At 43.2% G+C, this 112,134-nt stretch overlaps 2 long non-coding RNA genes across 3 annotated transcripts; one reads left to right on the plus strand and one right to left on the minus strand.

Moving 5' to 3' along the window:
* Positions 1 to 12,317: 12,317 nt before the first annotated feature.
* On the minus strand, positions 12,318 to 22,640 carry LOC123585468. Its single transcript, XR_006706210.1, has 5 exons — positions 21,754 to 22,640; positions 21,025 to 21,060; positions 14,398 to 15,150; positions 12,813 to 13,069; positions 12,318 to 12,495 (listed from the first exon to the last, which is right to left on the minus strand). It is a non-coding gene; the product is annotated as an uncharacterized LOC123585468 (long non-coding RNA).
* A 17,270-nt stretch (positions 22,641 to 39,910) lies between these two features.
* On the plus strand, positions 39,911 to 104,924 carry LOC123585469. 2 transcript variants are annotated; one of them, XR_006706212.1, is made up of 4 exons: positions 39,911 to 40,170; positions 58,273 to 58,357; positions 99,574 to 99,750; positions 103,155 to 104,924. It is a non-coding gene; the product is annotated as an uncharacterized LOC123585469 (long non-coding RNA). The 2 variants fall into 2 exon arrangements; XR_006706211.1 differs by lacking the exon at positions 39,911 to 40,170 and adding an exon at positions 57,774 to 58,098.
* Positions 104,925 to 112,134: the final 7,210 nt, after the last annotated feature.

A 112,134-nucleotide genomic window follows, 5' to 3' on the forward strand; every position in this document is an offset into this window, starting at 1 on the left:
CCTATATATGGGTCTCCCAGAGCCATGAGCAAGGGGATTTGGGGTGGAGAGTGGATCTGACCCACTCAGCTGGTAATGGCGGAGCTGAGGTTTGAAACCGCGTCTGCCTACCCCAACCCCTATGTCACATTTGGTTGCCTCTGCCTTTATTTCATGATGCACCTGTGACAGTTTGACTGCAGTGGAAATCCTCTCGGGGCAGGGACTTTTTCTTACTGTGTTTATAATTGCTGCCATCCTGAGCACACACAGATATTCAGTAAGAGTTTGTTGACAGCATTAATGGGTGGAGGGGCAGGTTACAGATAAGCTTGAAACACATGAGGACAGTATGAGCAAACGGAGAGAAATGATAAACATTGCAGGAACTTAGTGTATAGGTATATATGTGAGACAGTGTAAACAAAGTTATGTATATCATCCCTCGACGAATCACACAAGCTTATTTGTGTAATGACTATAGCTGATAGGGATATGTGCTCAGGTCACCTCATAAAATCAGCACTCTTTCCAGTACCTCCCAAATGAGTATAACACGGTGAGATAACAGCATAATCATGGTTTATTCTCAGTCTCTGTCTCTGTCTGTCTGTATGTTTGTCTTTCTTTTTTTTCCTCCTGCCATTGACTCCTTGAAGAAATCAAGTTATCTGTCTTTTACGATGTCCCACATTCTGAATGTGTGTTTCTTTCCTTAGAGTTTTATGTAACTTGTTATTCTTTCTCATGCCCCTTTCCTATAAATGAGCCCTTGAGGATTGATTTGATTCAGATTCAGAATCAGATTTTTTTTTTGGTTTTTGGCAAGAATATTTCATGAGTGGCGCTTCATGTGTGTCTCATACTACAGCACATCAAGCTAGACACAAAGTCCGACTACTCCACCTTTCCTGCGGCTGAGATGAATTGGTGGATTCAGGTGATTTACACAGTTTTATCCTTATCAATGACTGGTATTGTAAAGTTAAGTATCAGCAACGTAGCAGGCACTAAGCTTGGCATCCCATGTATGTTATCTTATTGAACCCACACAAAAACTGCATAAAAAGGTCTCCTCGTGCTCATTTGTTAACGAAGCGAAACAGGCTCAGAGGTTAAGTGGGTTGCCTGAAGTCATACAACTAGTGAGTGACAGAGGCAGGGTATGGAGTAAGGTCTGATGGACTCTGGAGTCTATGTTCTGAACAATTAGGTGACATAATCTGTAGTTTTATTTCTTTTCAGTGCATTCTCACAGACTTGCTCCTAGAGATTTCGATTCTTGTCCCTTTAGGGGATGGTCTGTGTCAGAGTAATTTAGACTTTTAACGTTAGAGCCAGTGTTGGGCAAAGGGCCAAAGAGGGAGGCCACTTCGGTACCAACCAGTCCACAGGAGGGGGAAAGGAAAGATAACAGGTTATAGGGCAAGGTGCTTAGAACAGGTGGCATAGGCAGCGAAGTTCAGAAAAGCAATCTATTCAGATGCTTTTAATTTGCACTTTATAAAATCGCAATCCAAAAATAACTTAAGAAAAAAGGATCTTTGATTTAATCAGGTCACCAAACTATGGAAAGGCCAGAGATAGGCTGTCCTCAGGAATCTCCGGAGCCAAGTACTAGAGTTCCATTGAATGCTCTCTCCATCTCTCAGCTCAGCTTCTTCATGCATGCTGGTTTCCTGCCGTCAGGCTGGCTGTCTCCACACGGCAGTAAGCAAAGCTACAAGCAGCTTATCCTTACAGCTAACTGCATGAACAGAGAGGAAAGAGAACTTTCTCTTCTTAACTCTAGTGGAAAAAATTCCAGGGAAAAACTCTGATTGGCTGAGCTTGGACCAATCACTATGGCCAGGGAAGGGGAGCCCTACCATTGGGTGACTTGGATCACATGTCCCTTCTATGACCAGTAAGGCAGGTCCATTACTGTAAGAAAGGAATTAATCACACAGATAATGGCACTACGAGGGGGATTGTGAGCTGGATTGTCACTCCAGTCTCCATTTTCCTCCTTCCTTCTTTTCTTTTCTTTTTTCTTTTTTCTCTTTTTTATTCTCTATTCTCTTCTTTCTTTCTTTCTTTCTTTCTTTCTTTCTTTCTTTCTTTTCCTTTATTCCTTTCTTTCTTTTCCTTTCTTCCTTTCATCCTTTCTCTCTCTTTCAGGTGTAATCGACATATAACATTATATTAGTTTCAGGTGTATGACACGATGATTTGATATTCGTGTACAATGCAAAATGATCATCAATGTCTAGTTGTCATCTGTCCCCATTCAAAGCTAGAATTTTTTTCCTTGCGATAAGCTCATTTTCCATATATTCTTACTAAGAAACAAATGACAACAGATGATACTTAGAGGCAGGCTCTTTTGACTAAAAAGAACAAATGTAAGGGGGAGATAACGGAAGTTAATTAAATACCCACATGTACTACGTAATATTCCAAATGCTACATTGTAGCTCGTTTAATCTTAGGCAACACTACCAGAAACTCAGCATTCGATTCTCTCTCTTTCTCTTTTGTTTTTAAAGACTAAACTGAGGCTCACAGAAGTTAAGCGACTTGCCCAAGATCAAAGTTAGTAAATGTGAAGTCAAGATTTGAATCCAAGTTTTTATGATCCTAATGCCTATGCTCTTTCCTCTGGGTCAGACATCTTTCAGTGCCAGAGGGACTGAGGACAGAGGGATAATACTTAGCTACAGAAATTCTGCATGTAAAAGAGATGCTTCTTCCCCAAAATGAGTCAGGGCCCTGTTAATGTTATAGGTCATCTGGCCAAAGCAAAATCAAACTCATGGCAGATATGTCATAGAATAAAAACCATTTTTCATCACTTAAACCCAAATTGAGGGGCATTCTACAAAATATCTGATCCATATTCCTCAAAGCTGGTCAAGGTCATCAAAAACAAGGAAAGGCTGAGATGCTGTCACAGACCAGTGGAGATTAAAGAGGCATGGCAGCTAAATTCAATCCCGGATTGGGTCTTGGAACAGAAAAAGAAAAAGACATTAATGGAAAAATTGGTGAAATCCAAATAAAGTCTGGAGTTTCACTAAAAATAATGTACCCATGTCGGTTTCTTAGCTTTGACAAATATTACCGTGATAATGTAAGATGTTAATGATAGCGGACGCTGGCTGAAGGACATACAGGTGCTCTTCGCACTATCTTTACAGTTATTCTGTGAATTTAAAGTTATTCCAAAATTAAGTGTTTGTTAAAACAAAATTGTGTGTGTGTGTGTGTGTGTGTGTGTGTGTGTGTGTGTTCATTTTCCCCTGAGTAAACACAAGATCAATCGTAGAGCCTGGGGCAGACCTGTAGGTGGGGGGAGCTCCTGACACAAGGTGTTATAGACTGAATGTTGTATCCCCCCCCCCAGATCCATATGTTGAAGACTTATTCCTCAATGTGCTGGTATCTGGAGGTAGTGCTTTGGGGAGGTAATTAGGTTTAGACAAGGTCATGAGGATGAGGCCCCTGTGATGAGATTAGTGTCCCAATAAAAAGAGGAAGAGATCCAGAGCTCACTCGCCCTCCAGCATGTGAGGACACAGAGAAAAGGCAGCCATCTGCAAGCTAGGAAGAGAGCTCTCACTAAGAACCGAATCCACTGGCACCTTGATCTTGGACTTCACAGCCTCTGGACCTGTAAGAAATCAGTGTTTGTTGTTTAAACTACGCAGTCTGTGGTATGTTGTTATAGCAGCCCGGGAAAGACCAAGACAGAGGATGACATCCTTTGTTAAGGGTGGCAAGCTAAAGAAACGATACTTTAAAATGAAATTGCAGTAACATGGGGGAATTGGTAATGGTTAATTTTGACTCGTATCTCACATTCCACCCAGGCAAACTTTTCTTCTATGGTTGCTCGCAGTGCAGACTAGGATGTCGCTAAAGCTCACTTACTTCTGTGCCATGTTTGAGTCACCAATCCAGGGTTGGACCCCAAACGGTGTTGAAACATGTGCTGCCCCTATGGAAGTTGTGCCAGCACCCCCCCTTCCCCAGTGCTCCACATCTCAGCTTCTGTCCATGGCTTCATTAATTCTCCGGGTTTGCAAACAGCACAGACCAAAGAGAGACTTGCTAATTTCTAATGGTGCCTGATCTCAAATGTACCATTTGGATGGCTTACTAAAAATGAAGAATGTTCTCCCCATTAGAGTCTTTGCAGATGATAAAACTGCATGATCCACTGAGAATATTATGGCTCCTCATTCCTTCCAAAGGTGTCTCATTTTTCACATGTTTTCCTTAACCAGCTATAGGAGGTGGGTTAAAAAGAGAAAATAGTGTGGGTGACTTGGCTCTAATTGAGAAAAGAGTTAGGATTCTAAGCATGCATCCAGTTGACCCTCTTCTTTTCGGGGTAGGACAAAGGGTCTTGTGTAAAGTTTATAAATACACAGATTTCGGAGTTGAAAGTAGGGTGACTGACATTCCTGGTTTGTCCATGACGGAGGAGTTTCCAGGCATGTAAGACTTTCAGAGTGAAATTGGGACAGTTCCCGGCAAGCCGGGATGGTTGATCATCCAGATGGAAGGGACCATAAAGCAATCTTCTCAGACATAAGGCTCCAAAATATATTCTCTCCTCTGGGGGTTCTGACTAGATAAATATTCAAAGGGGTCTGTACATGGTAGATGTGTTGTCAGGAAGCAATAGGTGTCATTGACAGAGATAGATTTGGGCTGGTCATGGGGGTGGTAGGAAGCTAGTCTGGCAGAGTCACAGTCAGAACACCTGGGTGCAGGTACCAGCCCTATTGCAAAACAGCTGAGGAAACTTGTATACGTGATTCGTCTGTGCTACTCCAGCTTCTTCATCTGCAAAATGGGAATAGTGTTTAGTACCTCCCTCATATGTTTGCCTTGAGATTAAAATTCAATAACTCAGGTAAAGTTCTTAAAATTCTGCTTCGCATATACGACGTGCTAGCCAAACATCACCTTTTATTATTGCTGTTGATACCATTAGCAGTCTGGATTTTTATTCCTAGCTCTGCCGGTTACCAGTCACGTGGCCCTGGTGATCACAGCTTCCTCATCTGTAAATGGAGAAAATGACACCACCTGATGAGGGATCAGGTGGATTTAGTGATAAAGCAAATGCACAGTCCTCGTATAGATCGTGGAGGCTGCTTTCTCAGTTCCCGAGTGGTCCGAGGCTCACGTCTTCTTGTCTCATATTTAGCTCCGTTAGTGGAGTAGAGAGACAACAGGATTTGTAGACTGGGTCTTAGTCTTGGCTATGCCATGACTAAAGTGTTCATTTAGTGACTTTTCCTTAAAACAAACAAACAAACAAAATGCTCTGCTTTTCTTGAAAGCCTGGAAATTGGCTGTGGAGGCAGTTACCCAAAAAGAGTGTCAGTCATGCTTTGGTAGAGGGAATCATCATTGGAAGAAGCATGTAATCTCTGTAATTATTCATGCTATAACCCACATGTTACCTTTGTCCTCGTTCTTCAGGTCTCGTCCCTTTCCAGATATATCCACTCAGGCACAATCATGACTAAGCAGTGTCATACACTGATGATTCTTTTTTAAGGGACGGTGGAGTTGAGGCTGTAACTGTAACTATAACACAATTCACCACGATCTCCTTCTAGTTCTCCCTTGCCGTTTCCTTCTTCTCTCCTTTCTTTTTCCTTTTTCCTTCTTCATTGCCCCCATCTGCCCTTTCTCTGCCTTCTGTCTTGCCAGAACACTTCCTCATTCTTGATCCTCTCCATCTCTCAGCCCTCACAGTAGAGACTTCCCTGTGTTCCTCAAAGGTGGTTTTCTCTTGCACTTGGACCCATGGTGAGAGTGCATTTCCCAGGGTCCTTTGCAGTGAGGTGTAGCCATGTGACGGAGTTGATCCACTGACATATGAGTAAAAATGGGGAGCACCGCTTCCTGATGACCTGGCCGTAAAAACCTCGCACGGACGGTCCACCCTCTCTTCCCGGCACTACCGGCTCAGTGTTGAAATCCAGGGACTGTTGATGGTGTTGAAGCCTCCAGCAACCTGTCTACATGTGGGGCTGAACTACTTCTAACTCTGGTCTACACCTCTACCCCTTGCCATCACAATCATCTCTTGGGGGCTTACGTGAGTGAGAAAGTTCTTGTAAATGAAAATTAAACTTTATGTCTAAATAGCCCGAGAAGGCTCCTTTCCCACTGTTTCGGATCTTGTGCTTTTCCAAGTCACTCTCTTTCTCTTTTTGCCATTGGTCAATTTTATTAGGAAGTGGATATTACAGCAATATGAAAAGGGCTGTTACACAGGAAAAAAAGCCACAAAGGGCAAAATTCAATCTCTTGGAGGTTGCGGGGGGGGGGGGGGAGGGACAAAAATGGAAGGGACGACACTATTGCTTTGCTTTAGTGACACTTTATGAGCTAACCTCCCTGAGACCCGGGACCACAGCACTTTTGCTCTCTCTTTCATCTTTACTGCCTGGCACAGAGTAGGTGTTCATTAAAAATGTGTTCAGTGGGGGTGCCTGAGCGGCTCAGTCAGTTGAGTGTCTGATTCTTGATTTTAGCTCAGGTCATGAACCCAGGGTCATGGGATGGAGCCTCACATCTGGCTTTGTGCTGAGGGTGGAACCTGCTTAACATTCTCTCTTTCTCTCCCTCTCTCTCTCTCTCTCTGCCTCCTCCCCTTGTCATGTGTGCTCTCTTTCTCTCTAAAATTATTTAAAAATGTGTTCAGTTGATGTGCATGTATGGCCTCAGATCCTCTAGGTAACTGCTGGAAGAACATTTCTCTTCTTCTTTTCTTTTTTTTAAAGTTTTATTTAAATTCCATTTAGTTAACATACAGTGTAATATTAGTTTCAGGTGTGCAATACAGGGATTCAACACTTCCATACATCACCCAGTGCTCATCACAAGTGCACTCCTTAATCCTCATCACCTATTTAACCCATCCTCTCACCCACCTCCTTCTTTCTTTTTTTAAATCGTTTTATTGTATTTCACTTTTTTCTTCATGGTTAAGTATACTCTTTAACCCCCATCCCCTATTTTCCCATCCCCTCACCCACCTCCGCTCTGGCAACCATCAATCTGTTCTCTATAGTTAAGAGTCTGTCTCTTCGTTTGTCTCTCTCTGTTTTGTTTTCCTTTGCTTGTTTGTTTTGTTTCTTAAATTCCATATATGAGTGAAATCATGTGGTATTTGTCCTTCTCTGACTGACTTATTTTGCTTGGGATTGTCTTCTCTAGCTCTGTCCATGTCCTTGCAAATGGCAAGATTTCATTCTGTTTTATGGCTGAATAATACTCCAGTATGTACATATGTATATATATACACACCACATCTTCTTTATCCATTTATCTATCAATGGGCACTTGAGCTACTTGAATAGCCTGGCTATTGTAAATAATGCTGCTATAAACATAGGGGTATATGTATCCCTTTGAATTAGTGTTTTCATATTTTTTGATCAGAGTAGTTTTATTTTTAATTTTTTGAGAAACCTCCATACGATTTCCCACAATGGCTGCACCAATCTGCATTCCTACTAACATTGCAAGAGGGTTCCTTTCTCTCCACATCCTCACCAACACCTGTTGTTTCTTGTGTGTGTGTGTGTGTGTGTGTGTGTGTGTGTGTGTGTGTGGTGTATGTGTGTGTATGTGGTGTGTGTGTGTGTGTGTGTGTGTGTGTGTGTGTGTAGCCATTCTGACAGGAGTAAAGTGACATCTCACCGTAGTTTTGATTTGTGTTTCCCTGATGAAGAGTGATGTTGAACATCTTTTCATGTGTCTGTTGGCCATCTGGATGTCTTCTTTGGAGGAATGTCTCTTCATGTCTTCTATTTTTTAATTGTATTATTTGTTTTTTAGGTATTGCATTGTATCTGTTCTTTATATATTTTGGATACTAACCCTTTATCAGATATATCATTTGCAAATATCTTCTCCCTCTCAATAGGTTACCTTTTAGTTTTGTTGATTGGTTCCTTCACTGCACAGAAACTTTTCATTTTGATATAGTCCCAAAGGTTTATTTTTGCTTTTATTTCTATTGATTCAGGAGACCTAGCTAGAAAAATGTTGCTACAGTTGATGTCAGAGAGATTACTGCCTGCACTCTTTTCAAGAATTTTTATGGTTTCAGGTCTCACATTTAGGGCTTTAATCTATTTTGAGTTTATTTTTGTGTATGGTGAAAAAAAGTGGTCCAGTTTCATTCTGTTGCATGTGGCCGTTCAGTTTTTCCAACACTATTTGTTGAATAGACTGTATTTTTCCCATTGTATATTCATTCCTCCTTTGTCAAAGTTAACTGACCATATAACTGTGGCTTATTTATGAGTCTCCTATTCTATTCTACATATCTATGTGTCCATTTTTATGCCAGCACCACACTGTTTTAAAAGCTACCACATTGTAATATAACTTGAACTCTGTAATGTATCTTGAAAACCTCCAGTTTTGTTTTTATTTTTCAAGATTGCTTTGGCTATATGAAGTCTTTCATGGTTCTGTACAATTTTTTTAGGATTGTTTATTCTAGTTCTGTGAAAAATGCTGTTGGTATTTTGACAGAGATTGAATTAAGTCTATCGATTGCTTTGGGTAGTATGGACATTTTAACAATATTTGTTCTTCTCCAAGTCTCTCTTTTCTTGATTATGTAGATCTCAGGCAGCTGTTTCCATGCTGGCACCCTCACAATCCATGCAGTGCTCAGCAAAGAAGCCTTCAATTACAAAGGAAGAGTACATTCAATAATATTTATTTTTGGTGATATACTACCTTACATTCAACATATAATCACAATACACTATGTTCTCTCCCATTCTCTAGAAATGAGATAGAGCAAGGAAAGTCAACAGCTGCCTTCAGTACCTCTTGGCCTAGTGCTAAAATGGATAACACAATATAGTTTGGAAGTCAGAGAGCCTTATGGAAGTCAAAGCAGGGATAACTAATTCAAAGTGGACCTGGGGTGCCTAGGTGACTCAGTCGGTTGGGTGTCTGCCTTTGACTCAGATCATGATCTCATGGTTTGTGAATTGAAGCCCCACATCGGGCTTTCTGCTGTCCACACAGAGCCCTCTTTGTAACCTCTGTGTCCCCCTCTCTCTGCCCCTCCCCTGCTTGCATCTCTCCCTCTCTCTCTCTCTCTCAAAAAAATTTTTTTAAAACAACACAAAACAAACACAAAAACAAAGTGGACCTAAGTCAGGCAAGTCTTCCTAAGGAAGGACCTGACTTGAATCTTAAAGAATGAGTAAGAACCAAGCAAAGGGTGAAGGAAGGGTGAGCTCACATGAGAATTATAAACAAGACGGCAGTGAGATGGCATGACTTCCCCCAGAAACTTCATTTTACATCAGGCCAGAATGAAAGGTATAGATGACTTGGGTTTGGATGATAAACCTGGAGATCCCAGCTGGGACAGGATCCTGAAGGACATCACAGTGAAGGTTAATGTGCATTTGACACCATCTGTTCTTGTCTCCTTATTAATATACCATGTCATGATTCCCCAGTCACCACATCGAGAATAATCCCTGTTCCCCATACATGGCTGCCCCTGTGTGCTAAGCACAGTCCCTGAGGTGGGAGAGATATCAGTGCAATGACCGAGCTTTTCCACAGTCACTCTGAAATGTCACTGTCTTGGGTGTTCTTAGGGTCGGCCTCACTCTGTGTGAATTTGCTGAGGAGCTTCCATGAAGAAAAAACCATGTGGCGTGGGAGAACGTGACACAGTACCTTAAAACTCTTCTTTGTGTGTGGGTCGTGAGCCTTTTCATCTTCAACCACAATATCATCACCGTTGCTGCATTTTGTCCTTTTTACTTATACAGCCCTTTACTGATGATAATGGTTTTATTTAAATTTGATCTTCCCTACTCTCCTCTACAATGTGCAAAATGGATACTGTGATCTCATCGTGTAGGCCTGAGGTTTAGAGAATTGAGATATTTTGCCTCTCATCATTTGTAGGTGGTTGAGCCAGGATCAGAATTTTGATTCAACAAGTGTTTTCTAAGGCTTCATCTCCTTAGGACCAACCATCACATCTCTTAAAATATTGGCACCTTAACAGTGCTTTAAATAGCCACTTAACCTCGATTTGAGATTTAACTTAAAATAGTGATTCAGCACATGAGCTTTGAAACAGAGGCTAACCTGGATTCAGAACCTGGTTCTCGGCATATTTGGATGAAACCTAACCCTAGCAGAGCAGCGGGTTCTTATGTGTAAGTGGGACTGTGAATAGTTTTCCTCATAGGGCTGTTGTGAGAGTCAGATGAGGCATTTAGCATACTGCCTGGCACACAGAATTGCTTAGTTTATGCTATTGTCTCTTGGTCCCTGGGTCTCTATTTGCAGTCATTATCTTTATCTTACATGAAATTTTAAGTGTATTCAAGTGTAGGCAGAATTGCACAGTGACCACCCCCATACCAAACACACAGCATCTACAGGGCTCAGCTCATGGCCAATTTGACCCCCGTCCCCATCTTCTTTTCCCCGTTATTACTTTGAAGGAGATGTCAAGCATCCTATCCTTTCATCTGTAAGTTATGCAACATGTACCCTTGAAAGATAAAGATTAAAAAGTAGTAATAACCATGGGGCACCTGGGTGGCTCAGTTGGTTAAGCATCCGACTCTTGATTTCGGCTCAGGTCACAATCTCACGGTTCGTGGGTTTGAGCCCTGCATGGAGCTCTGTGCTGACAGTGCAGAGCCTGCTTGGGATTCTCTCTGTTTTTCTCTCTCTCTGCCCCTCCCCTGCTCACACTTGCACTCTCTCTCTCTCACAATGAATACATAAACTTAAAAAAATAGTCATAACTACAGTACAATTATCACTTGGCCCTGAAAAACACAAAACCAAAGAAAACCAATAGTCGTAGCAGACTGAATAGTAACTCCCCAGAGATGTTCATGTCCTGATCCCTGAACCTGTGAATAAGTTATATGGCAGAGGAGAATTAAGGTTACATATGGGTTTACGATTGCTAATTGGCTGACCTTAAAATAGGGAGATTATCCTGGATTATCCAGGTGGGCCCAAGGAAATCGTAAGAGTCCTTAAAGGGAAGAGGAAAGCAGGGAGGGAGAACCCTAGAGATGGCAGCAGAGGAAGAACATAGTTTGTTTTTTTTTTTAATTTTTTTAATGTTTATTTATTTTTGAGAGACAGAGTGTGAGCAGGGGAGGGACAGAGAGAGAGGGAGACACAGAATCTGATGCAGGCTCCAGGCTCTGAGCTGTCAGCACAGAACCTGATGCGGGGCTTGAACTCACAAACTATGAGATCATGACCTGAGTCAAAGTTGGACACTTAACTGACTGAGCCACCCAGGCACCCCAAAAAGGACATAGTTTGGTACTGCTAGCCTTGAAGGTAGAGGAAGGGGGCCAAGGAATGGGGGTGACCTATAGAAGTTGGAACAGGTAAGGAAACAATTTTTCCCTCAAAGCCACTAGAAAGAATGAAACCTTTTATTAACTCAGTGAGACCCATTTCAGATTCCAGAACTATAAGATAATAACTTTGTGTGGTGTGAAAACCCCTAAATTTGTAGTAATTTGTTATAGGGCCGTAGGAAACGAATATAACAATAATTACTTAATATCATCAAATATTCAGTCAGTTTAGCTCAGTGTTTGAACTCATAGCTGAGAATTCTGGCCATTGTACTTCTCTGTTTGGACTAAATGTCTAAAATATTGCTCTCATAAAAATATTTCAGAAGGCTTTAAGTCTATTTTTGACCAGAGAATCCAAATGAAGTATGTTGCTTCTAAAATGAAAGATAATTCTTGATGAAGAATATTTTATTTTATGTTACTCATTTTTTTCATTCTTCTTCTACTATGAGTTATCTATTTTGCTAACCCTTGGGAGGGTAGATATACTATGACCCACTCTTTCTCCTTCAAGGCTGTGGCAGCAAGGATAGCACAGAGATTAAAAACATAACTTCTGGGACCATACTTTCTGGTTAATTTCCGTTCTGCCACCGGCCAGCTGCATGATCTAAAGCAAGTTAACTACTTTCTCTGGTCATCGGTTTCTTCATAGATAAAATGGGGTTAATAGTGGTACCTACGTCATAGGAATGCTATGAAAATCAAATGAGTTCATTGTTATGTGTGGAATCTGCAGAATGCTGCCTGAAACCTATTAAGCATTCCATAAATTTTTTTTGTTTATTATTATATTGTTCTTGAGTCAGACAGATCTTGTTCAAGTTCTGAATCCTTACCTTCAGGTCAACACAATGGGATTAATAATGAAAACTTACTATATTTAACAAAATTACTGAAATATTTAGTATATAGCTCATAGAACACAGTGAGTAGTAGATGCATGTGATAACCATTTTTATTGTTCATTTAGTTGCTCACTTTACCTAGGAAATTCCGGGCTCAGTGATGTTCTATGAAATATTTACTGAAGTAAGGAAAGAAAAGCCAGGCAGTGCTCTTGATTCTGTTAGTTTCTTCCAGGTTGGTCATCCACTTTTGCTACTGTGCTCTGGTGGGAGGAAGCAGAAGAACAAGTTTGGGAAGGGGTTCAAAATTATTACAAGCATCATAGAAACACCCTAAACTAACTCCCAGTGAGGTATCCCTTGTATAATCCCCTCCTCTGCAGTGTGGACAGGACCTGTGACTAGCTTCTAACCAACAGAATATGGCAAAGGATGTCAGTCCCTCGATTCAGTTACGCTATATGGCAGAGTATCCCTGCTGTCTAAGACGTAAGCATAGAAGCATTTTCTAGGAAACTTCTAAGTTAGCTGGAAAGTCATTATCTGCTCTTACTATGTCACAGTAATTTTCTGGCATTACCTGACTCTTCAGTGAAAAACTTCTAGCATCGTTGCAGTCTGCTGCATTTGACTGATGGGGCCGATCAGGAAGGGGGCCAGAAGAGACCAATTTCTCTATCCAATTTCATTCCAAGTTTTGGCACAAAATTTCTCTAGAGCGAGGATATCAGTCATAGCACAGAGACTCCCAACCCGTGGGGCTGTAGAGAAGCTCCAAGTACTAAGTAAAGTGGCACCAAGTCATACTCTCCACAATAGTAGAAATTAAAAGGCAGCCTGGAGAGAATAGGAAGGATTACTGAAGCACCTGCTTTTCAAAGCTTAATGACCACCCCAAAAAGACTGAGAACCTGCTTGAGAGACCAGGGAAACTGAGGCTGAGGTACCTCCTGTGTGATGTAGGTGCGTGCATGTGCACACACACACACACACACACAAACACACACCCCTCCATAATCATAGAAGCTTGAACAAATAATCCAAGATTTGCAGTCAGAAAATCTTTTATTTTTTTTAACGGCTTATTTATTTCTGAGGGAGAGAATACAAGCGGGGGAGGGACAGAGAGCGAGGTGGACAGAGGGTCTGAAGCAGGCTCCCAAATGACAGCAGCGAACCTGATGTGGGGCTCGAACTGATGAACCGCGAGATCATGACTGGAGCTGTATTCAGCTGTTCAACTGACTGAGCCACCCAGGAGCCCAGAAAATCTTTTTTTGTTTGTTTGTTTTTTGTTTTTGTTGTTTGTTTATTTTTCAGAGAGAGACAGAGAGATAGAGCTCAAGCAGGGGAGGGGCAAAGAGAGAGGGAGACACAGAATCTGAAGCAGGCTCCAGGCTCTGAGCTGTCAGCACAGGGCCCGACGCAGGGCTCGAACTCACGAACTGTGAGATCATGACCTGAGCCGAAGTTGGTTGCTTAACCAACTGAGCCACCCAGGCGCCCCCAGAAAATCTTTTATTTTCAGCATACGTGTAATTTTGTATTTTATCATTTACTAACAAGAATACGGAACAGGCACTATGAACTTTTGTTTGGGTCCTTGAAGATCTATAAAGACGCTCCTTAGGGTACATACACCTATCAACACTTGGAGATGCTCACCTTCCATGGCTGCCTGCCCTTCTCTGGCAATGGCAAAGGTACAGATTAAGACTCACTTCCTGCACGGCCAGCCATAGCTGATGTCAACCTGGCTCCCCCTGGTCTCTATAGATACTCAGACCTGCTGATACTCTGAGCAGGAGGAATCTTGGGAACACCCGGGTCGTCTCTACCATTGACAGCAGAGGTCACCAAGCCTCAGAAGAGTGAAGCCATGTATTCAAGGTCACACAACCACTCTGGTGCAGGGACAGGACCAGCAGCCAAAGCCTGGTCTTCTTTCCAGCTCTGCCCTATTGCTATTCTGCGTATGCTGGAAGAAGGAGGCAGTGGATGTTCAGGGAATGCAAAGTCATGCTAGTGTTTGGATTTTAAAATTTAATATTGCAATTTTAGCCTAAAATAAAACCAAATTAAAAAGGTACATCTGCTGCAAAAAAAAAAAAAAAAATTAAATAATGCACTTTGGGCGCTAATACACACAATTGTGAATAATTAACCTTGTAGATTTATTCCTAGTAGTAGGGCGGGCAAAGGCCCCAGGGGCAGGAAGGCAGCAGGGCTTTGTGGGACGTCTTTCCTCCTGGGCATTGCCCCCTCTTCCCTATTCCCTTCCTCAAAGCCATATAGTGGCCTCAAACTCTCCTGTGTTCTTAGGGGTACCCCTTCCCGCATCACAATTGACATTTCTTATGTTCACCAGGCGGCCAGCTGTATTCGTTTGCTAGGGCTACTGTAACCAAGTATCACAGCCTGGGTGGCTTAACCAACAGAAATTTCTTGTCTCATCTCCTGGAGGCTGGAAGTCCCAAATCAAGGTGTTGGTTGGGACGGCTGGTTCTTTCTGAGGGCTCTGAGGGAGGGCTCTGTTCCAGGCCTCTCCCCTTGGCTTGGTTGTCTTCATGTTCAATGGCATTCTCCCAGTATCTTCACCTGGTCACATCGTCTTCCGTCTGTACATGTCTGTGTCCAACTTTCCCCTTCTTAGAAGAAGCACAACAGTCATATTTGATTAGAGCCCACCAGAATGACCTTGCTTTATCTTGGTTGCCTCTGTAAACACCCGGTCTCCAAATCAAGTTATATTCTGAGGTACTGAGAGGTTAGGATTTCAACACGTGAATTTGAGCCAGGGATACGATTCAACCCTTAATGCCAACTGCACTGGTAGACCACGTGGCTGTGAGTTGGCCGGAAGATAGGACTTGTTTCTCCCGGCTCTGAGTTCCTTTCTCAGTCTCACCATCGTCTGCCTGAGAGAACATGAATAGGTCACTGCTTCTTTCTAAGCTTCTACTCCTGTGTTTTCAAATTAGACGAAGTCACACCTGCTTCTCAGAGCTGTGATGACAAATAGGATAGCATCCATAAAAAGTTCTAGGACAACACCTGATACATCAGACCCTTTCAGTACCTGTTTATGTTCCTACTTTTGTCCACACCAAGAAAATACCCATAGGTAAGTACTTACTCTGATCATTATTAAAGGAAACTGAGCAAAATACATCTACATATCTGCCCTTGGGAGCTTTCGTTCAAAGAGAACGTCATATATAAAAACAAACAAAACCAGTATATAAAATAAAGCACGGTAGTGGGAAGGATGGGACCAACTACCAAGGATCCTTCTTCTCCCCAATATTTACATATTCCCTGAGAACACTCAGGAGTAATTTCTTCCTTGTTTTTCAAGGTGTGCAGGGCAACGGCTTGGGTAGTTTTACTTTATATTTAAAAATAACAAGGGGCACCTGGGTGGCTCAGTTGGTTAAGCGTCCGACTTCGGACAGGTCACGATCTCACAGCTTGTGAGTTCAAGCCCTACGTTGGGCTCTGTGCTGACAGCTCAGAGCCTGGAGCCTCCTTTGGATTCTGTGTCTCCGTTTCTCTCTCTGTCCCTCCCCTGCTCATCCTCGGGCTCTCTCTCTCTCTCTCAAAAATAAATAAACATAAAAAAATAACAAATGGGATCTATGTATGGTTATGAACTGCAATAGAAAAGTTGAAAATATCATTACATACTTTTTTCATAAAAATCTGTTTGTTTTTGGTAAAAAATAGGACCATATAATAAGTGTCGTTTGATAAATCTTCACATTCCCTATGTTAACAACGCCCCTTGAACATTGTTCTATGTTAATGCATGTCCTTCCCTAAATCATTTTCAATGGCTAAATAGCTTTTTGTTATATCGGTGAACCAAAAGTTGATGGGCATATAACTTTTGGCAAATTTTGAATTATTCTGATAATGAATATCATTTTTAGACCTTGTATATAGCTAATATTATCCAGTATTATTATTAGTAGTAGTAGTATTGACCAATGCTTTGATGAGATCCTTAATATTTCTACATCTCCTTGCTCTTTCCACTGGTATGATCATTAATCTTTGCATATATAGACCCAAACCTAATAGCTGGGATTGCGGAAGATGAAAAGGACATGTTATACACAGAGCTCTATTCACAAGAGTTTTAAAAATCCGACACAAGGATTTGTAAATACATCTGGAGAGACTTATTATGCTTGTGCTTCAAATAAATTAGTTACCAAACTGCTGCTGAAAAAAAAAAAAAACCTCTTCCAGCAGGACATTTGAAAATAGTAGGGAGAGAGGATATAATAATTAGAATTCAGAAGAAGGTACTAATGAGTCATAGAGGAATCTGGAGAAAGGGTTTTGATTGGGAAGAAAAATGGCTGAGGGAGCATACAGAAAGTGGGGCCTGGAAAGGAAGTAGCCCTTGTCCATAATGTAGCATAAAGGGGGAATCCCGCCCAGAAAGTGGTGCAAAAAATCAAAGATCTCGCCTGAAGTAAGGAACCCCTTTATGATTGCTGGGGCTTTTGTCTTTATGGAATTTTGCGAGAAAGTGCTGGGAGGATGTGGGTTCTGGAGTTGAAGCTCATTGTGTTGTGCAGACTTAAGCAAGTCAGTTACTATTGCTGGGCCCAGCTTTCTCAATCTGTAAACTAAGGACACTGGGTTAGAAAATGAATAAGGTCCCTTTTAGATTCTATTTTTAAAAATCCTTAGTCTTTTAAGATTGCGCAGATAGAAAACTAACAACTTAATGAGTAAAGAGGCTAGGAGGTTAAAAGTGCAAAGTCAGGGCTTCACCAAATGTTATTAAGCCTCGGGTCCCACCTCTGCTAAAGCCCCATCACTCCTGCCCTCTCTTCTGGCTCCTGTCAATTTACTATTCAGATCAACTGACTAATTCTGTCTGAAAAGAGAATGGAAAATCTCCGTGTCATCGGATACACTTTCGCTTTGATGGATGAGGCTTAAGTTCCAAAGAGAGTGTTAGGCAGGAAAATCCGGCTCGTTCAAACTAATTACTGCATATCTGATTTATTTTCCTCCTTAATGCTGTTTATTTTGTTTTTATTCAAAATATAAAATTGCTCCCCGAGTTGGGAGATTAATGGCTTTCTTCTCCTTTAGCAACAGATCATTTGTGGATCCAGGTTATAAATAGGAGGTTAGAATCCATGACTCATTGTTTTGTTTTGTTTTGTTTTGTTTTGTTTTTTCCTTGTTCATACAGGATGTCCCTTGAGATTAACTGTGGCTTTTTTTTTTTCCTGTCAAGTTAGAAACATTAACATCTAATTATTTGTGGGCTACTGTGTGCAAGGTTTTTGTTTTTAGGAAAACGTAATGCTTTTTTTGTGTGTGCCATTCTCCTGGAAAATTTCATATTTTGATAAACTAGAATTTCAAACATCATTGAGCCACGGCTTGATTGATCACATTTTTGCTTGATTGATTCATCCATCCATTTAACAAATGTGTATTTATTGTACACTGACTCCATATAAGGAATGTGCATGTTCAGTGTTTCAAATACAGCAGGCTCTGATACTGAGGCTGGAAGGAACAGAGGTAGGGAATTGCTTCTTGGGTCAATTTGTTGTATGCTTGGAGTTTATTCGTTTGTTTATTACGTGTTTCCTACTCATCCATCAAACATCTGCTACAGTCACCCATCCTGCTGGGGTTTTTGCACAAGTATGGTGCATTTGCCATTCGTCCGTTCATTTATTCAGCAGCAAAAGCAAGAACAAAACACAATCCCCTACCGGGTGTCACTCCCCAACTAGACTGTGAGATATCAGGAAAACCGTTTTGAAGGGCTTTGAATGACATATTTAAAGAACTTTGACTTAATTTAGTATCTGTTGTTGTTGTTGTTATTATTGTTGTTTTCCCCTGCTTTATCCATGCTCTGCTGTACTCCCTGGCTGTTGAACTTGAGACAAGTTACTTAACCTCTCTGTGCCTCAGTTTCTCATACATTAAGTGGTGTAGCCATCAGTATGCAGTCAAGAAAATAGAATGTACTGCAGATATTTCCAGCAGAGAAGGCTTCAATGCAGGTGATTAGTTATAAGCCTTGGGAAGAGATCGAAGAATAAAGGGGAGAAGAGAACGACCAAGAGGGGAGTAGGCGCTTGCTTACCAGACTTGGCGGGAGCGCAGCCTGCGCGTGCTGTTCACCCGCTAGAGGCATGGTCGCTGCCACTGCTCTCAGGCAGTCCCCGCAGCTGTGAGGACCAGAAGGGGCACCCCCACTAACACCGCTACCACTGGGGGAGGGGGACACCCGTGGCAGCAGGGAGCAAGCAAAACAAGACAAAGGCAAACTTCTCCCTTCCTCCAGTGTTCCAGTCTCTCCCAGTGCCTCCCACTGGCGAAGCCCAACCAGGAGGCAGCTGACCAGGGGGCCTGGGAACTGTAGTGTGCAGGCTCCCACGCGGTGTAAAGGAGAACAGCAGAGGGCAGGAATGGAGCTGGCAGCTGACAGGCAACCAGCACAAATGGGGACAAGGACCTTGTCTGCTTGCTGTGAGTTAATGAGTTCAAGCACGCAAGGCCCTTTAAGACAATACCTGGTGTTAGTAAGCAGTTGCTTTTAAGAATTATCGCCATTATCTAGTGACTCAGGGAGTCAGGGAAGGCGTGTAAACAGAGCGGTAACAGAAGCAGATTTACATCTGAGAAAGTGCAGCTGGGGGTCATGGAAAAGGAAGAACATTGAAGGGTCACATGAAAGGCAGGGACCACTTAGGAGCGGGTTGGAATATCTGTGCCATAATGGGGATGGAAAAGAGGGAATTGATTATAGGGTTATTGAGGCAATAGAATTATCCAGACACAGTGATTGGTAGGAGGATGTAGAAGGATCCTGTTCCAAGATGGTTCCAAACTTTGGGTATGAATGACTGTGTGGAGAGGGGATGGTCTCATTACCCATCATTATGTCATCCAGACGAGGGTGGAGTGTGTCTTATTTTTTTTAAGTCTTTATTTATTTATTTTTCAGAGAGAGAAAGAGAGAGAGAGAGAAAAAGAGAGAGAACGAGTCGGGGAGGGGCAGAGAGAGGAGGACTGAGAATCCAAAGCGGGCTCTGCCCTGACAGCAGCGAGCCAGATGCTGGGCGCAGACTCAAGAACTGTGAGATCGTGATCTCAGCCAAAGTCACACTCAACCAACTGAGCCACCCGGACGCCCCTGGAGTGTGTCTTATTGATCAATAACTCGTTGCAACAAGGAGAACGCACAGTAGTCTTTGTGTTTGTGCCTGATTATTATTTATTGAGTGAAGGAACCAATGAGTAAATTACTTAATGCCTTCACTTTTTTTTTTTAATTTTTTTTTTCAACGTTTATTTATTTTTTTGGGACAGAGAGAGACAGAGCCTGAACGAGGGAGGGGCAGAGAGAGAGGGAGACACAGAATCAGAAACAGGCTCCAGGCTCTGAGCCATCAGCCCAGAGCCTGACGCGGGGCTCGAACTCACGGACCGCGAGATCGTGACCTGGCTGAAGTCGGACGCTTAACCGACTGCGCCACCCAGGCGCCCCTGCCTTCACTTTATTAAAGATGAAATTGAAATATGGAGACAGTAGTTCACTTTCCCAGAGTTCTGTAACTAGTAACTAGCTAAGTCACAATTGTGAGTTTTCTTATGTCCATTGCCCTTTGCAGTGACCACACAGGGGACCTAACACCACAAGCACATGAAACCATTGGTCCCTGTGCCAACTGTGGTTCTAGAATAACTAGAGACCAGATTCCTACTTTTAAGAGAGAAATTAGGATAGGCAACCTATATCCACACAAATAACCATGATGGCTGCTGACATTTGGACACTCTTCAGGAAAGAAATGGAGACCAGTTCCATTTATTTAAACAAGCATATGTAATCTGCCCAGGTTGTTTCTGTGTTAGGAGCTGGGGTATACCTTCAAATAGGATGCATCCCTTCTCTCAAGGGTCTTGCGACAAGGGATAGAATCTGAAAAATTATGTTGCAGGAGCTTTTCTGGATTTAGAAAGGTAGAACACTGGAAAAGAATATGAAAACTTACCCTGCGCACCATACCCATCTCGCAGTGGGTGCTGCCCGCCCTGGGATTTCTTTGCAAATAGCACAGACCAGAGTCAGAGCACCTGTGAGGCCAGCCTGGGTACCGAGACATCTCTACCACACCTCCCAAGGAAGACCTGGGAGATGATGTCCCATATCTGTGTAACCTAGAATATTCGTTAGAAGTGTAGGTTCTTGGGCCCCAACCAGACCTGCTGAATCAGAACCTTGTGGGCTAGGAGCTTCTGGCAAAAGTTCATGCCTGAGAAATGCTTCCTCTGGCCTCAAGCCAGGACCCTGCCCTGTTCATCTGTCACTGACTTGCTCCTTTCCTGAAAGGCAAAAGTAGTGTCTACTTCATTCAATCACTTCTCTTTCACCAGAGCCCTCCTCATGTATTATGCATGCCTCTACATCTGTGTGCCTTCCCACTAGCCTTTCTTTGCTCTGTGATGACAAAAGTCACTGTCTAATTGCAATCCCCCAACTCCCCACAATGCATGGGACTAGGTTCAAGTTCCCGGACGTACTTTGCTTCCTCTTGACCTTAAGCATCTGCACAGCTAGTCCTCACTTGACCATCATCTCCATTTCTTTGTTTTGTTGTCTCTTAATCAACCACCCGAACAGCTCAAACATGTTCTCCACCAGGAACCCATTCTATACTTCTCAGATTGCCACAGGTTCTTGGTGCTCCCCTTATCGGAGTCATTCTTTTTATTATTGTATCTTTCTCTTTGCTTACCTGACACTTCTGTCTCTCATGCTTGACCGTGCACTTCTGTGAAGGGAGGGAATTGGGTCAGATTCTCGGGACCCCCAGATTCTGGTCTGTAAAGTTAGTCTCCACTGAGTTAAAGGACAGCAGAGTTGATGAGCTAACTACACATCCTAGCCTCTGGCACACGAGCTCTACCCTGGGTTCTGGGGAAAGAGAAAGAGAAAGTTTCCCTCCAGACCACGGTGTCAGCTTAACATCTGCCACTTCTGGACAGTGTCCTACGGCTGGGTGAGCCTTGTATCTTTGTACCTTTGGGTGATTATCCCTGTTTGAAGAAGGTCTTGAGGGTAAAGGGGAAGTCCCCACCAGGGGTCAAAGCCCTCTGCACATTCTGAGAAACTTGACCCGAAGAAGAGGTAACACCGCTTTTCCCTTCCCCCAGTCATTGCAGAGGGCAAGCTTCTCCACCCTTCAATCTCAGAAACAGAAGCCTGTCCCCAACACACCCAGTCATTTGTTTTCCAGGATTTGAAGCAGAATTAATTAGCTTGGAAAAGCATGGGGAGAATGCTAAGTATTATTAATGGCACAATTAACAGTTCCTTCCTACAGGGGCTGGGTGGCTCCGGTCTCCCTTGGACAGCTCTTAAAGATGGACCCTGTTCTCCTCATTTTCACTCTAATAAACTCTGCTGAGTGCCCTGGGACCCTGTTCCCAGCCGCTCCCTGGCAAAGTTGTTACCAAGGACCCACCTGTACCAGGATGAGGTTGAGTCCCAGGCTGCTGCTCACTCTGTGGCAGAGGAAGTGGATGGACACCAGGTAGAAGTTCTCAGCAAAGGAGGGAAAACCTAAGGGATGCAAAAGGGAAGCAGACAGAACGTGAATCAGCACTGTGTCCCAGGATCTATGCTTGATGCTTTATTCGCTCAATATAATACTCATCACAGCCCCATAAGGTAGACACATTGCTATCTCCCTTGTACAGGCACAGAAAGGGAGGCTCACAAAGGATACATGCATTGTCCACGGACACTTTTCTAGTAATTATCAGAGGATTTACCAAAAACCTCTTTTGGTTTGACTTTGAAATAACAAGTATTCAACCAACATGTAGTATTGATAGATTCTCTACAAGGACCTAACACTTTACTACAGGTCCTGTGCATGGGGGTTTGTCCCCATCCCCCACCCAGACACCACCCCCCTCAATAAATCTCTCTGGGCTTAGCACTTGCCTTCACCACCGATCTATCCCATTTCCTTTCTTTCTTCTATTTGTCCACTAGTATTGCCGCCTTTTCTGGATTCCTATGGCAAATGAGAGATGATTCAAGTTAATGATTAAAGAGACCTGCCTTGGAGTCAGTGTGCATTACAACCAAATATCGGCTCTGTTAATTGATAACTTTGCACTTTGGGAGATGTATTTAACCGTTCTATGCCTTTATTTCCTCATCTCTAAACTGGAGATAATGATAGTTAATTCGATTATTGCTGACCCCTAGAATCCCCACTCTTTCCACATTTTCAGCTGAGTCAAGCCTTAGCTCCCCCAGGGAGCTTTATGTGGCCCGTTACACTGAGTTAAGGACACCGCTCTGTCCTCTGATACTATCCTATATGCTTTCTTGGATGACTACCCCCGCCACATTATTTTATAAATGCCTACTGCACTTGACTAGTACTATGTGCTGTACCATGAAATACCATGTGTTGTTCATCTTTGGATTCCCCAATAAACCAGGATGGGTCCTAGCACATGATGGGTCCTAGCTAGGATGGGTCCTACCATATGATGAATCTCCAACTAACATTTGTTGAAAAAGTGAATGAATAAATGAATGAATGAGTGAAGTGATTGTGAAGTTGACTTTTGAAAGACGAGTAGAGAGGCAAGCGGACAGGGAGGCAAGAGGTAGAAAGAAGGACAGCTTAAATAGAAGGAGCTATGTGAGCAGAGGCTTGGAGACATGGAGCCTTTGGGGATCTGTATGGGAACTGAGAGTAGCTGAGGACAACAGGGTTACAGGCTCCAAGTTAGGGGGACAGAGTGGCATTAAGTCCAGGGTCCTTTTGCTTCTGGGATCAACACTTCTGAAGCCTTAAGTCTCAGGATCCATCGAGGCTTGAAAGGAACAAAATATTGGTTCAGCATGAAGGATGTTTTTGTTGTTTTGGTTTTTTCCAGTTGAATCACCAGATAATGCATTGATTTGGTCACACTTTGAAACCATCCAGTAGGCATATTTGTAGAAAAAACAAACAAAAAAGTACTTTTCATTCAAGTCACAGTTCAAGACCACAAAACAAAACAAAACATGTTTCTTTAATTAAAAGAAGCATTTAAACCATTTTGGCATTTCTGAAATTGTCATCCATCGTTCAAACTACTGTGTCCGCGTTGCCAGGGCAAGGGTCCTAGAATGGGCATTTTATCCCTGTACAAAGTATCAGAAAGGTGAGACCGGTTTTTCTCTCCAGCCCCGTCACCAAATCCTCCATAAGGAAGGAAGAGTCATTTTTCTGATTGATGGGAGAAGATTTCTTCCACTAGTTCAGAATATTTTCAGACTGGAGTGGTGACTGATTAAAGGTTGAAATCAAGAAAAGGTTGAGATTTACATCACATAAATATGGAGGATGTTGTAAATATAGTTACCGCAAGATTTATTTCGGGTTGGGTGTGCGCACACACATGTGTGGGATCATAACATAAAACATATCTTTGTTTATGTATTTATGTATGTATGTATTATTGTATTGTATTTTAATTCCAGTTAGTTAACACACAGTGTGAGGTTAGTTTCTGGTGTACAATTTAGTGATTCAACACTTCCTTACATCACCCGGTGCTCATGACAAGTGCATTGCTTAATTCCCATCCACAATTTCACCCACCCCCCTGCCCACCTCCCCTCTGGTAACCATTAGTTTGTTTTCTACAGTTAAGAGTCTGTTTCTTGGTTTGTCTGTCTGTCTGTCTTTCTGTCTCTTTTTATTTTTGTTTTGCTTTGCTCATTTGTTTTGTTTCTTAAACTACACACAAGTGAAATCATATGGTATTTGTCTTCTTCTGACTTACTCTGCTTAGCATTGTACTTTCTAGCTCCCTCCGTGTTGTTGTAAATGGCCAGGTTTCATTCTTTTTTTATGGCCGAGTACTGTCCCATTGTGTATATATACTATATCTTCTTTATCCACTTATCTATTGATGGACACTTGGGCTGCTTCCATAATTTGGCTATTGTAAATAACACTGGGTGCACAAACATAAGGGTACACAGGATGTGAGGGTGATCTGGCTGTGACACCCGTCACCCCATTGATCCCTAGCGTTGAGTTGGCCGATCTGGCTGTCTGGGCTGAGGTCCCCTTCCTCCATCACTGCTCCTTGTGCATCCCTCCCGAAACTGCACGATCGGTCTGTCGAAGAGGATGACCTTCCCTGATCGAGGAGGATTGTTCTTCAGGCAAGGCCGTAGGAGTAGTTGCACTTGCCTCTAGCGTCTCCAAATAAGCTCTCAAGGTCCTTTCTCAGGAGAACGCAGGGTAGTCAAGTTTCCAAGACTCTGGACACATCCAAAGGAGGTGCTGCATGACACAGCCTGCCTTTCTTTTAAAACAACAACAACAAAAAACAACAACAAAAAACCCACAGAGGGGTGCATATATCTTTTTGAATTAGTATGTTCATATTCTTTGGGTAAATAGCCAGTAGTAAAATTACTTGATTGTATCGTAATTCTATTTTTAATTTTTTAATTTTTTTATTTATTTTGAGAGAGAGAGAGAGCACATGAGCAGGGAAGGGGCAGAGAGAGAGAATCCCACGTTGACAGTGCAGAGCCTGATGTGGGGTTCGATCTCACAAACCGTGAGATCATGACTTGAGCTGGAATCACGAGTTGCACGCTTAACTGACTGAGCTACCCAGGTGCCCCTGTTTTTAACTTTTTGAGGAACATCCACACTGATTCCACAGTGGCTGCGCTGGTTGGCACTCCCACCAGCGAAAACATATCTCTTCTTGTAGGTCTTGGTCAAAACCTTTTATGCTTCTTTACTAGTTGGTGTCCCTGGACTGAGATGGCTCATCACAGGCCATTACTCCCGCAGGGTCTGCCTGTCTTCACTTCCTCAGGTCACTTGGCCTGCTTCCTGAGCATGATGTTTCCTTCGTTTGCTTCATGTCCAATGTAGTAAGGACATCTGGATCCAGGGCCTCTTCTGGAGGCAGGTTTAGAGGCCCACGGTTTCACTGGTGGTCGGTTAGGGTCAGGAAGTTAGAGCCAGGCTGAGTTTCTCGGTGCTGCGGACTGGGGAGCACGTCCTTCCTGGCAGAACAGCTGTAAGGAATGGAGTGGTCAGTGTACGAACAAAAGCATGGCCAGCCATGAGGACCAGCGGGGGCTAAGAGGCAGCCCTCGCTCTGTGTGCCAGGCCGTGCGCCCATGGGGCTGCTGTCGCCAGAAAGGGCCCCTTTTTCTGTCTCATCTGAAAGCTCCCCTGCAGGCCCTACGGCTTTGCAGACTCCACCCAGGAAAATGTACAACCCTTCCTCTTGGCAGCATATCCAAGCTGTAGTTGTCCAATCCAGTTGCGTCCACGACGAAGTTGAGATTTTTATTTCCGGACACCGGTATCTATCGTCAATGGGCTCCCAACTCAGAAGATGAAGGCTTGTAATTGTTACCTCCGAGAAACCACAACATCTATGTGCCCAGCTAATGAAGGGTTGGTTCCCTGCTCCCCACCCCTTCCGGAAGTCTGTTATTAAGTCCATGTGTATCTAACAGCCAGAAATGTAAGCCATGGCATTTGGGCTTGGCTCAGTCCCATGCATTGTTGGGGGGTTTTCCATTTTGGACTTGCTTTTTCCTCCTGTTCTCAGTTGGTGCCTCAACTGAGAGCTGGAGCCTCTGAGTTTGTGAGGGACTTTGTTCTATCCTGTTTCTTTTTCCTTCCTTCCTTTAACGCCGTTCTTTTCTTCTTCCTCTCCTTTCCTTCCGCAGCTCCTTCAGATCTGTCTCTCCCATGCTCTAGTGTTTTCTGAGTACCAACTTTGGTTAACCGCTGCCGTTATTCCGTGCAGGTCACACCCTCCCTTGTGATACACACACAGAAACGACAAAAATTGAATGCGAAGAAGGGCATGACCCTGGTCTTTTGATTCTACTCCGTACCTCTTTCTATTTTGCTTATATTACATAGGGCATTTATTCTGATTACGGCAAGGAGACATGCTTAGAACCAGATACACATGCATTAAAATTTATTTTCTCCTATTAATTTCTCAGAAAGCCTTACCTTTCTGAGCCTCAGTTCTTTAATCCTTATGTTGGGAATAAGTTGGAAAGACTCACTGAAGACTGATTGATTTTCTTCTCTCTTTCAAATGATGCTGCTCCCAAACAGTTACTTGGTACTTTCAGGGTAGGCAGAGATACAATGTCACGTTCATGCTGATCTTTAAGGCGCTATGTTAGGCATGCGGGCGGATGTCAGATTGTCGTGGGATTTTTTACCTCAACACCCGGGGTTCGTCGTCTCGCCGCTTTGAAGAACGAAGAGGTGGACACAAAATGAGCAGCAGGCAGAAGTTTATTAGAGTCTAAGATCAGAAAGGAAGAAGAGTAGAAAAGCTCTCTTTACAGAGAGGGGGTGTTCGAAAGCGAATGCCCACTACGATAGGCAAGGGACTTTGTTTTATAAGGTTCTGAAGGACTCTCCCCTGTTCTCTCCCCCCACGTTCCTTCTCAGGTCCTACCCTTACAGGCTTGATAGTTCTAGGTGCTGGGCTGTCCATTCCTGATTGGCTCAGTTCCATTGTATGAGGGGTGGCCTAAGGCCATATCATTCCTAGTGGGTCATACATTTTCTGGTCCACTATTTGTTTTTAGTTAGGTCTTTTGTCAAATTCCTGAGGGAAACCTGAGGGGGAGCAGGTGGTATCTGTTACTTTCCTAAGAGGAACCTTAAGCCTAAGGGGGTTTGCTGTGGTCAGACACTCCCAGCATTGTTCCAAAATCTGTGTTCCTCCCCCCCACCCCCCGCCAGGGACCTCAGTCCTAATTTTTCCCTCCCTGCCGACTGAATCCTATCTTTTCCTATCATAAGATGGTCCCACCCAAGGAGAGGGTGAATCCAAAATTGTATTTCTGCCTAATTCCATTCCCTTTAGACAGCAGCCAACAGTAGAAGACCTCCTTACCTCTGCTCCTTGTGGCCTGCAGAGCTCTGGGGAGTGGTGGGCCATTTTGTTTAAGGGACCCAGATGATATTCTGAGGAAGAAAGGACTGGTACCAAAGACTCCAAGTGGAAAGAGCTACTCAGAGGACAATGGGAACGTGACCTGCTCAGAGGTGGACAAAGGCAGCGGGGCCACCAAGTTCATGTTGGTATTATTTTCCCAGGGCCGCTGTTACCCTGGAAAATAAAGGAAGTTTTCAACCTACCCCAATCCCCCAACCCACACCTCAGGAGGCTGCAGGGTGGAAGACATAGGAGGGCAGGGCTGAAGGGAGGACCAATGCCCAGAGGTGATGCCAGGCTGAGACCTAAGGAGAACTAGGCCGACAATGTTCGTCCTTGGGGCTGGCCAAGGAAGTGTTGGGAGAGTGATAGCCGATACTCGCTTTAAGGGGTGCCTTTTGTTCTTCATGGTAGTCACTGGACATTATTTTAATTAATTAATTTTTAGAAGTTTTTATTCATTGAATAAAAAAGTATTTATTCATTTATTTTGAGAGAGAGAGAGAGAAAGAAAGACAGCAGAGCAGGGACAGAGAGGGAGGGAGAGACAGAATCCCAAGCAGGCTCTGTGCTGTCCACATGGAACCCGATGCAGGGCTCGATCTCATGAACACTGAGATCATGACCTGAGCCAAAATCAAGAGTTGGACACTTAACTGACTGAGCCACCCAGGTGCCCTGACATTATTTTTAAAAACTAACTCATTAAAGACAAGAACGGCTTTATTATGTGGTAATTTGCAGAATCGTGAGAATCTTTAGACCTCTTGGGAACATTTCGGACTTCTCTCAGTCTCGTAGAATGGGGACTTGAGATGATCTATTTAGGTATTCAAGGAAAGAGTGACGTGAGAGAAGGCAGGGGAACTCAGGGACATTAAAACATTGTCTCTTCTAATCATCAAGAAGATAGGAAGTGATGTGTGTGTGTGTGTGTGTGTGTGTGCGCGCGCGCGTGTGTGTGTGTGTGTGTGTGTGTGTTTAACTGCAGTGTCCGTCTTTGCTACCTGAGTTGTAGAGGATGTCTTCAAATCACTTCTCAGAGCATACAGTGGTATAGAAGGGAGTCCAAACATCTGGTCCTTCTCCTTCTAAGGAATCTCCACGTGCCTCATGTGGAGGGGAAGCTTGGCTCAAAAAGGTTATCTATCTCACGGAAGGTTAGGGAGTTTTCACATCTGGTAAATTCTTGAGTTGGTAGTAACTTATGGAAAAAGTTGAAGGTCAGTGAGAAAGGGTGAGTGAAATGCAGAATAAGGAGCAGGAAACTACATAAGAAGAAAATGTCATGTTCTTGTTATCACAGAAACAGAGTAAGCCAAAAACACGTAATCCGATTAAGTGGAGATGAAGTCTCCATAAAGACTGTGTGTATGCATCATTCCTGGTTACCTTGGTAACTCCTTCTTGGGGATCAGGATGTTATAATGAGAAAAAAAAAAAAAAAAAAAACAACTTGTACCTGTGACCTAGCAAGAGCTCCCTGGAGGAAGGTCTGGGGAGAAGTGAGTTTGGCACAGTTTGGCCAAGAGGAAAATCTTGGGTATGGCAGACCACTGTGCCCTCTGCTAACTTGGATGCAGTCAGTGTAAATGACAAACTAAATGCATGGGGATCCACAGTGCTTCTCCTGCCCCACTCCAGGCCCCCTGGCTGGCTGGTGGGGGACTTTGCAAACACTGAGCAGGGGTGGTAGAAACCGAGGCTCAGATGGCTATACTTCCCTTTATTATCTGCACAGCAGGATGGGCCTGCGGGAGTCCAGGCCAACAGCCTTTCATCTCTAACTGAAAGGTGGGCATGTCACCAGCCGCTATCTCAAAGGGGTTTATGAAGATTAAATGAGTTAATACACAGAAAGCACTTTGAACAATGCTTGGCATGTAGTAAGTTTTCTTAATATGGTAGCTGTTAATATTGTAGTTGTTCATAGTATGTGACAGACAAAGTTGGAAGAGAACCCAGAGTCAGCACTTTAGTCTCTATCTGAGCATGATGTCTGGGATGGCAAAGAACAGAAAGGGAGGAAAATGTTGGTTGCTAAATAGAAGATGGTCTGGGGCCAGGTCAAGTCCAAAATGCAGAGCTGGGTCAGAGTCCCTGGCTCCCAGAGAACATCGTTCTTACACCAAGGACAGTGATTCCTGGGTCCACTTCCCAGGGTTATACTCTGTGACAGGGACCCCACACCCCAATGGGCTCAAACCTCAGACATGATTGCTTCATTACTGGTTTGTTCAGCTCAGGCCCAGAAAAAAAAGCTGTTCTCAAGTATAAGCCAGATTCGGGAGGCACTGACCCCAGCATCTGTGACTTTACAGACCTGCCAACGTCACGCATCTTCTCATCTTCTGACTCGGTTGTCAGGGCCAACCTGACTACCATGAAGAACAAAAGGCACCCCTTAAAGCGAGTATCGGCTATCACTCTCCCAACACTTCCTTGGCCAGCCCCAAGGACGAACATTGTCGGCCTAGTTCTCCTTAGGTCTCAGCCTGGCATCACCTCTGGGCATTGGTCCTCCCTTCAGCCCTGCCCTCCTATGTCTTCCACCCTGCAGCCTCCTGAGGTGTGGGTTGGGGGATGGGGGTGGATTGAAAACTCCCTTTATTTTCCAGGGTACTTTATCCCCCCTTTGGTTTCAACCTTCTTGTAAATCACAGCTGCGTCTTGTCTTTCCTAACCCCAAAGGACATAGGAATGTTTTCCTAAGTTAGTGAGCTATTCATCACGTATCGTTAATCTTAGCAAGGCAGAAACTTTGAAAAAAACCTTTTTTTTTTAATTCTCCCATCCCCTGTTCTTTTTTTTTTTTAACGTTTTATTTATTTTTTTGAGAGGGACAGAGAAGAGTGTGAGTGGGGGAGAGGCAGAGAGAGAGGGAGACACAGAATCCGAAGCAGGCTCCAGGCTCTGAGCTGTCAGTACAGAGCCCGACACAGGGCTTGAAACTATGAACCATGAGATCATGACCTGAGCTGAAGTCATACTTAACTGACGGAACCATCCAGGCGCCCGTCTCACCCCCGTTCTTAAAGAAAGTCCAAGATACTCTCTCCCTTTTAGCAGCATCTGCTGGTGGAAGGAGAGAGAGGCCATGAAAGAATGTCTTCACTGTTGTCCAGAGCAACTTCTAGTGGCTATGGGCTTTTAGCTTTCTTTTTTTTTTTCTTGCTATTTCAGGGAAAGCACATAGTAGATGACTGCAGTGAGTCAATAAACATTGGTCCTCCCCATGGCCTCCTCTTTACCCTTCTTCTTCTCCCTGAAAACAAGGGGAAGGCAGAATCAGACAGCCCTGGTGCTAAGGCTCTGTCCAATCATGACATTTACCAAACCTAGTGCGTTTCTGAGGATGGAACCCAGTTGTCTTGCCAGGAAATTTCACGGGAAACTTGGGCACTTTTACAACTGTCTGTGGTATCTGGCATCATGCTGACACTCGCTGCAGAAGTCAGAAATCTCACCCACAATCTTTGGTGTCAGCATTTCTGTGAAGCTGGTGGTGGGAAATTTATGCTTCTCTCTGGCTACTGTGCCTTCTCAACCCCCAGCGCATCTTCTCGGTTTTTTTGTTTTTGTTTTTTTGAGACCATCGTTTCACTGCAAGAGTCTGGGTCATTTATCACCATCTTCCAGATTCAGCAGGTTTTAAGGAGACTGGGAACCCAGTACACAGCCAAGGAAGGAGAGGATGTGGGAAGCCAACCCGAATTCACCTTGATATGGGTGGCCACCGAGTTGGTTGTGCGCTTCCAAAGAATAAACCTCCAGGCTTTTTGCTGCAGTAAAGCAACTGACTCCTGACTATGATTCATAGAGAATTCAATGTGGGGTTTCACTGTTTCTTAAGCCTATTTTAAAGGAATCCTTTTGTTGTTACCCTCCAAGGTCCCCCTCTCCAGAGATACACAGTGCCACCAATTTCTGGTTCTCTGGGGACACAGCATAAACCAGCTTGTACAACTGGCTTTCCCACTGCAGGCTTTGGATCAGCCCTTTGCATTCACTGTCATATCAATCATCCATCTGCTTTGTAGCTTCTCAGATTATGCCGCTATTATGTCCTCTCCTGTTTTCTTTGTCCTTGAGGGTTTGTACTTAGAATAATCCTTTCACTCTCTTTCGACTGGACTGCGTTTGGGTAGCTGAAGAGAAAAATGAGTGCCTGTTTCCATCTTTAACTTTATTTTGTTTTTCAAGACAAACAGTATGTAATTTTCCTCCCCATCTAATTGTAGAAATTCCTCAGCACAAATTAGAGAAGCAGCGTGGAATTGGAAAAGTAGCGAGGGTTGATCATGGCAGTAGCCCTTTTAGCCGCTAAGCACAATCTTTAGCCATGTGGGTTTCATGTAACTGTCAAATGGGGACCAGAGTAGCTCCCTCAAAGTTCAATGAGATCAGGTATATACGGTATCTGGATTGCAGGAAATATATATGAAATTTAGTTCTTGGTTCCCTTTGAACCCACAAAGGAATGTGGTTTATAATTAAACATGAAGGGGTCAAATAAAACACTTGAAGTAAGACTGTGGGTGGCATGCATATTATCTCCCTTTGTGGCTGCCATCTCTTCTTTCTTTGGACACCAGCCAAGGGGAGATCAGCCTGCCAGAATGATCCCGGAGCCCCAGGTCCCCACCTTTGTTACCAGTGGAGCCCTGGTTTCTTGGCATTTCCTGCTTCCTTTTGTCTCTCGAAGCTCATTTGTTTTCATTCCTATTCTTGGCCTGGATTTCAGGCTAATAAGAGCCATAGCACACACATAAATCCACTATTGTCATAAACCCTGGTAGCTTTGCTTCTGTGATTTAACAGTGACTGTAGGAAGTGAGGAATAAATTACAGTTGGGTGGCTAAGTGGTATGCATTACTCGTTTATGACTTTACATTTAAGTTTGAGAGTGTGACATTCCTTGTGCTGTGCTTAACAAACTTTCTCAAGAAGACTTGCGTATTAGGCCCAGCTGACTTTGCCATCTCATTTCTGTGCGCTGTTGCTCTGTAACACTACGTTTCACCCCCAATTCCTCCGCATTAGGGATACACACGTACGCACACACATTCACACACACATATACACACGCATTCATATATACACATACACACACATGCACACCCACATATACACACACATTCATGTACACACGTACACACGTACACACATACGCACACACCCACATATACACACGCATTCACATATACACATACACAAACACACACACACATACACACATTCACACCCACCTTCTACCCCTCCACATTCACACAAACACACACACATTCACACCCACATATACACACGCATTCACATATACACATACACAAACACACACACACATACACACATTCACACCCACCTTCTACCCCTCCACATTCACACAAACACATACACACATACACACACATATACATACGGATTCATATATACACATACACACACATGCACACCCACATGTACACACACATTCATGTACACACATACACACACACGCACATGCATTCACATACACACGTACACACCCACCCACGTATACACACGCATTCACACATACACATACACAAACACACACACACACACATACATGCATTCACACACACACACATAGATACCCACATATACACACGCATTCACATATACACGTACACAAACATACACATACACATTCACATACACACACGTGTATACCCACATATACACATGCGTTCACATATACACGTACACACACATACACACATATTCATACACACACTCACACCGACCTCCTACCCCCTCCCCCACAACCACACAGACACATATACACATACACACATAACCTACACCAGCATCTCTCAAAGTTTGATCTCTAGACCGTTAGCATCAGAAATACCAGGTTTACATATTAAAAATGGAGATTTTTGGAACTTACCCTGCAAGAAGTAATGGCACTTTTTGTGCTCAGACCCCTCCCTTGGACTCCCTTCTCACAATGCACACAATTAAATACGTGGGACCTACAAGGGGAAATAATTATATAGTTTTCTATCTCTATAACTATATATCAATTTTCTGATGTGGTAATATATATGTTTATTAACACATTAAATAAGATTTAACATCAAGTTTAATAGCTTCTGTTGTTTCAGCATAAACATTATTTTGCGGTATCTACAACAGTAATAACGTGACTTCAAAATATTTGGGGTGTCTGTTGGTGGCATCACAGATACTGATACTTCCCGAGTTTGTGGCCTACTTTCAAAATGCTAAACTTCACTTAAAGGTTAGTGAAAAGAGGCACCTGGGTGGCTCAGTCGGTTAAGCGTCCAACTTTGGCTCAGGTCGCTAACTCAGTTTGTGAGTTTGAGCCCCGTACCTGGCTCACTGCTGTCAGCACAGAGCCTGCTTCAGATCTTCTGTCCCCCTCTCTCTGTCCCTCCCCAACTTGCACGCTCTCTCTCTCTCTCTCTCTCTCTCTATCAAAAATAAATAAACATTAAAAATCATGTTACGAAAAATAAGGGTTAGTGAAAATAAAGATGTGAAATGTTTTCCAAGGTCAGGGACCTCCTGAATTTGAGTTAGGTACACCAAGTTTTAAAAAAACAACAACCCTCCTCTAAACCTCAGAGAGTCAAGTCTCAGAGAGAAGGTCTAAGAATCCACATTTCAGCAAGTTTCCAGAACAGGAGACCCTCTGCCTGAGCGTCGTGTTCCAAACAGCTATACTTTCAAGGCTCCTTCTGCTTGCAGGGCTTGCCCCAACATTGCCACATTTTCCCTGATAATTGTCTTCATCCCACACCCTATCCTCAGGCAGATTTCGTTTCTCTTTTATCTGGGCTCCATAGCACTTCTGGAATGTGCTCATTGTTCTGTTCCCTGTTCCACCCCACCATGGAAGACAAGGATAGAACAGTCTGTCAGAAAATGTTAAGATCAGCAGAAAACACATAAAGAGCACATGAAATCCTGGATAAGATATTTCGCTTTTCTGTTGAGTGAGAATCTATAAAATAACGGGCATTTGGGAATGGCCTTTTTAGATCATTTGCCTCTTCCTGAGTTCCATATCATCATGGGTTTGGGGTTTTGTCCTCGGATTTCCAAGCAGGTTCCTGGGCCACCTTCGTCACCTGCAAGGTGTGACCCTTGGGACCCTTCCCACTTACCTTCTTTCTTCCCAAATCAACACCCTGAGCCCTTTAACCCTGTCTACCCACTCTGTCCTATCTTCAAAGTCCACTCTTCTGCATTAAGTATCCTTTTATGTTTGTTTCTGCAGCTGCTAGAGGCCTAGCAGGGGTTTGGGGTTTGGGGATAGAAGTGGGAAAGAGAAGCAGTGGGTTTCACAGTTCACTGGTCTGCCAGAGGGTGATTATATGAAGAAAAAAAAATCCACAAAGGCCTTATTCCACAAAACCCAGCTCCTATAGACACATCTTCTATACCTTATTATATCCTGTATCTTATGCTGAAGAGAGTCTGTCTCCTTCCCCAGTTTGAGTGATATTGTCAAAGTCACCAGCTCCAGGAAAGATAGGGGTGGGAGGAGTGTTGGGGGAGAAAACTGGATCAAACCGCATAGAGGTGTTTCTGAGCTCTGTTGTTAGACTGAATTCCCCCCCAGCAGGACCCACTATTTAGAAAACAGTGATTTATTTATTTTTATTTTTATTTTTTTTACTGTTGAGCAAGTTAACCTCTTTAGGCTGAAATTCTCTGAGTCAGTTATAATAATACGTTCCAGGGTTGTGTTATATAAAGCACCTCACTCTGTATTGCATACATACTAAGCGTTTGATAAAGGAGCTTTATTACTATTTGTCTTTTATTTCCAACACCCAGCAGAGTGCTGGCACATAATAGGTGCTCAGTAAACTCTTAAGCACTTGAATTTCAAGAAAGAGCTATAAGAGCTGAGAATCAGGAAACGTAGGTCCAAGTCTTGCCTCTGCCACTGACTTGCTTTTGACCTTGGTTGCCCAAGGTCCCTTATTCTTTCTAGCCAATGACCGAATCCATCAACTGCAAGGATTAGATGATCTAATTTCAAAAGCAGCGGTTCCAGTGTTTCAGGATTAAGTAGAGATCTAGCTACCAATTCCACTACGACAAAACAGTAGTATTTCAGACCCGCATCCTAGAATTTCACAAGGAAATCGATATTTTAACTTTTGAGTGTGATTTTGATCACTAATCAGGTTGAGAGCTACTATTCCAAGGCTCTTTTATCTTGAGGCCTCAAAGATTATAGTTTAGGACAGTACAAGGAATTACACAAATAGCCTTTGCAGGAAAATAGAACCTGGAATCTTTCCAATACACAGACTTTTTATATGATGAGAGCATTTTTTATTCCTATGGGCCCTACCCCCTCATTTATTCAATAAATAACTGAGCCGTTATGTACCAGGAGCTGTGGAAAGACTTGGAGTCCCATAGGGAACAGCACATCGTCCTTTCTTTGGAGGAGCTCAGAATCTGGGGGAGGAGGAGAGACCAGAAAACCAGGGATCTCAATACAACCGCCCCTGTGAGGGTACAGGGAGACGGGAGGCAATGGCCCCAGGAGGAGCTCCAGACTCAGTCTTGGGTGTTTAGAAGTGACCTTCTGAAGGGAGTCACATTGAGCTGCCTTCTCTCTTCCTTTTCCAAACACAAAGGGAAGCCTTCCTTGATGAATCAAGGCTTCTTCACAGCCAACACAGCATGCTGAGGCACAACCGACAGATTGATTAAATGTCCCAAACTCTCCTCTGTGAAATGGCAAAACAATTAAAACGTCCACGCTATTAAATTAGAGGGGGGAAAAAAGATGGCTGCTTCATTCTTCTTCCCCTTCCTTCCCTCCTTCGGTTCCTTCCTCCCTTCCTCCCTCCCTCCCCCCACCTCTTTCTCTTTCTTCTAAATAGCAGCTGAATTGAATTCTTAAGCATCCATTAAGTGCTCATTACATACTCAAGCCAAACTCTGCTTTGCCTTCCACAGGAATGGGAGTTTGCTTTGGACTGGGCAGCTTGGAATAGGCTAGGGGTCTTTTTCCTAGCCGCATCATTAAAATTTCCCTAGTGTGGACAGAGCAGTTACTAACTGGCCAATGAAAAATACTTAAATATCATTAAAAAGTTTCGACTCTTCGTAATTCTCCTTAATGGTGCAAAAATCAGCTCCAGACTCCAGTTCTGAGATTGCATTTTCAAAAGACCTTGCGCTAAAGTCTCAAATTACCTAATTACCATATTTATTGCCAGATTCTGTTTTCTAATCCCTGGTGACTCCGTCAGTTAAATTTATGTGCTGATCCTTTTTTATTTTGACCGTGGGTACTGAGTGGGGTTTGTTGTGGCCTGAATGGGAAAGCCTTTTGGTTATGGACAATAGAAAGAAGCCTGGGCGGGAGGGGCTCTGAAAGGCACACCCGGCCAGAGCCTGACGGAGGGAAAGGGAAACCTTGGCTGGCTTCCAAGCCATCATTACCAGCATCAGACTCACCATATTGTAATTGTAATGGATATAAATTAAGCTACGCAAATAATCTGGCTCCTCTCCCATTTAGAAGACCCAAGCCAGGAGCCCCCTTGAATTCTGCTTAGATCCAGAGAGGCGTGGTTTCTCTTAATTCTTCCTTAATTGGAACTTTGTTGCAACAAAGTTTATCATCACCAAGAGGGAGAAAACAAATTAAATAGTAATTATATTTAGGTATCCTGTGGTTCTATCCAAGGGAGAGAATGGCTATGACTCTGAAGGTTTTTAAAAGAACCATGGCTTGGTTCATGGATGCCAAATTTCAGTTTCATACAGGTCAGTGGGCAGAGTGGTTTTGTTTTTGTTTTTGTTTTTAAGGAGGTTGGGCATGAGTAAGAAAAACAAAATCCCATTTTAGTTTATTTTGAATATTCTGGAGGTACCCCGATTCTCTGAAAAACAAAAAACAAAACAAACCTCTGATGGGCTAAAATGAACATAACTTGACTTAGCAATTCCTACTCTATTTTCTTTTGCTTCTTCTCATTAAGTGAAGATAAAAGGAAGTACTATACACACACAGCTAAACAGAATAAAATAGAAAATCAAACCTGGAAAGTGCTTTCTCTTTTAATGAGCAAATATAATGTCTGGAAAGGCTTTGTGTTTATACACTGTTTGTGGCTGGGTAGTTTTAGTATCTGCTTTTGAATTATGATATTCCTAGCAATTTTTTTTCTGCATACTATTTTATCTGCATACTAGAGAGATATCCCCTCTCCCCCCTTTTAAAGGTTAAAAAATGTTCTTCCTTTAATGGCTGAGTGGGTTTCATATATCATTTAAAATTAAGATATTCTTACCCACTTTCTCCCTAAATTATTGCAATATGCTGATGTTTCCCCCTTCTAGGTTAAAGACTATCTTCTTCTATATATACCCTGTATTTTTTCAAGGACCCCACTTGTCATCCCAAATAGTTGCTGCACTTAACACTCAACCATCCTTGGCAAGGAGGCTCTTTGCTTATAACATGAGAATAGAGATTTGCTCCCTGGAATACATTGCAATACCGCGATAAAATAAGACACATAACAGCTAAAAGCACAGACAAAAACTGAGCTGAGGACTTCTTAAAAGTGTCCAATTACTACAGTAAAGCAACATATAAATGATAATGACATCATAAACCCCAGAGGCAAAATGGGAGCCTTTGTATTTAGCAAATGAACGGAGGAAACTTAGTGTTTACTCAACAGGGACACAGACTAGGAACTGTGCTCCCTCTTCCCTCCAGTTTCCTTCCTTATTTGCAAGAATCCTGAAAGGTCGGCCTTATTAGCCTAACTAGCTATTTATTTGTGTACTCATTCATGCCTTATTTATACATATAGACTCCCACAAACTCATCCACTTACTCACTGGATGCCTGCTATAGGCCAGACACTCTACCGGGTTCTGTTGTGCAAGGTGAGTCGACCCTGCCTTTGAGGTGCATCCAGTTTAATAGGGGAGGAGAAGGCGAGGGGGAGAAAGCAGCAAAAAGATAAATCCTGCAATGCTGAGTACCACTACAGAGATATGAATAAAATGTTGATGAAGCTAAGAGCAAAACCTGGAGTCATCAAGAGATCAAGAGCTTTCTCTCGCCTTCTTTCCTTAGATAGAAACTACAGAGAACAAGGGCCTTTGGCTAAGAATTTAATTGAATCCTTGCTAGGACAGCGATTGCACTGATTTTCTTCCAGTAATGAAGGAAGCAGCTCTTGCCATGGGGTCTGTTCTTTTTCCCTGCAAGCTCCAAGTGGCCCAATTTAGAAGGGGGGAAGGTTAAATAAAAAGGGCTTCACTCTACTCTGCAGGATAATGTGATTTACAGATGCTATGGGTAGAGATGAACTTTTCAAATTATGAAGCACTTCCAAAATTAGTTTTTTCGTTCTTGTGGTTGAGAAGATTCTTTCCCCAGATTTGTCCTGGGGAGGTTGTACCTTGGGAGTGTTTTGCCTAACAAGTGTAATGCACTCCCATTAGTGGGTGCTTGGGAAGGAATGAGAACTGGAGAACCTGGGAATGCTTGGACCATGCTGGGGAAATCTCTTCCCCTGTTCTATGAACTGTCACCGGCAGTCATGAAGGGTGTTGTGTGGTGTTTTCTGACCCCGCTTCGGATATCAAATGTGTGTCATTTTCCCATCCCAGCTCTCTAATTCCCCAATCCCAACTGGGTATCCAGCAATGCAATGCAATTCTGACACTATCCACCCAGAGGTAACACAGACCCCAGAAGACTGCCCCTACCTCAGATGCCAGCTATGGATGGAATGGCCAGGCCACCCACACTCCTGGCCAGCTCACTCCAGATTTGGAGGCTCCCATGACTCCCTTCATCAGGTTCTATAATCTACGAAAATGACTCACAGAACTCAGAAAAACACCTATTTACATTTATGGTAAAACCCTGAGTTATGAGTAACTTGATCTGCGAGTGTTCTGCAAGATGAGCAAACATTTCTAATAAATTTTAATTTGATAAATGAGTGACGTCTTGCAGTATGAGTAGTACGTGACACTGAATGTCACATGATCACAACTGAGCCAATGGTTTTCTCTCTTTCTGTCTCCAGGATTGTGGGTGATCCTCTCCCATACTTGGATGCTCCGTCTCAGACGGTGGTGTTTGGCAGAAATCAGTGATTTTTCAGAATGTTGGAAGGTGCTTACAGCTGGCACTAGTGTATTTTGTCTCTTCAAAGCGCCTATGAACAGTCCTTTGCTTTTCCAGACAAGAGTAAGCTTAAGAATGCTTTGCTTCACTCTAGGTCAGGCTGCCTGCAGATATAGACCCTTTCCTCTGCTGCCTTGTTGCCAGTTACATTAAACACAGTACATGACAAGAGTTTATTAATACTGTACTATAGTCAACATCCGTGCGAGCATATAAAATGGCTCCCATGCAGAAAAAGATTGAAAACAAACGCAGTAAGAAAAAGGAGATGATTACAGTGGAAGTTAAGAAGGAAATCATCGAGAAGTATGAACAAGGTATGCGAGCGGTCGAAATTGCAAGATTTCACAAGAAGTCTACATCTACCTCTCGTCTGCAGAGGAGGAGGAGGAGAGAAAGGTGGAGGAATCCCTCACTTCAAATGAGATTAGGGAGATGTGTAAAATTTGGGAAACTGCAAAATTTTGTGGAAAAGCACCACCTGAATAAGGCTGTAGCAGGGCAAGCGATGAATCTGTTTAACGACAATGTGATGTCACATTTCCACAAAGTCCTCAAAAGGAGGCAAAGGCAAGTGTCACTGGACAGTTTCCTTGTTAAAGTTGAACGAAGAGAAAAGGATTCCATCGAGCCAATAGATAGCAGTGATTCCGTTAGTGATAGTGAAAATTGTCCTACACAATCACCCTCCTCTCTCTTGTCTCCTTCACACCTGCACAAAGGTTTTCAAAGGTAAGTGCAAGTTAATTTGTTTACTTTTCTTTCTATTTTCTTTACATTTTTCTTTATTATTTTGTAGAGTATTACAGTGTCGTCATCCTTTTTTAAATGAATATTTTTAGATCGTGGAACAAATCATCTGAGTTTCCATTATTTCTTATGGGGAAATTTGCTTTGATATGTAAGTGCTTTGGATTACAAGTATGCTTCCAGAATGACTTATGCTCGCAAACCAAGGTTTTCCTGTACCAGTTTTGCATAAAGACTAGAACTCAGAAACAGACAAATGGAAGAGATGTATAAGGCAAGGTATATGGTGCGTGGAGTGGGGGAATGTGAGGAGCCCGTTGGGGTGCACCACTCTCCAAGCACATCGATGTGTTCTTCAACTCAGAAGCTCTCTAAATTTCGTCGTTCAAGAGTTTTTATAACTGAATCTACAGCCCCCCTCCCTTCCCTCCCTTGACATTAGGGTGGGGTGGATGGCTGGAGGGGCTGAAAGTTCTTACCTACTGATCACAGGTTTGGTTTTTCCCATCCTGATGCTATCTGGGACCTCTACCCTGTAACGCTTCATTAGCATAAACTCAAATATAATCAAAAGGGGCCTTGTTATGAGTAATAAAAGACACACCTATCACTCAGAAAACCCCAGGGTTTTTAGGAGCCCTGTGCCAGGAACTGGGGACAAAGACCAAATAAATGTTTTATTGTACTTCGCTGTACAACGAGTGGTAGAGGAGATGGATTTTAACCTAGTTATCTGCTTCCTGAGTCCTTCTTAGTGTTGTTCTTTTATTTTTGTGGCTTGTTACTTTATTATTATTTCCCCTACCTATCGTTGGCGTTACATCTATCATACCTTTAAAGATTCAGAACTCAGTAGTGTAAAAACACAGGTGAAGTAAAAGCCCCAAAGGGTCACAACTGGCATCTTGTGATTCATAGTCTAAGACTCCAGGATAGAGATGTGAACAGATATGCAGCTGGCCAAAGCTGCCATGCATAGTGCTTTAGATTGTTCACTGTACAAGGCCACCCAACCAAGGGCAAGTAGAGACCAGTAAACACTGAAATCTAGTCTGTGCTCTGCTTATCCAACAGTGGGACTGCCTTGGCTTGGGAAAAGGACAGTTTAATTCCCTCAAAGTTACCATTCGGGTTAGCTGTGTCCAGCCTACAACTAACCAATGGTTACGAAGGCTATAAAATAACACAGAAAAATGTTTTCACCAAGCAGGTGAAAATTGCGCTGTGTGACTTTGTTGAATGATACGAATATACCTAAAAAATGAGTACAATTCTGAAAAAGCATATGCTCAGGAAAAGTAAGGTCTGAAGTGGGATATTGGCTTTTTTCTCTTTTATTTCCTTGTTTCCCCAAATTTCAATAATATGGTAGTATGGCATTTATAATGAAAATAAATATTTAAAAACAAAACAATACAATGCCATTTTTATATATATCAGGCTTTCGTAAAGACAAATTAAAGTATGTGTGTAGGTGATGTAATGTGTATTGGGCTGGAGGAGGCAGAGGGAGGGTTATTGAATCATCCTAAATGGGAGTAGTGAGAAGTATATAAGGTGACATTGACAGGGACTAAGGGCGGACTGGTTCCTGTGCACAAAAATTAGGTAAGTATTCTTTTTTTCTACCATCATTGACCAATTTCCCTTCTCCATCATCTACTTATTTCAACAACTAAAGATTTATTTGGTGAAATAAGTAACTCTGTTAATACAAAAATGCCTCCTCTGTGAGGGCTAAGCCTTGTAGACTCTCTAATGTGCATAAACTTAATTAGATCAGCATCTCAGTGAGAGCCCAGTATACCGGTTCCCTGTTATCAGAACTTCGGACTGAGGAGCCTGAAAGGGAGTTTTACATGCTTTCCTGTTATCAGCTTCTCCCCGTAATCACCGGTTCAGTAGAGGACCCACTTTAGAGAGATTTCGAGTTTCTGAACTGAACTTCAGAAGAATCACTTTAATAATAAATGACAAAGATAACAGGGATGATGATGTAGACACTGATAATAACCAACACTTACTGAGTGCTTGTTATGTGCCAGGCACACGCTTAAGTGCCTTACGTGTATCTTCCCTTTTAATCCTCATTGATATTCTTACAGGGCAAGTGCTATTTTCTCCCATTTAATTGACAAGCAAATTTGCGAGGGGTATGTAACTTGCCCCCAAATCACCCAGCTTTGAAGCCCCACAGATGGGGATTCCATCCAAGTCAGCTTGCTAAAACATGAGTTTCTAACTATGACATTACAGTTTTTCTCCATAACAGGGGAAAACAAATCTTTAATGTAAAGAGCTAGGTAGTAAATATTTTAGGCTTTGTAGGCCAAGAGACAAAATTGAGACGATTATATAGGTACTTATATAAAAAAAGCAAAAACTAATTTTTACAAATTTTTAATCAATGAAATTCAAAACTTTATGCATGTTGAAATTTGAATTTCATGTGCATGTGCTTTTCATATGTCAAGAGATACTATTATCCTTTTGATTTATTTTCAACCATTCAAGAATGCAAAAACCGTTCTTAGCTTGGAGGCCGTACAAAAAAATCTGAGTAGGGGCTGCAGTGGTCTGATGGCCACTGTTGCAGCTGGGATGTCCTTGGGTTGGCAGCTGTGGATGGGAATGGACAGGATATTTAACCAATAGTTAGGGGGAATCGGTGATCTGAGAGTTTGTGCTGGAAAACAACAATGATGCAGAATGCCAGGAAAGAAGATTCTACCCGTGTTGTCAGTCAGCTGGAGCTTCTCTGGCACAGCTACAAGGACTGCCCACCTTTCCTAGGAGTGGTGAGGTTCCCATTTTGAGTGTAGCATTGTGAGAAATTCTTCAGGGAGAGTGAACAGAATCGTTGAAATTGGAACTCATCTAGAAAATCTAGCATATGTTTGTTTAGCTGTAGGTTAAGTTTAGATGTTATAATTAGTTTGGCACTGTGCCCACTTCCCTCTCTCTTACTGTAACCCACTTGTCAAGCAGAAGGAGGGGGAGGGAAGAGGAAAGAGCAAAGGAGGACAAAGAAGGGGTGAGAGAAGGGCTGTACATATGGCCCAGGTTTTCTTCATTCTGTCTTCAGCAACTCCAATATTTTATCATAGTCCGTGGAGAATGTATGTACTACCTAGTGTTCTGGAAGTCAGCCAATTCTAGTGGAGCCCAAGTGATGGAGAGGAAGGGCATGGTGAGGAGCTTCAGGACATGGTCTCATCCCCTTCTGGCTGGTTGGCCTTCAGCACATAAATCACTTCTCTGGATCTCTGCATCATCCCGTATAAAGCAAAGGATGAGCTCCAAATGTAGTGATCTTTATGAACAGACATCCTTGATTGTAATCCAAATTAGGACTAGCAATTGCTTCCAAATATATATATATATATCTCACAAACTGAGAGATATATATATATATCTCACAAACTGAAAGTGCAAATAATGTGAATGATCACATTTGGGCCTCCAACATTAGGTACACTCTTAAGTTCACTTTCTAAGAGACAAACCTTGAAGTCCCTTGGGCACCCTGCATCAAATTTTAGGAGAGAACATGAAGCTCTTACAATTAAGGTTCAACTACATTACATTAAAACACTGTAATCAAGACCCAAATAGTAGCCGCTGAACCTAGAAGAAGAGGCAAGACAGCACAAAAACCACCTCTAGCTACTAAGGAATTTGCACACATAACCAGGTCATTTCAAATTCTTGAGATATTAGCACTGAAGTTGACATGAAGGACACAGTCCTTACTTACTTCCTAACTTCGAGGAAGTTATCTAATGTCTCCAAGCCTCAGTTTCCCCATCTTAAAAATGAAAATAATATCCACTGGACAATGTTGTAAGGCTCTGGTTTATTCATTCTCTCACCTATTCAGTGAGCATTTCTCAACTTTCCTCTATGCGCTCTTACGCCCTAAGGGTGAGAATATATAATACATGGCCATGTTATTCAAGAAGCTCACAGATGAGAGGGAGGTGGTAGAGAGTAAGCACATATAAATCAGCATGCCAAATGGTGCAAACTGGGCACTGTGGGAACAAACGTAGGGATACCCTGCCCTGCCTCTCTAGGCAATGAGGGTCCCAGAAAAAGTAATGTAAGTATCGGCAAGACTGAATATGGACGGATGAGCAGGGATTAGCCAAGGCAGAAGGAGAGTGAGTTCTAGGCAGAGACAGCAGCATGAACAAAGAACTAGCAGGATGAAGAATGCGATACGCTTTGCAAACTGCCTGTCTTCTGTACTCCCGGGAAGTGTAGTGAGAGAAGTTTTGGCAACGGAAGTGATTTACACGTGGTTAAAAAGTTTTTCCATTTTGATTTAGTCCATGTCTCAGCCAGGCAATCAGGGTTATCATCAGCAATAAGTCATGTTGATCACAAGAACCTTCGAAATATGACGGGAATGGCATGTTAGCTCTGCAGGCTTCCTCTCCAAAACCCATGACCCCAGTCTAACTGTGAAAAAGATAAGAGACAAGTGCAGAGTGAAGGCCAATGTATGGACTCTCCAACCAGGAGTCCTCAAAACAGTCAAGGTCATCAAAAACAAAAGCAATCTGAAAGAATCGTTACAGATCAAAGAAGTATAAGGAGACAGGATGACTTAATGGAACATGGTTTCCTGCATGGGACTCTGGAACAGAAAAAGGGCATTAGGGCAAAATTAGTGAAATCCAAATGAAGTGTAGAGTTCAGTTGGTTATAATGACCAGCCTTGGTTCCTTAGCGGTGGCAAATGTCCCACGGTATTGTAAGGTGTATGTGATAGAGGATACTGGGTGAGGGATATGTGGGAGCTTTCTGTATTATCTTTGCAACCAAAATTAAGCCCCAAAATATTCTAAAATAAATACTTAAATAATATTCAATATTGCATCTCTTTGACTATTGGTTAAGAAATGTAAAATGCAAAGAACTCTCCAAGTCATATTACTATCCCCGAGCACACTTCACAACCTTACCATTCTAAATCTCTTCCCAATATAATCTGTGCTGAGAAAAAGTGGCTATTTCTGAGATCAGCTCCCATTAAGCTTTATTTAAAGTGCAGGAGTTCAAAGAGAAAGAGAGTGAGATGGAAAGGAGCTCTTGGATTAAAGATTCCCTGGAGCTCTTTTCATCCGACACTTAATTTGATGTGACAGTGTTGCAATCTTTCCTCTGATATCTTGGAATCTGGGAGAAGGCCAATAGAATTTCACGCTTTCCAGTTATCTCCATAAATCTCAATCCTATAATTGGGAGGAATGTTCTCTCACAAAATTAAAGAAGAAAACTAATCTGCAACGAGCAAAAGATAAGGCAGTATGGTGGGAGGCAAGTGCCCCAACATGAAAGGGACAGGACAGGTTCTGGGCACAGCCTGGGCAAGCAAGTACCCTGCCTCCTTCTCTATATGATCAGATGAGGACTTTGGGGCAGTTTCTCTTTTTCTTCTACCTCTAATATTTTAGAGAATCATATTGTAGACAGTTGAAAATATTTTCAGGGGCATGGCATCTCTTTTCACAAGACTGAATATTTGCAGAGCCAAGAGGAATTTCTAAACACTGATGTAACACAACGATATTTTGAAAGGCAATTTAGTTTCCAAACTAATGAGTCTGGATGGTTCAGCCTAATGGGGCACATTTTTCACAGAATTAAGCAATCTACTCACCTCTTCTTTTGGTTTTGCTTATATCAGCTGGGCTAGTTCTAGGGAAAGTTTGCTTCTTTTTTTCCTTTCTGGAGTTTCCCTTTCAAAGTGTACATTTCTTGGAGTCCCCCTGTTGCCTGGATGAAGACCACAGACAAGGTCTCCCCTGCTTCTCCCTTCTCTTTGGGATGTAAATACAGGTCTAATGGAAAGATGAGTCTCTAGATATGGATCTCTCAAGAAACCGGGAATTTGGCCCTTACTCCCACTAATTTCCAGTGAGACCCTTGGAAGTGACTCTTCTTCTGTATCCACTTCCTTATCCGTATAGTCAAGGATGGACTATATCCTGCCCATTGTTCCTTCTAGGTATAGGTACCTGCTTCACTCTAGAGGATCCTAAGACAGGAAAAGCTTTACTCATTTATTCATTCTGTCAATCACTTCCTTAGTTGCTTATTGATTTCTTTCTTCACACATTTAAATATGTAGAGGGGACTAATCTGGTAATGAATGAAAACTCAGTGAGATCTGAAAGCTTCCTGGAGGAGATAGGTGGTTAATTCCATTGTACAATTGAAAGCATTGAACAGGAGTAACCAAGGCAGAAGCACAGTAAGAACAGGAATCCTAGGTAGAAGAAATAGACGAGCAGAACCCTGTAAGGATGGGGGAGCTTGGATTGTTCCCCAAACAGCAACTGCACTGGTGTGGCTGAAGCTTAGGCAGGATGGCAACAGGAGTTGTTAAAAGATAAACTGAGGCACATGAAAACTTTCAAGAGTTTATTTGAGCATACATTGATTTGAGTTAGGTGCTGCTAAACCAAAGGTGGTTGGGAACCTCCCCCCCGTCCCCAACCCGCCACAAACAGGAGTTTAGGATTAAGTCCTTATAGAGATGTGGAAGCAAAGCAAGGAAATTTTTTGGTTGGCTATAGCCGTAAGCAGTTGACTTATTTGGGGAAGTCTGGTTGGCTGTCTCGGATAATTGTTTTCCAGTTTCATTTTCTCAAATTTCAATGCATTGAGCCTGGCTTGGGTTTTGGTTTGCTCACAGGCTATCAAGGCATTAGAGTCACCCAGCCTCATGGCCTCCTTTTTCATTACTTCGACGGAGTGGTCAGCCATGAGGCTGGGGATGTCACAGGCTCTATCTCACATGACTGCGTGTGCTCAGCAAGGAAGGGGGTTGCTGGGAAATGACGAGGAGGAGCCTTTGAAAGAACCCAGTGAGGGAAGAAGTAGGATTCACTCATCTTCTCAAACCTTATTACAGCTCTTTCTTCAAATCCCCAACCACTGCGACACCCTTCTGTTGACATGGTCTGCACTGTGGTCTTTCAAACCTTTTTGACTATGACTCACAGTCAGAAGTAGATTAAACGTGAAGTCTCAGTTCATAGATAGATTGACACATGATTGACTGATTGATAGATGATAGATGGATAGATAGATAGACAGATCATCCTGACCACATGCAACACGCTTTCTATTCTATTCTATAATTATTTCATTCCATTTCATCCCCTTCTAATCTAATTAATTTTTAAAAATTTTGGTTGTACTCACCAAACTGATTTCTCTACCCACTGTTTCCAAACACACTTGCGGCTGGGTCACGACATAAATATCTTTTATACTGAAGATTGCATTTTAAAAAGTCTGAGCAATCCTGCTTTACAAGCCAAGGCCCAGGCCCAGACATTCTGCATCAGAGAGCATACCCCAGGCAAATGGCCTTTGACTTGAGATCACTCAGATCCCATGCTGGGGAAATTCTGTGATGAAGAGCCGGGAGGCTAGTTAATGGCCCTTGCCGTCAGCAGCTAGGGCTCCAGGAGTGGGCTGCCTTCGGACAGTGCCGTTCTGAGCCAATAGCAGTTGCCTTTCAAAGCATAGTTGTATTAAATGAGTTCTTAAAATGACCTGATTCCAGGCAGGGAGCCCCAGGGGATGTATGTGATGCGTGTGTGTGTGTGTGTGTGTGTGTGTGTGTGTATGTGTGTGTAGATCATCATCGTTGATATCAGTTGTCTCAGCAAAAGGCATTTAGCAGACTTGCATTTGTCTGGCGTGGTTGCAGTCTGCCTGGTTTATGGATTGTTGATTACAACTTGCAAGAGGGAAGGCAGGTATTTGAAATAAATCCTGGCCTAAAGCAACCTTGCAGGTCACCTTTAGGGAGGGAGAAGGCAGTGTACTGATGGGAAAGAGCCTAGCATTAGGGGTTTGAAGATGTGGAATTAAGTATAAAACTATCTCCCCGCTTGTCATCAAATCTCTTTAGACTCAATTTCCTTACAAATCAAACAGGTGTAACAATACCCTCCCTTGGCTTCGCAGAGGCATTTTAGGGATAAAAACAATAGTGTATGTAAAAGTGCTTTACAATGTCTCAAACTCTTATACAAACGATGACAGTTTCTATTGAATTTGAAGGATAGTAATTAATAAGTGCCTTCCAAACAGTAATAAAACTTAGAAGATGAGGGAACGCAGGCCCCAGAGAGATTAAAGCTAGATAAATGAAACAGAGCAGTAAGTGATGAAGCCAGAATTGAAACCCAAGGCATTCTTGTTTTAAAGTCCTTGCTGTGAAGCAGTATGTTGTAAAGCAGGCTTTTCAGAGAACGTGAGATGAGGCTGTGTGCTCCTTGATGAAGAGGCTGGTACGGAGAACAGAGAACATGCTCCGTCTGTGTTCGTTGAAAATAAATATCCTCTCTTGTCCTCCTCTTCCTGTTTCTTTTTGGGGCTCTTAAATTATTGTTGTGATTTTTTTGGGTAGAAAATTACTCTGTCACCCCGCATAGCTCACTGTCGCATTTGGAGTAGCGAAAAACAAGCTGGGCTGGATTCAGGAATAAAATTTGCTCAGATTTAAAAATATGTAATTAACCAAATGCTTGTTTTGTTCATTTTCAAATATGGGCACGAACAAGGCACAAATGCCATTAGGAAATCATACAGAAAAGGCTCACACTACAATCGCTCCAGGGCTGCTAAAATGAACTTGAAGGCTGAGACCAGTGTCCAGCATGGTTGAGTCACGTCTGACTCCATTTGGGACAAGCTCATTTGGAGTTTCTTGCCCTTTCTGTGAGGGCTGTGACTTGGCTCAAGCAAGGCAGAGATCATAGCTTCCTAATGCAGAGTTTTCCCTGTATTTATTATGTACCCACTGCCCAGAAAGTCACTATTTGAGTCTTGTAAGGGCTTCCATAATGAAGGGCCACAGGCTGAAGGCCAGAAGTTTATTTTCTCATGATTTTAGACCAAGGTCAAAGTGTCTGCAGTCTGTAGGGGTTTTTTTCTTTTTTCTATCTTTTTTTTTTTTAATGTGTTTTTTTTTTCTTTATTCTTGGGAGACAAAGAGAGACAGAGAGCAAGTGAGAGAGGGACAGAGAGAAAGAAGGAGACACAGAATCCGAAGCAGGCTCCAGGTTCCAGCTGTCAGCACAGAGCTGGATGCAGGCCTCAAACCCATGAACCATGAGATCATGACCTGAGCCGAAGTTGAACGCTTAACCGACTAAGCCACCCTGGTGCCCCATGTTGTTTTTTTCTTAAACACCTTTCTTATTGGCTTGCAGGTGGCCATTTTCTCTTTGTGTCTTCGCAAAGTTTTATCTCCATGTGTGTCTGTGTCCAAATCTCCTCTACTAATAAGGACATGGGTCAGATTTGAATAGGGCCCACACTAATGACCTCATTCAACCCTAGTCATCTCTTCAAAGACCCTATCTCCAATAATAGTCACATCCTGAGGTAGCAGGGGTCAGGACTTCAACATACACATTTGTAGGGGATACAGTTCAGCCCGTAACAAAGTAGTAAAAAATAAAACAAAAATGATGACAGTTGGGTCTACAAGTGACACTTCTGAGCTTTAATAAAATCTTAGGTCCTAGAAGTAAAAGGAGACAAAATTCTTTAGTTTTATGTATTTTTTGCTTTGTGCAAAGAAATTTATTTTAATTCCTTTTTAGGCCTCTGTCGTTCACCTAAAAAATGTCTCTCTCGCATTCGAGAAGAGCAGGTTATTTCCCAAGGAAAGCAGCTATAACCACTCCATGCACTTGTACGTCTACTTTCTCACAGGAGCCATGGAGAAGGAAGAGAAATGTTTCTTCATCAAAGGGAAAGCTACTAGAGGTCAGATGGATTCTGTGTTCTTCTAGAGCCTGCTGGATGGAGAGTGAGGACAGGACTTTGTGGTGGTTTTAGATGTGGCTTGTGCTTTCATTAGGGCCTCTACCCAACTTGATGTAAAACCCATAACTCCGTCTAGACTTCATTGCCTGAGAACCTTCTTTGGGCTTGTCATCTGAGCACTCTCTATGTTGAATTTTGCTGTTTCAGACTCTGCCTGGATTTTGGTTCCCAAATAGTGGCCACTTTTCATTTTTTCTTCATCTTTCTTTCTTCAGTTTTTTTTTTTTAATGTTAATTTATTCTTGAGAGAGACAGAGAGACAGAGAGACAGACAGAGCATGAGCAGAGGAGGGCCAGAGAGAGAGGGAGACACAGAATCCAAAGCAGGCTCCAGGCTCCAGCTGTCAGCACAGAGCATGAAGCAGGACTCGAACTCATGGACTGGGAGATCATGATCTGAGACAAAGTCAGACACTCAAATAACTGAGCCACTGAGGCACCCCTTTTCACTCAGGTTTTTAAAGATATAATTTACATGTGGTAAAATTCACCCCTTATTTTAGGTGTATAGTTTGAAGAGTTTTAAAAGATGTACACATTATGGAACTTGTGCCGTAACTAAGATTACAGATTATTTCTGCTCAAGCCCCCAAAGATCTCTACTACTCCTTTGCATTCTTTCTTACATGTTAAATCTAGAGCTCAAAAATGAGAGCATTAGAATCAATTTGTAAGGATGTAACTTGAAATTCAACTTTTTAGACAGATATAAGACTATTCAAATTATCTAATTCTTCTTTAGTCAGCTTTGGTAGTTTGTGTCTTTCAAAGAATGTGTTCATGTATCATCAAATTTATTGGCATAAAGTTGTTTAAAATATTTCCTTACTATCCTTTGCACGCTTGTTGGCACTGTAATGATACTCCCTCTTTCATTTCTATTATGGATCATTTATGTCTTCTCTTTTTTTAACTTGATCTGTCTGGTTAGTGGTTTACCGGTTTTGTTGATAAAGTCTGCACTGAACAAATAAGATATTACATGTGGGAGCAGACATGACCATTTTTAACAGTTTACCTCCTAATCCCAGGATGCTCTTCAACTAAACTCTTACTGAAGTGTGAAAAAACACTGGTAAGAAATTTGACTTCAAAGATGAACCACCAGCCATGACAATGATGATGCTTATTATTATTATAAAAATAAATAAGACGTTGTGTGTAGTATAGTTAGTCCCTGTGATTAGTGGCTTCATGGGTTATATAACAACTACTTTAATTTGATATTGTAAATATAAAAATGAGACAAGGAGTACCCCAAACTTACACAAAGTACAAAAGCTACCTAAATGTTGTATATGCTTTTACTCACTATCATTCTTTTGACATATGAGATACAAGCAGGGAGCACGGATTGGTTGGGGTGCATTACAGTGGTGTTGCTGTACCCCTAGGTAACAGCCTACTGAGGCCTCAAAAAAATAACAAGTGAGCAGAAAACCAGTTACTGGTCCACAATCCATCTTCTGAAACTGTGTGGTCACATGTGTTTTGAAAATCAGAATTTTCATAAGGCAATAAGGCACGTGTCTTCTCCTTTGTAACCCCTTCAGCAGGGTCTGGGGCAGCATCTCATAATCAGACACACGGGGAAACCAATGACCATGAATAACCTCACAGAATTTGCTGCCATATGAGTTACTCCCAAATGCTATTTTTCAAAGACTTTTTGCATTTTGAGACTGTAGATAAAAAAAGAACTATAAACATACATGGTCAAATTTGGCCATGAAAAATACCCTAAATCTCCCATAAAAGATGGTATATCAGTTTTGTGTAGAGTGTCCCATTTTTCCGCTAAGTCTAATACAGCCAATTGTTCCTCCAGGGTGGAACAGATTGCTGTTGCTTAGTTGAGCACCAGATGAAGTAATTGGCTTGCATTTAGGGGCCCATGTTGAATGAAAATTATGCTTTTTCTCTTTATTTTTTTGGCCAAGCTTGTAGAGTTGAATTTGGGCAGATTAAATCAATGTATGTTTGATACAACGCTACCATGGAATACTTGCTTGAACAGTTTTACATGAGCCGACAGGAATAGACAAGAATAAAAATAAACACCAGTGCCAAACTATAGCCTTCCGAATCAGTAACACATTTATAAGAAGTTAAAATATATGCAGAGATGGCAGAAGATGATGTATTCTGAGGTCTGCACAAAACAATTTAACGTGGCAACACAAGTTAATGAATTGGTGGTAACCAATGTGTTAACGCTTCTCAGTGTGAGGCTTTGTACTGCAGTTTTTTAAATAATTCACATATATTTAAAAAATGAAGTCTGTACCAAGTCCTAGGGCTCCACATAATACAGTTTGGTTGCCTCCATAGTTTATTCTAGATGTAGACAGCAAAGCAATAATAATAATAAAAATAACACATTCATCAAATGTAACATTTTTTGAGTTCTTACTACGTGCCAAACAGTGTTCTATGTACTTAAGACATTAACTCATTTAACATTGATTTATTCTTTCAATAAACATGTATTGAGCATTTGCTTTGTATTAGGCATTGCTTTAGATCAGTGATACTCAACTGGAAGATATTTTGCTTTCCAGGGGGTGTTTGGCAATATTTGGAGACTAGTTGTAACTGGGGAAAAGCACTGATGGGCAGAGGCCAGGGCAATGCTAAATAGCCTTCAATATACAAGATAGCCCTCTGCTATAAAGGATTATCCTGCCCAAAATGTCAGTAGTGCTGAGGTTGAGAAACCCTATTCTGGGCAACAGAGGTACAACAAGTGAACAAAACAGACAAAATTTCTGCCCTCCTGAAATTTATATTTTAGGGAGGGGAGACAAACTACTTAAAAAATAAATATTTGTCAATTATATTGTAAGGCAATAAAAGTTTTATACTGTGAAGGGAAAAATAAAACCAGGGAGGAAGGATAAGAAGTACATTTGTGTGCTTGGCTGGAGGGTTGGTGGTTGGAAATTTAAACAGAATGTTCAAGAAAGACCTAGCTGAAGAGGTGACTTTGGAAGAAAGCCTTAAAGGAGTGGGGAGCATGTATGTGGATACCAAGGGGAAGAGTTACTTCCAGCCAGAGGGAAAAGCAAAAGGAAAGGACCCAGAGAAGAGCATGAATAGCAAGGGTTTTTCAAGGAATATAGCAAGAAGACCATTGTGACCTAAGGAGAATGTGAGAGGGGACACAAACTTAGAGGGAAATGGGGGAGGGACAGTGTGTAGGGTTTGTAGACCAGGGTTTGAATTTATTCTGTGTGAGAGAGAAAGCCATTGCAGGGTTCTGGGCTGAGTGTCATAAGCTGATTTATATTTTTAAAGGATTCTTCTGGTCACTGCTTTGAGAATTGACTATTGAGGGCCAAGGATGGAAACAAGGAGACCATTAAGTAGTCATGGCAACAATCCAGTGACAGATTATAGTGATTGAACAGGGGTTCTAGCAGGTAAATATGTGAAAGTGGTTGGATTCTGGGTAATTTTCAAGGCTGACATGACAGACTTCTGTTAATGCATATGGCAGGGGTTGTGGGGGAGAGAATCCAGAAAATTTATTTTTTGTTGGCTTGTTTTTAGACTGAGACCCTTGAAAAACAGAATTGCCATTTTTTATTGAAATGGAGAAGGCTGGGTAGGAGTAGTTTGGGGATGAAAATCAGAATCATCATATTTAATTTGGGTATATTTGGATGTATCTCATTCAAACATTCAAATGGTGCTGTCTCAACACTTGTAACAACTCTGTGAAATAGGACTCCTCTTAGCCCCATTTTGCAGATGAGGAACAGGGAAGAAAGACATTATTTAACTTGTCTAAAATCACCCCAGGAGGATTCTGACAACAGAAAGTGACATCTTACTAAGAGTTCATCAGCCTTTCTCCTGAGATGGCACGTTCTGATCCCCATTTCTATGGATGACCTTGACCAGCTCAGGAAGAAGTCATGTCTTGAGATAGAGTCTTTTATGCAGTTGGTACCTGAAAGTCAAGTTGCTATCTCTGCCCACTTTTTCTTTTATCAGTTGTGCTAAAGCCAGCCATAATGTAAAGCCTAGAAGAAGAGGAAGATTCTTCAGCTGCAAGCAGCTTAGAAAATGATCATTTATTGAACATCTCCATTAGAATAACCACTGATTTGGGGGTCCCACAGACCTGAAAAACACAGCCGCCATCACTCACTAGACACAGTGTCCTGAGGCCAAAACTTAACTTTTCTGAGTCTGTGTTGGCTAAATAATGTGAGACCATTTTCTCTATGATATGTCTAGATGTCCCAGTGGCTTCTTCACCCCAAGGGTCAGGTTTGTATCTGATCAGCCCAGTGAGGAGGTCCACTCTCCACTGCTTTAGCACCTATAGAATCTGTATAGTTCTGCCGCATTTTTGCTTATTGTCTAGTCCTCACTTTAGAAGGTAAGTTTTCTGAGGGCAGGAGCTTGTCCATTCCTCTTATTGTTCAGGACAGTGCCTGGCACAGAGCAGATGCTCACTGAATATCTTTCGAATGGAGAAATGAATAATCCTCACATTAATTATCCCTTGGAGGTTGCCTCTATTTTTATCCTTATTTTACAGATGTGGGAACTGGGGCTTAGAGAAATGGAGCCAAGAACTGGGAGCCAACCAGCAGCAGGAGGCAGCACCTGGTCACATGGTAACAAAGTGGTTGTGAAGTCTGGACAGCCCACCACTGAGTATGCTAGCAGTAGCAGAGTCTAATAATTAAGTCTTCTTGAATTTGATACCCAGCTCTTCTGTCTGCCCTCCCTGGCTCAGAGGTCCATCTGTAAGTGGGAGTTGATACTAGTAATACACCCACATCATAGAGTTTCTGTGAGGATGAAATGAATTAATACAAATACAGTGCTTAGAATAGCGTAGCAAGTGCTATCATAAATATTAGATAATAGTAATGTATTTTGTTCTTGAACTTGTGACATATATATACTTTACTCCCATTTTCCCCTTCCACCACAGTGTAAATATTTTGCATTTCCCAAGTGTATCCAAACCTTGGCAAGGTATTTGTTTACACATATATTTAGCTAATTTGTGTGCCTCTGTGTGTGTATGTGTGTGTGTGTTAAATTACCTATTATGTAAATGGTTTGATTTAGTAAGCAGAATATGCTGGGATACGGTTTAGTGGAAAATTGTTTTGTGCAACTTGGAAAACAGAAGAATCATAAAAGAAGCCTCCAGAGAGACGGTCTGATGAAGGTGTAGCCAATACATTTGCGAGTTTTTATTTTTAAGTAATAACCAGCCACTAATGCAGTAATGGCTCAGAGCAGAACATTGATTTATCCACAGCGAAGTGGGTTGTGTTTCCCCGCTATGCTGCCAGCTGTCGTTTCTTGATATTAAGCTGCGTTGCTTCAATCCAATATCTGTCAATCCAGCTTTCAAAGAGGAAGCTTTGCACAGTGTGGAGGCTTTGTTATTTTCGCGGATGGGTAATGGAAGTATTTTTGTGCCTTGTTTGGTAGGAGCCATTCACTCTTTAGCTGAGCTAGAATCTAGTTTGTTATGATGCTCCGTGAAGTCAAATTCCTTAGCAAAATGGTAAGGCTCTCAAATTCTTTCTGAGAAGGCTCTTGGAGTTGGTCCTTGTTCAGGTGCTGTCCGGTGCCTCAGGCAGAACTCTCCTTTGATCTATGTAAATCTCCTTCTTGTCTGGAAATACTGTTCTCTGTGTGGATGGGGAACAGTATCATTCTGTGCAAGTAGGTCATAGTGGAACAAATCCCTGAAGAAACTTTTATAAAAAGTGTCTAAAAAGTCAAAACAAAATCGGGGCACCTGTGTGGCTCAGTGGGTTAAGCATGCAACTCTTGATCTCTGCTCAGGTCATGATCTCGCGGTTTGTGGGTTTGAGCCCCGTGTCGGGCTCTGGCTTGCAGTTCTCTCTCTCCCTCTGTCTCAGCCTCTCTCTCTCTTTCTCTCTCAGAATAAATAAGTCAATAAATGAACATGTATAAAAAATTTAAAAAGGCAAAATAAAATCTTACTGTTGAGGTTTCCCCAATCTCTTCTTTTCCAAAAAAATTAAAAAAAATAAAAACAAGACTAAAAAACTTAGCTTAATATGCAGATATCAAAAGAGATCATCAGTTGAGCCTAAGTGGAAAATTCTTCCATTCATTCATTCACTTATTCATTCAGCATGATTTATTGTGGGCTCACTGTATGTTGGGTATTTTGCTAGGTGGCAGAGAGGTGAAGTGGGTACAGTACAATTATTAGCAAGATGTACAATAATTAGCAATCATTAGCACTTTCTTTCCTCATTTTCTTTATGAAAGCAGAGATTTCAAGGAAGATGTCCCTAAAGAAGCCTCATGTCTCTGTTTAAAAAACTCACATTAGGGGCACTGAGGTGGCTCAGTTAAGCCACCGACTTTGGCTCAGGTCATGATCTCACGGTCCGTGGGTTCGGGCCCTGCATCGGGCTCTGTGCTGACAGCCGGAGCCTGGAGCCTGCATTGTATTCTGGGTCTCTCTCTCTCTGACTCTCCCCTGCTCATGCTCTCTCTCTCTCTCTCTCAAAAATAAATAAACATAAAAAAATTTTTTTTTAAAGTGAACAAAAATAAAAAAAATAACAAACTCACACTAAATACTTGCTGTGTATAAGTAAGTATAGAGGCACCAAGAGTATATGAATGGGATCTTGTACAGATTCAAAGCTATCCTCCAAGGGGTTCCTAATCTGTGGTGGGCAGAATTTTAAGATATCCCCTTCCCCAGATATCCAACCCTAATCCCCAGGAGTGTAAATGCGATGAGATATTGTACTCATGATTACATTACATTTCCTGGCAAAAGGGATTTTTTAGGTGTAGTTACGGTTTCTAATCAGTTGACTTTAAGTTAATCAAAATAATGACTGTTTCTGGCAGACCTAATCTAATCACTGTAGAAGCAGAGTTTTCTGGGGCACTTGGGTAGCTCAGCCGGTTAAGCAACCACTTCAGCTCAGGTCATGATCTCATGGGTCATGAGTTCAAGCCCCACGTCAGGCTGTGTGCTGACAGCTCAGAGCCTGGAGCCTGTTTTAGATTCTGTGTCTCCCTCTCTCTCTGCGCCCCCCCCCCCCCGCTTGTGCTCTGTCTCTATCTCTCCCTCAAAAATAAAATAAACATTTAAAAATATTTTTAAAGCAGAGTTTTCTTTGGGGCACATGGGTGGCTCAGTCAGTCAAGTGTCAGACTCTTGGTCTCAGCTCAGGTCATGATCTCATGGTTCGTGGGTTCCAGCCCTGTGTCAGGCAATGCACTGACAGCACGGAGCCCATTTGGGATTCTCTCTCTCCCTCTCTCTCTGCCCCTTCCCCACTTAAGCTCTATCTCTTTCTCTCTCAAAGTAAATAAATAAACATTAAAAAAAAAAGAGTTTTTATGGGGCACCTGGGTGGCCTAGGCGGTTAAGCGTCCAACTTAGGCTCAGGTCATGATCTCACAGTTCGTGAGTTCAAGCCCCACGTCGGGTTCTGTGCTGACAGCTCAGAGCCTGGAGCCTGCTTCAGATTCTGTGTCTCCCTCTCTCTGCCCCTTCCCCGCTCATGCTCTGTCTCTTTCTATCTCTCACAAATGAATAAACGTTAAAAAAAATTAAAAACAATAAAAAGCATTTAAAAAAAAGAGTTTTATCTCGCTGGCTGTAGAACAGGAGGTCAGAGGGAGAGAATATGATGCAAGGAAGGCTGTTGAGATGGAGGAGGCCACAGGGCAAGGTCCTAAGAGCAGCCTCAAGATGCTGAGTGTGGTATCTTACCGATAGTAAGCAAGAAAATAGGGACCTCAGTCCTATAACCCAAGGAATTGAACTTGAGCAACCACATGAATGAGCTCTGGAGCTGTTCTTCCTAAGAGTTACCAGATAAGAACCCAATCCAATTGTCACCTTTGACTTCAAATTTGTGAGGCCCCAAGCAAAAACCCAGGTGAGCCTGCCTGGACTTCAGACCTCCAGTACTGTAATATTATACGTGGGTGTTGTGTTAAGTAGCTAAGTTTGTGCTCATTCATTGCACCGCAACAACAACAAAAAAGAATATATCATTCCTGGTTATTCTGCATTTTTTATAGATAGACTGTAGTTATGATGTTTTAACACTTGAGCAGATGCTGAGTGACTTATGTAGATCTTTTATGATTGTAAATCAGATTACCTCCTTATGTTTGTACAAACCCTTTTCCAGAATGCTTTCACATATAGTTTTCTCTCTTGATTTTTCACAGTTTGCAAAGAATCATCACCTCCCTGTTAAAGGTGAAGAAAGTGACATGGGACATGATGTGACTGGCCAACTAATCATCCTAAGTGGTAAGAGCAGGGTTTTGAGTCCCTGGTGCTCCCATCTTCCTTACACTTACTCATCAGATAATTGGTAGGTTACCCCACATAGGTTATTAGCCCATCTTGTTTTTCTCTTCTTTACTCCACGGTCAGCATCATTGCTGTCATTCTCCTCCTGCTGCTTGTTCACTCAATGCTCATTAACTAAATAATGACTGTTAAAACATTTTTTTTAAAAGCCAAAACATTTATTGAGTATCTTTTATGTATCATGGCACTTCCTGTCTAGCATGGCAAACGAAATGACAAGTGTCCTCTTGTTTATATACGTGGTATTGAGTATGGGAAATAGAGTCACCAAGAGGACATGCTTCTGTTGTGTGTGAAGTATCTAAAAGGTAGAAACAGGGGCGCCTGGGTGGCGCAGTCGGTTGGGCGTCCGACTTCAGCCAGGTCACGATCTCACGGTCCGTGAGTTCGAGCCCCGCGTCAGGCTCTGGGCTGATGGCTCAGAGCCTGGAGCCTGTTTCCGATTCTGTGTCTCCCTCTCTCTCTGCCCCTCCCCCGTTCATGCTCTGTCTCTCTCTGTCCCAAAAATGAATAAACGTTGAAAAAAAAATTTTTAAAGGTAGAAACAGACTTCTTTTTCTAGAGCTAGCTCACAAAATAAATAAACCCAGGAATATTTTCTGTCCCTCTGTAAAATTTTGTCCAGTTTTATTGAGCTATCATTGACATGTAAAATTGCATTAGCTTAAGGTGTACAAAATAATGATTGGATATGGATCTATTGGGAAACGATTGCCACAATAAGTTTGGTTAACATTCATAGCATATATGTAAGAATTGTGGCATAGTTCAAATTTTTTCTTGTGATGAGAGATTATGATTTTTTATGATGAGAAACTGTAACATTTTGTGATGAGAATTATAACAGTGATTTTTTTTTCTTGTGATGAGAACTTTTGAGATCTTAGGAACTTTCTAATATGCAATGCAGTATTGTGATCTATAGTCAACATGCTCTACATTAGACCCCAGAATGTATTAGTTTCATAACTGGAAGTTTGTATATTTTCATCACCTTCACCTATTTCCTCCACTCCCCGTCTGGCAATCACCAACCTGTTCTCTGTTTCTGAGTTTGGTTTGTGTGGGTGTGTGGGGGTTGGTTTGTTTTGGTTTGGTTTGGTTTTTAGATTCTGCACATAAGAGAGATCATACAGTGTTTGTCATTCTCTGACTTCTCTAAGCATGATACTCTGAAGGTCCATCTATGTTGTCCCAAACGGCAGGATTTCCTTCTCTATGGCTGAATAATGTATACCACAATATGTATATTACATTTTTCTTTATCTTTTCATCCACCAGTGGATGCTTAGGTTGTTTCCAAGTCTTGGCTATTGTGGATAATGATGCAGTGAACATGAGGGTGCAGATATCTCTTGAAGATCATGATTTTGGGTTTTTACTGTTGCTGTTGTTAACAAAATATTGCTGTATGATCTTGTTTTTTTTTCCTCTGCAAAAATGGTTTTTGGAGAGATGTTCCTATTTCCATATTTTTCTTTCAGAAAAATGGTTAGGGCAATTTAATTTGTGCTGGAGAGACTGGCATCTGGGTGTTAAGACTGACTGGAGAGACTGACTCCAGGCTCTAAGATGGGACTCCAGGCTGCCATCCTACCAGTTTCATAAACGTAAACCTTCCCAGCCCTCCTGCCACCCCAACAGCCCCTTGAGAATGGTGGGACAGTGAGCAGGGCTTGGGAAAGTCAACAAAACCTGCACACCCACTCGCACACAAGACGCCTTTGTTTCTTTGAATCAATCCAACAAACCCCGGGGAGCTGTCTAATTGAGACTAACGGCCAGACTACTCTCGGCATTGGGCAGAACATCCACGACCCCAGACTACCCCAAGTGGCCGTCTCTTGTGTGTTCTTCCCTGTCTCTTGTAACATTTTTCTTTCTTGAACGATGTGCTTGGGTGAGAAGAAATTAAAACCCAAGAGCCAATTAGGTTTGAAATGTGGCTTAAGCAGCTATCCAGTTGTACCTGTTATCATCTAATCAAACAGTTTGGAGTTCATAGAGTGGGGCCTAACCTGTCTCACAGTGTCTACTGCACTCTGCCCCTGTAACAGCTGTTGTTATGGGAATGGAATCATGGGGGAGTGGACATCCCCGCACCAAAGAACATTCCATGCTTAGATCATGCTCAAAGGATCTGTTGGCAGTCATTGGGAGGGCTTGAAGAAGACATTTTGTAACCAGGGTCGGCTCTGGAAGACCTGTTTGGGACGGGCTAACGGGCTGCAGTCTGTTGAGACTTGTCTTGAAGCCAATTTCTCATGGCTTGCCCACAGGTTTGCTTGGATTGGAGCAATATCTGGGGTAGGTGAGGCTAACTGCCCCTCGTGTCCCCTGTTCAGCCATCACTTTGTAGATCATTAATGACAAGCCACTCTCTCACTGCCTGTAAGTCTGAGGACACTCTGGGTGTGCAGCTCCCACAACTTCTCTGTTGAGCCAGATGGAAGGGACACGGGGGCCAGTAACCTTCATCTTGGCTGGTTGATGAGAAAAGAAAGGCCCGGTCCACCAGAGACTCCCTGTTATAGAAGGGATCAATGACAAACAAGGAGAAAGAACCAAAGGACTCTCAGTCTCAGATATGCATGTGAGGAAGAGAAAAAAAAAAAGGAAAGAAAAACCCTCCAAATCAAGAAAAAAAATCCATTGTGCTTATTTCTCTTCTATCGAGAACAGATTAAAAAAAAATCAAAGTCCCATCTGTTCTGGTGTCAACATTAGAGATCGTACATTGTGTTTCATCAAAGGCAGGTTTGCCACGGCGGTGGGGGTTATATTTTTGGAACGTGCTTAGAAACCCAGAAACCCAGAGTAACTGAACAGAACCTGGCCCTCCAGGCCCTCTCCTGCTGCCTGCGTTTGTGTTCCTCCAGCAGATGATGCTTTTAATTGATTTATCTGAGCAGGAGGACCCCGGAAGAAGGCAAGCAGGTGAAGGCCGCCGCCTGGGCCTCTGGAACAAAGACAGGGAAGGCAAACGGCTCCCTGCACAACAACACACTTTGCCTACACGAAGTTGTCCTCTGAATTCACAGCAGCAGCCTCGCCAGCCCTGGCGAACCTCAAGGGTTCACACTTGAGGACCACGGGCTCCATCGGGCCATGAGTCACGCTGACGTAGAAACTCCATCCTGGAGCCTTTCTTTGGCTGGCTGTCATCTCCTCTCTGGGGTCACCCTCTGCGGGTCAGCCGCTCACACGAGCAAGCTGTGCTCTAACTGCCGGGCTTCCAGGCCAGAGGAGAAAAAGTAGACGAGGCCATGTACAATCACTCTGCTGTTGTGGCTTTGCCTCCCTGCCCCAACCAGTTTGTCCAGAGTGGAGTCCATGCCCCTTGGGTTTCGCTGAGGTTGGAGCACGCTGCCACCCCACTCATGCCCTCTGGCACGTGTATGTGCTGCCTCCAGGGTGGAGATGATGAGGGAGGTCCTGAAAAAGAGGCCAGACTCTTCTTGAACTGGATGCAGTGGTGAAAGTCCTGAAGGAGATCTCCATTCAAAGGAGAGGCTTTAATGACTCTTTGGGTGGCACAGACTCGGAATGAATAGGTGTCCGTGAGGAGGAGGGGTAACCGAAGGCACGCCCTTGATGAAGGTGTCCATCGCTGAGACCCCTGGTATGCAAAACTGATCCCCGAGGAGGAAGAGGGGGACCAGCTTGCATTAATTGTCCAAGGACAGAAAGAAGCCAGGAAAATGTGAAGCTAGGAAGATGGGCCATGAGGGACCAGGGTGGTCCAACTGAAGCCCAATGAAGGAGACGATCAAAAACATCTCCAACAGAGGTAGCCTAGATAGGCGGCCCAGGTTCATGGAAGCACTCCGCGTGGAGAGGGATAAGGGGCAGCTGGGTTTGGCCAAGTAGTGGCTGAAACTGGACCCGGGCACCCTGGTTAAGCCCTGGGGTCAAGTGGCCAGACTTGTGGTCCAACCTGGGGATTCTCTGTGCTCTGGTCGATGACCTGGGTCAACAAGGTCATGGGCCAGTCTGATAGTGGCACAGTGTGGCAGCAAGAAGTGATAGTTGGCAGACTGGATATGTGTTCTCTCTGCTCTCGCTATGTAGAAACAGAATCAACCCCCACCCCTTCCTTGCCCTTTAGATGGCGTGAATATGGCGATTGACTCCTCCAGCAATTGCTAGGGAAGGCTCAAGGTTTGGCCTTTCTGCTAATGGGCGGGATGGGTATTCTGGTGATTACTTGGAAACATGAAAGAACTATAGCCATATTTGGAAGTCACATTATTGAAGCAGGCATATTTTATAGTTTTACCTCACACACTCTGAGCTACATAGTGGAATTTATAGCTGAATTTTAAGAGTTATTTTAAGAATAAAACGCCATCGTTAGCATTTTCTAATTGTAATCTCATGGGTTCTATCCTCCAAACATTGGAGAACGGGTCTTCTGAGATGAGTCTGGCCCCAGAGGGAGTAGGTGTGGAACGTTTGACTACATCCCTCCTTCATCAATGTTACCGTGAGGACTGGCCGAAAACCTCTAGCCGATACTGAAGAGCGTGCTGACCGCTGCTGGGCTCCGAGAGGGCTGAGAGACTCCTGCTGGAGACCTGGCATCAGAGAGCACAGTTCTCATGGCAGAGACACCACCCAGTCTACTGAGAAGAAACCTCTAAGGGGTCCCACTTGACCCTACATTTAGTGGAAGCAGGGGGGTTTGAGGTTATATTAAATCAGGCCACCAAAATAGATGAACTTCCGGAAAGGGAAGGAAAAATACGATGAAAACAGAGAGGGAAGCAAACCGTAAGAGACCCTTGAACACGGAGAACAAACTCAGGGTTGCCAGAGGTGGGGGTGGGTGCGGGGAGGGGCTAAATGGGTGATGGGCATTAAGGGGGGGCCCTTGTTGGGATGAGCCCTGGGTGTTAACGTGTAAGACGTGAATCACTGGGTTCTGCTCTTGAAACCAATGCTACAGGGTACGTTAACTAACTTGCGTTTAAATACATAGAGTAAAAAAGAAAAGGCTGTAATGTAAATCAGTCAATCAATCAATCCGGGGAGGACTGCCAGTGGGACTGGAATGGAATGGCCCTCTTCATGGGTGGGGGGCAGAGGAGGTGGGAGGGGCCCTGGAGAGCGAAAGAGTCCTCGATTCAGCTGGTACCTGGAGGACTCTTGGTGCGTTCATATTGGAACAAAGGCTGGGGGCTTGAAGCAGGTTGGAAGGTGTCTTCTCTGGACTGTAACTGGTTCTTGAAGAGAACAACAATGTCTTTGTATTATTATCGTTATTATTTCCAATCTCTAACACTTAATGTTAAGTGTTTATTGAATAAAGAAAATAATGAATATTGATTATACGGTCAGGAGGCTCGGGTTTTAATCCAATCTCCACCATATTGATTTTTAGTCACCCGATGCCATCGCTCTGATCAAGTGCACCTTATACTTTTTATCTTCCTAAATGTTAATGATCTAATTTACATGTCAGTTTCCTCAAACTAGCCTGAGAGCTCTTTAAGGAGAAGGGGGCGTGTGTGTCTCACAAGCTCATTCTTTAGCAGGAGGTTGTGTTTATTAGAGCTTGCTAGTAAGAACATGGGGCTCTGGAGCCAGACTGCTTGCGTTCACATCCTGACTCCTCCACTTCCTAGCTGTGCTGCCTCGGGCAAATTGCTTAATGTCTCTGTGGCTTAGAATACAACTGGGTAACAATTATCAACAACTTCACAGAGTTGTGTGAAAATTGAATGACAAATATTCTTAAAATGCTTGGGACTGTGATAGATGCTCAGCAAATATGAACAGCTACCACTTTCCTTATTTTCATTGCTGACAATATATATTTTTCAATAAAAACAATACCACTCTATCTCACTGAAACTGCTTTCTTATCTATATTATAGGGACTGTAATCTAGTAATAACAATAATTTGAAGGCTCTCGAGAGGGACAAGTGAGACAATGGCCAAGAGCCAAAACGTCTTTTTGAAAACCATGAAGTATTTTGAAACTCTCTGGCCCCATTATTTCCAATATTAACTGCAACACAGCTAGAAGAAATGATTTGCTCAAAATTCCACAGTATGAGTGAGGCAGACAGAGCTGGGCTGGAACATTCCTGGTGCTTCCCTGAGTTGCCAAAATACTGCTGAGCTGTGATGCATGCTGCTGAAGCCTCTGGGATTACTGTGCCTTTCTAGTATTTACGCTAAGATATAGCCACAGGTCTTTCAGCAAAGCACTATGTTTTAATCAAAGCTGTGCTGGCTTTGCTGTCTTCATCCTTAGTGCCCTTGCTCAAAGGTCTGGTAACTCTCAGAGCTGCCCTTGATTTCTGAGACACCACATATCAACAGTCAACTCTTTAAGTGCACACTGGATGCCCTACGCATAGATTTTGCTAGGAGCTATCGAGAATCCAGAAGAGGGAGGAAAACAAGCTTACACTAGGAGTTGGAACACATGAGATGGAGGTGTAATATTTACCCCTAACAAACTGTGGGGCCCCGGACAAGCCCGTGTGATTGTTTGCATTCAGATTCCATATCTACAAAATACAAGCAATTAGATTATTCCCGAGACCCTTGCGGAGGAAACGCCGTTGGAGTCACACATCCTATGTTCTACTTGTTACTGCTGTCATTCACTTGCACAGCGACATTGGTCAAGTTACGGTCTCTCTTCAGTCTGTAGTGTCCTCACTTATAGGCTTTTTTCTTGAAACATACAATTTTTGTGCTTCTAATGTCAGTCACTGCACCAGGCAATGAAAATGCACATGTACACACTCACACAGGTATATACACATGCTAATAAGTGCCAGTGCTTATTGTGTGTAAGGAATTATGGTTTAGTGATTCACGTGCATTATTTACTGTAAGCTTTGTAGCAAATCTATGAGGAAGGTATTCTTGTCCTCATTTTACGTGTGGGTGAACTGAATCTAAGAGTAACCAACTTACCCAACAGCATACTGCTAGTTAGTGGTACAAGCTAACATTTGAACCCTGTGAGTATAACTCCACCTAATCATGATGTTACATGGTCACCTATAAATGTAAGGAAAACATCATATCTTTCCTGGACTAACCTCATTTACTTTTTTTTTTTAATTTTTTTTTTAACGTTTTATTTATTTTTGAGACAGAGAGAGACAGAGCATGAACGGGGGAGGGGCAGAGAGAGGGGGAGACACAGAATGGAAGCAGGCTCCAGGCTCTGAGCCATCAGCCCAGAGCCCGATGCAGGGCTCGAACTCACGGACCGCGAGATCGTGACCTGAGCTGAAGTCGGACGCTCAACCTACTGAGCCACCCAGGCGCCCCTCATTTACTTTTTAGTAAGATTAGTCAACTAGTGGACATGTGGGGATGTTGATTCATCGGGTGCCTAGGTTTTCAACTGAGATATAACACATGAGTTAGCTGGATTCATAGACAAAGAGAACTCCTGTTCAGTGGGGATACTCTCTCTGAATCCAACAGAAGCCTGAAGGGTTCTGTCCTTTTCTTTCTTTTTAAAAAAAATTTTTTTTATGTGTATTTATTTTTGAGAGAGACAGAGACAGAGACAGAGACAGAGCTCAAGCCGGGGAGGGGCAGAGAGAGAGAGAGTGGGAGACACAGAATCCTAAGCAGGGTCCAGGCTCTGAGCTGCCAGCACAGAGCCCGACACACGGCTCGAACTCAAGAACTGTGAGATCATGACCTGAACCGAAATCAGACCCTTAACCGACTGAGCCACCCAGGCTCAGTCCTTTTCTTTGTTAAGATTTTAAATAATGGTATGGATGAGGGCATGAGCTGGGCAAATTCACTGTGACATGCATTTGGAAGGACTGGCAAATCAACTAAGTGACAGATTCATAATGAGAAATGATGTGCCTTGCTAAACTTTATATGCATTATCGTGTTTGTTTATTATTATTATTTTAATTAAAAAAAAATTTTAACATCTATTCATTTTTGAGAGACAGAGAGAGACAGAGTATGAGCGGGAAAGGGGCAGAGAGAGAGGGAGACACAGAATCTGAGGCAGGCTCCAGGCTCCAAGCTGTCAGCACAGAGCCCGACGTGGGCTCAAAAATAAATAAACCCTCAATAGGGCTGTTCTTATCTCCATTTTATTGACGAGGAGACCCAAGCTTAGGGAGTTGATAGTCCAAAGATGATACAGCCTGCGAGTCGACTTTTTTCCCCAAACTAAACTTTCTATTTTGGAATAATTATATATTTATGGAAAATGTGCAAAGATAGTGCAGAGAATTCTGGTATATACCTTATTGTCGATATCTTATTGTAGTGCACTTGCCAGATTAAGAAACCAATGTCAGTACTTTATTATTAAACTAAAATCCAGACTATATCTTGATCCCACCATTATTTTTTCCAATAATGTTTTTACATTAGTTTTCTAGGGCTACCATAACATAGGAACTAGGTGGCTTTACACGATAGAAATGTATTCTTTCACAGTTCTGGAAACTAGAAGTTCAAAAGCATTGTGTCTAGAGTATGATGCTGTCTCTAAAGACTTTAGAGAGGAAACCTTCTAGCATCTGATGGTTGTGGGCAATCCTGAGCTCCCTGGTGCTGTGGTCTGAATGTTTGTATTTCCACTAAGTTGGTAAGTCGAAATGTTAATGCGGAACGTGATGGTATTCGGAAGTGGGGTCCTAGGAAATGAATGTCCTTATCAAAAGAGGTCCATGAGACTTCTCCTGCCCCTTCTGTCATGTGAGACTATGGCAAGAAGTCTGTGGCCCAATTAAGGAGGTCACTTGTTGGGATGAGCATTGGGTGTTATATGTAAGTGATGAGTCACTAAATTCGATTCCTGAAATCATTATTATACTATGTGTTAACGAATGGATTTACATTAAAAAAGAAAGAAAGAGAGAAAGAAAGAAATCTGTGACCCAGAAGGAGGCCCTCATCTGCCAGTGCTGGCACCCTGATCTTGACTTCCAGCTTCCAGAACTGTGAAAAATAAACTTCTTTTGCTTAAAAGCCACTCGGTCTGTTGTATTTTGTTATAGCAGCCCAAATAGACTAAGACACTTGGCTTGTAGACATATCGCTTCAGTCTCTGCCTCTGTTTTCGCATGGCCTTCTCCCCTTCGGTCTGTGTCTCTGTGTACAACCTTTCCTCCTTTCCCAAGGACACCAATCATACTGACTTTATGGCCATCCTAATCAAGTATGACCTCCTCTTAACTTGATTACATCTGCAAAAAACCTATTCTCACATGAGGTCCAATTCTCAGGTACTTTTGGAGGAAATGGGTGCACTATTCAATCCAGTATTGTTCTCTTTCTATTTCAGCATCCAATTAGGGTAGCACATCGCAGTTAGCTATTATGTCCCCTCATTCTCTTCTAGTCTCTTGCAGTTTCTGTCTTTCCTTGTTTTTCATGACCTTGACAGTCTTCTTGAGGAGTACTGTCCAGATATCCTGCAGAATGTCTGGGTTTGTCTGATCTTTTTCTCATAATTAGCATGATGGTTGTGGAGAAGAATACCATGGACATGACATGCCCTTGTGAGTTGGCCTTTAAATTCATTCCAGAGATGAAGTTTGTGTTACAAAACCTGTAACTAGAAAGACAAAACATTCCTGAGAATCTGCTGTTGGCTTACTCTCTGGCCTCTCTTTTGAGGGGCTTGCATAGCACTGGACTTATAATTGGGGGCTCGTTAAGTACCCAATCAATTGACTGATGCAGGATCTGCTGTTCCCCCACCCCCACCCCTTCTCAATTACCTTTCCCCAAATATGGAACTCAGCATTCCTGCTCACATATACAAGACAAACCTATCCACATTGCTTAATGTTAATTTATGTTTTTTTGCGATCCACCAATGTATCAAGTGCTACTGCAAACACGGAGGTGGACATGACCCCTGCCTGGTAGCCTTAATAATCCAAATGGCAGGAAAGCAGAGGTCACCTACAAGAGTTGAGCTGTGAACAAAGATTCCTTAGCTTGTCGTGGCCCAGATGAATTGATAGGAGAGAAAACGAGAACTTGTTCTCCTCTTGCAAAAGGTAGATTGTGTGGATTCAGATCCTCTCTTGAATATTAATGATAACCAAACAAAAAAAAAGCTCTCTTATTAAGCATACCTCAGCCTTCACTTCAATTTAGTAGTGAAGAGAGAGTTTATATTTATTAGTGGATTAAAATTCCAGAATTCTTGCTTTGTCATGTACCTGTTTGCTTACTTATTTATTTATGTATTTACTCGTATATTCATTTGCTGACCCTGGAGCTGGGCAACCTGATGCACTATGGGGTAGCTAGAAAGAGCACATCATTTAGAATTAGCAGAACTTCTTATAAATCCCGCATCTCTTAAATCACCAGCTGCACCTAAAGCTACGACTCAGTTTCCCCAACTATAACATGACAATGAGGCCTTCTGTTGTGGTGCTGTTTCTGCCTATTCAGCATTTACTCCCCCTCCTCTGGTGACAGCCTCTTGATCTGTCTCCAAGGCACTACCCACGCACCCCTACTTGATACAGCCTTATTCCAGGCATCCTGGACCCCTTAAGCTCTAAGGAATAGATACGTTACTCAAGCCAGCTTCATTGTATTCCATCTTGGAAATCTGAGTCTCAAAGGGAGTGCTATAAGGGAAGAAGTGACTAGAGTGAATCCATTTTGGAAGGGACATTTGGAAGGGGCTCTCCATGGGTTTCTGCCACCCAGACCCCTTGGAATGTTTTTATTTTATTTTATTATTTTATTATTTATTTATTTTATTTTATTATTTGTTTTATTTTTATTTTATTTTTTATGCTTTTCTCACACCAACTTCATCCTTTTCTGGCATTCTGTAAATCTTCTATTCTTCCCACTATATATATTTTATTAATCTGCTTATGGAAGCCAGAGTTGGTCTCTGTTGGCCATGGCCAAGAGCCCTGAGGGGCATTCCTTTATCTTCTTCACAGCCCTGCCCCATTCCAGGAGCTGGAGGTAATTCCTTCCTCTTTTCAACTCCCACATTAATTTGTTTATCCATTCCTGAGAGCTTACATAGCTTCTTCCCTCACATTCCCATTATTTTTGTATCAATCTTGTCTAGCCATGAAAGAGACAGTCTTAGCTGCTGGATGTGGAGGGGCTGAATTGTGTTCTCCAAAAATTCACATGTTGAAGTCCTAATCCCCATTACCTCAGAATGTGAAGGTATTAAAAGGTAAGGTCTTTAAAGAGATCGTTAAGGTAAAATGAGGTCATTCAGATGGGCCTTAGTCCAATATCTCTGATGTCCTTATAAGAAGAGGAGATTAGGACACAGACACACACAGAGGGAAAACCATGTGAGGACAGGGGGAGAAGATGGTCATCTATAGGCCAAGGAGAGAGGCCTTAGAAGAAACCAACCCTGCTGACATCTTGATCTCAGACTTACAGCTTCTAGAACTGTGAGGAAATATATTTCTATTCTTTAAGCCAACCAGTCTTTGGTGTTTCATTATGGCACCCCTCACAAACTAACGCAGTGATCAAGGATAGAGACTCTGGGGTGAACCCACCTGGCTTCAAACCTATAGGTAACCATGGACGCATTACTTAGCCATGTGGTGGCAATGCTTTTAGTGGTGATGTGTGGGCAAGGGAGGCCATGGAGGAGGACAGCAGGTGTGCTTTGAGACTAGGGCAAGTCTCAGGAGGCAGGGAAAGAAAAGGACTAGTTGTGCAGTTTCTCCTTTCAAATTGCTAGTCACCTCGAGTCACTCTTCTGTGTCTAGAAGGAGTAGAGCGGTTGGTCATGTTTTGTTCCTTGAGTTCCCTACACAGGAAGGATATATAAGGAATGGGGAAGAGGTTCCCGTCCTGACAAGGTGATGATTAAAGAATAAGAGAAAAGATGTTGAGAACAAAAGAGGAATCCTATTTGTGTGCTTGGACAAGTCACCTCAGCTCCCAAAACCCATTTCCTAATCTCTAGAATGGGGATAACGATACCCTGCATCTCATAGCATTGTTGGGAGCAACACACAGGAGAAATGCATCCAGTCTATAGAAAATTCTCTGTCAGTCTAAAAATTCCTTGAGGGTAGGCACTATAGTTATATTATTCACCCTTTTATTCTCACCTTACACTTCAGAGTAGATATGTGGTAGGCATTCTGCTTCTATTTTCGGATGACTAAGTGACAGCTGTTACTAAGGGGGAGAGTAAACAGATGGACAGCTACTCCAAGCTGGAGGTGCTGTCTGTGGGTTTTATGTGTTAGCCCCAGGCTAGTGTGGGGGATGGCAGAGGATGATTTAAGGGTCGGGATGGAACAAAATAATGACAAAGAAAAAAGATATCTGGTTTTCTAAATCTGGACTTCTTGCTTAGATGTTCAACTCTAGAGTGGGTGGGAATTTGTATACTCATTACAATGAACGAGCCGTGAACAGTGGAGTGTGTCTATGGGATTGGAGTTGGGGGAGCACGAATGAAATCACCTCCCTACCTGGCCTCCCCCAACCCCCCAACACATGCACACACAGCAAGCAGCCCGTCTGCCACACCATAGTAGATGTGAAGGTATAGCTCTGTGTGAGTAGTTCCTACTGTCCCCCTACTTCTTATGGGGAAAAAGTAAAGTCCTTATGCCTGCACACAAAACCTTATGTCAGGCTCCCTGCCCATTTGTTTATCTTACCTCCTCCCCTGCCTCTTGCCCCCAGAAATAGTACTATTTTCTCAGTCTCCTCCCCGGTTGCAGGATTCATATTCTGCCCGCCTTTCTCTTTTCCCATGTGTCCATCTGGCAAATGCCCGTTCAGCTCTAGCATCACCTGCTTAGATGCGGCGGGGCCGTTGCAGACCATGTCGGCCCCCTCGGGCGAAGCCCCACTGCTCCAGAGTATCATTGGTGGTGTCTACACTGGCCTCCCACACTGAGCCTTGAGCTTTTCCAGAGCAGAGTCTGTTCTCTTCATCTCGATGCCCCTAAGTTTCAGCAAATCTGATGCAAGAGTGAATGACTGTTTCTCAGCTTCCATTAACTGAGGTCTTACTATGTGCCAGGCACCCTGCCTGACAATTTATGCTCATATCCCATTCGGCCTCCTGATATGAGGAGAGGAAAACTGAGAGAGACTAAGTAACTCCCCTCAAAGCTCCCAGCAAAGCAGCGGGAGGCGGGCACTCGGGTTCAAGACTCTGCCCCTGACTTGGTCATGTGTTTACTGAGCATTTAACTAATAAGCACCTACTATGTAATAAGCGTCTACTGTTTTCAGGATTAGTCACTGTAAACTTTGTTGGTTCTAGCACAATTTTTTTCAAGTTTATTTATTTATTTTGAGAGAGAGAGCACAAGCGGGTGAGGAGCAGAAAGGAGAGACAGAATCCCCAGCAGGCTGTGCCATCAGCGCAGAGCCTGGTGCGGGGCTCGAAGTCACAAACAGTGAGATCATGACCTGAGCTGAGATCCAGAGTCAGACACTTAGCTGACTGAGCCACCCATGCAACCCCTAGCACAAAAATTTTTAAACATCTTTTAAATAGCAGGACCTGTGGAGGAGGGGTGATATCTTTTATTCAGAAAAGTCAGAAGCCCAAGTCAAAGGCAGCAAAGAGGAAGGAGAGAGAGACTTTCCTGATAGGCACTCCTGATAAGAAGGCTTCTTTGCATTCATTCCCATAGATGGGAAAGGAGTGGACTTAACATTCTCAGAATGGCTCTGAGTACTTAAAAAAGGAAGTACTTTGATCTGGAAGTCTGGAATGTGTCCATGAGGTGAGCTGCTGTGTGTATCTGATGCTAAGTGCCCACTTTTCCAGGTTCCAGAACCCAGATTTTATCAGCCAGTGGGAAATTTTGTTCTTTTTTTTTTTTTTTTTTTTTGGTCGAAAGCATTTATTTAAATACTGAACCATAATTTTAAAAATTAAAAAAGAGAGAGAAATTTTCCATGTCAATAGTGTAAGAAAGCAGACATTATAATGTAGTCAAAAATATGAATTGGGTATTCTTTTTTAAAATAATAATTTCATGGGGCGCCTGGGTGGCGCAGTCGGTTAAGCGTCCGACTTCAGCCAGGTCACGATCTCGCGGTCTGTGAGTTCGAGCCCCGCGTCGGGCTCTGGGCTGATGGCTCAGAGCCTGGAGCCTGTTTCCGATTCTGTGTCTCCCTCTCTCTCTGCCCCTCCCCCGTTCATGCTCTGTCTCTCTCTGTCCCAAAAATAAATAAACGTTGAAAAAAAAATTTAAAATAATAATTTCAGGAATAGAATTTAGTGATTCATCACTTACGCAAAACACCCAGTGCGCATCCCAGCGAGTGTCCTCCTTAATGCCCCTCGCCCCTTCAGCCCTTCCCCCCACCTGGGAATTTTGTCTTAACACGCTTCCCACCTACAAATACATTTTTGACCACAGCAACCAATGCATAGTAGCGCTATTATCCCAAATTCACTCCCACCTGACTCTTTACTAACAGAGCACGACCCTTGTCTGGCCCCCTCCCCCATCCCCCTAACTAACTGCTTGAGTCTCTGAACGGTGTTGTGTTTTGCAACTAACGCTGTTTCATTGCTGATGAAGCATCTTCGCATCCTTGGTATTTAGGGCATCTTTTGGTAACACCTTCTTTCTTTACTGGCAAAAACTAACGGTGTATCTTACAGTCCAGGTTCAGTCCGGCGTATATCCAGGTCCTGTAGGGAAAGTGAAGGAAACATCTGGAATCCCCACCTCTCCGCAAGTCACATTCCCGCGGCTAACAGAGCCGTGGGATGGAAGTCGGTATCACAACCCGGCAAGAGGCAACGTGCCAGGCCACCGCCTGGCTGTTTCGTGTACCAGAGATGAGATGTCCCTCTCGGACCCTTCCCTGGCCTGTTCTGTATAGATTTAGGAATGACTCCTAAGTGCCCTGAGAAAAGATCACCAACAGCAAAAGGCTGATCTTGAGGCATCAAGAAAAGGTTACCTTATGTTTTGTATTCTCGGTTTAAAACCTAAAGGAAGAATGCTTCCGGTTTTTTGGGGTTTTTTTTGTTTGTTTGTTTTTGTTTGTTTTTGTTTGTTTGTTTGTTTGTTTGTTTTTTTGGTGGCCCGTACAGGGAGAATGCTTCTGTTTTTGAAAAATATCCTCAGAATTAGCATTTCCAACAGATAGGTCTGTCTGTAAGGTGGGACAGTTTTCATTTATTTATGGATGCCGCCCCACACTTCAAAAACTGCTGACTAGGAGTTAAGTCATGGTGTGTACATCATTGGTTTCTTCTTTCAAGGAATTTCTCTCTCTTTTTTTTTTAATGTTTATTTATTTTTGAGAGAGACAGAGACAGAATGTGAGTGGGCTAGGGGCAGAGAGAGAGGGAGACACGGAATGCGAAGCAGGCTCCAGGCTCTGAGCTGTCAGCACAGAGCCTGGCGCGGGGCTCGAACTCACCTACTGTGAGATCATGACCTGAGCTGAAGTCCGACGCGACGCTCAACAGACGGAGCCACCCAGACGCCCCTCAAGGAATTTCTTAAATCTTTGGAGGAAAACATGCAGGACAGTTGCCCACTCGCTGAAACCTCTCATTCCCGACGGTCCCTGATCACTTTCGCCTCTGGGAGCACAGGAACCTGTGTGCGCATGCCCTCGCCATTTGTCTGGGGCTACGAGTCAACGAATCAATGCTTACGTGTACTTTAAGGCTTCTCCATCTAGTCCTTTAACCTATAAACAAGGGACTATGCTAGACACAGAGTCTCCCGTTTTACATCTGTGAAATCTGGAGGATACCTTGCACTCTTGCCAATGCAGGGCTATCACCAGGACTAGATGTAGAAACCTTGTGAAGATGATAAAGAATGTCAGACGCAAGGCATTTTAACAAAGAACAAAGCTTTAAACACACATAAAAACTCTGTTTCACAACATCAAAAACTAAACTGTGCTGCACGACCAGTTAACAACACTGGACCAATTCTGACAGGTGATGCAATTATCCCTCCCCCCCCCCCCAATTTGTCCATTTTGCTGTCATTAGAATCATTTCCCTTTTAAGGCAAAAGCCTGTAATGGACTCCACTTTGCCTATTTGAGTCAATTCTCACAATGACAAAAACTGCCCCTGGTTGTTAATGAGACCCTCCTTTGTACCTGGCACTGTGCTGGGCGCCTTAGCTCAAAGCATAGTGACGTTCTTTTGGTACAATCTCAACCAAGTTACTTAATCTGTGTGAGCCTCAGTTTTCTCATCTGTCCAATGGGGATGGCAATCATATCTGCAGGCTTGCTTCATGCAGATATGCAAGCTGTGCAGTGCACAAAGGCACCAGATCTACGGGAACCCCAGTCACCTCATCAACCTGAGAGGCTGGTATATTTCTTGCTGGAGTTTCCCAGCAGATGCCAACAGAATGTCCTATTCTGACAGAATCGTTTACTATGCCAATTTTCCAAAAGATGGGAGTAAAGTAAAGGGAGGTTTCTACTGCTTTATACATAAGCTCCAGAGAGGCAAGGAGCAACCTCGAGTACCTAACTCGAGGGTCATTATGAGCATTGGTTGCGTAAGTAGATAAAAAGCACAGAGAACAGTGCTAGGAAAACATAAGAATCCATAAGTGGCAGTAATTATAATTCTTCTGTGTCCTCTGGAGTAATCGCCTTTATTCCTTATCACAACCTCAGAAGGAAATACTATTTTAAATGCTGTTTGACAGAGAGAATTAGTGAAGGGTGGAGAGATCAAATAATATCTTAAATTTCAGCAAGGGAGTAAGCAGTCGAGCTTGAGCCACTAACTACAGCATGGACTTATTCCATGTGTGCTAGGGTGAATCTGCCCTCACCCCCCCCCCCCCACCACTATCTGCCTGAGCTGTGGCCCCTCCCATGGTGTCCTCATCTGTAAACGCCACGTGGAAGACAGTGCAGCCAGGGTCATCCTCACTGCCCCGGGCTTCAGCCTAATTTGTCCTCCCCCACAGTGACCTAGCCTGGGTGTTAAGGCTTATTATTAAACTGCCTCATTAACCTGTATTAAGGTTACTGCTCTGCTCAAAACCCTGCCATGGCTCCCCGTTTCACAGAATTAAATTCAAAGTTTGATCATGGTTTTCAAGTCCTTACAGGGTCTGACATCTCACTACCTTGTTAATCCAATCCCTTCTCTGTTTCTTTTCCTTGCTGTTTTTCTCGTCTTCACGCTAATTAGGCTATGATACTTATGTATTTGTTTATTGTCTGTCTCCTTCCCATCAGCGTGTATGTTCTATGAGTGTGGAGACCTCATCTGTTTGCTCGCTGCCCTCTTGCTCATGCTTGGAATAGTGTGCCTGCCTGTAGAGTCTGCTAGAGCGTCCATAGCAAAATATCACCGATTGGGTGGCTTAAACAATAGAAATTTATTTTCTCACAGTTCTGTAGGCTAGACGTCCAAGACCAAGGGGCTGGCAGTTCAGGGTTGATGTCTGGTAGAGCCGCTCTTTCTGATTTGTAGACATCGCTTTTTGGATATGTCCTCACCTGTCTCCACGGACAGAGGAAGAGATTGGGAGATCTCTGGTGTCTCCTCTTCTTGGAAAGACGCCAGCCCTAGTGGATTAAGACTCCACCCTTACGATCTCACTTAACCTTGATTACCTCATTATACGCCCTATTTCCAAATAGAGTCACACTGAAGGTTAGGGCTTCAGTATCCGAATTTGGGGGAAGAAACAATTCAGCCCATAACACTGGCATGTAGGGGGTTCTCAATAATTGTGGAGCTGGATTGCATTCTTTTTAGCCTCTTCCTTTTTCCACCTTCTGTACCATTTTTAAACACTTTGCTGTCATTCAGAAATCTCTACAGATTGATTTAAGGGTTTCTTCTGCTCTATAGTACAATGGAATTATTGAAATACTGAGGCGTCTTCATTCCAGGTATCTTTTCATCAGCAGCCATAGGCTTCTGAGGCACTGGAGGAGGAAGGTCACCTTTCCAAAGTATATGCTGAGACATTAATATGCAACTTGCTACTAGAAATGTGTACTGTCACCAGAAATGTTGAGCATGAGGGAGATGAAAACACCATGCAATTCATCTACATAATACTTCGTAGAAGGGGCAGTTGGGAGGTTTTGTGTTGGCCAAGAGAGCGTGCATTTGGGAAAAGGTGTGTATTTTTGGGCAGAAGTGGGAGAATACATAGGTTGAATATACATGATATCAAATTACTTTTTTGGAGGTTAAAAAAAAAAAAACCCACCTAATATTGGCAATTTCATATGGGTCAATCTGATGTGTAAGGTTGGACACATGTGTAGGCGGTATAAGTGTGGGTATGTGGATTTCTTTGTGGAGGAGTGGGCACGTGCCGGGGAGTGTGGGTTGTATGGATGGAATGTATATCTAACGTGTGCGGGGAAGAGGGTGTGCATGTGAATGGTAGGGTAGAGGTGTATGTGGTAGGAGAATCAAGGAGGGCTTCCTGGAAGAGTTGACGTCGATACTTGAAGTGAAAGGACAAATGGAGTTAGCCAGGCACACTGGTAGAAAGGGTGGAGAGGGTGAGCCCACCAAGAGAACTGGGACCCCACCAATGGCCAGGGATAGATGCATACATTATCATGACTAGATTAGAAAGAGATGGGAAGCTGGCCTCAGAGGAGAAAATTAGCAGAAGATGGAGTGTCCTGTGAACCACAGCAAGGAGCTTTGTCCAAAAGGAGGGAAGACCAGGAGTCATTCACAGGTTTTGCAGGAAGTCTACTTTTAGCAGTTTTGTTTGATGCAGAATAAAGACTATAAAATGGGAGCAGGAAAAGGTTGTGAAATTGTATCGAGTTTCAAGAGAATATTTGCCCTGGGCTACCAGTAGCCTTCATCTTCCCTTGATAGTGTCCCTGGAGCCCTTGATCCAAAGCAGGAACTGTCCAAGTGGAGAGAAGCAGGGGCCAGCGATTACTGTCGAATCTGATGATCCTGAGGGGGTTCTTTTGAGGTGTGGAGGAACAGAGCCCCCCATTTGAGGGGTCTGCACAATCCCCACGGTGAGGTCTGTGGGGTTTGTACTCAAAGCTCCTCTTTCCCACCAAACCACTGTGTTAAGTGCATGTCCTGTGCTTACAGAGGGAGTGGAAAGAGAGTTTCCCATTCTGTTTCTGATAATCGTTGTCCATTTGTTCCTTGTTAGTAACAGAAAAATGAGTTGAACGGAGTCCCAGCAGCTGGAGCACATCAAAGAGGCAGAATGAGATGGGGAAAGGAGAAAAAGGTGGGTGGGGGCTGGAGAAGGATGAAGGGAAGAAGCAGTGAGAGTGAGGGCAATAGATGGAGGGTCAGAGGTGGAGGGAGAGTGGAGGGAGAGAAGGGCTGCGTGCCAGAAATCAGGTGGATTCATGCAACCAGAGGACAGTGGAGACCTGGGAAGAAGTCAAGAGGGAGGGTCTATGTGAGGGAAGTCATGTCGATTGGGTTTGTCTACTCAGACCAGTCAGGACAGTCCCTAAGAAACTTATACTCAAACCAGTTCAAAGGGAGTTGATTTTCCTTCCATTTTGTCCTGAGCGATAGCCCTAGGGCATCACCTGCCCCCCATGGGAACAGCAGCCTGATTCACAGCCCCTGGGTCTGCAGTGTGGTGACTTTGGTACTTTTTTCATGGACTTTCCATGTGCTCCAACCATCACAAATCCAATTTCATATTCGGCATAAAGTAAATCAATTTCAAGAAATACCTTGTCATCATCCAAATCAAAATGACACACGTAAAATGTTCAGTGCCAACTACAAATTGTCAGAAGGGGTTGAAGAAATAGGAAAAGAGTTGTGCTCTAGACAGGAGGGGTGAAGAGTCCATATACTAATGTGACACAGTGGCTCTGCCGTGTCTAAATCATTCACATCAAGCTGGAAATTTGTTGTTGTTGTTGTGGTTTAAAGCTTGGCCAATCTGTTCTGCTACTAACAGTTTTCCCCCAGCGCCCACCCCCTCTGTTCTGGAAGCTTCGAACAGCGGGGACTACTTCTGAGTGTGAGCAAGTCCATTGATTTTGAGTATCTGAAAAAGTGAACCCTGTTTGGCCACAATTACTTGGCCTGTTCCAGGAGCTCTGCTAGGATCTCGGGAGACAGGATGCCCTCTCTATAACCTTGGAGCTTTCCATCATCAGTTCTTTGTGAAGTAAGCCCACAGCTCTCTGTGGAGGCGGCCTTACCACTCATAAAAGAAGGTCTAGAAGTGGGAACTGGTGGTCGTCAGCACCCAGTCTCTTCACACACATCTATGCTTCCTCCTGAGCTGCCTTAAATGCCCTTAGTTTCATTTATGGAATTATGTAAAGCTTTAGAGACACGATTGTCTGGGTGAGAGTCTATATTAGCAAGTTACCAAATAAAGCACTTGTCCTTTTCTGTGGTGTACCACTGGAAGAGGAACTGGCAAGTTTTGAAAATAAATGAAAGGGTTAAAAAGAAGGAAGATAAGTACTATGGAGAGCCCTGAGGACATCTGACTCTATTCCTTTATGGTGGCCACTACCATTGCCTTTGAATTGCTTCCCTCTTGATCACTTAGTGAATTCACTCAAGCTCTAGAATATTCAAAGCCATATTCCCAGAAAGTCCAGACTGTGGTTGGTGCTTGGTAGGTGCTCAATAAAATCCTGCTGAAAGCATAAACGTACGAAGCAAACATTCCTTGTTTGTCTTACTTTTGCCAACTCTCCGCAGCACCACCCTAAGGTTAAGATTATCACTTCGCATTGATTCACTTTTGTATATCTCACCCTCCTTTATTATGATAAAACAATCCTTTATCATGTGAATTCCTTAAATGTAAAAATTCTGTTTCGTTTATTTTTGTTTATTTATTTTATTTTATTTTTTTTGGTCTGAGCATTGTGAGAAGTAAGGGAGATGATTCAGCTTCAGAAATACCAAATAAGAGCTGGGCTGTCTGGTTAACAATAGGTTTATGACCTACTGGAAATATGTACCAGCCCCCGGCCGGCAATGGAGTCCCAAACCCTCAGACACTTCACTTCCTGGTTCTTCCCCTCTCCATTTCACAGACTTATTTTTCACAAGCTTTGCAAGGAGCGTTCCCCCAAAGACCTGAAGTCTCTGCCTCACCTCAAAGAACATACATTTGTTCCAATGAGACTACTGTTTGCCTTACATGGGCATAGGCTACCACTGGGGAAGGCTGTAACCCCTGTAAGTACTCAGCCAATGAGGAATCAGGGGAGGGACTTGCACGCTAGGAGATAAATTGCCTGCTGTAACTGCCCTGAGTGTGCCTGTCCATCAGACACCCTCTCTTGCAGGAACGTTGACTTAAGCCTCATTTCACTGTGCTCCGAGTCTCCGCGTCCCTCCTTTGTTTGGGTCAGGGGGGTTATTTCTCACAGCACTTGGCACAGCGTCAGCATCCGGCAGATGTTCAACAGATGTTGGGTCAATTGTGAACGAATGAATGAATAATATTTGAGCAATTAGGTGTAGTATGAGGATGCCAGATCTCAGTGATAAGGGATTAGATCAGTCTAAGAAACTGGAAGTTCTCCAAAATTCCTATCTCTCCTCAGCATACCCAAAGAACTGGAAATGAGGTGCAGAGTAACCCCCAAGCAAGCCTTGGCAGGACCAGTGAGCACTACTGGGGGTTTCTTGACCTTCTCACTCACCAGAGCTCTGGAGCTACCAGGCTCTAGGCATAGACAGTTGGAGGTTTCATGCTGGGTATGCGGACAAATTTCTTAGGTGATCTGACGGAGGGACGCCAAAGTCTGCTCCTGTTCAAAAATCCTTCCCCACTCAGCACTTGCAGGAGGAAAATGCCCACGGAGCCTCTCTCACGTGGGAGAAACAGTTTCACATTTTGGTGCTTTTAGCAGCTACCCTCATGACCACTGGCGTTATTGATTAGGCTCTCAGCAGCCAGTAGGGTGGCCATTTCCAATGAAGGGAGGGACCAAAGCCCTAGAACTCAGAGTTCATTTGAACCATTGATTCATTAAATGACTCATTTAAAAGCTCGCTGAGTGTCATCTGAGTGCCAAACACTGTACGAAGGGCTTGGAATATGTTTGTAATCAAAACAAATATGGTCCCACTCCTCTAGGATTATAGGCAAGAAGCTTAGGGTGAAAACCACAGATTTTAGTGGGTATAAATCACTTGGAGAGTTTGTTAAAATAAAGATACCAAAGTCTCACGCCTCTCCTCTAAATTTTTTTTTTTCTCACCATATGAACCTGGGCATCTGCATTTCTCACAAGCTTCCCAGCTGATTATGATTGGGTGGTCCAGGATCACATGCTTAAAAATACTGATACAGAGGGGAAGACTTTTTGTAAAATGGAAGCTGGGGAAAGAAAAACAAAGGAGAACGTAGCCCCAAGGCTTACCTAGAAATGAAGTTTAGTCTGAGCATTTCTGCAGTTACTTATTGAAACCCCATCATTATGTAGATGTGAGGTCTTAAGATGGGGCATTATTTTTCCAAAGCCACAAAGATGAGGGAGTGAGGAGCAGACCGTTAGCCTTCGGCTCTTTCTGTTATACTTTCCTCCTCCCCTTCCCCTATTTCTTAAGTGTGTTCGCAACAAGCACTAAGGAAAGTTGTTGGAGAGACCATTGTGATGTGTGGATAGATACACAAATTTCTATGGAGCTTACGAAGGACATAGAACCAGACATAAAGGGTTTCACTAGAGTCTACTTTAGGAAAAATATGAAAAAGATACGATCTCTCAAAATTTCAGTCAACATAGCTCAGCGTTTCACTTGATTCTTACAACCTCCGGCCATGAAGTGTCACTTTAATGATGAGGAGAGAGATTGCTTAATGTTAGATGGTGGGTAGGTGATAGAGATGGTCCTCGGGTCCTAGTCTTCTCATTCCAAGGCCAGTGCTTACCTCAGAAGTCCAGAAGACTTCAGAATCTTAAGGAAGAGGGGTCATTGGCAGTCTGCCTGTAGGCATCAGCATGCCAGGCTACTGGTAAGTAACGTTACCAGGCCAAGCTGGGGGAAATAGGGTTATGGGGTGTCCACTGCCCATGAGGGCACACAGAGAGAAGCAAAAACACTTGTGAAAGATCCTCCTCAGGGTGTGGGATTTTGTCTGGATCAAGCCCTTTCTTTTGACTTTCCTTTGAGCACTGAAAAATAAAATGTTAGGATGTGAAAATGACAGAGACTATCCTCCCAATGTGTATTCTTGAGGGCCTATTGAGCCTAGAGTGTTAAAACACAGCCGTTCTCATCCCCTCAAGTGTTGTCTATGTCTACGTTCACACTCTAAGCCCCAAACTGAGTCAGTGCAACAGATACCGTATGGCTCTTGAAGCCTAAAGCATTTGCTGTCTGGGCCCTTACAGAAAAGTTTTCCTGACTCCTGTGCTAGAGAGTTCCAGGTAGCGTATCAATTTGTCTTTTTTTTTTTTAATTTTTTTTTTTTTAACGTTTATTTATATTTGAGACAGAGAGAGACAGAGCCTGAACAGGGGAGGGACAGAGAGAGAGGGAGACACAGAATCCGGAGCAGGCTCCAGGTTCTGAGCTGTCAGCACAGGGCCCGACGCAGGGCTCTAACTCACGGACCACGAGATCATGACCTGAGCTGATGACCGACGCTAAACTGACTGAGCCACTCAGGCACCCCTGGCTGTTAATTTTTTTCAACAAAAAGTGTTTAATACTGTTATCTTTTTAGTGCTGCTCCGTGATAATTATTCTAACCAAGAATGCAATGAAAGGGAGGCAAGAATTTATCTTTCCAGCTCATGATAGATTGGAATATTACAAGAATTTAGTCTAGTACCGCTTATCTCTGCAGGAACTATCCAGGATGGCAAGGCCTTTCTGTAAGCAGAGAGCTCTTAGTGCCTTTCTTACCATGTCTTTCTCTCCATTTCACTGTTGTAGCTTATTTTTTTAAGGTTTATTTATTAATTTTAGAGAGAGAGAGAGAGAGAGAGAGAGATGGAGGGGCAGAGGAGAGAGAGAATCCCAAGCAGCCTCCTCACTGTCAGCACAGAGCCCAGTACGGAGCTGGAACTCAGGAACCATGAGATCATGACCTGAGCCGAAATCTAGAGTCAGACACTTAACCGACCGAGCCACCCAGGCACCCCTGTTGTACCTTCATTTAAACCATCGCCCTCTTTCACTTAGACCATACAGTAGCTTCCCATTTCACTCATCAGCTTTGGCCTCTATTTTTCATTTTCATACCGATGCCAGAATGATCTATCCAGAGCACAAATCTGATTGTAACAGTCTCTTGCTCAAACATCCTGAGTAGATGTTAACTGGCCTGAGAATCTGGGTACAGTTTTTAGTGGGGCACACAGGTTTTCCACACTTTGTTGCTGTCCCCCTCGTCTCCTCCCTCTGTTCCTCTACCCACCCCCACCCCCAATCTTTCCTTTCCTCTTTATTTATGTAGCACTGGAGTATTCTCAGCCCTATTGTAGTTATTTCTGCTATGGAAAGGAGAGAGTGTTTTTCCTGCCTTATCCGACATGATAACTCTTAGCATTTATATGTCAAATTAGCAATAATGGTAGTGGAAAAAAAAATAGCATCTATTGAGCCTTTTTGATATGACAGTACACCTTGAAGAATACCTAGGATATTTAGATTGTCACCATATCACAATAAAATAATCTTGACAGATACTCTCCCATTTTATAGATGGGAAATGTGAGTTTCAGAGAAGTTGTATGATGTGCCCAAAGCCACAGAGTTGGTAAATGACAGAGCCGGAAGAGAACTTAAGTTTCTCTGACTTTGAAATTCAAGCCTTTGCCATAAATCCCTATCCTCTCCACCAAATGAGATGTCCTGCTTGCCTTGGAGGGCTGGCAAATGTTCAACAATGGCTGTCGCTTTAGCAGAGTAGACTGTACGTGTGGGGTGGGGGTGGGGAAGCCCTGATCTGTGGTGGTTTCCAATTTTGTGGAAATAAATACTACCATGGCAAATTCCAACCTACAAATGTCATGTCACTAACACAAAGCTGGGGAGAGATGCAGGTTCTCCATCACCCAGAGGCAGTCGATGCAAATAAACCCAAGAACACAGAGAGTAACCAAATATAGTACAATAATTAGGAAGTGATGTTTGGAAAATTTATTAAACCTCTATGTTTTAATATAATTGATTAAATTTTAGGCTTATGTAATTCAAAATGGCTGTATTTATCAGTCGGCTCACAAAATTCCTGAAGGTTTAGCAATCAGCTTTCCTGAGCTGGTACAAGCCATCTCCAGCTTCCATGGGAGGGAAAATTGCAGACATGTAAAATGACTTCTGCTATTACAATTACAAAATGAAGTGTGAATATTCTCTGACAAGTCTGGAGATTAGGAACAAAAGAAGACCGAGTTACATTTTCAATAGCTTCTGCCCATATAAAACAAGTTTAGGGTCAGTTCAACAATGGGATTCTTTGGTATTTTTAAGAGGGTTTGAAAAAGTCTCTAAAGCTCTGTCTCTCTCTTTTTTTTTTTTTTTTTTTTTGAGATATAACTGACATACAGCACTGTATAACTTTAAGGTGTACAAATAATAATGTGACTTACATATATTGTGAAATGATTACCACAATGAGTTCAGTTAGCATCCATCACATCATATAGATACAGAAAAGGAAGAAGATAAAAAAAAATGCTTTCTTTTTCCCCTGTGATGAGAACTCTTAGGATCTACTCTCTCAACAACTTTCAAATACACCACACAGACGTGTTAACCATAGCTATTATGTTGTATGTTATGTCTCTGGTGGTTCTTTATCTTATAATTGGAAGTTTGTACCTTTGGACCACCCATCCTATTCCCCCTTTCCCTCTAAATTTTAACACAACCTTAAATAAGTCCCTGGACTTTTCCTTGTCTCCATCTCCTTTCTTGGGAACTCAGGAATAGTGATTCCAATGTAGAGTTGGGAGGAAAATGAGACTTTCCAGCTCAAAAGGAGCTGGCCAGACATTGGAGGGGTTCAGTGAGTCCAAGTTCTTAGGTAACCATGAATATGAATAGATGGTACCATTGCATTTCCTGTCTTACACTTTCAAAACGAGGAGAAAACCTAATCTTTTTAGGCTACACCCTCTTTTTTCCCCCATTAGAATTCTACCTGGAGTTCTAAGAAATGGAAATTTCCATCTTTTCAAACCACATTACCAAAGCTTTTTACCCGTAAAAGCCTCAAATCCACCATATTATAATAGTGCCTAATTGAAACCAGGCATTAACAAGGAAATGAGAAGTCATTTGCAATAAAATACTGCAATATTTTTTTCTTCAGATGTAATTTTCACATAAGTATCATTCCTTTATTTTTCTCCATTTAGATATGTAACCACTAAAGTTTGGGTCTCAGTTTGGGGGGAATTGTCAAAACGTTGTGATACTATCTCCAGAGCACTAATCATTGACTTACTTACATGGTGAGTTTTGTTTGTTTGTTTGTTTTGTTTTGGACATTCCAAGACAGTAGATAGCAGAAAACATTACTTTATGTTAAAAAATACCCATGACTTTCATCAAGTGAAACAAAACGTGAGTCACTCTGATCTTAGTCAAATGACGAATGAAAGAAGTTCAACCTTACTAGCTTTCAAAAACGCAAACATCACTGATCATCAGGGAAACACAAATCAAAACTACAATGAGATATCATCTCATATCTGTCAGAATGGCTAAAATCAACCATTGATTGGCAAGACAAGAAACAATAGGTATTGGCCAGGATGTGGAGAAAGGGGAACCCACTTGCACTGTTGGAGGGAATGCAAACTGGTGTAGTTGCTCTGGAAAACACTATGAAGGTTCCTCCAAAAAGTTAAAAATAGAACTACTTTACGATCCAGCAATTATACTACTGGTCTTTATGGAAATAATATGAAAGTACTAATTCAAAGGGATACACGCACACCAATGTTTATAGCAGTATTATCTACAATAGCCAAAGTACGGGAAAAGTCCAAGTATCCATTCATTGGTGAATGGATAAAGAAGATATTTTATCTTTCTATTATACGTATACATACATATGTAATATATATATTTATACATATATATTTATGCAGACATATTTATACATGTTATATAAACAGCTTATTATTATATGTGTATAATTTATACATACATAAACAAATATTACGCATATATACATATATAATGGAATATTACACAGCCATAAAAAAGAAAAATCTTGCCATTTGCAATGATGTGGATGGACCTAGAGAGTGTTCTGCTAAGCAAAATACGTCCGAGAAAGACAAATACCGTATGATTTCATTCATATGTGGAATTTATGAAACAAAAATGAGCAAAGGAAAAAGAGAGAGGCAACCAAGAAAAACACTCTTAACTATAGAAAACAAACTGATGGTTACCAGAGTGGAGGTGTGGGGAGGCGGTTTTAATAGGTGATGGGGATTAAGGAGGGCATTAAGGAGGGATTAAGGGTGATGAACACCGAGTGTTGTATGGAAGTGTTGAATCACTCTACACTGTATACCTGAAACTAATATTACACTGTATGCTACCTGGAGTTTAAGTAAAACTTTAAAAAATGTAAACAAATATGAACTACTATTTTTTTTTTTTAAATGATTAGATTGGTAAACATTGAAACAGTGACAGCCGTGCTATGGTGGGGAAAGACAGGGTGAAATAAGCACAGAGGCAAAGGTGAGCACTTGAGGTCCTGGGTGGGGAAAACGTGGATTTGAAAACAAGGCTGGGAGCATCTAAGCAAAGGCCCTCAAGGCATGAGGTTTCTCCCAAGAATGTAACAGACACCATCCACTCCCCCCTCAGGTTTTCCTTGGGAATTTGACAAAAGACCTGACTAAAAATAAGTAGTGGACCCTGAAATGTATGACCCAGAAGGAACAGTGTGGCCATAGACCGCACCTCATACAATGGAAAACAAGCCAATTACAAAGGAATGACTAAGCATGTAGAGTTACCCAGCTAATAAGGGTAAAACCTGAGAAGAGCAAGGGGAAAGGAATGGGGTGAGGGGTGAGGGACTGGGGGTAGAAGCCTCCGACCAGAACCTTCTAAAACAAAGTCCCTTGTCTATTGTTGAGGGCATTCACTTTTGAATGCCCCCTCTCTGCAAAGAGAGCTTTCATACTCTTCTTACTTTCTGATCTTATACTCTAATAAACTTTTGCCTGCTGCTCACTTTATTCTGTGTCTACCTCTTCATTCTTGGATGTGGCAAGACAAAGAACCTTGAGGTATTGAGGGAAAAAATCTTGCAGCAATATGAAGAGAGAGGCTGTGCAAGAAAAGGTTGATAGCAGGGGAGAAAAAGCAAACTGTGACCTTTTGTGAAACTGACTTGTCCATTTGCATTAAGAATCTAAAACACACAGATATTTATCCCAGGGTTATTTATATTAGCAAGCAATGAAAACAACCAACATATACAATAATAAGAGTGTGTACAGATTATTTCATATATTTGTAAGCTATTATTAATATATGTTATATGTTATCTATGCTTATGTTTCATATATTTGTATATTTATATGTTTTATATATTTTATAGAAAATAGAACATCATGCTGATATTAGAGTACTTTAACAGAACTTTAAAAATATAGGTAAATGCTTTCCATGTAATGGAAATGAGGATTCAAAGTTGTATGTGCCACGTAATCTGAATTATATTGCTAAATCTGAAAGGACTTGAAGGAAACAAGCCCAAACATTATTAATAGGACTCATCTCTGGATGATAGAATTACAAATGATTTTTCTTTTTCTTCTTTTACCTTTTCTATTTTTCCCCAAGAATTCTATTATCAACATGTATTACTTTTATAATAAAAACATAAGTAGTGCAGTTCCTGTCCCTGGCCCTCTAGAATCCCTAAGGCAATCAGTATACTAGAAATAGAACAAATATCCCACCAATCCGTACATTAACAAAAGAAACAGTAAAATAAATCATGTCACCATTCAAGTGAGCTCAGGTGCAGGGCTGGCTCGGAGACAGGCATTGGATGAAAGGAGGGGAGGGTGGAACGAATAGCTTGGGGATGTTGCCTGCTGGAGGAATTGAAACTTACTTAATTATTAGTTCAGAGAAAGGAGGAAGAGAGGATTCCCTGGGGGAAGGGTGGGGAGGAAATCAGGCTTAAGGGGCAGCAGAGCTAGGAGTTAATCCTTGGGATGAATCAGCTCCTAGTTGTTTCTCACTCTCTGGGGACTTAGGTCTCTCATCTATATTTCTCCACACACCTTCTCATTCTCCTCTCTGCGGATGACTACCTTCCTCTGTGCATTTATGGTTTTTGCTTCTTGATAACTTCAGCATGCTTTTGGCTATAGTTGGCTCAGCTGACTTTAACAACTATGGTTTTTCATCCCAGATTCCCAGAGCAGATTCATTTTCTCGGTGTTTGAGATTCCTGGGGGAGAAATCTGACTGACCAGCTCAGTTTAGGTATCTAATCATACTGTCCCCATGGCTAGAGAGAGGGTAAGGTAGGACAAAAGTGACTGCCCAGGACCAACTCTTCAGCAAAGAAAGTGGGGTGGGGGCCCCGTAAGAACTCCCCAGAATATATCTGGACTGAGGCAAAGGTTGCTTGGGGGTATTGGTTCAAAATGATGAGTGTTGGGGGAAGCCTGGGACTAATGTCAACTCCCGACTGGATCTAGCGGGGCAGGGCTGAAAAACCACACCAAAGTCAACAAGGTGCAAATTGCAATTTTACACTTCAAAATTCATGCAGGTGACATTCACTAGCAGGCCACCTCCCTTTGGCTCACCTAGGTTCTTGGTAATTTCTGGTCTTCCGATAAATTCTCTCCCCAGCCCCTCATCCCTACATCTCTCCTCCACCATACACTCTCCTGTGTCTCTTACTTGAGTGGGCGTTATTTTACTGAAATAACATTGAATCAGCACTAATTCACTTTTCCCCAAATAGTAAATTTGAAGTTTTAAACCTATAGGAAGTTGGAAGAATAGTACAACCTGCACCCGTGTTTATTTCATCGAGAGTCACAAATTAACATTGTGCCACATCTGATTTATCTTGTGGCTCTATTTTTGAACCGTGTAAAAAGAAGGAGCATATATAAATGATTCTCAAACCCAAAACCCTTCAGCATGCGTATCCTAAGAACAAGGACTTATTCTACACAGTTGCAATACAATGGTCGCACTCAATTAATTTAACACCAATACAGTTCTATTACTTAATGATACAGACAGTCCCTACTCAGAGATCCTCAGCCGTGTCCATAACCACTTTCATAGATATCTCCACCACCATTCACCCCTTTCAAGATTCAGTCAGGGGTTACGCAAGCTATTGGGTTGGCACGTCTGCTTAGTCTCCTGTAATCCGTAACAATTTCTCTGGGTTTGTCACTCATCTGATTTGATTCAGGTTAAACCCTGTTTGGCAAGCATGTACTATGTCCGTGTGTCATAGCAGGAGGCCAAGCGATGTCCATTGGCACTATTATTATTGACACAGCCTGATCACTGTGCTTAATTTACTTCTTTTTTTTTTTTTTTAATTTTTTTTTTCAACGTTTATTTATTTTGGGGACAGAGAGAGACAGAGCATGAACGGGGGAGGGGCAGAGAGAGAGGGAGACACAGAATCGGAAACAGGCTCCAGGCTCTGAGCCGTCAGCCCAGAGCCCGACGCGGGGCTCGAACTCACGGACCGCGAGATCGTGACCTGGCTGAAGTCGGACGCTTAACCGACTGCGCCACCCAGGCGCCCCATTAATTTACTTCTTAATTAATCCAGAGACATTTAATTACTCAGTAATAAATTTAATTTGAGTACTGTTTAATTAGTAATAATCACCTTCTGCAGAACTGGTAACTGATGGGAGGTTGCACTTGGGCATAGTGAGGCCCTTGTTGAAAACTATAATGCTAGCTAACCTCCATGAAGCATAATGCTCCATCAAACTTTTCTGAGTGTTTCCTTGTTGGGGCTGGACAGGCAGCGTAGTGCACTAATCGATTCAAAGTTGGAAGCATTAGTATCACACTGTCATGTCTGTGTTCCAATCCCAGAACCACCCCTTACCAGCTAAGTGACTTTGAACATGTTCATTGAGCTCTACGAACGTCAGTTCCTACTCTCCAAAATGAGGATAATGACTGGGCGCCTGTTAGAACTGTTAGAAGAATTAAATAAAATAATAAATGCAAAGTGCTGAATACTGGGCCTGGGATAGAGTTAGTGTTCAATACATGTTATGTTATTATATACCATGTTTCTTGTAAAAGACTTTAAAATCTTTATAAATCACAACACTCCAGAAGCCTCGATTTGTGGGTGTCCATGGCTTTGGGAACAATCCATGTTATGCCTTGGTGCCCTGAACCAATACTTCTCAGACTTTTAATGCAAATTAAGAGTCTGATCCAGTAGCCCTAGGGCAAAGCTTGAAACTCTTAGAAGCTCTCAGGTGAATGTCAATGCCAGGGGTCCATGGGCCCTACTTTGAGTAGCAAGACCCTAAATGACTCCTGGAAGGAAACGCCCTGCCAAACTTCATACCTCATACTCTGAGGTATAGTGCTATTCTCTTATATTGAATCATCACAGGAAACGGCCACCAGTTTTATTTTGTTTGGGGGATATTAAACCACTATGACCATGACTGTTTATCACTTTATGTTTCTGCAAATATGCCCATATCCAATACATGCCCAAGAAGGATGAAACGCTGGAAAATTCTTTAGAGTCAGGCTGATCAGAGTTTAAGCGCTGACTCTTCCATTTTTCAGCTGGTTATCAAGGTCAAGTTATGTAATCTCTTTGAACTTCAATCACTTCATCTTAAAATGGTTATAATAATGCTAACCCCAGGGCTCTTGGTGTGAAATTAGATCTATATCTATCTATGTCGAGAGAGGTAGGGAGAACAGAGACAGAAAAAGAGAGCTCTGTTTAATATTTCTTGGCATATGGTAGGTGCTTATAACAAATAGCTTGAGTGACTTCCATTACTAGTGTTTGTGAACCTATTGAGGCGAATTTCTACTTTCATCAAGTAATTTTTAGGGATCACAGGGTCATAGACCTATAGTCACACCATTTTAGAGCTGGAAGCAAGCTCTCGGATTTCTTGAAGACCTATCTTGCCCTGAAGATGAATGCATTATTCCTCTCTCTCTCGAGTATTTGGCAATAGAAGGACCTGGGTCCCAAGAAGCTCACAGTCACTCATTTGCCTGCAGGCAGGTCTTCAAATTAGATTAGCCACCTTCATTCCTTGCGGTCAAGATTCCAATTTGCTTCAAGCTCAGTAAGTACAGATTTGTGCTTAAAATTCATTTCCACACACACTCCAAATGAGGATAAGTCCCTAAAGTCTCTGAAAAGTGAGGTTGTCTTTGCTTTTATTTCCCAGTGGACCATCAAGAGCCTTTGGTGAGCAATTCAGGTCTGTAAAATGGGGCAGGTAAACCACCTCGTTGTAGGGGGAGGATGCCATTCTGAGGTGTGTAGGTCATCTTTCGGTTAAAACTGGATTTCTCTCCAGGGTATTTTTTTCCCTTAGGGAAGACCTATGTGTTTAGCCACATTTTGCTGAGAAGACAGAGTGCCAAATTGTGTGACAGAAAAAAATTGATTCCTTGAGTGCTTTGGGCTAATTGCTAGGTTTGGTGTAGGGAGATTTTCCTCCGTTCTAGATATAAGATGACTGGGGGTGGGAGGGGGTGCAGCTTTCCCCGGGACACTCAGGTACATCCCAAGAACCTTGGACTCAGATTCCCAATGCCTCGGATAGGACAACCAAAGTTACTACCAAATTCAACTACTTGACCTCCTGGATGCGGATTCTCCAACGAAGTCCACCACTGATTTTATAGGTGAACGTCCAACCGGCAAAGCCTGGTTTGAGATCCACGGCATCACATGGAGGGCAGAGCTGGGTCTAGGAACTGGACTCCTGATTCCTAGCAAGGCACTCTGTGATAGAATTCTGCCCTTCCCACAGATCGAACCTTGCATACTTTCTTGTTTGCTGCAAGGATGAGCAGTTTGTAAATCTATGTGTAGCCGCTGTTTCCCGTGGCACACCAGCTGGAAGCATCAAAGGGTCATGACAAACAAGCCACAGTTTCTGACTTCATCCTAAATAACGGAATTTATGGGCCCTCGCTCCTTCCTAATCTTCCCTTTATGGTCCATGGATCTCTTGGATTGTCTTTTGTGGACCCACAGATGGCTTTGACCCTCCTGAGGAAGCATTTCTGATCCTTCTGTCATTTTGCCTTGTGGCTCTCTGATCCTTTGTGTCTGGGAGCAGCTGCATCACAGATCCTATCTATGAAAGAGTTCCCCCTCTACCCTTCCTCCAGCCTTACACAGTGTGGCCACCACCTTGAGAGGAGGAGGAAAGTCTCCTCTCTCATTGGTATTCAACTCTGACTTGGAGCAAAACAGTTGCCTCGGCCTCAGCATCTTACAGCCCTTCGTTATAAGAACATTTTTACTTAATGAACTTCTTGCACTGAATACAATCCTCCTCTCTAGTTCGTCGTACATCCTAGCGAAACTGCACCAGGAACGAATCCCCTGTGAAGTAAGAATTATTCTACCCATCTTTTTAGAATAAAACAATGAGGCTTAGAGATGGTAAGGGTCCCCCATCTACTACAGGGAGGAGTCAGTATTTGATTCCACATGCACTTGCCTTCTTTGTCCATGGCCTATGCCTTAATCCACGTGGTTTTTCTAACTTACTCTGGCAGGCCAGTTGGAGTGGAGAGGATATTTGTTGACACGCGAGTCTTAGATTTCTATAAAATCACAACCCATGCTCTTTAAGGGAAAGACAAGCAGGGAAGCATATTTTTGATTTGCACAACCCCCTCCATAGCCTTCTAGATCTTTGAACTAAGCCTTTGTGAATGCTGCTATTATCCACTCAGTCTTGGAAAGTCTATGAGGACCTAAACCTCTGGGGAACTTCTCACTTTTCTCTAGAAATAAGAGACTGAGAAAAGTTCTCTCCTCCTGTCAAAGCATCCCACAGAAAGAATAACCTAGAATCCTCTTTGCCACAAATGAAGAAGAGTTTAGCACATATCCACCAAAGCCGTTCATCGCCCTACGAAGAATGACGGTGGCAGTCATGATGGTGATGGTGATGACAGTGATGAGGACGAAGAGGAAGAGAATGATGATGATAGGCAGGACTTCCCATGAACCAGGCATTATGCCAAGCACTTGCCACAGAAATTTCTAAAGTTTTTGATGTCTTTATGAAAAAAATATGATGGCCCTCATTTTACGTGCAAAGAAACTGAGTCTCAGAGGAGGTCACATTACAAAGCAAGTAAGAGGCAGGGCTGGGACTATTTCAGAGGCGGGGGTCATTCTCTTCTTCCTTCCACACTCCTCCCATACCCATTTGGCACACTAATGGTCCATTACTCTGGACTCGTAAGTGCCTGCGGCAATGGAAGCTCATGTCACCTCTCACGCGTGGGTTCCAACAATTGCGGAAATGTGGGCTGCTTCAGAGGATTCAGTCGTTAATGACTCAACTGGGCCCAAGGATTCTGAATCATGCCCCTCACCCAGTCAACTCTTTTGTGCCCCTTTCTCCAGGGCACGTGAGGATTTTGACTACAGTAATTCTAGCATAATTATTCAATAACCTTAACACAAGAAGAAAATGTCAGTCAGACTTGTTCTCTTCACCATTACACGCCTGTCCAAGTTACCTCAGCCTAGCTGCCTATCCACCCTCCATTCTCCAGGGCATTAGGGGGACAGCCATGGAGGGGAGCAGGCTAGCTGGCTGATTGACATGGAGCTTGTGTGCAGAAAGCGGCAGAGGCTTTTCAGCAGAATTACTGAAGTCCGCTTGCTTCACTGATGAAGAATCTGAATGAAAATTGCCTTTAAAGAATTCTAAAAAGGGAGGGATAACAATAGATCAAAGCCAGCCCCCAAAAGAGAGAGCACTTTATTTATAGTTTCCACATTAATTCAAAACAATCTGATGAGCAGAGATTTGCCCATGCACGCACTTTCCACAAAAACAAATTCCTCTCAGGTTGCTTTTATTCTAATATAATATCAGTGCCCAAGGCGAAAAACATTCTGTACTTCACTCAGCAGAGCCTGTCCAAATTTACAATTAAATAGAACTGACACAGCTGATCATACTGAAGCTTGTTTCCTTTTCAGCTGGGGCCTCTCTTTTGGAAGCTTGGATATTATGCTGGCTATGTCCCAAACTGATGGAGCTTTACTGTACCATTTTCCTCACAGGCACTGGGATGCTGTGTGTACTTAAAGCAGTGGGTCTCCATTCCACATGGGATGCTGGGAAATGTGGGAGGGATTGCTGCTGGCATCTAGCGGGTAGGAGTCAGAAATGCTGCTAACCATCCTACCATGCCTAGGACAGCTCCCCCACAAAAGAATGATCTGGCCCCAAATGTCAATAATGCTGAGGCTGAGAAACCCTGAGTTAGGAGATGGCTGGTTGGGAGACTCTCCAGGGTTGGGGGATTGGAGAGGCTCTCCTCCCTGAAGCTGTATGCTTTCATGAGAGAGAATGAAATTGTGAGCTTCTGCTCAAAATTCCATGTGGGAAGGCAGTATGGTAAGCCCAGGAGGGAAACCAGAATGGTACAGAACCCAGAGAACAGTAAGCAGATATTGGGCTGAAGATTATGGAACCAGATCTGTAGAACCATGGAAATGCATGAAGGAAAAGGAGGTTGAGTAGGTTTGGAGCAGCATTTGGCAGTAGGTCCTATTGTCTATGTCTCAATTTTATTGTCTACTGCAGTGTGGAATGACTTTATTGTCTACTGCAGGTCTAATAATGAGGCAGATGCCTTTGTAATATTTTCATTATTTTTTTCCCTAATGTATCAGAATGTCTTGAACAGGGGTCTTAAACAGGTGACCCATAGATGAGGTGAGCACACAGATTAGTCTCTCATTCTGCCAACATGATATTTAAGACAGAAAGGAAGGAAGGGAAGAAAGTAGAAAAGTAGGGAAGGAAGGAAGGAAAGAAGGAAAGAAGGAAGGAAGGTAGGAAGAAAGGAGGGAAGGGACAGAGGGAAGGAAGGGAGGGAGGGAAGGAGGGGAGAGTGGGAAGGAGAAAAGGAGTTTGTTTAAATGCCTATAGGCAAGGCACATGTTTTTTAGTTCCACAAACCCCACCCCTGTCTATTGTCATGCCTGGTCTCGGTCACACATTTATGTTCCTTGCCTGACCCGAAAAGCCCCCCATTTGATTTCTTCACTCCTCGTGTCTTAGATTTCATCATTACCTGTCAGATGTGTAGCAGTAGAAAAGTTCCTAAAACCACGCTATGACTTGGTCAGTCCCAAATCCACAGGCTGGCCTGGATTCCTTCAACTATACAAAGAGAAAGATTGGCATTCAGGTGGCTTTTCATGAGAGGTATGGGAAGCCATCCCACTGTTTTATGACCACCCTTGAAACAAAAGATCATAAAAGGAATATTAGAGGTGGAAATAACAAGCGTCATGTAGCCAGTGGGAGCTTCCTATCAGAATGACCTTGGTAGCTTGTGGAAAACACCCATACCCTGCCCCCCCCCCCCCCCACTTCAGACATTCCAGTTTAATTGGTGAGCAGAGGGCCTGGGCATCTGTATTTTTTAAAAGCTCCCAGATGATCCTAGATGCAGCAAGGTTAAGACACCACTGATTTAGTCTGTCTTCCTCATTCTCAGAAGAGGAAAATGAAGGTCAGAGAGGCATAAAGTTTGCTTAAAATATAGTTGCTAAATATGCGTGTTTCTACTGTTTTGCATTCTCGCTCCCATCAGGTCTAAATATGCAGTGGTAAAGATAAGAAGGAAACCCAAGAACTGTGCGCTAGGAGTGTTTTAAGCTCTTGTTGGCAGAAGGACCAGCTGGCAGTTCCTGATGGAAACAGGCTCTCTTGAGTTTCACAGCTGGGTGGATAGTCTATGGGTCCTCCGGTTCCCAGAAACATCCTATGGCCTTGAAGGGTGGCTTGCAATGCTACCTTCACTTGAGGAATACCTTCATCTACTTGCTTTATTTAAATCCAGTATTTTCCACGCGTTGAATTTCAGGCATACCTGTATTGTCCAAGGCGTGGATGGAGATGTACTTTGAAAGGATGTGGATGTGTCTATCCTCATGGAAAAACATACACTTCAATCTGTCATCAGAGTGACGTTAACAGGGAAGGAAACACAGCCAAATTCCCTTTGAGCAACACGATAGCCCAGGGATGCGTGATGGGAGAGACAGCGAGCAAGGTTCATACCGGGAATGGACACGGCATCCCAGAGCCAGTGCTGGTGGCCGCTGGACTCACCTGTGAGAGGCAGTCGAGGAACCAGGTCTCCTGGGCCCAAATCGCAGCTTCCCCAACTACACATTCGGCAAACTTGCGCGAACGTTCACTCCCACCAACAGAGGAAAGACCATAAAAACACGCAACCCCACAGACTCCCTCCTCCTCCAAATATTCCACAAAACTCCAAAGAGGGTGAAAGAGGGTGGGTGGCCAGTAGGAGAAGGGTTCTATTGCTGAGCCCTCCAAAGCGAATAGGCCCTTTAATGTGTCTTCTCTCATTCTTTCCCACAATGAGCCGTGTGTGAGGTTTGACATTCAAGACCACATTTTAGGACAACAGAAATCAAGGCTCAGAGATTAAGAACCCTCTGCCAAAACTGCATGGCTAAAAAAGCAGAGCTGGAATTCAAAGCCACTGGTCTTCGAACTACGGATGAACGTGCTTACCTGTAGGTCCTGTGTGGTTTTAGGGAGCACTTGGCTCGCGTTTAGAAAGTGGGTTTTGGTACTATTGGATGGTCTGGACTTGGTAAAATCCAACCGGGAAATAGGTTTATTCTGCTCCCATATTGTCCTCAGATATACACTCTGGACCTTCATTCCCATCCTTGACAACATTTCAAGAAGATCACATGGCTTTTCTAACCTCTTCCTAGTTATTTACGGTTATTTTTGATATTAGAAATAGCAAAACTTAATTTCTAGTTCAGTTTTTCCTCCCAAACTGCCCCTTGCCCGCCCCCGCCCCCCGCCAGCCTCCTGCCAACTCTCCTTCCCGCCCCAGCTCAGGTCAGACTCTGCAGAGTGGGAGGGGGTGTGCACTTTTCATCTGGCTCCCTCGTCTGCGTCTGGTTGTTTTTTGTTTTTTTTTTTTTCATTTGCTCTTTCTCCCCTCCTCCCACATGCCCCCCCGTGGCCTCTGCTCTCCCCAGGATCTGCTCAAGGAGAAAACCGAGCAATTAAAATCTAAAAATGGTTTTCCATGATCGATGTTATCGCGTCTGACATCTGTGCCCCTATATCTGGCCGACACCCAAATGCTGGCATTGCTTCTCTTGGGGGCTATGTGAGTTCTTTGGCAACACCGTCAGATTTGGGGAATCACGAGGAAGACACAGAGACTCAGCACAGAGTAGCCCTCACAGCTATAATTCATTACAGGGCAAGGGTGAGGCGCAAGACCAGCAAAGGGAAAAGACACGTGGGGCCTCAGTCGGGGAAACCGGATGCAAGCTTCCAAAGGTCCTCCCTGGTGGGGTCACCCGGGACACGCTTAACTCTCCAGTGGTGAGTTGTGACAACAAGCTCATTAGAGACCATTCACCAGAGTCTTCACTGGAGGCCAGTACGTATGTCCCTCTTCCCGGCACAGCCCCCAATTCCAGACTCCTGGAAGGGAAGCACGTGTTTGGCATAAACCATGCCGTTTGTGCGATCAGTTTATGCCTAGACAGCCAGAACGGCGGTCAGTCCTGGGGATGCTGGGAAGGGTCTGATTTCCCAGTCACCAGCCAACACCAGTTAAGGGCCACCCTTGTAAGCAAGGCTTTCATCAGAGAGCGGTCAGGCCTGCCGTGGTGACTCATCACCCCTTCCAAGGCGCTCTCATCCTGCACCTCTAAGCAGCCCTCTCCAACCGCCTCTCAGCAGCTGCCAGCAGCACAATGCAGCCTCTTCCTGCGGGGAAGCAGCGACCCAGGCAGGCCGTCTCTTAACCATCTGATGCCTTTGCTGTGAACTCAGAAGCTCCTCGTGTCTCCTGCTGCGGCATTCTGGCTCTGCTGGTGGGTCCCACCAGCCCTCCCCCAGAGTAACAGTCAGTCACCTCATTCTGTCCCACCCAACTCTTGAGAAGACTGTCATGTGCTCCCAAGAATTTCCCCACTACTCTGGTGTCCCGTTGGTCCTGGGGGCCACTGAGTCCCCTCTCTTGGCTTGAGAGGGGAGAACATTCCTCCCTTATATTGCCAACAATGTTCTGCGAAGAAGGCAGCTCTTATCTGGGGAGTGGAGGTGGTGGGGGGTGGGCTGAAGGGTTCAGAACGGGATCCGGTCACTTCTCAGCTTCTTTGTCAGCGTGTCCAGCACGGGTCTCAGAACTCGCAGTACTTGTTCTTTATTGTTCAGAGCTTTGGGCTTCTGCCAACACTCTGAGAAATGGAAGTTCCGATCATCATCATGTCCCTTGATTCCTATTTCTGTATCTTTCATTCTATTCCTACTTCCATGGTTCTTGTCCAGACGTGATCACCTCCCAGCTTTACCTGGACACGCACAGCCCTTCTATTTCTCCCACTTGCAGTCTGTCTTCCATGCAGTTTTCAGAGTTGTCTTTCTAATATGATGTGATCTTGTCATTCACCTGCTGAGGCTCTGCGGGCTGTCCCGAGGCCATGGCACGTCCACACTGCTCCACTCGGCACATGAAAGCCCTTCATAGCCCTGTCTCACCTGCCTTTCCAGTTCCAGGTCCAGCCGTTCCAAAACTCTTGCTTCCTGCGTGTTGAGCTCTTTCTTTTTCTGGACCGCTGTTCACGCCCTTGTCTATGTGGGAAACTTTGCTTATCTACATGGGGAACTTCCACTCACTCCTCAGTGGCCCCAGATAGAATGATCCGCTTCCTTTGCTGTGTCTTCGTAGCAATTTGTGCACCTCAGCTCCACCATTTACTAGCTGTGTCACCTTGGGCAAAAACACTTAGCCTCTCTGTGCCTCAGCTTTCTCATTCGTAAAATGGGGAAGATCATCTTACCTACCCCCCTGGGGACTTTGGAGGACTACGTTTAAATAAATTAATATTGTAAAGCCCCGAGAACTGTGCCTGGCATTAATCACACGCTACAACATTTGTTGCATAAATAAATGCCTCAACTTTGCATGTTTCAGCAGATCCATGTTTCCCTCCAAGCTTTGTGAGGGCCAGAGTCTTCCCCATCTGTTTTTGCCTGGCCAGGGTAAGCCTATCTAGAAGGTGCTCAGTATACAGCTGGGATGAAATATTATGGAGTAAATGATATGATGTCTGAGATCTTCCTCAAAAATAGTACGGGAGGAGGGAAAGTGAGTGTAGATAGAGGTAGAACAAGATTGAATAATTGTTGAAAATGGTTGATAGACTCACTGGGTTATTCCTTTTTTTTTTTTAATGTGTATTTATTTATTTTGAAAGACACAGAGAGAGAAAGAGAGAGACACAGAGAGCAGGGGAGGGGAAGAGAGAGAGGGAGAGAGAATCCCAAGCAGTCTCCACACTGTCAGCACAGAGTCTGACACGGGGGCTCCATCCCGTGAACCGTGAGACCATGACCTGAGCCAAAATCAAGAGTCGGTAGCTCAACCGACTGAGCCAATTAGGCGCCCCTCATTGGGTTATTCTATTTTTACACACGTTAGAAATGTTCCAGATTACAAAATTAATTAGCAAAAAGGAGGAAAACAGTCTGTTGAAGGAATTAGGGAATTAAAGATAATACTCTCTGTTGTTTTGATTCCTCTATTTCTGTCCTTCCTTTTTAAAATCTAGCTTCAAGCTCTGATTTTAGGAGGGAGGAGGAAAGTGGAGGGAAAGAGTAGTCAGGAACCTTCTCTTTTCCGTGTAGGGAATGTTCTTTCCTCCCCTCTGTCTTGGAGCTACTTGCACTGCTTGCTATCTTACTTGAAATGAGGTAGCTGTCGTTCTTGAGTCATTTATGAAACTTTTCTTGGGAATTTGTGAGTTTTTCCTTTTTTCATATTTGCTCAGTTACTAGCTGTCTTGGAGCAACCCTAATCTGACAATTGATAAAGTGATTTCAAAAGCCACATATTTCCTGATTTGCATTTTTTTTTCTTTTTTTTTTTTTTTTTTTTTTTTCTTTTTTTGCTGTCTGCTAAAGATGTGGCCTCTGGAAGGGGCAGTTCTGTCAGACGGCAGTCTGTCCCCGATGTTGGCAGAAGGCTGACAGGTCTGGCTGCAGGAGACCCTGAGTACTTACTGCTGTCCATCAAACAAGGGAAAGGACCACCTCACATGTCCAAACGGGGCTGGATGTTGTCAAATTCCTCACGGCTGTGTAAGTAAGCCGCTTTCTTTACGTGCTTGGAAAATAATAATGAACTACCGTGCACGCGTAAGGGGGGGTGTTTAGCAGGGAGGGAAGTGAATTCATCGAGCCCCCAAGTGAACTGTTCTAAATGCTCTGCATACTTTCCCTTATTTCTTCCACACATCTGTCAGGAAGGATTCGTTCATCCCTAAATTGCAGATGAGGACTGAAACTCAGAGAAGTTCAGGAACTTTCCTTTTTTCTAAGTCATGCATCTGAGATTGGAACCCAGGTCTGATTTCCACGCTTGAGTCCTTTCTATGGTGATTCTCACTGCTTTCCACAGATTTCTAATACCCAAAGGGAGCACAGGGGCTCTCTCCAGCACCATGGGACGAGGCGGGGAGGTAGAACAGATGGGGCTGTATATCCCCCAACTTGATTCAACCACACCGGCTTTATTTTAATTACTTCTTCTTTTTACGTAGCAATGATTGCTAATATTTAGCGTGTACCTCTAAGTGCCAGCCACTGTAATTAGCTATTTCTATACACTGCGTCATTCAGTGCTTGTGACGGCCCTAAGAAAGGGATGCTATCACAATTCGTCATTTATCCCCGGGAAGACTGAGGCACAGAGAGTATGAGAAACTTGCCAAAGGTCATACAGCTAGCTAGCTTGGCCAGGAATTGACACTGTGTGGTCTGAATCGAGAACCCAGAATACCTGATCCCACCAGATTTGACTTAAAGAAAGAGATGTGTGCAGTATCCCAGGCTGCCTCGTGCAGCAGACTTTTCCTTCCCTCTTCCTTTTTCCCTCCCTTCTCCCCTCCCTTCCTTTCTTCCATCCAGTCTATACCAAGTAGGCTCTGGGGGTAAGAAATTGAGACTGAGTAAAACAAAGTTCTTACCTAAGGAGAATCTCAGGGTTTGGAAGAAGGAATCGTATATACAAAGCAGAATGTGAAAGTGGAGCCATATTACCCAGGCCCCGAAGAGAGAGGATGCTTCACAATCTGGCAAACAAGGTGTTGGGAGACTTTCTGAGACCACTCCTGAGGGGCAGGTCCGAGACTTGCCCACTAAACTTCTGATTCACGGTCACTTCTCTTTCCTGTCTCCCCAGAGGTGCATTTGAGTGGCAGCTCCCTGAGTTCTCAGGGTGACCCTGGCAGAGGGAACTGGAGGTGATAGGCCACTCTCATTCACCCATTCTCCTTCTCATTCCCTATTTTGTGTTTGTTTGTTTGGTTGGTTGGTTTTTGTCTTTTTTTTTTTTTTATTCCAGTTAGCTAACATACAGTGTAATATTGGTTTCAGAGGTAGAATTCAGTGATTCATCACTTATGTACAACACCCAGTGCTCATCACAACAGGAGTCCTCCTTAGTACTCATCACCCATCTAGACCATTCCCCACCCACCTCCCTCCATCAACCCTCAGCGTGTTTTCTATCTTTAAGAGCCTCTCATGGTTTATTTCTCTTTCTTCTCTTTCCTCCTCCACCCCTTCCCATATGTTCATCTGTTTTGTTTCTTAAAGTCCACATAGAGTGAAATCATATGGTACTTGTTTTTCTCTGATTGACTTATTTTGCTTAGCATGATACACTCTAGCTCCATCCATGCCATTGCAAATGGCAAGATTTCATTCTTTTTGATGGCTGAGTAATATTCCATGCTATATATACACACACACACACACACACACACGTGTGTATATGTATATGTATATATACACACACGTATATATGTGTATATATGTATATGTATATATACACATATGTATATATATTTATATGTATATATACACACATATATGTGTATATATGTATATGTGTGTGTATATATATGCATATATATATATATATATTATATATATACATTCATCGGTTGATGGGCATTTGGATTCTTCCCATAGCTTGCTGTTGCTGATGATGCTGCTATAAACATTGGGGTGCATGTACTACTTCAAATTTGTATTTTGGTATCCTTTGAGTAAATACCTAATAGTGCAATTGCTGGGTCATAAGGTAGTTCTATTTTCAGCTTTTTTGAGGAACCTCGATGCTCTTCTCCAGAGTGGCTGCACCACTTTGCATCCCCGTTTTGGATTTGTGCTTGGTTTGTGCAGAAATGGCTGCATTTTCTCCCCATCTTTTTAATGACACAGTCCCCAGGATGCTCGGTGAGCACTTCTGTCTCCCATTCATCTGCATAAATGCCACTGCTTGTCACCAAGTATTATCCAGGTTAGGGCAGTTTTGCAGCTAACTGAGGCTTGTGTCCTTGTTTAAATGACTTGTTTTGTTTTGAATCAGAGCTTCCAGAGATATCTTCTCTCTGTCTCTCTCATCTTCTCTGACTTTAATGCCCATGTGTACACCCAGGTATCTTTCCTACCAAGGGAAAAATGGTTAGCAGTAAGGGAGGTAGTGAGGACCACTGAGCTCTCTCCATCTGTAACATGCTTAGGAAGCAAGCCCACCGTATTGCACTGTGAGTGCAAATTTGCAGCTTACTGAGTACCAGAAGCAGCTGCCACCCAGTTCCCTGGGGGCAGATGGAGTCTCCTGGGAGGAGAGAGCCCTAGGGGATCCCAATTCCTGGGGTGGAGGTTGGAAAGCACCTCCTCTGTCCCACCACCCAGGGCTCTGCTTTGCAAGCTTGAGGCCTACTTTGTGGTATTAGCCACCTGCTCTCCGGGCTGTCCATGCCATCTAGTCCTGTCAACTGAAGGTGTCCGGATTGGGCATCGCAGTTGAGTCCCCTCTCTACAGCAAGAGGGGGTCTGGAAGACTTCTGCTTACCTGAGTCTAACGTCTGGGAGGAACTTACTATTTCCAGAGGAGTCTGCCTGGGGTTATGTGTTCTACCTCACTGCCCGACCGGCTCCTCCCTGACTTCACTGCTCACACCGCCCCCCCACCCCGCCCCTTGCCCCTGGCCGTGCCCCTGCTGACCCCTCCTCCATCACAGCCCCCTGGGTGTCTCTGGCAACCCCCCCCCCCCCCCGCGCCGACCCCTCACAAGAGTGATAGCCACTCTCCCCTCCAGGATACCTCCTTTCTTAGAGAAGAAACACATTCCTTTTGTCTTCCCAAATCTTAGTCTACCTGAGGGAGGCATGGCTAAGTCAGCATGAACTCATGCACCCTCTCTCCTTTCATTACATGAAAACTGGGCCTATCGGGGGTGGGGGAGATGTGTTTTGTCACGATCCTCCTGAAACCATGTGCTGGCCCTGCTGACTTTCAGCTGTGGCTCCCAGTTCTCAGGCGGGGCAGAGCCTTCTCTGAAATGGGAAGTCAATATAAGGGAGGTAGGGGAAGGGCATGTTCTAGATGGTGTTAAGCTGTTGTCGGTTCCACGTGGACTCCTAGGGAGGCCCGTCTTACTGAACACAGCCTTGTCTTGTTTCCTTTCCAGCAGTCTCCTTTTCTCCAGCCTGGCGACAGGTGTCCCGACAGAGCCCAGTTACCAAAGGCAGTCACCGACTGCTTGTGCGCCTTCCAGAGGAGCTCGTGTTCCAGCATCAAAGACTGAAGCTTGTGCATTGAGATAACGAGCTGCTCCCAGGCAGGGACTGACTCACTTATTTACCAGACTTTCTCCTTTTCCTCGACAATAGTGTCAGCCCTTAAGAGCTGCTCAGTAAATGTCTTTTGAATGGACTAAGGCACAAGCATCTGGTGCTTCCAATGCTATCGGCTTTAATAAACACCATTGAGTGGCATCTTGTGAAGATTAGCTAAAACAACCTGGCAGCGTCAGCGGGTAGTTATTTTGGTCCCCATTTTATTTAGGAGGAATCTGCAAGAAGTTAAGTAACTTGCTCAAGAGGCACAAAGCTTGTTAATGGCAGAGTCGGGATCTGAACTCTGGTCTGTCCATTTCCACACCGCGGGGAGTTTGGTGCACGTCACTGAGAAGCACTGTGGCACTGATACCGTGCAAAGAGCCGTGGAAACACAGAAGTCACTGCTTATTCTGCCTGGTAGAATGACGACAGTCTTCACAGAGGAAATACTGCAAGTTTTGTGAGCTGAATATTGAGATGCGTTCTGCAATGTGGAGAAGGGCCGGGGGGCATTCAAGTCAGCGCTGCATTTGCAAAAGGCAGAGCATGGGTAGGAAGAAGCGAGACTGTGCGGCTGCACACAGGGAACGGGTTCTAAGTCAGGCAGGTAAGAGGGTGGGGGATGATGTGCTCAGGCAAGTTAGAGTCAGAGTATAGGTGAGGCACGATTCTATCCAACTTGGACAGCTTCCAGAGAATTCTATAATAAGCCAGCTGCATGGCCGGAATGTGCACTTATCTTTGCAGAGTTTGGCAGTGGAGAAAAATCTTCTGGGGAATAGTTCTCCCAGAAGGGAGACCCCTCCCTTCCCCCTACCTTCTTTGCCCCCAGTACAGCAAACGTGTGACCTCCAGCAGTGTACCTTCCAGAAGAAAGTACTAGTTAAATTCTCTTAAGGAACTTAGGCAACCAATTGGACCCTTAAGGTCTTTGGGTTTCCTGCTTATAAAGGTTCTGTCTTTGATGCCCTCATTGCTAGTAGCAGCTGCATGGTTTGTGGAAGTTAATGTCCCTTTTCTCATCTCTGCAGATTGAGGACACCACAAAAGAACGCTGCGGGGTGTACAGCCACAAACTTGACATTTCTAGCTCCAGATCTGCACAGGCAATGGCTGTGCTGCAGGGACTGTCCCCTGTGCCTACTCCCTGGTCATCTGAGTGGATCTGTATTGCTGTTTGGAAATATCAGCCTCTGTTGTACATCTTCCAACCAGCTGGCCGGAGTGGGAGGTGGAGTCCCTTGCTATGAAACAGAGCTTTACTTTGCTGATAACGTGTGTCCGTAATGTATTGAAGGTAATTTAGAAATGCTGTGAGCCCAAACTTCATTTTATGGAGGAAAATAACTGAGGCTCAGAGACGTAGAGTGTCACGCTCAGGGTCACCCAGCAGCCCTGCCTTGTCCTATGCAGTAGCCACTCCCCTCCTGTGCCCACAAAGCCCTTGAAATGGGGCCAGTCTGACCGGAGTGTGCTTTCAGTGTAAATACACACAGGATTTCATTGACTCCGTAGGAACATAAATATCTCATTGATATTTTTTACATTGATTATATGTTGAAATGATGACATTTTGGAAACTTTTGGCTAAATTAAATGTATTATCAAAAATAAGATCACCTGTGTCTTCTTTTGCCTTGTTCACATGGCTGTTAGAAACTATAACATAACAGACGGGGCTTGCATTATGTTTCTACCCGACGGCATTCTTCTAAAGCTTGGATTAGAACACAGGTTTCTTGCCATTCATGCTAACCCAGAGCAGCGTGGGGAGTGCTGGCTGGATCCACGAGAAGCCAGAGGCACGGACACTGGGTAGGAGGCCCCTGCAGCAGGCATGCCCACCCCCCTGTGGGGGCTGCGATGCTCCCCGCTAGTCAGGAGAACAAACTTCTAGTACTGTGCCTGCTGGCCCTCTCATGCCTCCCCTCCCCCACTCCCTTTCTAATCTTCCCTGCCTGCAAGCTTGCTTCGTCTTTCTGTCCCACCCCAGGTGTCTGAGAATTGAGGCAGCCCAGTCTCCTTCATTGATCTGTTTCTGCCTCCTTCCGACCTGGTTCGATCTGTGGCCGTTCCTCCAGCCGTCTCTGCAGCCTTGCAACTGCCTTAAACAACCATTCACTCTTCTTCCCCACAGAGCTCTCACTTAGGAATGATCTCAAAACAGCTCTGTACTTAAAAAAAAAAAAGTGTAGCAAGTCCATTTACTAAAGGAACAAGAGCCTGCTTTTTGCTCCTTTCCTCGGCGTATCTTAACCCCAGCTGCCCAAGTCTGGGCTCTGCAAAAAATGTAGGGGAGCTTGTGGAACCAGAGATCAGGCTGGTCACGGAAAACGGTTTTGAGGATTAAATGGCGAGTATTAAGCGATCTGTCCCTCTGCTGGCTCCATTCCTGTCTGTAGCTCTTCTAGGTTTAGTTAGCTTCTACAAATATAAAATAGGAATTCTTCATTTATTCTTTAGTTCATTCCACAAGGGCTGAACCAGCATCAGTCTCCCAGGCACCGTGCTGGGCTCTGGAGATACAGTGCTCACGGCAGATACGGTCTTACAGCAAACAGAAGAAAAAGATGAAAATGGACGGGGAGAGGGACTGGTGCCTGTCAGATCCCACAGATACTATGGCTTCCGCATGGGCTGGTAGCTCACCCCCCCGACCAGGATGGAGTTGCTGGGACCCAGAAATGGGACCCAGCAGAACCTGTGTGCTGTGTCAGTTTGGACATTGAATAACTGTTCCTGAGTTCTATTCAGAAGTTTGAGGTCTATTGCTTAGACTTAACTCCCTCTGTCCCATCCTTCCTAATGCCCTAGACGAAAACCCCTTCGGTCCTTCTGGACTAAGGTCACTTCCTCTGTATTCGCGTGCCTTATTTCACAGAATGTCCCCACCTGCTCTTCTGTGGGACACTGCTAACACCATCACTCTGTGGCCCTCTGCAAGAGAGGCTGCCCTCCTCCTTTGCCTCTGTCTGCCCAGAATCTGATGACTAGCTTGAGCCTAATCCCAGGGGAGACTGAGTCTTCCTCCTTCCACGATGCTGCTCACAGATCATTGTGCTTTTTTTCCCTTAAACCTCTTTTTATATATGCTATGATTTAAAAGGTGCAGAAGATAGACATACAGTTTAAATAATTACTATACAGTGAACACACAGGAAATACCACATAGGCCAAGAATGAGATGGTTGCCAGAACCCAAGAAGACCTCTGTCCCTCCAACCGCTCATGGACCCCACCCCCCCTTATGGAGAGAACCTAGGATTCTGACATTTGGTATAATCCTATCCCTTGCTCAAAAAAAAAAAAAAAAAAAAAAAAAAACAAAAACAAACTCATTTTATCAAAACTAAATAAATCAAAAAAATCATTTTACCATTTTTATATGCATTCCAAAAGAATATAGACTAATTCTGCTTTTTTTGAGCTCTACATAAATGAAATCACATTGTATGTCTCATTTGGTGTCTGGCTCAATATCCTGTATGGGAGGGTCATTTATGCTGTTACCTGTTTCTATAGTTTGCTCATTTTTATTTTGATTCATTGATTCAGTGATTAGTTACTTTTTATTTTTTCATTCATTGTGATTAATGTATTAATTTTTATTTATTTTTTCATTCACTATTTTTCACTTGTATTACTGTGTTGAATCACCATTACTTTTCAACTGTTTTGAAAATCTGCCCTCCTGCTTTGAGCCCAATGATTTTGAGTAGCTTGTCTCATTGTCCTCAAACACAGTACAGACACTACCCTCATCCTGGATGATACTTTAAAAACTCTTTTATTTTTTATTTTTTAAATTATTTAAAAAAAATTTTAATGTTTTATTTATTTTTGAGAGAGAGAGAGAGAAAGAAACAGTGTGTGGGCAGGGGAAAGGCAGAGAGAGGGAAACACGGAGTCTGAAGCAGACTCTAGGCTCTGAGCTGTCAGCACAGAGCCTTGACATGGGGCTTGAACTCACAGACCATGAGATCGTGACCTGAGCCCAAGTCGGACACTTAACCAACTGAGCCACCCAGGTGTCCCTATTTTTTATTTGTTTTAATTTTTATTTATTTTTATTTTTTATTTTTTTTTAAATTTACATCCAAGTTAGTTAGCATATAGTGTAACAATGATCCCAGGAGTAGATTTCTTAACGTCCCTTACCCATTTAGCCCATCCCTTCTCCCACAACCCCTCCACAGTAACCCTCTGTTTGTTCTCCATATTTAAGAGTCTCTATGTTTTGTCCTCCCTCCCTGTTTTTATATTATTTTTGCTTCCCTTCCCTTGTGTTCATCTATTCTGTGTCTTAAAGTCCTCATATGAGTAAAGTCGTATGATATTTGTCTTTCTCTAACTAATTTCACTTAGCATAATGCCCTCTAGTTCCATCCACATAATTGCAAATGGCAAGATTTCATTCTTTTTGATTGCCATGCAAGACTCCATTGTATATATGTATACATCTTTATCCATTCATCCATCGATGGGCATTTGGGCTCTTTCCATACTTTGGCTATTGTTGATATTGTTGCTATAAACATTGGGGTGCATGTGCCCCATCAAAACAGCATCCCTGTATCCCTTTGGGTAAATACCTAGTAGTGCAACTGCTGGGTCATAAGGTAGTTCTATTTTTAATTTTTGAGGAACTTCCATACTGTTTTCCAGAGTGGCTGCACCAGCTGCATTCCTACCAACAATGCAAAAGAGATCCTCTTTCTCGGCACCCTCGCCAACATCTGTTGTTGCCTGAGTTGTTAATGTTAGCCATTCTGACAGGTGTGAGGTGGTATCTCATTGTGGTTTTGATTTGTATTTCCCTGATGATGAGAGATGTTGAGCATTTTTTCATGTGTCGGTTGGCCATCTGGATGTCTTCTTTGGAGAAGTGTCTATTCATGTCTTTTGCCCATTTCTTCACTGGATTCTTTGTTTTTTGGGTGTTGAGTTTGATAAGTTCTTTATAGATTTTGGATACTAACCCTTTATCTGATATGTCATTTGCAAATATCTTCTCCCATTCTGTTGGTTCCCTTTTAGTTTTGCTGCTTGTTTCCTTCGCTGTGCAGAAGTTTGGTTTGTTTTGTTTTGTTTTGATGAGGTCCCATAGTTCAATTTTGCTTTTGTTTCCCTTGCCTCTCGAGACGTGTTGAGTTAACAAGTTGCTGTGGCCAAGACAAAAAGGTTTTTGCCTGCTTTCTCTTCGAGGATTGGGCTGTGGTGTTATCATTTTCATTGGCTTCCATGTACTTTTAAATTTACTCTTTAACTTCTTGGTTAGCCCATTCATTCTTCAGTAGGATGTTCTTTAGTGTCCAAGTATTTGGTACTTTTCCAAATTTTTTCTTGTGGTTTCTTTTGAGTTTCATAGCATTGTGGTCTGAAAATATGCACAGTATGATCTCAATCTTTTTATACTTGGTGAAGGCTGATTTGTGTCCCAGGATGTGGTCTATTCTGGAGGATGTTCCATGTGCAATGAAGAAGAATGTATATTTCACTGCTTTAGGATGAAATGTTCTGAATATATCTGTTAAGTTCATCTGGTCCAGTGTATCACTCAAAGTCATTGTTTCCTTATTGATTTTCTGATTAGATGATCTGTTTATTGTTGTAAGTGGGGAGTTGAAGTCCCCTACTATTACGGTATTATTATCAACGAGTTTCTTTTATGTTTGTGATTAATTGATTTATATATTTGGGTTCTTCCACATATGGAGCATAAATATTTACAAGTGTTAGGTCTTCTTGGTGGATAGACCCCCCAATTATGATATAATGCCTTTCTTCATCTCTTGTTACAGTCTTTATTTTAAAGTCTAGATTGTCTGATATAAGTATGGCTACTCTGTCTTTCTTTTGGTGACCATTAGCATGATAGATGGTTCTCCATCCCCTTACTTTCAAGCTGAAGGTGTCTTTAGGTCTAAAGTGGGTCTCTTGTAAACAGCATATAGATGGATCTTGTTTTCTTATCCAATCTGTTACCCTATGTCTTTTGATTGGAGCATTTAGTCCATTGACATTTAGAATGAGTATTGAAAGATATGAATTTATTGCCATTATGTTGCTTGTAGAGTTGGAGTTTCTGGTGGTGTTCTCTGGTCCTTTCTAGTCTTTGTTGCTTTTGGTATGTATGTATGTATGCATGTATTTTCATCTTTTCTCCCCTCAGAGAGTCCCCCTTAAAGTTTCTTGCAGGACTGGTTTAATGATCATGAACTCCTTTAATTTTTGTTTGTCTGGGAAACTTTTAATCTCTCCTTCTATTTTGAATGACAGCCTTGCTGGATAAAGAATTCTTGGCTGCATATTTTTCTGATTCAGCCCACTGAATATATTTTGCCACTCCTTTCTGTGGATAGGTCTGCTGCAAACCTGATCTGTCTTCCCTTGTAGATTAAGGACTTTTTTTCCCCTTGTTCCTTTCATGATTCTTTCCTTCCTTGGGTGTTTTGTGAATTTGACTATGATGTGCCTTGTTGATGGTCAGTTTTTGTTGAATTTAATGGGAGTCCTCCATGCTTCCTGGATTTTTTTTTAAATTTTTTTTTAACGTTTATTTATTTTTGGGACAGAGAAAGACAGAGCATGAACAGGGGAGGGGCAGAGAGAGAGGGAGACACAGACATGCTTCCTGGATTTTGATGTCTGAGTCTCTCCCCAAGTTAGGAAAGTTTTCTGCTATGATTTTCTCACATAACCATTCTACCCCTTTGTGTCTCCCTTCATCTTCTGGGACCCCTGATTCTGATGTTCCTTTTTAATGAATCACTGATTTCTTGAATTCTTAAATAGTGCTCTTTTGCCTTAGCCTCTCTCTTCTTTTCTGCTTCATTATTCTCCAGAAGTTTGTCCTCTGTATTGCTCTTCCTGTACTGCCTCATCCATCTGTGCCACCATGGCATCCATTTGAGATTGCAGCTCAGTTATAGCATGTTTTTTATCTCATCCTGACTAGTTTTTACTTCCTTTATCTCTGCAGAAAGGGATTCTAATCTATTTTTGATTCCATAATAAGTATTTTCGATAATAAGTATTCTTATTATAATGATTCTAAATTCTGGTTCAGACATCTTGCTTGTATTTGTGTTGCTTAAGTTCCTGGCTGCCATTTCTTCCTGCCCTTTCTTTTGGGGTGAATTCCTTTCTTTCATCATTTTGAAGGGAGAAAAGGAGTTAATGAGGTAAAAAGAAATTAAAGTTAAAAAAATTAAAATTAAAAAATTAAAATTAAAAAATTAAAAACAACACACACCCACACAGAAGTCAAATAAACAATGCTAGATCCTAGGTGTGTTTTGGTCTGGGTGTTGAAAGGGGCTTGATAGATGGAGAAAAAGGGGGAAAGAAAGAGGAAAAAAAGAAATCATTTGAAAATTTGAAAAAATGAATACATTGAAATAGAATAAAATGAAATAAATGGAAGTAAAATAGAATTTGAAAAAATTCACACAAAATTTAAAAATATAGTAGAAAAAAATTAAAAATAGTTTTAATAAAAACTGAAAATAAAAATCATTTTGTTCTCTTTCTGTATCAAGAAAAAGAAAGGAAATGAAAAAGAGGGGAAAAAAGAAAATTAAATAGATGGACCAGCGAGCAGACTGAAATACGATGGAAATTACTTCGTTTTCCCCTAGAAGTCAAACTATGAACCGCTTTATAGTCCGTAAACTAAGCGGGTGGAGAGATGCGTGTTCCTGAAGAGCGAGGTTAGCCCATTTGGGCGGGGCTTAGTGTAATGGCTCCATTCTCCACTAGATGGCGCTGCTAGCCTACTGGGGTGGAGTGCCGTGGCACTCGAGGGTGCGTTTGCGCATGCGTGGGAGCGGTAAAAAAATGGCATCACCCGGCTACCCGGCCTCTAGCGTCAGAATTCTGTTCTTCCCGATCAGCAATTGTGCACCTGTCCTTTGTCTTCAGCTTCCATCCACTCCCCGCTTTTATACTGTCTGTGATCAAGCCCCAGGTAGCACCTCCCTCCTGAGTTTTATCTCAGGTGCGGCTGTGTTTCCTGACCCCTGACTTCCGAGAGACTGCGGCTTTGACCCGCTCAGCCGCTCTGCGGGAGGGTCTCACCGGCACCTGCCTGGTGCCTGCCACACCCAGGAACATTCGAGGGACTGTGCTGCTGACGATGCGGCCGGGTGCCAGCCCGCCCCAGAAAACGTTCACGCAATCGTGTAGCGACAGCGTTTCAGGGATTATGGAAAATCACAACACGCATCTGGCACCGGGCTTCACCCCCTACGACCTTGTTCCAGCACCAGCGAACGTGGTTGTTCTCCCGGCTCCACTGGGGCCTTTGCCTGTGTGGGGGGCCACACAGCCTCTACCAGATGACGTTCCAGCAGAGGAACCGCCTCTCCCGTATGGCCCTAAGACCCCTGGACTTCCCTCTGCTCCTGGGGATTCGCCCTTCCAACCAGAGCACCGCCAGGTATCAGCTGCTGAGTTTCAAACTCTGTGCTCCCCCTGTAGAGAGTCTTAATGGGATTTTAACCCTGTCCTTTCTCCTTTCTCCTTTTTTAGTTCAGTCCCTGCAGCTGTTTCCACTTTTCCACTTTCTCTCCAGCTGCTTTGAGGGGAGGTGCTTTTCCCGTTCTCCACCCTCACCCCCACCTGTCTCTGTCCTCTCTCCACCTGCAAAAGCACCTCCTTTCTCGCTCCCCAAGTTCACCTCTCCGTGCCATGGACCTGCTGAATTCTGTGGTTCAGGTTGTGCAGATTGTTGTGTTAATCCTCAGATCAGTTTTCTAGGTGTGCAGGATGGTTTAGTGTTGATCTGGCTGTATTTCATGGACGTGAGACACAAAAAACTTCCATGCT

This window comes from Leopardus geoffroyi, chromosome C3 (genome assembly GCF_018350155.1).
Source record: "Leopardus geoffroyi isolate Oge1 chromosome C3, O.geoffroyi_Oge1_pat1.0, whole genome shotgun sequence".
In the NCBI taxonomy this organism is placed as follows: Eukaryota; Metazoa; Chordata; class Mammalia; order Carnivora; family Felidae; genus Leopardus; species Leopardus geoffroyi.